Source organism: Lepisma saccharinum, chromosome 9 (assembly GCF_977018435.1).
Source record: "Lepisma saccharinum chromosome 9, izLepSacc3.1, whole genome shotgun sequence".
In the NCBI taxonomy this organism is placed as follows: domain Eukaryota; kingdom Metazoa; phylum Arthropoda; class Insecta; order Zygentoma; family Lepismatidae; genus Lepisma; species Lepisma saccharinum.
In genome coordinates this window covers 68809366-68953544 of record NC_139237.1, presented here as the reverse complement: position 1 = coordinate 68953544, position 144179 = coordinate 68809366, and the positions used below count along the sequence as shown (strand labels likewise).

The 144179-nt window shown below is 39.3% G+C and overlaps 2 protein-coding genes across 2 annotated transcripts; one reads left to right on the top strand and one right to left on the bottom strand.

Annotated features, from left to right (window-relative positions):
• Positions 1–29187: 29187 nt before the first annotated feature.
• On the top strand, positions 29188–46953 carry LOC145992714 (MORN repeat-containing protein 3-like). Its single transcript, XM_083129097.1, has 5 exons — positions 29188–29461; positions 38200–38351; positions 39405–39564; positions 40871–41058; positions 46570–46953. Exons 1-5 carry the CDS (start codon positions 29317–29319, stop codon positions 46660–46662), a joined length of 738 nt encoding a protein of 245 aa, XP_082985223.1. The 5' UTR covers positions 29188–29316; the 3' UTR covers positions 46663–46953.
• Positions 46954–50545: 3592 nt separating this feature from the next.
• Positions 50546–135683, bottom strand: LOC145992116 (calcium release-activated calcium channel protein 1-like). Its single transcript, XM_083128362.1, has 4 exons — positions 135353–135683; positions 126819–127025; positions 61778–61906; positions 50546–51689 (listed from the first exon to the last, which is right to left on the bottom strand). Exons 1-4 carry the CDS (start codon positions 135404–135406, stop codon positions 51162–51164), a joined length of 918 nt encoding a protein of 305 aa, XP_082984488.1. The 5' UTR covers positions 135407–135683; the 3' UTR covers positions 50546–51161.
• Between the last annotated feature and the right edge of the window lie 8496 nt (positions 135684–144179).

The following is a 144179-nucleotide window of genomic DNA, read 5'->3' as shown; positions in this document are numbered from 1 at the left end:
TTTTTGCTCTAGTGTGGAACCCTCTCTAATTGCTCAGAAAGAAAGAGCCTCTTGCCCATACTTACAAAAGTTGCATCAGCCAGATTTTTGTCCATAAACTTGTCAAAATTGGCCACACTTAAAACTATGCCAAGACACACACACATACACATACATACACACCTAATTTAAGTTTAATTGGACCCCAGCCTCAATCCAATATTAAAACAATGCAATATGCAGAGACCCTCTAGAATTGCTCCGTGACTCTTTCATTTCTTACATCATAAACATATGATTTCTCTCCTATGAGAATAACACTACATATGGTGTCATCAGGTAAAGCCTCATGAAATTCACAGATAATTTTAATGTTTGTCCTGTCATTCACCACAACTTGTTTTCTTTTTGAAGCATTGATTACAAACATGGGTCTCTGTGCTTTGAATTCATCTGGTGTGTAGTACATGTCAGCATTGCCAATTGTAGAAAACAGTAAACAAAATTTGCTTGTTTTAGAAATATTCCAAAAATATATAAGCAACAACAACAGGGGCCATCTATGAGCAAATGTCTGAACTCGGTGAACACTTGGGAACAAGCCAACTTTTTTCAATACTACATCATTTTCAACTCTTTCTGTTAGTAATAGGGAATGGTAGTAAGCATTAGACAAAGTACTTTGGAGCCGAATAAGCCTTTCTTAAGACGTCGTATATTGCTAAAATATCTTTAATTCACATATTTCTCATACCGCCGTATCTTGTTCTATTAGGCGTCTTCAAGAAAATTGCCAATTAGTGAAAATTAATTGAGCACAACAGCAAAAGAGGATCCTAATAGGGCAAGCATACAATGATATGGGGATATGCGAATTGTTGGTTTCTTCGATTCAGATAAATGGATCGAATTGAAACTGGGATATTTTGCATTTTTTTATACAAAATCTGATATTTGTTGTAATCCACTCTTATTTAGGGTCAGGCCTATACCTGTCACAGCTTGTTATACAAAAATCAATACACATGGCATTAGGTCAGTGCCTTCTGGGACATGCATGTTTGTGCTAGGTCAGTGCCTCTGAAGGCCGCTGAGGAGAAAAGAGGGGAAAAGGGTTTGTGAAATTTTTTGCATGGAGCTATCAGCATCGGTTCAATACATTAGTTCCTCAAATTCCCGTTGGAGCTGTGAGCATCGGGTCAATATATTAATTCCTCAAATTCTCGCATGGAGTTATGAGCATCGGATCGCTGTGAGCATCGGATCAATATATTGCCTTCAGCAATTGCCTTGATGGATTAGTTCCTGCGAGCCCCGGGACATGGCGTGCAGTGTTGATTGCATGTACACCCAGCAGAGAAACGGGAGGTACGCACAGGAAAAAATACTCCAGCTATGCAGTTTTTTTTTGTCTGTACTGAACCCAACTGATTAAGCATAGAGATTAGATTTAAAACCCAGGAAATTTTATATAAATACCAAAGCGAGAAATATTAACACACATACACACATACACACATACACACACACACAAAGCACAGTGCTGAACCCAACTGATATTTTTATTCAGTATAAAGTTTTGAATTGAAGCCCAGGAAATATATATAATAAACAATAGGAAAAAATGCCAAGTCAAAAATATTGCAATCAGTGTAATAAGAATATATTTAGCTCTAATTGGGCTAGACACCAAAAGATTTGTAACCCAGACAAATACAGAACTCCCACGAAAATTTGCCCCAAATGCAATAGAAAATACAGCATGCAATACTTCAAATATACACATAAAGATACCTGCTCTGCACAGTCATCAACATTGCCCCCACAACCATCTACATCTGGTCTGAAAAGAAAGCACGAAGCACCTCTTAATGCCAGAGCAGCAAAGCAGCCACGCTATGAACCTATCCATAGCAGTTTTAATGGTCAACTTAGGGATTACCCGTTTGTATCAGAGCCAAGATGTGGTATTGAGAATTTTTTGAATAGTATAAATCCTAATCTGCAGGCAATTCTAAATGAACAAAATGGCTCTTATAAGCTCTCCCTCAAATTGTATACTCAATATAAGAAGCCAAACGGCACTAAATTTACACAGCCCCACATAACAGAAACTGTACCGGTATATTCAAATGCAAATTCAGACACAATAATAAACAGTTTAATAGATCAATTGAATATCAAACACTCTGAATTTGCTGGAAAAGAGTCTGGATGGAGCCTATGCGGTTCTCCACACAAGTTATATGTTAATATTTCTGAATTCAGCCCATTACAAGGTTCTACATATTTGCCATTACCTGCCAATATTAAAAACAAAACAGCCGTGGTTAATATAGAAAATAATGATGATAAATGCTTTTTGTGGTGTATTTTAGCTGCTTTGTTTCCAGTTTCAAGGCATCCTGAGAGAATAACTTATTATAAACAATATGAACACAATTTCGATGAAGCAATGAAGGGCTTAGAATATCCAATGTCTGTTCAGAATATTGATAAATTTGAAAAAAAGGCCCGGGATATTAATGGTAAACAATTATCTATTAATGTATTTATTTGTTCTACTGGCCGTGGCAATTGCTTGATAGCACCTCTCAGAATCAGTACATTTGATGATGATTCTGCTGTTCCGATTGATCTGCTCTTAATTGAAGGGAATGATACACACCATTACACTCTGATACACAGTCTTGAAGCTTTAGTGAGAACACAACTAGACAAATCCAATAGAATATTCAAGTTGTGCAGAAGATGTTTAACTGTATTTGATGGCAGGAAAATGGTAAATGGGGTTCGTGAAGAGAGTGCAGAAATTGCAAAGAACAAATTAATTGAGCATCGGAAATACTGTGGCAACCATAAACCTGTTCATATGGTGATGCCTAATCCAAGTGAAAATTGCAAATTCAAAAAGTTTGAAGCCTTGTTGGAACACCCAGCATATATTGTCTGTGATTTTGAATCAAACCTCAAATCTATTGCATTCTGCAATCCAGATCCTGAAGAATCTTCTATTACACCATACCAGCTACATGAACCTTCCAGCTTTTGTTATGTGGTTGTACAGGATGGTGTTGCTAGTAAAGAATATTCATACTTGGGGCCAGATGCCATCAAAATATTTGCACATAGAATAGAAAATGAGTGCCGTGACATAGCATCTAACATCTTATTAAAATCAAAACGCATGTTGCCTTTAACAGAGGATCAGATTGAGGATTTCAACAATGCAGAAAAATGCCCGGTATGTGATTCTGAATTTTCAGATACAAATAACAAGGTGAAACATCATTCTCATACAGATGCTAAATTCTTAATGGCCCTGTGTAATAGCTGTAATCTTAAGATCCAGACACCAAGATTTGTCCCCATATTTTGCCATGGAGCATCCAATTATGATTTTCATCATCTGATCAGATACGAGGGGTTTGAGAAGCAGAATTTAAATATTTTAGCTGAAAATGATGAGAAATATATATCTATTAGCAAAACAATTAAAGTTAATGGTGTTCTTATTCACATAAGATTTCTTGATTCTTACAGATTTTTATCTGCTAGCCTGGATACACTGGCCACTCAATTATCTGATGATCAATTCAAAATCACACGTGCATTGTTTCCAAATCAGGATCTGAAATTAATTAGGCGAAAGGGGGTATATCCTTATGACTATGTCACAGATTTTTCTAAATTTGATGAGTGTTCCCTGCCACCACAAGAAGAGTTTTACAGCAAAATCAGAGGATCTGGAATCACAGATGAAGATTATCACCGTGCCCAATTGATGTTTAACAATTTAAAATGCCGGACATTTGGTGATTATCACATGGCTTATTTGAAACTTGATGTGACCATCTTTGCAGATATAATGCAGGCATTCAGAAAATCTTGCATGCAAAATTATGGACTGGACCCAGTGTATTTTTTCAGTGCCCCGGGCCTAGCATGGGATGCAATGTTTTTAAACACCAAAATGCAATTGGATCTGATCCAAGATCAAGATATGTATCTGTTTATGGAGCAACATATAAGAGGAGGCATGGTGCAATGTTCTCAGAGATATGCCAGAGCAAATAACAAATATATTTCTGGTTATGATCCAGAATTGCCATCAAATTATATATTGTATGTGGATGCCAACAGCCTCTATGGTCACGCAATGATGCAAAAACTGCCATATGCAGGGCTTGAATGGGTTGAAGATTTCAATATTGAAGATCTTCAGGATTTTGATGACCGTGAGTGTGGCCTATTCTTAGAGGTTGATCTGACAATTCCAGATGATTTGCACAATAAATTTTCTGATCTGCCCCCAATTCCCGAGGTTCAGTGCTCACCTGGCTCTAAACAGAAGAAGCTCATGATGACACTGGAGCCAAAACAAGGCTATGTCATATATTACAAGAACCTCCAGTTCCTGATGAAACATGGTGTTCAAGTAACCAAAGTTAGAAAAGTTTTGAGGTTCAGGCACTCAAGATGGTTGAAACCATACATTGATACAAACACGGAGCTTCGAACATCTGCAAAGAGCGAATTTGATAAGACCTTGTTTAAATTGATGGTAAATTCTGTATATGGCAAAACAATTGAAAATGTCAGAAAACATACCGATGTTAAATTAATTACTGACCCCAGCCGGAGCAAAAAATTGGTTGCAAAGCCTAATTTCAATTACAGAAGAATTTATGATGAGCATATGGCACTTTTCAACATGAAAAAAACAAGGATTAAGTTTGATAAACCTATTTATGTAGGGGCTGCAATATTGGAATTGTCCAAATTACATATGATAACATTGTATTATGATGTGCTGAAACCTTTTTATGGTGATAATGTAAAATTGATGTACATGGACACGGATAGTTTTATTCTTGATATTAAAACAGAAGATGTTTATCAAGATATGGTACAGCCTGAATTGTTTCAATACTTTGATACCAGTGAACATAAAGAGATTCAACAACACCACAACAAGAAAGTGCCCGGCAAGTTAAAAGATGAGACACTTGGTGATGTTATTGTGGAATTTGCTGGGTTAAGTGCCAAGATGTACAGTTTTAAAACATGTGATGCTGTTGTCAAAAAAGCCAAGGGCATTGGCAGAGTGACTGTTGAAAAAGAGCTCCAATTTGAAGATTATAAAAATTGCCTCAAATCCCAGAGTTCAATCAAAACATCAGAATCCAGAATTCAGAGTGTGGATCACTTATTGACTTCAAATGTTGTAAGAAAAGTGGCTCTGGACCCACATGACGATAAGAGATGCATTTTATCATGTGGCATACATACTTTACCATGGGGTCATTGTGATTTGAAAAATGGTAATCAATGCACAAGCACAGAGCATGATTTGAAATAAATAAACATGCCTATGAACTTATTTGGGTTCAAAAAACAGGCTATTATGGACCTGCCAACCCCACAACCCTCTCCTGATATGCAGTCTAAACTGAGTGGCTTGTTAATTATTCATCTGAACAGCATACTTACAGATGTTGATGATGAGACAGGCAAAATATTGTACATATTTAACAATAATTTAAATCATTACCAATTACCTGTGGGTGGGCAATTGCAATTTATTACAACCCCTGAGGGCGATGTCAAAATTTCAGTAGGGAGAAATATTTACAGAATTAAGCACTCAAACATGATTTCTGGCACTGTTTATACTGTTTCTGCTGGTGACTGCTTATATATCGAAGTCCCTGGATCTTATGACAAGCTTATACCCTTTTTTATAGAATTAAGAATCAGGTATTCAATAATAAATAACTACTAAACAAAATGCCTAATGATATATTTGGCCACACAAGACATGAAGATCACAGTGATGAGATTCTGATGCTTGATGTCAGAGTCAAGAAATTAAGAAGTGATTTACAAGCTTTACAAACTACACTCAATGCCAGCCTTCAATTAGAAATTACAAATTTACAATCACAATGCATGGACCCTCTTCTTAAAATTGATTCTGAACTTAAATTATTGCTTCAGAAATATACTGATCTGGCGACATTGGATAATTTTCAAAGTTTAGAAGAAGCTGTTGCAGCTCTTCAAGCCAAATTTAAGACCCAGGCCACCAATTCTGAGCAATTGAAACAACAATTGGAAGAGCAGATAAATAATGTCCAGACACAACTCCAAACAATTGTCAAAAGCATAAAATCACAAGAAGATTTTGATCTAGTGATTTCCACTCTAAAGGAACAGATTCAATCACTCCAAATACCTAATCTGGACCCTCTGAACAATGCCATAGCCGAGGTTAAAGAAAAAATTGAGACACTTGAAAATTTTATGAACAATTTGCCATCTTCTGATGCTTTGAATGCAATAACTCGGAGTGTTGCAAACATCAAGCTGCAACTTGAAACATATGAAGATTTTGGAAAAATTCAAAGTTCCATAACCCATCTTGAAGGTACAATAGCAGCAGTGCAAAGTGATTTGGCAAATGTACTAGAATCCAGATTGCCTGGGATTGTAGATACCCTTGTTAGTGTCCAGCAACAAATCACAAAGCTTGAAAACCTCAACACTGAATCTGAACTGTCTCATTTTCATCACTTGATAGATGATATCCAAACAAAACTTGAAATTTTACAACAATCCACACCCTCTCAGGCAGATATAGCCCTGCTCCAAAATGCTATGCAAAATGTGGCTGATGCTTCTGAATTAAACAATGTAAAATTGGCACTTGAATTTTTACAAAATACAGTATCAAATCTGCCTACATCACAGGAACTTAAAAATATTAAGAGAGCAGTGATTCGCATATTGAAATCAGAAGATATCAAAAATATCCAAGCAGAGATCAAACATCTCACTCAGACAGTTGCCACTCTACCAACCAATCAACATATTAATGAACTGCATGCCCTGTTTGAGGATATCAGAAGACAGGTCCATGATCTTACTGCTCAAAATTCAAAATTGGCAGTTGTTGAAAATTTGCAACAAATTGTAGCTAATATCAAGCAACAGCTAGGGACCATGGAATCCAATCAAGCAAATGCCCTGTCTGTTTTTGCCACCCAGCTACAAGAAATTGTGCAACAATACAAGAAACTTGCTGTTGACATAAGAATCAAGCCTGGGCACGATGAGATTGTTAGGACCATCAATGAGCATCTTGAATCTGTAACAAGCAGATTGCTCACAGCAGAAAAAGAAATAACAGGCATAATCGAGAATCCTAAACATTCAGTAATTCTTGAATTGTACAGCATCCCCAACAAAGAATATGATTCTCCATTTACACCAGGTGGCAAAATATATATGTTGTCCCCTGTACAATTTTATTACCAATTTTTTGTTGGGGGCACATTGAGACCAATCAAGATCAAATATTGGCTTCAACCACAGGCACACCACTACCCTACCTTATCAATAACAAATGCTGATAACAAACCAAAAATCACCAGTGTAGAATTGGAGGATTTTACAGATCCCAATACATTAGAAACAGCCTATACTGAAGATGATGGCACTCTGGAATTTAAAATACAAATTGGGGACAAATTATATTTAGAAAATCCTGCAGTATCAGCTGCTGAACACCCTATAGTTGCAATATTCTTGTTTACATATTATGTCTAGAAAAATTATTGTTGATGAATTACACAGACAGGCCCGACATAATTTTAAGAGACTCCCAGTAGTCACAAAGGGCATAGATGATTTATGGCAGAGCGACTTGATTGAAATGTCGAGTGGGCAGTTGAAAAACTTAGACAAAATCAACAAGGGCTACAAGTATCTACTCACTGTAATAGACACATTTTCAAAATTTGCCTGGGCTGTGCCACTCAAATCCAAGACTGGAAAATGTGTTACAGAAGCCCTCAGGACAATCATCAATCAGAGTGGAAGATCCCCGCGCTATTTGCAAACAGATAATGGCAAAGAATTTTATAATTCAGTGTTTCAACAATTTATTAAAAGCCAGGCAATAAAACATTACTCGAGTTACAGTGAACTCAAAGCCTCAATTGTAGAGAGATTCAACAGAACCTTAAAAAATCTTATGTATAAACAATTTACACTGCAGGGTAATTATAAATGGATTAATATTCTTCCAGAACTTCTACATAAATATAACAACTCTGTCCATTCCACAATCAACATGAAACCCTCTGAAGTAACTTCATCTGATGAGCAAAAATTGATCAGCACTGTTTATTATCCTAAATACCAGCCAACAACAAGAAAGGCCAAATACAGGGTGGGTGAACAAGTAAGAATTAGCAAATATAAGCACTTATTCAAGAGAGGCTTTACAAGAAACTGGAGCACAGAATTATTTACAGTGGTTCAAGTTAAACCCGGGACCCTTAACACATATATAATAAAGGATCACCGAGGAGAAATTCTCAAAGGCAGGTTCTATGAACAAGAGCTCAGCAAAACTAAACAGCCTGACACATATCTCATAGAGAAAATCATCCGCAGAAAAGGCAAAAAGTTACTTGTCAAATGGCTGGGTCATCCGGAAAACAGCTGGATCGATGCAGACAAAATAATAATATGAACAGCTGGGATGTTATAAAGAGGCTCCCAGAACCTGAACAACAGAATAAGAGAAATGGAGTGCTGCTACCTGATAATATTAGGTGTCTTATTGTTGGGCCATCTGCTTGTGGCAAAACTACACTAATGGTTGATAATTTTTTATTGGCACCCAACTGGTTAGACTGGAAAAACAGGCACTTGTATATCTTCTCTAAGAGCTTGGAACAATTAAAATATCAGCAGCTGATGAAGCTATATGATGGATTGGATATAGCCACTTGTGAACCAGATGTTAAGCCACTTGATGAATGTCTCGATAATTCTGTTGTTGTGTTTGATGACATTATACTGGATAATCAAAACAAGGTTAGAAATTTCTTTACACAGGGCCGGCACAAAAACATTGATTGCTTCTACCTGGCACAGACTTTTTCAAAAATACCGAAGCAGCTGATCCGGGACAATAGCAATTTTATATGTGTGTTTCATCAAGACCATACCAACCTCAAACACATACATGATGAATATGTAGGTGGGGACTTGAGCTACAATGATTTTTCCACGTTTTGCAGCAGGTGCTGGAACCAGGACAGTTATGGGTTTGTCACAATTGATATGACAAGAACACCCAATAGTGGCAAATACAGAAATAAAATCAACGATTTTCTAGACGTTGAGACGTATATAAATAACCATGAAAAGGCCAATCGTTGATGATCTTAAGTTAAGAGATTATCTTGTAAAAAGATTTAAGGGATGGAAATCAGAGAACCGTGGAATTTATGAAAAACACAAACAAACAGAACAGCCTGTAATTGATGCTATTAATAATTTAGGTAAGAATATCAAAACTGTTACAGAGCAAAATCAAAATTTGCTCACAGAGCTTGTACCTGTAGCTGCAAGGAACATATTAGATTATCCATTCACCCCACTTTCCAGCATTCATACACCTAGTCCTCCTAGAAGAATTGAGGCTAGTCAGGATCCTATTGAATTGGGGCTTCTTGCTCAAAAATATTTAACCACACCTAAAGACAATAAAGATGAGGTTTTTGGCTTATATGCTGACACAGAGCTTGATGGCAGCATCATACATAGAATTGGCAATTTCAGAGTAACATTTATGGGAGATGATATAATTGTATATTCAGAATCTCGTCTCGGAGAAAAAGGTGCTTTTGTTAAGTACACCGGAACACCTGGATTGTGGGAACTGATGACTAGGAAAAGGCCTGGCAGCTATACAGATCAAGATTATGAGGATTACAAAGAAATATTAATAAAATCAGATGCTCTGTACCAGAACAATGATCCCACACAAAAAAGAGTCAAGTCTAGCAGTGGGGCAAAATACAACAATTTAATCAAGCCCATATGGTCTCAAATCAAGACTGGCAGTGGAATCAAACAATACAACACCCTGCCTAAAGAATTTGTGTGGGTTGATGATGTCAGGAAACTTGTAGACAGGTTATTGGTGATAGCTGGGGAGGAAAATGCTGGGAACCACAATTTTTACAATGAAAAGGTTGGAATTATGGACATGATAAGCACCAAATTGTCTAATTTTATAGTGAATGACACTAAGGGGATTGGATATCTCATAAAAATTATTAATACTCTACCACCTAAATTTTGGAATATTTCTGAGGGTCGGGGCTTGGTTAATGACATTATAAACAAGCTGCCATTTGAACTACACATTCCAGGCTATCAGTATTGTGGTCCAGGCACAAAACTGGATGAGAGATTAAACAGAGGGGACCCTGGTGTTAATCCTTTAGATGCTGCTTGTAGAGACCATGATATTGCATACAACACACATTCTGATCTTGACAAGAGACATGTTGCAGACAAAAAATTAGAAGAGGCTGCATTTGGCAGATTTGTAAGCAAAGATGCTTCTTTGAGTGAAAAAATAGCAGCTTTGGGAACCACCATAGCTATGAGCACCAAACAAAAACTGGGGTGGGGGTTGTGAATATGTATATAATAAACCTACAATGAAGGCCAAGGGTGTTATGTATCAAATACCTTATGCAGGTCTCAAATCTCTTAAAACTATTGACAGTCTCTTGACCAAAAAGCAGCGCAAGAAAAAAAATTCTTGTATTGCAAAGGGGCATGGTATGAAATTGTTACTTAGTACCCCCCAATTAAAAAAATTACAGCAATCAAGAAAAAAATCACATGTGGGGGGATTTATATTTACTATCCCTGCCATCTTAGCTGCTCTCGGGGCTGTTGGGAGCTTGGCTGGGGGATCAGCTGCCATAGCAAAAACAGTAATAGATGCCAAGAAGAATAGGGCAGAATTAGATGAGCAGAAGCGCCATAACCTGGCAATGGAGAAAAAAGGCAAAGGTGTTAAGAGAGCCATGAATAAGTTTAAAAAAAACAAGAGCCGCTTACAAACCAAGATATTGAAGCTTTAATCAAGCCATTGGGCATCAAACATTTTAGAGGTGTGTACATGTCTGATTCTTTACCAGAACAACCACTCAACAAAGAGTGTGGCATTGTTAATTTGGATGAGTACAAAAATCAGGGCACTCACTGGATCTGTTATCTTAAATATTTAAAAAATGAGGCATTTGTGTTTGATTCATTTGGAGGTGTTCCACCTGAAAATTTAACAAAATATCTAAATTCATCTAATCTTTATTACAATAATGCCCGTGTTCAAAACTTCAGAGATGTTAATTGCGGACATTTGTGCTTATCTGTTCTTAGATACATGTCTCAAATAAATAAACCATCAATTGAAGATTTTCAAAAAGCCTTGTGGTATTTGAAACATCATGGGGGTATTCCATCTCACCAGCCAAAATTCAATATTGAAACTCAAATTGCATGATGACATTGTATATCCCAAAACAATAGCTCTCAGGGCATTTTATGGCATGTACCTAATCCCCAATATTACACACCACAACAACAAAATTGCAGTTGGGGATGAAAAAATTGTCATCACTCCAGGGCAGTATAATCTATCCACTCTAAATGCTCAATTACCCAGAGGTATAGTGTTAAGTCAAAATTCTGTCACTCACAGAGTAGAAATTGTATCTGCTACAGAAACAGTATATCTGGCTACTATAGGGGAGCTGTTAGGCTTTGAGAACAACACAAAACTTGAACCAGGCATCAAACACACTGCTATGAATATACCTAAATTCTTAGCCATAGAGACTCTGAATATTCACTGTAATGTGGCTGAGGGTATGATCACCAAATCAAATGGCATAGGCACTCACAAACAAACAGGCATCATTGCAACATTCAAACCTAATTCTGAATTCATGGAGCCCATCATCTACAATCCATCCCCAACATTATATTTTCCTGTGTGTCATAACAGAATAGATAATATTGAATTGATGGTCACTAATGAAAAAGAAGAATTAGTTGATTTTGCTGGAGCCACAACAACTGCAATCATAGAGATTAACATTTAAATAAAAATACATACAAAAAAAATGGAAAATATTGAGAGTTATGAGCTACAATCATTCCCTCCAAACAGGAGGACATTTGCAAATTTAAATCAACCCAACACAGAAATTGAGGTTGATCTTGATGTAGGGGATGGATTTATACACCCTCACAGAGCAGATCTATACATCAAATTTGATGTTGTAAAGCTCGATGGAACAGATTATCCGGCAAATTCAAATATAAGATTGGTAGACAATTTTGTGCCACATCTATTCTCTGAAATTGAGATCAGAAAGCATGGCGTTGTTATAAACAGAGTGGATTATCCCGGCATTACCTCCACAGCTTTGGCCACATTAAAATTATCCAAAACCGAGGCTTCATACTACAAAATAGGCGGATTTGAGGCTGGTGACAAGATATTATCTAAGAACCACACAGTGCTGTTCCCGATGCGCCTGTTGCCAGGATTCTTCTCAGATTACAAAGAAATTATGTGGAAGGGGGGGTTAAGAATCACATTTAGAAGAGCTGCAAATGATAATAATGCTTTGATGAGGTACAGTGCAATAAACTCTACAGGGGAAGCTCTGCCCAATACCCTGCCAGATGCAGGCAAATGCATTATTCAGACTATGGAGTTAAGAATCCCTGTTGTTGAGTACGAGGCCAGTTATGCTCTTAAATACAAAGCTGATATAATAAAAAATCCACAGATTCCTCTGCAATTTTATACATATCAATGCGTACAGAAGCCTGCATCTGGTACATATTATGAGTTTGATGCCACAAATTCATTCTCCAGTATTCAATTTGACATGCCTGATTTTGTGGTGGTACTGTTTCAGACTGGAAGACACAACAATCAGGAAAAAAATTCAAGTAAATTTGATAACTGCAACATCAAGAACATATATCTTAAAAATGGCAGAAATGAGGTTTTTCCTAGAGAGAATTATAATTTAGACATGTCCAAGAATGATTTTCTTAAATTATATGAGGCTTTTTCGGCTTTCAAAAGAGTCACTACAGGCAATACTGACATGTACTACACACCAGATGAATTCAAAGCACAGAGACCCATGTTTGTAATCAATGCTTCAAAAAGAAAACAAGTTGTGGTGAATGACAGGACAAACATTAAAATTATCTGTGAATTTCATGAGGCTTTACCTGATGACACCATATGTAGTGTTATTCTCATAGGAGAGAAATCATATGTTTATGATGTAAGAAATGAAAGAGTCACGGAGCAATTCTAGAGGGTCTCTGCATATTGCATTGTTTTAATATTGGATTGAGGCTGGGGTCCAATTAAACTTAAATTAGGTGTGTATGTATGTGTATGTGTGTGTGTCTTGGCATAGTTTTAAGTGTGGCCAATTTTGACAAGTTTATGGACAAAAATCTGGCTGATGCAACTTTTGTAAGTATGGGCAAGAGGCTCTTTCTTTCTGAGCAATTAGAGAGGGTTCCACACTAGAGCAAAAAGCTCATATAGGCATGTTGAGCTAGGTTTAAGTGTAAGCAATTCTGCTGGAGAAGAGCTCTTCCTTTCTCATGGAGTCCATGAGGGCATTTTTACAAAAATCTTGGATTCGAGGGGGTTCCACACTTGAGCAAAAAGCTCATATGGGCATGTTGAGTTAGTTTTAAGTGTAAACAATTCTGCTTGGGGGGGGCTCTTCCTTTCTACACTTGTAAGTGGTGCTCATCCTATCACCAATTCTACTACTGCCCAATATTGCAGACTGCAAACTTCTAGAGCCTGCATCTGTCCAGAAACAACCTATTCATTTGTGAAAGGACAAAATCGAAATTCATGCAAAATTTGAAAAACCGTCAACGTAATTTTTGTAGGTTTTTTTATGTTCAAATTAAAAATTTTCATGGCTCGAGAGGGGGTGGTATGGCCTCCCTTGGGTACGAGCAAGGTCACACGTGTTTCTCATAGCTAAATTTCGAAAATACTGGTAAACTAACAAGTAATACGAAGCATGGAGCATGTAGTGTCGTTCAAAGCCACCAGATGGCACTAGTGCAGTGAACGTAACCTCCACCGCGGGTATGTGCCCCTGATACTACGAGCCAAAAAAGCTGCTTTGGGTGGAACCTTTACGTTAAACAACCATTTTTCGCTCGATTTCGACGTTTGGTGTCAGGAAAAACGTAAGTACCGTGAAGTGTAAGTTCAGCATTGATCTTGATACACTACTGCCATCTGGTTGCTTCCTAATGAACTACGTGCTCCATACTCGAGACATTTCGTACATTTTCATGTGATTTGGACTTCTAGTATCAGAAACACATAAACGCCTAGAGATGCGAGATGGACTTTTGTATACTGATTTACATGTAGATATTGCGGGAAACACAGACTTAAATACTGGAGTGCCAAAAATAGATCCCTTGCAAACAAGATTAACACACAATTGTTACGATACAAGCTTTCAAACTTGGTTATTTCCATGTAAAGTTCCCTGGTAACTCACATAGACAAACTAAAGACCCGCATGTAGTGAATGTTTGTAGTGGTGTGGTTTGCGTTGCTGACTATAAAGCGAACGACACGAGTTCTAGACCCATGGATGACAAATTTTTCTCCCAAAAAATTCACCACTTTTCGGCGTGAATTATTGAAACAGTTTCAACTATTTTGAAATTTATTTATTGTATTGTGGAGATTTATGGAGTAGTGGTCTGTATTGTTAACTGTAAAGTTTACGGCCCAGTTTTTCGAAGCACGAGCGCAACGGATATTGCATGATATCCTCAACGTGAATTATGCAAAGCAAAATACATCTAAAATAAGCTTATTTATCTTTGTCATTGTTCTCTTTAATTTCCTTGCCCACTGATAGAGTCGTGATGACATCGCAAGGTTTCTCAATGTTGAAGTTCTGGAAAAAGAACAATATTGCACCCTATGGAACTTCCAACCTGAAAGTATCCACACTAGAGTCAACTGCGTTGACCACTGAAGCAAGTCAACAAGGTTGGAGCAAGTGACATTCTTTTATTCAGAGAAGAAATGAATGTGGAAAAAATTGGTCCTATGTATTTTGATTAACATTTACTCTGTCGGGCAATGAGCGCAATACTCCACGGCAGTCACTTGTTCCTAATAACTTAAATTTGAAAACACTGGAAGACTAACGAGAAATGAGAAGCTTGGAGCACGTAGTGTCGTTCAAAGCAACCAGATGGCACTAGTGTAGTGAAGGTAACCTCCACCGCGGCTATGTGTTCCTGATACTACGAGCCAAAAAAGTTGCTTTGGGTGGAACCTTTACGTTAAACAACCATTTTTCGCTCGATTTCGACGTTTGGTATCAGGAAAACATAAGTACCGTGGAGTGTAAGTTCAGCATTGATCTTGATACACTACTGCCATCTGGTTGCTTCCTAATGAACTACGTGCTCCATACTCGAGGCATTTTGTAAATTTTCATGGGATTTGGACTTCTGGTATCAGTAGGACATAAACGCACAGGAGTATGCTCTTCAGCGACCACGTGCGAGATGCACTTTTGTAGACTGATTTACATGTAGATATTGCGGGAAACACAGTTTTGAATACTGGAATGGCGAGAAAGATACATTGCAAACAATGTTAACACACAATTGCTACGATACAAGCTTCCAAATTTGGTTATTTCCACATTATTTTCCCTGGTACCTCAGATAGACAAACTAGACGGGTAGTGAACGTTTGTGGTGTAGTGGCCTGCCTTGCTAACTATAAAGCAAAAAATACGGGTTCAAGACCCATTGGTGACTGAAATTTTTCTCCCAAAAAATTCACCATTCTTCGGCGTGAATTATTGAACCTGTTTCAACTATTTTCAATTTTCTTGATTGCATTGTGGAGATTTATGTAGCATTGATCTGCATTGTTAACTGTAAAGTTTGCTGCCCAGTTTCGAAGCACAAACATAACGGATATTGCATGATACCCTCGACGTGAATTATGCAAAGCAAAATACATCTAAAGTAAGCTTATTTATCTTCGCCATTGTTCTCTTTAATTTCCTTGCCCACTGATAGAGTCGTGATGACATCTCAAGGTTTCTCAATGTTGAAGTACTGGAAAAAGAACAATATTGCACCCTATGGAACTTCCAACCTGAAAGTATCCACACTAGAGTCAACTGCGTTAACCAATGAAGCAAGCCAATAAGGTTGGAGCAAGTGGCATTTTTTTATTCAGAGAAGAAATGAATGTGGAAAAAATTGGTCCTATGTATTTTGATTAACATTTACTCTGTCGGGCAATGAGCGCAATACTCCACGGCAGTCACTTGTTCCTAATAACTTAAATTTGAAAACACTGGAAAACTAACGAGAAATGAGAAGCTTGGAGCACGTAGTGTCGTTCAAAGCAACCAGATGGCACTAGTGTAGTGAAGGTAACCTCCACCGCGGCTATGTGTTCCTGATACTACGAGCCAAAAAAGTTGCTTTGGGTGGAACCTTTACGTTAAACAACCATTTTTCGCTCGATTTCGACGTTTGGTATCAGGAAAACATAAGTACCGTGGAGTGTAAGTTCAGCATTGATCTTGATACACTACTGCCATCTGGTTGCTTCCTAATGAACTACGTGCTCCATACTCGAGGCATTTTGTAAATTTTCATGGGATTTGGACTTCTGGTATCAGTAGGACATAAACGCACAGGAGTATGCTCTTCAGCCACCACGTGCGAGATGCACTTTTGTATACTGATTTACATGTAGATATTGCGGGAAACACAGTTTTGAATACTGGAATGGCGAGAAAGATACATTGCAAACAATGTTAACACACAATTGCTACGATACAAGCTTCCAAATTTGGTTATTTCCACATTATTTTCCCTGGTACCTCAGATAGACAAACTAGACGGGTAGTGAACGTTTGTGGTGTAGTGGCCTGCCTTGCTAACTATAAAGCAAAAAATACGGGTTCAAGACCCATTGGTGACTGAAATTTTTCTCCCAAAAAATTCACCATTCTTCGGCGTGAATTATTGAACCTGTTTCAACTATTTTCAATTTTCTTGATTGCATTGTGGAGATTTATGTAGCATTGATCTGCATTGTTAACTGTAAAGTTTGCTGCCCAGTTTCGAAGCACAAACATAACGGATATTGCATGATACCCTCGACGTGAATTATGCAAAGCAAAATACATCTAAAGTAACTTATTTATCTTCGCCATTGTTCTCTTTAATTTCCTTGCCCACTGATAGAGTCGTGATGACATCTCAAGGTTTCTCAATGTTGAAGTACTGGAAAAAGAACAATATTGCACCCTATGGAACTTCCAACCTGAAAGTATCCACACTAGAGTCAACTGCGTTAACCAATGAAGCAAGCCAATAAGGTTGGAGCAAGTGGCATTTTTTTATTCAGAGAAGAAATGAATGTGGAAAAAATTGGTCCTATGTATTTTGATTAACATTTACTCTGTCGGGCAATGAGCGCAATACTCCACGGCAGTCACTTGTTCCTAATAACTTAAATTTGAAAACACTGGAAAACTAACGAGAAATGAGAAGCTTGGAGCACGTAGTGTCGTTCAAAGCAACCAGATGGCACTAGTGTAGTGAAGGTAACCTCCACCGCGGCTATGTGTTCCTGATACTACGAGCCAAAAAAGTTGCTTTGGGTGGAACCTTTACGTTAAACAACCATTTTTCGCTCGATTTCGACGTTTGGTATCAGGAAAACATAAGTACCGTGGAGTGTAAGTTCAGCATTGATCTTGATACACTACTGCCATCTGGTTGCTTCCTAATGAACTACGTGCTCCATACTCGAGGCATTTTGTAAATTTTCATGGGATTTGGACTTCTGGTATCAGTAGGACATAAACGCACAGGAGTATGCTCTTCAGCCACCACGTGCGAGATGCACTTTTGTAGACTGATTTACATGTAGATATTGCGGGAAACACAGTTTTGAATACTGGAATGGCGAGAAAGATACATTGCAAACAATGTTAACACACAATTGCTACGATACAAGCTTCCAAATTTGGTTATTTCCACATTATTTTCCCTGGTACCTCAGATAGACAAACTAGACGGGTAGTGAACGTTTGTGGTGTAGTGGCCTGCCTTGCTAACTATAAAGCAAAAAATACGGGTTCAAGACCCATTGGTGACTGAAATTTTTCTCCCAAAAAATTCACCATTCTTCGGCGTGAATTATTGAACCTGTTTCAACTATTTTCAATTTTCTTGATTGCATTGTGGAGATTTATGTAGCATTGATCTGCATTGTTAACTGTAAAGTTTGCTGCCCAGTTTCGAAGCACAAACATAACGGATATTGCATGATACCCTCGACGTGAATTATGCAAAGCAAAATACATCTAAAGTAAGCTTATTTATCTTCGCCATTGTTCTCTTTAATTTCCTTGCCCACTGATAGAGTCGTGATGACATCTCAAGGTTTCTCAATGTTGAAGTACTGGAAAAAGAACAATATTGCACCCTATGGAACTTCCAACCTGAAAGTATCCACACTAGAGTCAACTGCGTTAACCAATGAAGCAAGCCAATAAGGTTGGAGCAAGTGGCATTTTTTTGTTCGGAGAGGAAATGTATGTGTAGAAAATTGGCCCTGTGTAATTTGATTAATATTTATTCTGTCGGGCAACGACTACAATACTCCAAGGCATTTACTTGTTCTTCATAGCTGAAATTCGAAAACACTGGAAAACTACCGAGAATAAGAAGCTTGGAACACGAAGTGTTGTTCAAAGCAACCAGATGGCACTAGTGTAGTGAAGGTAACCTCCACCGCGGCTATGTGTTCCTGATACTCCGAGGCAAAAAAGCTGCTTTGGATGGAACTTTAACATTAGACAACCATTTTTCGCTCGATTACGACGTTTGGTATCAGGAAAACGTAAGTACCGTGGAGTGTAAGTTCAGCATTGATCTAGATACACTACTGCCATCTGATTGCTTCCTAATGAACTACGTGCTCCATACTCGAGACATTTCGTACTTTTTCATGGGATTTGGACTTCCGGTATCAGGAGTACATAAACGCCTAGGAGTATGCTCTTCAGCCACCACGTGTGAGATACTTTTGTAGACTGATTTACATGTAGGTATTGCGGCAAACGCAGACTTAAATACTGGAGGGCTAAAAATAGATCCCTTGTAAACAAGGTTAACACACAATTGTTACGATACAAGCTTTCAAACTTTATTTCCATGTTAGGTTCCCTGGTAACTCAGATACACAAACTAAAGATCCACGGGTGTTGAATGTGTTGTGGTGTAGTGTCGACCTCCGTGGCGAAGTGGTTAGCAGAGCGTGCTACAACGCCAGGGGTTCTGGGTTCGAGTCCCGGGTAAGGCATGGGATTTGTGTTCGTCAAGTTGATAAGAAACAAAGAAAAATGTAAGAATTGAAAATTGTAAAAGTGAGAAAAAGAGTAAATGGTGGGGGATACCTCCGTGTAGGGGGTATTTCCTTTATAAAAAAAAAATAGTGGTCTGCGTTGCTGACTATAAAGCGAACGACCCGAGTTCTAGACCCATGGGTGACTAAAATTTTTCTCCCAAAAAATTCACCATTCTTCGGCGTGAATTATTGAAACCGTTTCAACTATTTTGAAATTTATTGATTGCATTGTGGAGATTTATGGAGTAGTGGTCTGTATTGTTAACTGTAAAGTTTACGGCCCAGTTTCGAAGCACGAGCACAACGGATATTGCATGATATCCTCAACGTGAATTATGCAAAGCAAAACACATCTAAAGTAAACTTATTTATCTTCGTCATTGTTCTCTTTAAGTCCTCCTCCGTAGCCGAGCGGGTTAAGGCGCTCACTCGTCTTCAGATCGTTCGCTGCGGGACGGCGTAGGTTCGAATCCGGCTCTGGTCGGAATTTATTCGGCCTACGTATAGGGCCGGTGGCAACCCACCATCGTGAGGAAATTGGGAAGCTCCGAATGAGTGAGCGTAACCCGGTCGAGAAGACCTACAACAACGGCTGGGGGTTCGTCGGGCTGATCACCCGTCACCCCAACACTGGTCTGAGACCTCCATGCTATAACAGGTGACGGCGGAACAGTGTGGGAAGGAGACCAGCAGTCGGTAGGTAAGCCAAGGCCCGTCAAGGTGCTGTAGCGCTGTGGGTTATGTTATTTATTGTTCTCTTTAATTTCCTTGCCCACTGATAGAGTCGTGATGACATCGCAAGGTTTCTCAATGTTGAAGTTCTGGAAAAAGAACAATATTGCCCCCTATGGAACTTCCAACCTGAAAGTATCCACACTAGAGTCAACTGCGTTGACCACTGAAGCAAGCCAACAAGGTTGGAGCAAGTGACATTTTTTTATTCAGAGAAGAAATGAATGTGGAAAAAATTGGTCCTATGTATTTTGATTAACATTTACTCTGTCGGGCAATGAGCGCAATACTCCACGGCAGTCACTTGTTCCTAATAACTTAAATTTGAAAACACTGGAAAACTAACGAGAAATGAGAAGCTTGGAGCACGTAGTGTCGTTCAAAGCAACCAGATGGCACTAGTGTAGTGAAGGTAACCTCCACCGCGGCTATGTGTTCCTGATACTACGAGCCAAAAAAGTTGCTTTGGGTGGAACCTTTACGTTAAACAACCATTTTTCGCTCGATTTCGACGTTTGGTATCAGGAAAACATAAGTACCGTGGAGTGTAAGTTCAGCATTGATCTTGATACACTACTGCCATCTGGTTGCTTCCTAATGAACTACGTGCTCCATACTCGAGGCATTTCGTAAATTTTCATGGAATTTGGACTTCTGGTATCAGTAGGACATAAACGCACAGGAGTATGCTCTTCAGCCACCACGTGCGAGATGCACTTTTGTAGACTGATTTACATGTAGATATTGCGGGAAACACAGTTTTGAATACTGGAATGGCGAGAAAGATACATTGCAAACAATGTTAACACACAATTGTTACGATACAAGCTTCCAAATTTGGTTATTTCCACATTGTTTTCCCTGGTACCTCAGATAGACAAACTAGAGACCCACAGGTAGTGAATGTTTGTGGTGAAGTGGTCTGCCTTGCTGACTATAAAGCAAGCGACACTGGTTCGATACCCATGGGTAACTGAAATTTTTCTCCCAAAAAATTCACCATTCTTCGGTCTGAATAATGAAACCATTTTAAAATTTATTGACATTTATTACCAGTTGGTAAATGAATTAGTTTGCGACTTTATGAGCATCCTTTAACACATAACCATAACATGTGAATTCCTTGTATCGGTTTGGGTGTCCTTTGAGAATGTCTCTTCATCAGTTTCACCATATCATGATCACTCATTCTCATCGTCGTGATCATCAAAGCGTGGCAGAAAACGGCAGTAAATAAAAAACATATTTAAATATTATTTAATTTATTTATACATGGAGCAATATAATAAATATTATTATGTATAACCATTCATAGACATCCGCACGATATTTTCCATGGAAGGGCAGTTAAGTAGTTTCCCCAGTCGTGTAAAGGATTCTTATCTCCTCGTTCCTCGTTTCCTCAAAACACACTACTTCAGTGTGAAGTTATCATGATAATAATTGATACAAAATAATGTCACTGAGATGAAATTATATGTATGAAATATATACTTTGAGGTTGACATTAATTTTCCAGGGGTGGGGGCCCCAATTTTGGATGCCCAATCTTATATATTTTTGTGTGTGTGATCTTCCACTCCGCTACAAATATTCAATGATTTCGCACCCTGCCGTAGAGGCATATCACTGACTTTGCATGAACTATGCAAATTAATATTCCATGACGCATTCCATAACACCATTGAAGTAGAAACCATCCTGAGTCTCTCTACTCGCCATCGTCATCATTATGATATTCAGATGTGTAATGCGTAATATACTCTAAGTGCGCTGCAACTTTTAATGTCTTTTCTACGTATAATCTTGCAGCTGGATCTGTAGCCAGTATTATGGTGGTTCGTTCTATCACCCATTTATGGTCGTATTCATTTCATATTCATCCTATCGTCATTCATCTCCATAGCCAAAAGTGCGAAAAGTGGCGTAAAACAAACCAAAGGATGTTCCAAAAGAAACGCAGGATTTAATTTCAGAATCCTGCGGACGTCCATGATTGCTATCAAATGTGGAAAAGATATCTGACAAATGTCCTACACGATGCATTTGACACTCGACTTATTTTAACAAAATTCTGAATAACTTTTTCGCATAACCGCAGCACGATGCCGTCGATGGCTCTTTGAATTTCTGCTTCGAATGCAGGAATCGTTCTTATTTTCGCAGCATAAACTTGGAACTTCATGAATCTCCAGAGGAAGAAAATCGCAGGGTGTGAGGTCGGACAGTTGTTTCATTCGGGGCGCTTCTCCTATCGAAAATGTCAGGTAATTTGCTCACAGTATTGTCATGAATTTTAACGATGGTCACTCCTTCATCGTGTAGAGCTCCATATTGACAAAAACTGCAATGTTTTTACTACAGCATGTGACCTCGCAGACCGCTGCCAACCCTGCGGGAAAAATGGCGCACAATTTAAATCTTGCGTTACTTTTGGGACACCCTTTACATGCACATCTAGTACGTTATTCCTATCTCTCCATAATTTTTGAGATCCACACTAATTGTTCACAAACATTTAAGAAACAAACTAAAATATACAGGCTATACACTTTAACACTTAATCACTTGAAGACAAGGAAACTGTATAGTTGTGTTAGTAATTAGTAGGTTTCTAGTTTGGATTGTAGAAACTGTAATGGTTTCTTTTTTTTCTTTTATTTTTTTTGCTGTTGTGGAGTAGATTATTATTTAAAAACCCGTCATCTAATTTGTTTAATACGTTGTTAGCCTTAGATTGTAGAGCATCTTTGGAAGTGTCTGTTACTATAATATTTGTATCATCAGCATATAATATTGCATTTGCCTCAGGTGTAACACTTGATAAATCGTTTATGTACGTAAGAAACAAGAGAGGGCCAAGAATACTTCCCTGAGGTACCCCACAGGTTACACTTTTGATAGTGGAATGTTGATGTGTTACGTATATTTTTGCTGTGGTGCGAAGGATTTCAACAATTTGCTTTCTATTGGTGAGGTAAGATTGAAACCACTTTTGTGGTAGTCCATGGATACGTAGTTCAGTGACGTAGCGCAGTTTTATGCGCCCCCCCCCCACAAATAAAAAATCGGGGGCCCCTCTCAGTGAAAAATTGTCGAGAGTACTATAATGTATATACCATGGAATGTGTGCAAAAAGTAGCTACTCCCTCCACCAACGTACACACAACTATTGGATAGTTGAAGCATTTGTAACCTAATAATCTGAATAGGGGCGTAAAAGAAATTAGCTTTTGCCCCAAATACCTGGCGTTCAGTTTTCCTTATCGATTAATGTATCTGTGTGGTAGCTTTTCAATGCATTGGCGCAGACAGGATTCTTTCTTGGAGACTGAGAGGGGCATAAGGGTGGCTTCATGTGGTCAAATATGTAGCGCATGATATTTTGTATTTTTCGCTTCATATTTGATAAAAAGACAGTTAGGTTAAATGTGTACATATACAGATATTTAAAAAAATAATATTTTGGGGAATTGTTCAAAGGATAGTAAATACTCCTCTTTGGACTTCGAGGTGGGTGGAGCTTTAGTCCCCGTGGCTGCGCTAGTTGAAGTTTTGGGTGTTGAACTGGACCTCTAGATTGTTGGTGTTCTCCCAACTCTTGAGAGAAAGGTAATTGAGACTCAATGGAAATGTGTTAATTGAAAATGCTTCATTCAATGGAAAGATGAGCGGAAGGACTGAAGCCCAAAAAGATTGTTGTAATGGAAGTTTGATGTTAAGGGACCTGGATATTTTTATCATAATGTTAAATGCAATTTTCGATATACCACTGAACATATATTTTTTTTAGACTTTTATATTAAACAAGGTCGTTTTTTAATAGATCATTACTGGGACGCAGGGAGGTTGTGGCTATACCCTCCCCCCTATTTAAGAAAATTTTCATAAAGCATTCCCCCAGCAAGGATAATTTGCATAAGCATCCCCCACCTACTGCAATATCTCCATGTTGATCCAAATAGCTATTCTCTCCCCTATCCTCAATCTCGATCAAGCATACTCTCAGCTAAAAAAAAAAATACACTTCGAGGACTGTAGATCGTTACAAAATCATATCAAACTGGAAAAGAAGAACTGATTCGACAGACAATTTCAATGCAAAAGTAAAATGAACTTCATAAAATAACCTAAACTAACGGTGACACTTAACTCAGTACTAGCCCTTGGAGTAAGAGAACAATTGTCCCCTGGGCCCCACACCATACTTAGTTTTAGGGCTCCTTTGAAGTGTTTAAAAGAAGTATTAACTAACCTTTCAAACTATAGCTAAGAATCGAGAATAAAGTGTAACACTTGTCAGGGGTGCATATGTAGGAAATGTACATTAACTCTTATTTGAATATAGAAAAAAGTGCGTGTAAAAGTCTGGATGTTGTTTTTTCAATCTTTGTCTATTTGTAAGTAAATTAATTCAGCCTTTCGGATTCAAGTTACCGAGGGCCCCTCTTGCTGAGCCAGTGCATCCTTGCATATTAACGCAGACATTGTCTTCATATTCTACCGGAAACCCATTCGACCACACATTAAAAATTAATAATAAAGAACAATGAGTCGTGGAAGTTATTTGTGGTGCCCGTTGACTCGTACAATAGTGTGAAATCTGTGGATACATATTCTAAGTTCACGAACGGTAAATAAATAAATAAAATTAGTTCTCACCTGGGTAGTTTGAATTGTTGTTGTTGACTCACATCTTTCTCGTAAATAACAGTTGGGCTGAAAAGTTCGTAGGCTGACTCATAGATGGCGTTACTAGAATTAAATCCATGTGATTTTTACTTAGTACTAACCTTCAAAAGATACGTGTATAAATTTCACAGCTGCCGGATAATTAGTTCGTGAGATATAGCATTGTGAGTGAAGCAGCTTTTGTTATTGTGAAAAAATGGATAAAAAAGAAATTTTGTATGTTAATAAAGCATTGCTTTTTGGCGAAAAAAAATACTGTTGAAGCCAAGGCTTGGCTTGATAAACATTATTCGGACTCTGCACCAGGAAAATCAACCGTTGAGAAGTGGTTTGCTAAATTTAAACGAGGCGAAATGAGCATCGAAGACGATGCACGCAGTGGACGCCCCAAAGAGGCTGTTACCGACGAAAACATCAAAAAAGTCCACAAAATAATTTTAAATGATCGTAAAGTGAAGTTGATCGAGATAGCTGAGATTATTACATAGCGTTGTTGGAGCGTTTAAAGGATGAAATCACGAAAAAACGGCCCCATTTGAAGAAGAAAAAAGTGCTGTTTCATCAAGACAATGCACCGTGTCACAAATCAATGAAAACGATGGCAAAATTATATGAATTAGTGCTTCCCCATCCACCATATTCTCCAGATCTGGCCCCCAGTGACTTTTTCCTGTTTGCAGACCTTAAAAGAATGCTCGCTGGAAAGAAATTTAGCACTGATGAAGAGGTAATCGCCGAAACTGAGGCCTATTTCGAGGCTAAAGAGAAATCGTACTATAAAAATGGCATCGAAAAATTGTATGACCGCTATAATCGTTGTATCGCCCTCAAAGGCAACTATATTGAATAATAAAATCGAATTTTGTCAAAAAAATATTTTTTACTATGTTAGCCTACGAACTTTTCAGCCCAACTGTTAGTTCTATCTATTGCATTTCTGGGATTATTAAAAATTTCAAGAGCACAAAGAGAGCATTACGGGGCCCCTACAACTCGGGGCCTAGTTTTGAAGTTTCCACAGCAGTATCTCGTGATTTTCGGAGTCAAAAGCTTTTGATAAGTCACAAGAGACTCCTACCGCGTGCTTACAATTATTCAGAGATTGTGGGTCACATTCTACTCAGTCTGCTAATGTTGTTTTTGTGTTTCGCTCGGACCATGGTGCGACAAGCTAAAGACTGAGTGTTTATTGCAACCAATTACACATAGATTGGTGTTTTGTCGATGCATTTCTTATAATTTACCACATTGTTTTGCATTTATTGGTCGGATTATTGATTTTACGCTCATTATGATTATATTTTTGCTTGGTGCAATACATTTTTATATATTTGCTTATACCTCTTGTAATCAGTCTAAGGTCTGGGATATCTGATTATGTCACGTGGTCCTAGGCTATGAATAGAAATAAGTTTGCCAACTCTTAAGAAATCAGGTTGCCAACTCATAGAAAAGCAGGTTTGCCCACTCCTAAGAAATCAGGTTGCCAACTCATAAAATATCAGGTTGCCAACTCATAGGAAATGAGGTTACCAACTTATAGGAAATCAGGTTGCCAACTCATAAGAAAACAGGTTGCCAACTCATAAGAAATCAGGTTGCCAACTCTCAAGAAATGAGGTTGCCAACTCCAGAGTCACCATCATCATCTCACTAATATGAATAATATTATTTACAATTTCTGATCGATTTTTCTCCTGTATTTTATTCTCTAGACTTCAGGCTTCGCAGATAGCGTAGCTAGCCTAGAATATACGCTCCTCTGCTTGTAATATTTCAGAAAAGATGAATTGGGTTTCACCTTACTTTCAGAATGGAGCATTTTTAATTTTCTACTTGAGATTCTGACTCCGTTTGTGACCCATGGTTTACACTCAGTGGATATGTTTACTTGCTTAAGTAGAAACATTCATTGTGTAACAAGATAATTTTGTTCAGACGGGAAACCTTCGTTTGTGGAAGGTAGATTATAAATTTCTTCCAAATTTTTGCTACTTACTTTTCCAATAAACGTGAGTATAGAACCTTCATCATATTTGCGTTTATGCATTTTTAGTAGCTTTCTGTGGTATTCAGTAGTTTCTTTTTTACATGTGAGACATAAAAATTGTACTTCATGGTTGGAGAAGTGGACTGATTTGTTTTTATATTGAAATTCTTTTGATTTGCTTGTTTGTTTGATTTGTTGTTTTAAGTCCACTTTATGCACAGTATCGAATCGGGGACCCCTTGATTACAAGACGACGATTACCACTGCACCATCGGGGAGGTTCGAAACTCTTTTAGTGTACACTTAACAGTTGGGCTGAAAAGTTCGTAGGCTAACATAGTAAAAAATATTTTTTGACAAAATTCGATTTTATTATTCAATATAGTTGCCCCATACAATTTTTCGATGCCATTTTTATAGTACAATTTCTCTTTAGCCTCAAAATAGGCCTCAGTTTCGGCGATTACCTCTTCATCAGTGCTAAATTTCTTTCCAGCGAGCATTCTTTTAAGGTCTGCAAACAGGAAAAAGTCACTGGGGGCCAGATCTGGAGAATATGGTGGATGGGGAAGCACTAATTCATATAATTTTGCCATCGTTTTCATTGATTTGTGACACGGTGCATTGTCTTGATGAAACAGCACTTTTTTCTTCTTCAAATGGGGTCGTTTTTTCGTGATTTCATCCTTTAAACGCTCCAACAACGCTATGTAATAATTGCTGTTGATGGTCTGGCCCTTTTTGAGGTAATCGATGAATATAATACCATGCGCATCCCAGAATACTGATGCCATAACCTTGCCAGCCGACTGTTGCGTCTTTCCACGCTTTGGATTCGGTTCATCACGTGCAGTCCACTCGGCTGACTGTCGATTGGACTCTGGAGTGTAGTTATGGAGCCATGTTTCATCCATTGTAATATATCGACGGAAAAATTCGTGTTTATTACGGTTGAATATCGCTAAACATTGCTCCGAATCATCAAAACGTTGTTGCTTTTGATCGATTGTGAGCACGCGCGGCACCCATTTTGCACAAAGCTTTCGCATGTTCAAATATTCATGCACAATATGTCCAACACGTTCCTTTGATATTTTTAAAGTCTCAGCTATCTCGATCAACTTCACTTTACGATCATTTAAAATTATTTTGTGGACTTTTTTGATGTTTTCGTCGGTAACAGCCTCTTTGGGGCGTCCACTGCGTGCATCGTCTTCGATGCTCATTTCGCCTCGTTTAAATTTAGCAAACCACTTCTCAACGGTTGATTTTCCTGGTGCAGAGTCCGAATAATGTTTATCAAGCCAAACCTTGGCTTCAACAGTATTTTTTTTCGCCAAAAAGCAATGCTTTAATAACACACGAAATTCTTTTTTATCCATTTTTTCACAATAACAAAAGCTGCTTCACTCACAATGCTATATCTCACGAACTAATTATCTGGCAGCTGTGAAATTTATACACGTATCTTTTGAAGGTTAGTACTAAGTAAAAATCACATGGATTTAATTCTAGTAACGCCAACTGTTATTAACATGTGATGTATGAGGGAGAGTTATGCGCGTTGGTGTAGTTACAATTTGCTTCAGGCCAAAAGTGTTTATTGTAGCTTCAAAGTGCAGTTTCCGTCCTATATTTTTCAGAAAATCAATGTTTAGGTCCCCACATACCACAATTTCACATATATATCTTTTTAATTCATCTAGTAATACTGATAGATTTCTTATGAATGTTGTATAGTCTCCATCAGGTGTTCTGTAACAACATACTATTATTAAATTACACTGTGTGCAAGACGTACAACACTAACTTCAAAATGGTTTTCTATCGGTTTCACAGTTTTGGGGACAATTTGTTTGGCAATTACACCATTTTTGGTACATTATGTCTGTTCCCCTCGTTCTATTAGAAACCTTGATGAGAAACTGGCTAGCTGGAAATTTGGAATCGAAAGTAATTAATTTCATCTTTGGAGAACCAGTGCTCAGTAACACACAGTACGTGTGGATCTAAACATTCTTCGGTTAGGAGTATTTCTAAATCTAACATTTTGCATGTAATGCCTTGAATGTTTAGATGCACAATATTGCAATGTATAACTCTCTTCTTCATTTGAAAGTATATATTGGGCGTAAGACCTTGTTCCTTAGGTTTAATATTTACATTAATTGTTACGTTTTTACAGTTTACAATAAAAAACATTTTTAAATGCCATACAAAAATACATCATTTAAATAAAACAGTGCTTATTTTTAATTTTTTTTCTTGTTTACTTGGGTGGGAGAGGATAATGCCCGTCCCCCTTCTGGCGCCGCTACTGGATGAAACGGAAATTTATGTCGCCCGGGCACTATCTCTTTGACGCCAATCTTGTTCTGGCAACAATGATCAATCGATAATGTTTACTTGTTTCCATGACGACAGCTTAGTGTCCTTAAATATAGGTCCATCGACCTCTCCAAATTCAACATGTAAACGTTGGTGTCAAGAATTATTTTGAATTTCGGTCCCCGTCTAAATTACTAAGTGTTTTACAACTCTTCTGGTGAGAAGCATGCCTTTTCTGAAGTCTAACGCTAAGCAGGAACCCAAATGGAAGCGACTCAATCGACTCTCCCAGCTAAATGGATTGCAGCACGCGGTCTTTGACCTCCAAGGAAACAAGTACATAGGCGACTGGAAGGACGACCTCAAGCATGGTAAGTCAGAAGGCTGTATCTAAAACAGTGGATGGTATTCAAACAATATCAATTGCATAGAGTAGGTGTAATCAAAGGGTCACGGGTTTCATCCCCGATGAAGGCACATTTCACAGTGGTTCTGGTTAACACTTTAGTAGGTCCAGTCCCGATTGGTCAATCCTAGCATAAAATGAACTTCAAAACAAAATTTGGTTGGGTTGTGAAGTATAGTAATGGTATTTAACAACAGCCTACAGAGGAAAAAACAAAACAATCGCATTAACAGAATGGGAGCGAAAGCAGTCTACAACACAAAATATATTTTTCCTTTTAAATTACTAGTATTAATTTAAAAGGAAAATTGTATTTTGTATTGTAGACCGATTTCGCTTCAATTCTAACCAAATGGTTGTTCTTTCTCTGTAGGCTATTGTTCCTCTCGCCCTTATTCCTGTTTACGGTTGTTCCTTCTGTTATTAAATCTGTGGGCTGCTGTACAATTCGTCGTTTATTTTGCCTTTACCCCGTTCGGCAATCTTCCATTCACTCTTGCTTATGTTTACTTTTGTTTGTTCCTTCCTCGATTGAACTTCTACGCTTTTGTTCCCTTCCCGCTTAATCCCATGTACTGTTGCTCCTTGTACGTACGTACGCCTAATTCTGTGTGCGCTGCCTTTGCTTTCCCGCTTAATCCTGTGCGTTATTGTTCTTTTCCCGCTTAATCCTGTTTTCTTCTTTCACGCGAAATCCTGTGCATTATTGTTCTTTCCAGTCACAATTCTGTACACTCTTCTTCCTTTCAGGGTCAATCCTGTAGGCTCTTGTTCCTTGCACCCCTAATTCTGTGTAATTTCCCTTTCCCAGCTTAATCCTGTGTACTGTTGTTCCTGTCGCACCTTACCCTGTGCGGTATTGTTCCTTCTCCCTTAATCCTGTGTGTGTTGTTCCTTTCAAGCCAAATCCTGTTAGTCATTCTTCCTTTTCCGTTTAATCATGTGTACTGTTTTTCCTTTCACGCCAAATCGTGTGCGCTGCCGTTCCTTTCATGTCCAATTAATCCTGTACACTGTTGATCATTTCATGTCCAATCCTGTGTGCTGTTTCTTTCACACCCAACACTATGCGATGTTGTTCCTTTCACGCCAAATCCTTGTGCACTGTGTTCTTTCATGCCAAATCCTGTGCACTATTGTTCTTTCCAGTCTCAATCCTGCATTCTCTTGTTCCTTTCACCCCTAATTCTGTGCCATTCTCCCTTTCCTGCTTAATCCTTTCACACCATTGTTCCTTTCACTGCCCAATCTTGTGCGCTATTGTTCCTTTCCCGCTTAATCCTGTGTACTGTTTTTTTTCCTTTCACGCCAAATCCTGTGCGCTGTCGTTCTTTTCATGTCCAATAATCCTGTGTACTGTTGTTCCTTTCATGTCGATTCCTGTGTGCTCTTTCTTTCACACCCAACCCTGTGCAGTGTTGTTTCCTTCCCGCAAATCATATGCACTGTGTTCTTTCATGCCAAATGCTGTGAGTCATTGTCCCTTTCCAGCTTAATCATGTGTACTGTTGTTCCTTTCACGCCAAATCTTGTGCACAATTGTTCCTTTCAATGCCCAATCTTGTGCACTATTGTTCTTTCCAGTCTCAATCCTGCATTCTCTTGTTCCTTTCACCCCTAATTCTGTGCCATTCTCCCTTTCCTGCTTAATCCTTTCACACCATTGTTCCTTTCACTGCCCAATCTTGTGCGCTATTGTTCCTTTCCCGCTTAATCCTGTGTACTGTTTTTCCTTACACGCCAAATCCTGTGCACTGTCGTTCTTTTTATGTCCACCAGGCCCGTACTCAAGGGGGAGCCAAGGGGGCCATGCCCCCCCCCCCCTCGAGCCATGAAATATTTTAATGTGAACCTATAAAATCCTACAAAAAAAAACACGGACGATTCTTAAGATTTTGCAAGAGTTCCTATTTTCTTCTTTCATAAAAGAATGTGTTGTTTCTGGAGAGAGGCAGACTCCAGAAGTCTGCAGTCTACTATATTTAGAAATTTTAGTTTTATAACCATTTATGCGAAGGTACCAAACATCGCAATTTGGTCGGGACAGTTCACCATTTTTACTACCTTTTCTGACTTTCTTTCGAACTGCAGTCTTCATGAGGAAATGACTTTTCTTTTGGTTAATTCACATTGAGACATGTTCTTCATTATAAGGATCATGCCATAGCGTTGGTGGTCACATACAGGGTACGAATTCCCACGGCGGAAGGGGGATCTCCCACCTTTCCCCCAAAGATCTTGTTCTATTAAAATTTCTCACCTTCTTTTGTCGTAAATAAAACATAGCACTTAGGCTACATGTTAATTTAGTAGAAAACTAATGTCTTCTTAAAGTATCTCATTTTTTGTGCCTCCACCTAGTTATCTTCAATTTGCAATCGAGTTTGCAGATTTGAACAATAACACACACTGCTTGAATGAAGATCATATTGGATGTACAGTCACGGGCAGTTCTGGGTTGTAATGAATGCATTGACTTTCAATAGAATCATTACAACCCAGCAGCGTCCGTGACTGTACAACCGAACCCACTACCCTTTTATTAACCACATTTCTTGAATGCTAAGTTCTCTTTTCGTCGGATTCAACGGAAAAGAGAGGGTACATAAAATTTATTCAATGTCTTAAGTATGCCAGTTACATCTAGAGGAGGAGGGGGCAATGCAAATTCGGTACAGGGGGTGCGAAAATCTATTCTCGTCCTGGGCGCTGAAATCTCTAGCTTGAACTCTGATAAGGAAATGTTTCCTTTCGAGAGACCATTAATAGATTTACACCATTATAGAAACAACACAATAAAAGTATGAAAATTTAATTATCCTTATTAATAAAGAGCAGTTAAATAAAATTAACACTTATTACAAACATTTCACTTCAGTTGAACCAGTTGTTAAAGGAATTAATATGCTGGTTTATAAATGTAGCATATTGATTTCAATATATGTGTTTATAAATGTATATAAAGAAATTGATTAATCATTGCTATTAATTAATTATTTAATAATTGTCATATCTTATCATCACCACGGTTTCGGGCTTAGCCCCCCTCAAAAAAATCGTGGGTACGGGCCTGATGTCCACTAATCCTGTGCACTGTGTTCTTTCATGCCAAATCCTGTACACTATTGCTCCTTCCAGTCCCAATCCTGCAGGCTCTTGTTCCTTTCACCCGTAATTCTGTGTCATTCTCCCTTTCCTGCTTAATCCTGTGTACTGTTGCTCCTTTCAAACCCAATTCTGTGCACTATTGTTCCTTTCACTGCCCAATCTTGTGCGCTATTGTTCCTTTCCCGCTTAATCCTGTGTACTGTTTTTCCATTCACGCCAAATCCTGTGCACTGTTGTTCTTTTCATGCCTATTCTTATGCGTTGTTGTTCCTTTCCCACTTATCTTGTACACTGTTGTTTCTCAGGTCCAATTCTCTGTACTCTTGTTCCTTTCAACGCATAATTGTGTGCACTGTTGCTCCTTCCTCCATATAATATGCATGCTGTTGTTCCTTTCCCGTGTAATCCTGCTCATTGTTGCTTAAGCTGGTTTACACTTATTCCTTCCGCTGTTATTCTACGGGTTAACTAAGTTTTCGCTTTGTGTTCGATTCGTGGTAGGTTTTTGGTTCTTATTGTGATGTTCTAGTTTTACTTTAGGGCTTAATTATCGTATTTATTCTAGTTGCTATATTTTTTGTGTTATATTTGTTTCACGGCACTGGTGTTGATAGTTATATTGCTTCACAATTGCTCCTTTTGCACTTTACTTCTTCTTGTTTGTTGCTTCTCCTTTTTGTGAACTGTTCTGTAACCTACACTCTGCCCCGGGATCGAACGAAAACAAGTCCTCGAGAGGGCTCGACCAATGAACGTGTGAGGGAGAAGTGAGTGCATGGAGGTGAAAACCGAGGATGCAGCTACAAATAGTTTGCCGCAGCTTTGCTCTGCCAACACGCCTTCTCCCCTTCTATACCGTTAGGAGAGGGGTTGCTCCACAGATTTCCGAGACAGAATATAGTTGTCAATCGTACAGCTAATGGCAAAGTTAATAGTAGATAAACTGTGCATCGCTATTTCCATTCTATATCCTGCATTGTTCATTGATTGATTGAATTTTTATTGGAGGCCAGCCCATTGATAAAACTTTAGTAATAATAATAATAATTATTACATTTTTTTAGCATTATCGCTATCAATAATATTATTTTTATTATTATTATATGCTAGAGGAGACCTTTCAACTCGATCCACCACATGATTGATTAGCCAGAACAATTGCTTTTATTCTTTTATTTTTTCGGACATTTCCATCATCGGGAAATGCCAGAACTACAGCTTACTTACCTTCCTTGGGAAAATATTGGATATCCCCACCTTAAAATCGTGATTTTATTACATTTGATTTCAGCGCCATCATCGTAAAATGCTTGAACTACACGTTACTTACCTTCCTTGAGGAAAGATTGGACACCTCCGTTTTAAAAGCGTGATTTTAATATAGTTGATTTCAGCACCATCATCGTAAAATAGCTGAACTACAGATTATTTATCTCCTCTGGGAAAGATTGGATACTTCATCTTAAAAGCGAGATTTTAGTATATTTGATTTCAGCGCCATCATCGGGAAGTAGCAGAATTACAAATAATTTACCTCCCATTGGAAGCAATCTATAGTTCAGCCATTTCCCGATGATGGCGCTGGTATCAAATATATTAAAATCACGCTTTTAACAAGGGGGTATCCCATCTTTTCCCATGGGATGTAAATCTATAGTTCAACAATTTCCCGATGATGGCGCTGAAATCAAGGATATAAAAATCATGGTTTTAACATGGAGGTATACAATTTTTTCCCAATGGAGGTAAATTACCTGTAGTTCAACAATTTCCCAATGTTGGCACTGGAATCAAATGTAGTAAAATTACGCTTTTAACATGGAGGATCCAATAGACGTAAATCTGTAGTTCAACCATTTTCTGATGATGGCGCTGTAATCAAATATATTGCAATCACGCTTTTAACATGGAGGTATCCAATCTTTACCCATGGGACGTAAATCTGTAGTTCAACCATTTCCCGATGATGGCGCTGAAATCACATATTTTATTAGGGGTGTGCGGGACAGAATTTTTTTGGTCGGGACGGGAATTTTTTTAATCCCGACATTCGGGACGGGAAAATTTTGCCATTTACCGACAAAGTCGGGAAATTTTCGGGACGGGAAATCTTCGAAATTTCTCGAAGCTCTGAAAATCTCGAATTCTACACGTCATTTTCAACTTAAGTGATTGTTCTTGCATTTCTGGAATAAAAACATACAATTTCCGATAATTTCCAGACACTTGCAATGCAGAAAACGTCGAGAATTAACAACTTTATAAAATAACCGTTTGGTATTTCCCGACTGCTCGGGTTCTCGAAAAGTCGGGAAGTCATTTCGCGAAGTCGGGATCGGGCGGGAAATTTTTTTTCCCGATCCCGGTCCCGACTGTTCGGGATCCCGCACACCCCTATATTTTATAATCATGGTTTTAACATTGATATATCCAAACTTTTCCCAAGGGAGGTAAGTAACGTGTAGTTCAGCAATTTCACGATATTGGTGCTGGAATCAACTATCTTAAAATTACGGTTTTAACGTGAAATATCCATTTTTTCCCCCCAAGGGAGGTAAATGATCTGTAGTTCAAAAATTTCTCGTTGATGGCACTGGAATCAAGTATATAAATATCATAGTTTTAACATGGAGGTAATTATCTGTAGTTCAACAATTTCCCGATGATGGCACTGGAATCAAATATAGTAAAATTTCGCTTTTAACATGGAGGATCCAATAGACGTAATTCTGTAGTTCAAGTATTTCCTGATGATGACGCTGGAATCAAATATATTGAAATCACGCTTTTAACATGGAGGTATCCAATCTTTTCCCATGGGATGTAAATCTATAGTTCAACAATTTCTCGATGATGGCGCTGAAATCAAGTATATAAAAATCATAGTTTTAACATGGAGGTATACAATCTCTTCCCAATGGAGGTAAATTATCTGTAGTTCAACAATTTCCCGATGATGGCACTGGAATCAAATGTAGTAAAATTACGCTTTTAACATGGAGGATCCAATAGACATAATTCTGTAGTTCAAACATTTCCTGATGATGACGCTGGAATCAAATATATTAAAATCACGCTTTTAACTTGGAGGTATCCAATCTTTTCCCATGGGATATAAATCTATAGTTCAACAATTTCTCGATGATGGCGCTGAAATCAAGTATATAAAAATCATAGTTTTAACATGGAGATATACAATCTTTTCCCAATGGAGGTAAATTATCTGTAGTTCAACAATTTCCCGATGATGGCACTGGAATCAAATATAGTAAAATTACGCTTTTAACATGGAGGATCCAATAGACGTAATTCTCTAGTTCAAACATTTCCTGATGATGACGCTGGAATCAAATATATTGAAATCATGCTTTTAACATGGAGGTATCCAATCTTTACCCATGGGACGTCAATCTGTAGTTCAACTATTTCCCGATGATGGCGCTGAAATAACATATATTATAATCATAGTTTTAACATGGAGGTATCCAATCCTTTCCAAAGGGAGGTAAGTAAAGTGTAGTTCTGCAACTTCGTGATGTTGGCGCTGGAATCAACTATGTTAAAATCACTGTTTTAACATGGAATATCGAATCTTTACTAAAAGAAGGTAAATAATATGCAGTTCAACAATTTCCCGGTGATGACACTGGAATCAAATATATTAAAATTATGCTTTTAACATGGAGGTATCCAATCTTTTCCCATGAGAGATAAATCTGTAGTTCGGTTTTAGCTAATCGCGACGATTTGTGATAATATGATGAAGCATGAAAGGAAAGTTTCAGTCTTGTCTCAAGTCTGAAAACATGTAGTATAAAGAACATATACAACTTGCCACCGCAAAAACTTTCACAGGATATAGAGATCATTCAGGTAAAGAACCTTTCTTGGTAAAGCTTTCTATATGAAGTCTCGTTTAGAAGCTACGAGCCTCGAAAATCAATTTTGTCCTGGATGTATAGGCAGCAACGGAGAACATGGTCACAATTTACAATCGACAAAATATATTTACTTGCCGGCCCCCGTGGCGGAGTGGTTAGCACATCGCGCTACGAAGCCAGAGGTCCCGGTTTCGAATCCTGGCCTGGGCATGGATGTTTGCGAGTGTCCATGCATCAATTTCATCATATCATTACTCATCCCCATCTCGCAAATTAGCCAAAAGTGGCACAAAAGCGAAGTAAAATGAAGCAAATCAATCAATATACGTATATTACTTATCTACTAGTGTCTTCGTTCTCGCTCTCGACTTTCGATCTCGCCGCCGAAGTTCTCGGTTTCGAGTCCCGACCTGTTCATGGTAAGTGTCTATCAATGGACACTTCAAAAAATATTCTACAATTTTTTTCAAAATTTCAAACTTTCCAAAATTTTCAATTTTTTTCAAATTTTTTTTCAAATTTTTAAATTTTTTTCAAAATTTTTAATTTTTCCAAATTTTTCAAATATGATTTCTCACTTATCCTTATCGTTCCGATTATCCGAAAGTGGCAGAAAAGCGACGCCAAATAAACAAAATACAAGTACATGTCGTCTCAATTCTTCACAAGCCCCTCTAGGTCTTGTCTCTACTCTTCTCGGTACCATCCCTAATGGTTCCTCACAGTAAAATTTACTTTTATACATCGTCGGAATGGGCAGTGCTACTATACAAGAAATGAATATGAATCTCTCTCCCCATGTTGCATGTTTTTTCCCTCCCCAACCGACCTTTGCCTGTGGCGATCTGGGGAAAGAGATGTATGTACGCTGGATGGTTAGGAGAGGAGAAAACTTACCATTACGCTTATGGGAGTATTACTTTATTTGTTATCTTGGAAATATCAAGTTCCCGATGGCGTAGCAAAACATTTCAACGGAAAGAACTCACCTTGAAGATTTCAGTTGTCGGAGCCATTTGATTAGCCGTAAATTGAAGTTGATTCTCCATAAGAAATACATGAGATTCTGTAAACACTTATTCATCATATTTTTTTAAAAAATCGTATCTCGCTTAATAATCAACTTTAACTTGCATCCACTTGCAACATGGAGAGAAATTCATATTCTCTTATATAGCCGTAGTATTTTTAAAGCAGCAGTGTACATTCCGACGATACTGAAATAAATCCACACCGGTCCGAAACTGTCACTAAAATATGACGAATAAGTGTTTACAGAATCCCATGTATTCCTTGTAGAGAAGCAACTTCAAGTTATGGCAAATCAAGTGGAAGTTTCGACATTTCCAACAAAAAACAAGATCTTCAATCTGTCCTCTTTCCGTTCATGTGGTTTTCTACGCAATCGGAAGTTTGATATTCACAATAGAACAAATAAAATAATTCTCCCATAAGCGTAATGTTACGTTTCTTCCCCTTTTACAACCATCCAGTGCACAGACCTCTCCTTCTCCAGATCGCAGAGGGAAAAAGTCGGTGGGGGAGGGGACGACTTAAAAGAGGTGAAACAAAGTGTGGAGAAGGTTACATAAAATTGAGTCTCATAATCTATATCCATCATCTGATATTAGAATAATTAAACCAAGAAGACTTTGTTGTGTAATTCACGAATTAGGGTCGATAAACCACAAACCTTTGTTGTTGTTCTTTTCAGGGAAAGGAAGTCGCCATTACGTGAAGAACGTGTTGTATGAAGGCGACTGGTCTTACGATTGGAAACATGGCTACGGATGTCTGTCCCTGAAGAAGAAGAACGGCGAGTACAACAGAGAGTACGCTGGTGACTGGTGCTGGGGGAAAAGATGTGTAAGTAGCTCCATGGAATTGTGTGCGCTCGTTCCTAGAGAATAGCAAATAAAGATATCCGATTATTTTATTCAGAAACGTTCCTGATCATAGAGAAATTACAAAATATGCTCAATGTGGCGTCTTTCAAGTTGACACATCAGCGCCTTATTCTTTAGAAAATAAGGACACTCTTTTTTAAACAACTTTTTATATATATAATTAAGCTTGCAGCTTAAGCGAGCACTTCAAAATGACCCACTGTTGAGGAAGTACTTTTTATTCCCATCATTAAGCAAACAGTTTTTTTACCCATCATTAATTAAGTAATCGCTGTACCCACTATTAAGCAAGTATTTTTGCCCATCGTTAGGTACTCACTTGTACCCACCATTAAAAATCACTTATACGCCCAACGGCGAAAGAAACAGTAGGCGAATTGTCTACCACATTTTAATTCGGTCTGTATTACACAATGCCATTACAATGAATTGAAATAATGACGTCAATAAGCAAAGAACAATGCCTGCTTCGAACCAACATAGTTTCATTCCTTAAAACAACACAGGATGTAGAATAAAGAAGTAATTAAAATAGCAGTGGACAATTTGCCTACCATTATATTTGCCGTTGACTATACTCACCATTAAGCAAACCCTGTTTTGCCCATCATTAAGCAAGTACTTCTTTTCCCATTCTTAAGTAATCCATTGTACCCACAATGAAGCAAATACGTTTTGCTCATCATTAAGTAACCGCTTGCACACTCACCTCACTTAGTACTCCGGTAGTATGTTTCTTTATACAGCGTATTTACTGTACCCACTATTCAGCAATAACGTTTTCCCCATCGTTAAGTAATCATTTGTACCCACCATTAAGCAAGCACATTTTTACTTTTCATTAAGTAATCACTTGTACCCACCAGTATGAGAGCACTTTTTTGTCCATCATTGAGTACTTGTAAGAGCACTCAGGTTCACCATTCCCACCAAGATTATAATGCACATGATTAAGGTTTGAAAGTGAAAACATCCGGCTTAAGTGACCTGACAAAAATGTATCTTCACTTAGGGTTACGGGTATCGCTACTACAGGGATGGTGGTTTCTATGAGGGCGAGTGGAGTGAAGACAAGCGGTCAGGCCATGGTAGAATGTGGTACCCGGATGGCAGCTTCTACGAGGGAGATTGGTTTGACGACAAGCGGGATGGCGAGGGTCTGTACATCCAAGGTAAGATTTCCAGTTTCATGTGCTAGTGATTGAGTAGAGTGTAACTTCGTTATTTTTAAAGTAACTCCAAGTTATATTTCAAACGTTTAACTGTAACCCGGTTAATTTTAATAAGTAACTTTCCAAAGGCTATGATGTTAGATTCCTGAATGAAGAGTCGTGCTCAGGCAGATTTCGTCTTGTTGTAGGAAAGTACCCACAAATACATTTTGAGATGAGTAATGTTAATTATTATTTCATCATTAAAAGTAAAAGATTGTGAATGTATTTAGACTATTTCAAATCGCGCCGAATCCCGTGGCGGAGTGGTTAGCACATCGCACTACGGCGCCAGGAGTCCCGGGTTCGAATCCCGGCCGGGGCATGGATGTTTGCGAGTGTCCATTTATCAATTTCACCATTTCATCACTCATCCTCATCTTCGCGAATTGGCCAAAAGTGGTCCAAAAGGCGAAGTAAAATAAAGCCAATCAATATTTCAAATCGCTTTTCTGCTTCATTAAGCTAATCGCGACGATCAGATCCGTATCTATGGAGATATTCTGGCGCCCCTCTCCCCCCACTCACTACCAAACATGGACATTTTATGTGCGTCCTTCGATATTTTCTTCTTTACATCCCTACAAATTTTGAAATGATAAAATAAAGAAAATCTAATTAAAAAATAATATAGGTTATATTTAAAGATTCGTAGTGGGAAAATTGCAGCAGTGTGTAGCCAGAACATAAGTCTACATGTAAAATAATAAAAAGTTAAGAATAGTGAATAAAATGAATAATACAGTGTGCAGTGTAATTTAAAATTATTCTTCAACTCTACTTGAGAAAAAAATAACATCGTTGTAAACACTATTCTACATAAAAGTTAGAAAATATTTATAAAATCCGATTCATATCTCAGAAGAAAATAATTGGAATTTAACTTTCCTTGCTTTCAATGAAGCAAAATCGTCAATTATCATATCAAAATTGATCATTTTTTTTCTTTTTTTTTTAATAAATTTGAATAGGGGCCTCTGTGCATGGCACCCTAGGATAAAGCCCCCCTTGCCTACCACTCGCTACGGGCCTGGCGACGACGGAAGCGTGACAGGTGAAACTGATGAAGCGGCAAGCAAAACGCTTTGCGAGATTCATTTGCATTTGTCAAGTATAGTTCGTGACATGTAACTGTTCTCTTTTCGTCACAACTTTTCACGCAACACCATGGATGAGGTTTTTGACGAAACAGGGTACAGTTACACCTCACGAACCGTAATTGTACTTTACCCCGTAACTTGCTGAAATGAACTCATTATTTTGGCAGCCAATTTCAACAGGTATGAGGGAGAATGGTGGGACGACATGAAGCATGGCCACGGAAAGTTCTACCATTTGGACAGTGGCCAAGTGCAGGAAGGGATCTGGGTTCGAGACATAGCAAGTTGTAGTAAAATGACGGACATCCAGTACAGACAGGCAGCGCTGTGGCCAACGCCCTACCCCATCCAAATAGTAAGTATATGGCTGCACTTTGCTTGAGTCTATCTTTCCTAAATTGTAAAGAATTTCTCAATACATTTTCTGTACATTTGTATATATTTAAGAATCGAGAATCGTAAATCGCGATATTCGACTAGATTTCTTTTTTTTTTTTTTTTTGGCGATTAGATAGTGACTGGTTCGACTAGACAGCAGTTCATCGATTTCTTATTACACCAGTTTTTGGTTTTACCGGCAGCCTAAAGAGACCTTTCTTCGTAATGTTTACTTTTGTAACATACAGGGTGGGCCATATTGATGGGACACATTACAAATGCATATGTGGAGCATGTAGGAAGCAACATTTATTACCAAATATATGGAAAACACTGCCAAAGGACGGGAGCTTTGCACTGTGTTCAGTGTTTGAAGATTACATCCGTGAGATGGACACCACCTTGACGAGAACATTCTTTGGCTCTAACAGTCATGTTAAGCATAATTTTGCGCAGGGTTTCGGCTGGGATTGCCGCTATCCCCCTTCGGATGTTGTCCTTCATTTCATTGATGGTAGTGGGCCTTGTGGTGTACACTTTGTCCTTTAGGTAACCACACAGGAAGTAGTCCGGTGGAGTTAGATCCAGGGATCTGGATGGCCAATGGACATCACTGAATCTCAAGATGAGCCGTCCCGGGAAGTGTCGTCGAAGAATTGTCATTGACAGTACTGCTGTATGACTAGTGGCACCATCCTGCTGCAGCCACATTTCCGTTAGGCCAAGCAGTCTCATTTCGGGTGTGAAGAATGTTCGTAGCATCGTGTTGTACTGCTCAGCGGTGACTGTGACGGTGTCATTCTGTTCGTATTAACAAATGTTCTCGTCAAGGTGGTGTCCATCTCAGGGATTGTGACGTTTTTCCTACGCTTTTGTATTTTCGCGTGGAAAGGCATCACAATTCCTAATTTCTTCGTGCGCCTTGCGTCTTGTTTGTTTTTGGTTGTTTATAATAGTCTCCGCTAGAGGTCTCCACCGACCTCTCGCTCCGTGCTCGCTTCTCGAGCAGAAGGCTACAGCAGTTCCGATTCTACAAGCTTCGCGATAACAACGACGTGACTTGGGTCACGAGTGGGAGAGAGCCCTTCAGCGTGTTGCATGGTTGAGTGTGCAAGTTGCCTCGCGGGCGAGACTTAACCTCCTTTTCTGACTTGATTTTTAGCACGCACTTTACGATATATTCTCTCTCCGAGTTTGGACGATTCACGCGAAGCAGAACTCATTTTCCTTGATTAACTTTATACGCGTAAATGGAAAGTTGCGTTTGACGAATGCGTGAACTTTATCGCCGTCCAGTTTGATTTGGGTATTTTTCCCACAACCCGAATCAGGATCCAGATTTGTGACTGAGGATGAATCCATGGACGTTTCTAGACGTGACGCCTGTGTTCTGATGACGGAACGTGAAGGAAGGCAGGACTTCCTTTGACCAATCGTCCTTAGCAGTGTCGAATTGGTGTCTGGTACTTCATGTGCAACTTAATGGAGGTATGTACAGTGTCGTCTTATCCCCCTCTATTTCTGCAAAAATCCAAAGATCGTGAACTGCGATAGATTGGCGTATCTTTAACTTAATTGAGTCAAGGTTTAAATGAGTATAAAAGGACTAAAAGTGGAACCGACGAAAACACTAGTTGTTCTAAATTGGTATTAACGTACTTTATCTAATTAAATAGCAACGAGTAGCCATATTGATTGCGTGTCAATAATAACGCGAATGAATTTGTGGAGTTTGCCTGAATTATTAATGTTTCCCAAGGCGTATGCGAGACACTTGAATTGCACCATTGCGACTTTTAAATGTTGAAATAATAATAATAACGAGGTTGGCACAAGTTAAAATTAAAATACTGGGAGCATCAAATAGGAGTAGGGAGTATAGTATTATGTATTGTCAAAATGAACGATTTGTGGCAAAAAAGTAGGTCATCTATTGATAAATTGTAAATGTTTGAATTCTTGGCATGTTAAGTTTTAAAATGGCCAATTAAGAGGGTTCAATTGGAACTCGTGCGTGTTCTAGTACTTGTTAGAATTTTATAACGTGCATAAATGTATGTATATATTACCGTCATGCCAAATGACAAATGAAAGAACGACAGTAAGAATTGTTAATGTTGCAATTTGATGAATTCTTAAATGATACGTAAAACTAGATTTGTACACGATAAGAACATTCTTCATGTTGTTGTTATTTGAGAAGTTAATTGTTCTTGTTTCAAGATTGAATATAATAAATTTGTGACTCAAACCAATCTTCGAGATTTGCGTACTATTCTGTGCCACCCTTTTGTTTATGAACTTCGCGTAAAAGAAAAGGAGAAGGAACAAAATTGTTATTGGTAAGAAAAAACTAGTGACGAAGTACATGGAGTGATGTAGATTTTATACATGTGTTTATATTGGATTAGTGTGCGTATATTTTTCTGAATTGCAGGGATCTCTTGAGAATTGGTCAAGCCTGAGTGAAATTTTCGACGATATTTTGTGACCACATATTTTTGTATATAATTCCTTTTTTTTTTTTTTTGATTGTGCGAGTAGTGGACAATAACTATTTTATTCTCCTTAAGTTAACACAATAATAATTATTGGTTCTCTTTTTAGACTGAGGCGGCAGCGTTAAACGCAGGCCATGACCCTCAACAATTCGAATTTGTAACTGTTGGTTGTAGCTTAATCTTAAGCGCGTACATTAAATTGATCCCGGACCTTCCCACGCTTTCACGAGGCTATTTTGCCCCCCTTTTTCCACGTACTCAACCAGCAGGTTACAGGATGTAATCTTCAAACACCGAACACAGTGCAAAATTCCCGTCCTTTGGCAGTGTTTTCCATATATTTGGTAATAAATGTTGCTTCCTACATGCTCCACATATGCATTTGAAATGTGTCCCATCAATATGGCCCACCCTATATAAATATGTAGCAGAATGTGGTAAAATACCTTAGTATGTAAAACGACCAAACTTTGAGAGTGAAACTTAAGATAGCTCTTGCGACAATGTGCTTTGCTAGCTGCTAATGATTTAGACTTAGTTGCAAAAGCTATTAATTTAATTTTTCATTATTATTATTTTTTTTCGTTAGCACCGAAGTGAAAAATAATGATCTAGTCTTTGACATTTTTCTCTTTAGATTGAGGTACAATTTGGCGACTATGTTTTCAACTTTTGCGGCTCGGTTTACTGCATTAGGAACAAAATGATGCCTAAGTGCCAAGGTCAAACACGGGTTCGATCCCCGGTGGAGGCACAATGCACAGTGGTTCGGATCCCACTTTAAGCTGTAAGCCCAACCTCTAGTAGCATAGCCGTCAGCCTCCTCTCTTCCCCAAAGAGAAGGTCGTTATTCATGCTGATGTAATGATTTCGGTGATCATTGAAAAGAGCCTTGAGGCTAACCGGTGAACCAAATCGCTTTTACTTTTCTTATAGTTTGAAAAGCAGCGAAGCTGAAGTTTTTTTACTTTCATTAACATTGCAAGTTAGACAGAAATACGTCTCAACAATGACAGACATAGGTAGAAACCAGACGAGGAAGCATGGCACGAATCACACAGAATTGAATGGAACATAAAATGACTGCACAAAGTACCAAATTGAAATTTGATACAACGCCGAATCACAGACATGTCGTAGGGATGATCCCTATCACCATCAAATAATTTTCTTTGCTCGCTTCCCTCGTATTGCAACCTTTCATATAATCTTCATATCAAGTTTATACTCAGTGCCAATAAATTGTTATCGTACATTTTTTTTCATGATAACGTTGTGAGGAAGGTACCGAGTAATGACTGTTACTGTCAGGAAACTACAGACTCGGAAAATACTTGGCGTTTTGCTCACGGAATAAACTATAATTGCATTTCGAGACAAAAAATGTTCCTATTATTGATTACAAATTATACTTTGTCTTTGTAAACCACGCCCTCACTTGAGACAAAATTAATTTCATTTTTGCTATGGGTTTCTTCTTTCTTGTCGAAAGGTTGATGTTAAATAGGAATGTAGTAAATTATATTTTCCCCAACATGTGGGCAAAAGATATGTTGCAGGCGAAGCGAAATTATATTCTCGCCCCGGCGGCTTAAATTTCTCTGCCGGGAAACACGTTTCAAGATGGCGAACTTTAAACTTTCCTAACAAATTTTTGGGAAGAACGCTTGTCGCGCGGTTGATGCACGGAAGATATTTATTTTAATTTTGACAATATACTAAATTTAGAGAAGACGGAAGATTAGAGAAAGAAAGATTCGCTTGACAAAAGGGGAAAAACATGTTTTCAAAATGTATGGTGTAGTATAACTGATATCGATTATGGTAAGTAATAGTAATAATACAAAAGACAACTAACTATACATTTAAAAAGCTGAACGATTGTGTTTGGACAAGCGACTTCATAAAACATAACCGATACAAAAATATTATTTTTGTGCTTTCGAAACCGCAGTTATACTAGGAAAAGCGACATTGCAGGCAAGTGTCCTTGTAGGAAGTTTCGACATTGCTGAGATCCTATGAAAACCTTTGCAGCAAACAAAGCCTTGTCAATTCTGTAATTCCAACAACTGAATGTCACAAAATGCACACACACACAACACTGCACAAAAGAGAGGAACGTACAGAACAAGGTTGTCTGAAAAACAAGATACTTAAAGCTATTCATACCTTTCTTCAAAACCAAATGTTATTTTTCTCATGTCGCTGTAAAGTTTACCGGGTACTTTTTCGTCACGATTATCTCGGGAACTAGTGGAGAATATTTTCTAAACTTCTAACCTGGATTTTAAGAAAGAACTATTAAGTTTCACCTCCTCTCCTACCAGTTCATTATACGAGTGTGAGATCTCCAGGTGAGTTAGCTGGTTGGTAGAAGGAAAGTGAAAAATATATATAAAAAGACAATAATCTAGTACTTGTTTTTCGGGAATAATATGCAGTAATTAAAAATTTAGAACAGTAGATCACGAGAGAAACACTTTCCTAGTGCTCATACAAAATTAACCAACTTTTTTGTCCATCAGTTCCCCAAAATATCGTGACCAAAAAGTAATCCATAAGGTTTAGCCGTGAGAGAAAGGAAATCAGAAATGTGTAAAATAGCGCTAAATGGCAACAAATTTACAATATATTAACCACATGTACATGACTACAAACAAGGATTTCATAATACATCTAGCAATTATTGAGGAAATTTTTACATATTCCTGTTATCATTTTTGTCACAATTTTATTGTATAAAAAGTTTACACTTCATCTTCTTATGTCAATGTAATGAATAAATCCTGGGGGCGCTATTAAACCTATTTCACCTAATCATCATTATTGTTACGATTCACATATAGATAGTAAAGTGATGTAGAACCACCAAAATAGAAATTATATAAACTTGTCCTTGTAAGTAAAATAAGGTTACTTCAATCTCAATAATTTCTCTTCTCATTCAGTTATTTTACTCTATTGAATAGCAACTTTTCTTTCAGAACAAGCTTGAGGACAGTGAAGGTGTTTATAAAGAGGCTGAAAATCATTTCCTGGAGAAAGTAGATGAAGAAATCGAGGAAAAACATGTCTGAAATCCAGATGGCAACGGTCGAGTTTGATCAGTAGAAACTGAACTTTGAGTAGCTGCATGCATACCCGACGAGATCGGACGTTTCTTTCATCCAAAAACTAACGCAAATATGGTAACTTATAAATAATGTATAAGCTTTTGTATCCGTGTCAATTGTGCAATACTTTGTATTTGATTAATTGTAAACGAAATAAGTGTCAATTTTAACATAATTGGATTACTATTACATTTTTTTGGTGCATCCGATTAGAGACAAAAAATATACACTATAAGGTGTGTTTTCTTTTTCCTATTTTTTTGCAATTGATCGCAACAAGGCTGTATAGACTAGTTTCCTGCTAGGACACAGTGTTTTCTTGCAACAATTCCAATGTCAATATGCCTAATATCCTATATATTCACAACTTTGACATATGATCTCGTCCATGATATAGATTTTGGTACCAGTTAGATATGCCGGAGACACATTTAACTCGTTTATTTTCAAATAAAATTCATTTCTACTTACCTCATATGCACAGCGGAACATTTTCCAACTTTGGATCACTTTTTTTTCCATGAAAAAAAACGTTATTTTTAACATTATAATTATTTATTGGTTGTTGCTAATTCGGCGGGCAAATCTTGACTCGCATTGTCTATCGTCAGCTGATATGCAGTATCGTCAGCTGATATGCAGTATCGTCAGCTGATATGCAGTATCGTCAGCTGATGTGCAGTGTTTCCAAACTTATGAACCGATAAATGCCGCACAAACTATTCACAAAAGGTTTTTAAGTGAAAATTGGTCCACAAACCATTCACGGAAGGTTAGGTTAGGTTCAGTTAGGTTAGGCAAACAGAAAATTGAATTGAAAAAAAAAACGCTCACACGTCATCTTGTAAAACTTACGCATGGTTTTTATACTAACACTTATTAACCAAAAAATGATTGTTATTAATCCACAAACCATTCACGGAAGGTTAGTTAGGTTCAGTTAGGTTAGGCAAACAGGAAATTAAATTGGAAAAAAAAATCCCGCTCACACGTCATCTTGTAAAACTACCGCGTGGTTGCTACACTGGCAGGGGGTTACGTAATCGAACGCACGGAACATTTGATTCACGTAGTCGACGATAATGGTGGCACGAGCTATCGTGCAACGGAGATACATGAATGTCGAAAAATACATTATTTACAGGCCGAATAAGTTGCACGATTCGAAAAAGACACTTTCCCCAGCTTCAAAAAGTCCAAAAGAACTAAATTCCGTAAGTACTTTCTCGTCTTTTCTCCTGCAAATTTCAAGAAATGTGTTTCCGGTTTATCTAATCATTACCTAGATTTTTACAATCAATATTAGCCTATCAAAATTACAGACGAATTTAGGTGTTACTACTAAAACGATGTCTATATTACATATGCATTGTGAACCTATCAAAAATAATTCATAGTTGTTCAGAAACCGTAAAATTCATTCAACAATAGAGTGTACAGCCATTGTTCCTTCTGTATTCATTGATTTATTGCCATGTAAATCATCCTGATCTTCACACACACAGAAAATACAAAAGATAATATTCAAAAGTGGTTTCCATGTACAATCATGCTTCCAAAGGTGAAAAGTGAACTACGATAATGGAAAGATTGAGAAGACGTGTCTGTAGCAGAGAGAAAACTCACAGTTTGAACTATCATCTGTTGAGGTTAGTATTTATATCTAGTACTCTATGTGGAATATTTGAAAAATTATCAACCAAATTTCTAAAGAGGAATTATGTGAAACGATCAGAATTTTAAAATCAAGCCGAAATGTGATATAAAAGTTAATATTTTCAGAGCAATAGCATTGTTGTTAAAAACAATTTTCGTCTGGCAATATAAACAAATACTGATCCTTCCATTAGGGCAGGATTAAATTACTAGAAGGATTAAATGTTTAAGCTGAAACCATAAACATGACTACTAAATTACACTGTTTGACTTGCAGATTCTGTTACCCTCCTAGTTAACAGGTGATATCTGTACATAATGTGTTGTGAAAAGGTTTCACAAAATGATTACTTTAGAACAACGTGTTTATTTCAAATGTAAGTTATTTTATTTATATCCAAGTATTTATACACGAATCCCTTGCAGACATAAATAAATATACAGTTGTGTTGTTCAGAGAGAGAAACCGCTTACTATTTGCCAACATTTGGTGTCTGCATTTATTCAAGTTGCGAGAATGAATATGCAACACATACAACAATCATTAACAAAGTTTCATAACTTTAAAAAGTAATGGTTTTCACATACTGTTACTCCTACGCATAATTGAGTATTTGGACATTTAAAATGCAAGGATTAAAGCAGAATTCTTTTCATGCGTTATAACATTAATACTAATAACACAATTTTGTAATTTCAGTGGTTATTAACCAACCTGTAATTTTATAGGAACTGGGAGATGGTTGTTTGGATATGTGCAGTATTATGATCCACTGTTGTCTTATCTTGTATGTGGAATTTTGGCAATTATAATGAAGAAAGTGGGTTCAATATTGTTATTATTATTTCCTTTAGTGGTTCCTTTTTAGTAGAGTTTAGTGCTAAGTAAGAGGACCACATGGACTACGGTGTACATGCCTATTGTAATGAATCATATGTTCTATAATTTCTGACGTTTGAGATGATCACTGAGCAGGACTATTAAGTATCAGTGTTTGCCGTTAAAGGCCATTTTATACCTTGATTAAAGACCAGACAAGTGTAACAATTTTCCACTGAAATACTTATACCCCTTTATATACACTTGCACTTTGTAATTTGTATACTACAAAGTTACTTCGTATGATATTTTCACTTCACCACTCAAGTATGTATGATTGTGTATATATAAAAAGATGTATCATTGGTTCGAAAGTAATGGCACAAACTAGTGACGTACACATTCCACGAGCCTTGCCAGCGATACGTATGGTGGGAGAGGAAGCAGAGGCACGTTCTCTAATGCTGTGTAGTAACGTGTGTTGAGGCTTGCCAAAATCTGTCAGTGGAACACCAGGTGAAAAGGAACGTCCAATGAGCTATACTGCTCTACGAATTCCAGACTGGCATGTTTTCGGAAGTTGTAATGACAGCAATGAGGACATACACCAAAGTTTGAAACCATAAGCTGGAAAATCAGCCACGAAGAAGTCATCTTGCAATATTACAGTAGAAGAAGAGCACTTAAAGCAGTTTTTGCATGAGGGTGGCGGACGTAGCTCTTGTGCAATGACAAATCCCCATGGTGCTTACACACCTGCAAACTGGACATCTATTTACTGAACTCAAGAGTCCATTTATGCATTGGTATATCCACATACCCGTAACACACTCCTAAAACTTTTCACAAATTCCTAATTTAGGGACATTTTGGTTCTAAATTTTCCATTACACCCATAAATGCATACTTACACCCTCCCTAAAAAAAATCTGGTGTTCCGGCTATTGACTGAAACCACGTTAAGCACTGCTCCTAGCATGGTTTCATCGAACTCAGCTCTTCCAAAGTCTGACCACTTTCTTGGCCAGAAGATCCTCATAATGCTGACCAAAAAAGCCTTCTATGAGTTCTTCTAGTTTAAACTGATGATATTTAGTTATGGTATCCGCAGGCTTACCGTCGCTGGAGTGATTTCTCATCATAAGGTGAATACATACCTTGTGTATTTAAAGGTGGTGTGTGTGTGTGCTGGTGATATATCTTTCGTTGCTCTTTGCTTTGTGCCATTACTTTCTTGCCAATCTGGTATATGTAAAGAGATGCACGTCAAAACATACACTTATCGGTTCGATCTACCCGTGGTTTTGTGGATTTCAAAGGATTTGTATTCGTCAGTGTAAGGGTCAATTTAAACATATTTGTATTATCTTATTTATGTACCACTTCTGCTACTTTTGGCTAATCACAACTATGAGGATGAATGATGATTAGATTAAATTGATGAAGGGGCGTTCTCAAAGGACTTCTACCTGGAACCTTCGGTTGCAAGATTAGGAGTCGACCTCTAGACGTGCTCGCCCACTGCAGCGGCTACAATATAGGCTCCTCAAAAACAATTATTCACAATATATTTGACTTAAGATATTTCGTTGCATTAATTCATTTTCTGACAGAAACCTGTGTTGACCGGAAGGAAATGAATGACGCTTTGGAACAGTAAAAACACTTTTTCGAGGCTTACGTGTGATTTGAATAACGTGCTGATACAAACACATTCATAATTATTTATAAAATACGTCGTGCCTCATTGGAATGCATGTAAAACTACACTTTTGGTAGCAGAACGTGGTTGATTCATGGTCCATAGAACTTGAGAATGAAAATATCCATTAAGATAACCATTAATTATCTTCAACGGATGTAAAAGTGTTTGTATGTGTGTGTGTGTATATATATATATATAAACGATCAGCTTCACCGTATTCTAACAATCGACGAATATTTCAGTCTTTTCCTGTCACAAAATATATCACCTTCAGAAGCACTTTTACACGACCTTCACCACGCCATACATTTTTCTCTCTTCCACCCACGCCTCCAAGTCACTGTTTCTTATCTGCTCGTCAAGTTGTTCCAATTCACGTATTACATTGTCAGCCACTTCGTAACGATGAGCAGCAAGAGTCCTGTAGAAATGGACAGCGAACACAAGAAAAACTATGAGAACAGGAACCAAAACAACGACGGCCACCCAGGAAGCATAATCATACCTGTAAAACTTCACCTTGCACAGGAGAGCGATTTCACACAGGAACAACAAGAGGCCCAAGAGGGTTGAAAACACCCATGCTATCTCGATGTACCAATGTAGCTTCTCGTGAGGAGATTCGTGAACTAGGCTCACCGAATGCAGACTGCAAATGGCGTCCATGTTTGGCAAAATGCAGGTGCTGATCATCAAAGCTAGCATGTGCACTGCAACTAGCAAGGTGGTGCAGACAGTGAATGCTATGATGAGAGATTCAGGAACCATTTCACTGTCCTTTTCGTCCAACTGCACCTCAACCATTGCCACCTGCAAGAACCAGATAAAAGTTAAGAATGGAATCCAGTCTTTCGTGTTACCTATTCTCGTCCTCTTTATGCATAGTGTTAACACAGTCTCTTACGATAATTGCTTCATTCAATGTCGTGGCACACTTTAACGTGGAACATACAGAAAATTCATTTTCATCATCTGTTCACGATTTATTTTGCAAAACCTTATATCGAATATGCGATGTCAGAAGCGACTAATATCAGTTTTATTTACATTAAAAAGAGAATACCGTCTCCATGTTCTTCAACCACACCAAGGAAGACATTATAACTTTTCGATTGCTTCCCAGTTCACCATGACAGTGACTTCCATCCAAAAATATAATTATTTACAATGCAATGTTTCAGCTATTTTATATCAACGACCTGAACCCTCTCTCTAACATTTATGGCGAGCCCAAGATTCCACGGAAAAAGAATTATGATTTGCTATGGCAACGGTTACTAAGAAAGAGTAAGACTCTCTGCTATGGAATCGGTTGCTAGGGAGGAGAAAGACGATCCGCTATGGCAACGGTTGCTAAGAAAGAGAAAAGCGATCTGCTATGGCAACGGTTACAAAAAAAGAGAAAACCGATCTGCTATGGCAACGGTTGCTAGGAAAGAGAAAGACTATCTGTTATGGCAAAGGTTGCTAGGAAAGAGAAAGACCATCTGCTGTGGCAAAGGTTGATAAGAAAGAGAAAGACCATCTTCTATGGCAAAGGTTGCTAGATAAGAGAAAGACAATTTGCTATGGCAAAGGTTGCTAAGAAAGAGAAAGACGATCTGCTATGGCAAAGGTTGCTAAGAAAGAGAAAGACTATCTGTTATGGCAAAGGTTGCTAAGAAAGAGAAAGACGATCTTCTATGGCAAAGGTTGCTAAGAAAGAGAAAGACTATCTGTTATGGCAAAGGTTGCTAGGAAAGAGAAAGACCATCTGCTGTGGCAAAGGTTGATAAGAAAGTGAAAGACTATCTGTTATGGCAAAGGTTGCTAGATAAGAGAAAGACAATTTGCTATGGCAAAGGTTGCTAAGAAAGAGAAAGACTATCTGTTATGGCAAAGGTTGCTAAGAAAGAGAAAGACCATCTGCTATGGCAAAGGTTGCTAAGAAAGAGAAAGACCATCTGCTGTGGCAAAGGTTGCTAAGAAAGACAAAGACTATCTGTTATGGCAAAGGTTGCTAGGAAAGAGAAAGACTATCTGTTATGGCAAAGGTTGCTAGGAAAGAGAAAGACCATCTGTTATGGCAAAGGTTGCTAGGAAAGAGAAAGACCATCTGCTGTGGCAAAGGTTGATAAGAAAGAGAAAGACCATCTGCTGTGGCAAAGGTTGATAAGAAGAGAAAGACCATCTTCTATGGCAAAGGTTGCTAGATAAGAGAAAGACGATTTGCTATGGCAAAGTTTGCTAAGAAAGAGAAAGACGATCTGCAATGGCAAAGGTTGCTAGATAAGAGAAAGACCATCTGCAATGACAAAGTTTGCTAAGAAAGAGAAAAGCGATCTGCTATGGCAACGGTTACTAAAAAAGAGAAAACCGATCTGCTATGGCAACGGTTGCTAAGAAAGAGGAAACCGATCTGCAATGGCAAAGGTTGCTAAGAAAGAGAAAGACCATCTTCTATGGCGGCAAAGTTTGATAAGAAAGAGAAAGACCATCTGCTATGGCAAAGGTTGCTAAGAAAGACAAAGACTATCTGTTATGGCAAAGGTTGCTAGATAAGAGAAAGACAATTTGCTATGGCAAAGGTTGCTAAGAAAGAGAAAAACGATCTGCTGTGGCAAAGGTTGCTAAGAAAGAGAAAGACTATCTGTTATGGCAAAGGTTGCTAGGAAAGAGAAAGACCATCTGCTATGGCAAAGGTTGCTAAGAAAGAGAAAGACCATCTGCTATGGCAAAGGTTGCTAAGAAAGAGAAAGACGATCTGTTATGGCAAAGGTTGCTAAGAAAGAGAAAGACGATCTTCTATGGCAAAGGTTGCTAGGAAAGAGAAAGACCATCTGCTGTGGCAAAAGTTGATAAGAAAGAGAAAGACGATCTTCTATGGCAAAGGTTGCTAGGAAAGAGAAAGACCATCTCCTGTGGCAAAGGTTGATAAGAAAGAGAAAGACTATCTGTTATGGCAAAGGTTGCTAGATAAGAGAAAGACAATTTGCTATGGCAAAGTTTGCTAAGAAAGAGAAAGACTATCTGTTATGGCAAAGGTTGCTAGGAAAGAGAAAGACTATCTGTTATGGCAAAGGTTGCTAGGAAAGAGAAAGACCATCTGCTGTGGCAAAGGTTGATAAGAAAGAGAAAGACTATCTGTTATGGCAAAGGTTGATAAGAAAGAGAAAGACCATCTGCTATGGCAAAGGTTGCTAAGAAAGAGAAAGACGATCTGCTATGGCAAAGGTTGCTAGGAAAGAGAAAGACCATCTGCTGTGGCAAAAGTTGATAAGAAAGAGAAATACGATCTTCTATGGCAAAGGTTGCTAGGAAAGAGAAAGACCATCTCCTGTGGCAAAGGTTGATAAGAAAGAGAAAGACTATCTGTTATGGCAAAGGTTGCTAGATAAGAGAAAGACAATTTGCTATGGCAAAGGTTGCTAAGAAAGAGAAAGACTATCTGTTATGGCAAAGGTTGCTAGGAAAGAGAAAGACTATCTGTTATGGCAAAGGTTGCTAGGAAAGAGAAAGACCATCTGCTGTGGCAAAGGTTGATAAGAAAGAGAAAGACTATCTGTTATGGCAAAGGTTGCTAAGAAAGAGAAAGACCATCTGCTATGGCAAAGGTTGCTAAGAAAGAGAAAGACGATCTGCTATGGCAAAGGTTGCTACGAAAGAGAAAGACTATCTGTTATGGCAAAGGTTGCTAAGAAAGAGAAAGACGATCTTCTATGGCAAAGGTTGCTAAGAAAGAGAAATACCATCTGCTATGGCAAAGGTTGCTAAGAAAGAGAAAGACTATCTGTTATGGCAAAGGTTGCTAGGAAAGAGAAAGACCATCTGCTGTGGCAAAGGTTGATAAGAAAGTGAAAGACCATCTTCTATGGCAAAGGTTGCTAGATAAGAGAAAGACAATTTGCTATGGCAAAGGTTGCTAAGAAAGAGAAAGACAATCTGCAATGGCAAAGGTTGCTAAATAAGAGAAAGACCATCTGCTATGGCAAAGGTTGCTAAGAAAGAGAAAGACCATCTGCTATGGCAAAGGTTGCTAAGAAAGAGAAAGACGATCTGCAATGGCAAAGGTTGCTAGATAAGAGAAAGACCATCTGCTATGGCAAAGGTTGCTAAGAAAGAGAAAGACGATCTGTTATGGCAAAGGTTGCTAGGAAAGAGAAAGATGATCTGCTATGGCAAAGGTTGATAAGAAAGAGAAAGACAATTTGGTATGGCAAAGGTTGCTAAGAAAGAGAAAGACTATCTGTTATGGCAGAGGTTGCTAGATAAGAGAAAGACAATTTGCTATGGCAAAGGTTGCTAAGAAAGACAAAGACTATCTGTTATGGCAAAGGTTGCTAGATAAGAGAAAGACAATTTGCTATACAAAGTTTGCTGAGAAAGAGAAAAACGATCTGCTGTGGCAAAGGTTGCTAAGAAAGAGAAAGACGATCTGTTATGGCAAAGGTTGCTAGGAAAGAGAAAGACCATGTGCTATGGCAAAGGTTGCTAAGAAAGAGAAAGACGATCTGCAATGGCAAAGGTTGCTAAGAAAGAGAAAGACCAACTTCTATGGCAAAGGTTGCTAAGAAAGAGAGAGATTATCTGCTATGTCAACGGTTGCTAAAAAAGAGAAAACCGATCTGCTATGGCAACGGTTGCTAAGAAAGAGAAAACCGATCTGCAATGGCAAAGGTTGCTAAGAAAAAGAAAGACCATCTTCTATGGCGGCAAAGGTTGATAAGAAAGAGAAAGACCACCTGCTATGGCAAAGGTTGCTAAGAAAGACAAAGACTATCTGTTATGGCAAAGGTTGCTACAAGGGTCACTATTTATATTTTGAGCCTAAGAATGAAAAAACAGGAATTTGGCATTGAAAACTGCTTTATTGTTTTTCGAAGTATTCTCCTTTATGGTCAATACACTTTTTCATTCGTTCGAACCATTTGTCAAAGCAGTTTTTCCAATCTTCTTGAGACACCTCCATAATATGGTTTTTGAACGCATCAACGGCGTCTTCCGCCGACGAAAATCGTTGTCCACGCAATTTATTCTTGACATTCGGGAACAAGAAGAAGTCATTGGGTGCCAAATCAGGACTGTACGGCTGATGACCCATCAATTCGATTTTTTGACTGTTCATAAAGTCGGTTGTTAGACGAGATGTGTGACAGCTGGCATTGTCTTGATGAAGAATGATACGACGGCGTTTGTTCGTTTTCCGTATTTGACCGAAGACCTCTGGCAAACAAATTGTTGTGTACCATTCAGAGTTGACCGTTCTACGTTCCTCTAAAGGCACAGTTGCCACATGACCAGTTTTCCCGAAAAAACAGGCGACCATTTGTTTCGATGTGCTTCGAGCGCGAACAACTTTTGTTGGATTGGGTTCATCTTGAAACACCCATACAGTCGACTGCTGTTTACGTTTCGGCTCATATGCATATATCCATGATTCGTCACCTGTTACAATCTTATATACGTCTTTTGAAGCACCACGATTGTATTTATTGAGCATTTGTTTGCACCAATTGACGCGAGCGTCTTTTTGAGTTTTTGTCAAATTGTGTGGGATCCAACAAGAAAATACCTTTCTTACAGCTAAATGATCATGTAATATTTTATATAAGCTGGTGGAACTAATGCCTATGGTTGCCTCAATCTCACAGTATGTCACATGACGATCTTGCAGTATTACGTTTTGCACAGCATCAATGTTTTCTTGAACAACAACTGATTTTGGACGACCTTCGCGAATCTCGTCGGTGAGCGAATGGCGGTCACGATTAAATTCGTTATACTAGCGTTCCACAGTGGCAAAGGATGGGTCTTCATCGCCAAATGTGGAAGTAAGTTGATCGATGCACTCTTGTCTTGATAATCCACGTCGAAAATCGTAAAAAATCATCGCACGAAAATGTTCACGAGTTAATTCCATTTTATTGTTGTCGCGCAATCTCCAAGGCAACATAGGCTAAACAACACAAATGAAGCTATTGACAAAACATTTGAAGTACGTTATGGTCAATAATGCCAGACGATTCCGTGCAAACGTCAAATCGCGCCTAACTTCAATCAGTGTTGCCAAGGCTCAAAATATAAATAGTGACCCTCGTAGATAAGAGAAAGACAATTTGCTATGGCAAAGGTTGCTAAGAAAGAGAAAAACGATCTGCTGTGGCAAAGGTTGCTAAGAAAGAGAGAGATTATCTTCTATGGCAAAGGTTGCTAAGAAAGAGAAAGACGATTTGCTATGGCAAAGGTTGCTAAGAAAGAGAAAGACGATCTGCTACGGCAAATGATGCTAAGAAAGAGAAAGATGATCTGCTATGGCAAAGGTTGCTAAGAAAGAGAGAGATTATCTTCTATGACAAAGGTTGCTAAGAAAGAGAAAGACGATTTGCTACGGCAAATGATGCTAAGAAAGAGAAAGACGATCTGCTATGGCAAAGGTTGCTAAGAAAGAGAGAGATTATCTTCTATGGCAAAGGTTGCTAAGAAAGAGAAAGACAATTTGCTATGGCAAATGTTGCTAAGAAAGAGAAAGACCATCTGCTATGGCAAAGGTTGCTAAGAAAGAGAGAGATTATCTTCTATGGCAAAGGTTGCAAAGAAAGAGAAAGACGATTTCCTATGGCAAAGGTTGCTAGGAGAAAGAAAGACGATCTGCTATAGCGACTGTTGCTAACAAAAAGATAGACGATCTCCTATGGTAACGGCGACGGTTGCCAAGAAAGAGAAAGATGATCTGTTATGACAACAGTTGCTAAGAAAAAGAAAAACGGATATGCTATGACAACGGTTGCATAAGAAAGAGAGAGACGACCTACTATGGCAAATGTTGCTAAGGAGAAAGACGATCTGCTATGGCAACGGTTCGATAACGAGTATGGACACCTGTTGTAAACTGAGGCGCCTTGGAATATGCATTGCAGTTTGTGAATCTGTAAGGGACATGTGTGTGTCTGGAAAGTAACTTAGCGATATATGTATATAGATGAAACAGGGCTCATCAGAGTTGAAACACAGTAAAGATTTTTAAAATATTACAGTTCGTATGTGCACTTATTTTCATTTGGAAGCTGTAGAAGCTAAAAGCTACGAAGCACGGAATTTCCGGCTAGAAGTCTGCAGGTTATCTTAAGGGGTATCGCCCACTGACATACGACGTTCTATTGCTGCGCTTCCGGCGTCTCAGTGCGCGTCAAGCTTTATTTAACTACTCCGCTTTACCGAAACTGATTCCCATTAGCACCAACATCAATTTACTTGCGAATAAGAGTAAACTCCCAGTTAACGGCGGGAAGGCTGTGAGTAAAGGGAGCGTTAATTTTACCTTCCGAGAGCAGTTAGTAAAAGTGGAGTTAATCCAGACAGAGTGAAGTAATAGATGCCATCTGCAACCGGTAATGCATAACTTCAGAATTTCAAAACTAAACAAATAGGAAATGGACAGGTTAAAGTTACATTGGTGTAAGTCACTTTTCTTTTTTTAAAAAAAGAGTCTGACTCACAGCACTTTGATGATCAACACAACAGCTGTTTCCTTTATCACTAGACCTTAAACTGTCATCTGTTGCCAGTTGAATGAATCTGTGACTTACTTCACGTTTTCTGTTAACAGACAGACTTATCTCGATCTGGTTTCTGTTTTTTTTTTGTTTTTTTTTCGAAGTGACTTACACCACTGTAACTTTAATCCGTCCAAATAACAGACTCAAAATATGCGTATAAAACGGTTGCTAAAAAAGAGAAGGGCGATTTTCGGTATGAATGAAGAATATAGAGAATGTCTCTAATTACATTAATATTTGGTATACTAACTAAATTTGGCCTTCTAATCACGAATCTCTTGTTAAAATGCCGCGGACGCGTGTAAAAATTCACGGGTAGCCCCACGAACTATGCATAGGTAGCCCCACAAATCATTGACGGATAGCCCCAAAAACCATTCACGAATAGCCCCACGAACCATTTCCGGCAAGGTTAGGTTAGGTTAGGTAAGCATAGTTAAAATTTTGTTCGTACAACAATGCGAAAAAATCAACTTACATCAGCTTTTTTCACGATTTCCAGACGTGTCCGCGGCATTTTAACCACAGATTCGTGATTAGAAGGTCAAATTTAGTTAGTATACCAAATATTAACGAAATTAGAGACATTCTCTATATTCTACATTCGCTCCCGATTTTCTATGGCAACGGCTGCTAAGAGCGAAAAAGACTATTTTCTATGGCAACGGTGCTAAGAGAGAATGTTACGGGCTGCTAATTTAATAACTAACTAACTAACTCAACTGAACTAACTCAACTGAGCTGAGCTTAGCAACGCAACAACGAAGAATCGCTCGCCTCACCTGCTGGGCGAATTAAACATTACATGAATTATAATACGGTCAGGATAAGTGCCTAACAGTCGGAGTTACCGAGAATAAACCTAGGAGGATTTGATTTTAAATACCTGAAATGACGTTACATAATACTACGGTGGTTCTGAATATACACATATATTAAAGCACATATAAATAGACAGTACATCTTGCCCTCTTTCACTCGATCTCACATTCATACTCTCATTCCATGGCATATGGCGACAATATGACAATTACAAAGGTTAGATTAATTACTACTTTGACCATACTCTTGCTATGTCTTGGCCACATTGCCTTTTACAATTTATCGTTTAGGATTTTAAGTATAAAGTGAATAATTGTACCTTGTGCGAACCCCTTCTATCTTTTCTGAAGGTATAAATATATTTCAATGAATTATTGTTTGCTGTTAACATAAACTCTCATCTTTAACATTTGATTGTCCCCCGGAATACCGATGTCTAGGGATGCAATAGCACTGATTTAAGTTATGCAATGATTCGATTTACGCAGATTCGCGGTAGGTTGGCGTCATCTCTCTCACACACGCACATGGTTGGATCTTACCTTCGCTGCATTCCCTCTGACCTGGGTTGGGTGAAAATGGTCCTACAGTTCTGGAAAACATCCGCACTCCAGGGTTGCACTTCGCGGTTATCCTGGTTGGCGAAAGTGGATCAGTCGGCAGCTCCATCTGGCATCATCGGATCCTGGCTTCACTCGTTCACTTCGCAGGGACGTCCAGGACGGTACACGTTCACTGTCGACTCCATACGACAACTTGCGCAATAATAGGTCAGTTCTTCGCGGTCACTCGTAAGTACAGATAAGTGGCTTGGGCGATGAGACGAACATACGCGATGAGCCATTCGCGGTTTCACATGGACATCAAATGTTATTAACTTTTACTACTTAGGACGTTGTTTCGGACGATTGACACAGGTGGACGTGTCTGGCGTTATTCTCACATAACCACACGTATGTGCACGGATGCGTAGACGGCGAGGGGGAAAACGACCCCCTGGTTCTATTCTGCTCTACTCCATGGCTCTGAAACACTCACTCGAGGAAAAACAAATTCAGACCACGCGTCTGATTGCGGCTCGCAGCTTGGTCGCGCTTAGCTCACACTCCGGTGGCGATTGTAGGCAAAACTGTGTCTCGATATTCCAAATCATCCCTTTTATTCCAGATTTGAACGTGGTGACGCTCTACCCTCTATGATCAGGTGCTTGTTTATTGTTTCTGGTGCTTTGACCGTTGTCCTCCTATCCTGGTCAATGCTCACTCCGGTCCTTAACCTCTGGTAGCAGCCCCTCGCGCAGAGATTAGGCTAAATCTTCCGCTATTGTATTCAGTCACGAAAAGCAAGGCCAACTCAGTAGGGTAGCGTCTCCCTTTCAATTCAACGACGAATCTTTAATAATTCATAACTCCCGTAGTTCTGTTCTGATAAGGCTCAAATCTTGGAATTAGTGCTTTCAAGATGTGGTCTTCCGCTGGTTACAATCTCATCCAATTCGGTCCATTGGTTTAGAAGTTGCATTTTTCTTGCTATTCCCATAAGAATGCATGTAAATCCGAATTCGGGCGAAAAACGGTGGTTGAGCAAGCTAGTGTTGGCTAAGGCAGTTTGCTAGACACCTGTATTCGAGACGGATATTAATATTACCAATTGCAATTAATTCCTACTAACGGGCAATTAGATTAATTACTTGTCACTCAATATTTGACCGTTATAAGAAAAATACGATTTTCTATGGCAACGGTTGCTAAAAGAGAGAAGGGCGATTTTCCATGGCAACGGTTACTAAGAGAGAGAAGGACGATTTTCTATGGCAACGGTTGCTAAAATGAAAGAAGGGCTATTTTCTGTGTCTAGAAGGGAGAAGGGCGATTTTCCATGGCAACGGTTACTAAGAGTAAGAGAGAGAAGGACGATTTTCTATGGCAACGGCTGCTAAGAGCGAAAAAGACGATTTTCTATGGCAACGGTTGCTAAGAAAGAAAAATACGATTTTCCATGGCAACGGTTACTAAGAGAGAGAAGAACGATTTTCTATGGCAACGGTTGCTAAAATGAAAGAAGGGCTATTTTCTTTGTCAACGGTTGCTAAAAGAGAGAATTGTTATTTGTTTTTGGCAATGGCTGCTAAGAAATAGAAACGCTATTTGCTGTTTCAACAGCTTCGATGGCAGAGAATAACGATTTCCTGCTTTAGCAACAGTACTCTTCTAGGGAAAGAAAAATAGTTACGGCACTGTATATAAGAAAAGGAAATACGAAAATACAGAAAAATAGGTTGATTGGGAACAAAATGATTATGATAATGGCAACATCTGAAGAAATGCGTGAAGATTTGCTAAGTGAACAGATGACGAGCTGTTTCCGAAGATGCTTTGATTCTTATGAGAGCCAAGAAATTCTAATGGAATGAATGAGTTTTTTTCTTTATTGAATGACGTTTTCTCGGATTATTAGTTAAGACATGGCTGTGGAAATCTATACCAATTAATAACGTTTCTTCATATTAATTAAATTACTGAAATGTACAATATAACTCACCATAGCGAATCCTGAAAGAAGAGCTGAAGTTTTGCTTGATGCCTTGAGTTTTGCCCTGCTGAGCTGAAGTTTCTTCCAGGACAAATACCTAGGAGTATGCATTCCATCTCCTACTGTAGACATCGCTCGCTGAAACAGAGGACAAATGTTAGCTTTCGAAGCACCTCGGAATTTGCTATTGAGATTGAAAGCAGGTGGGTACATTATGTTGACAGCTTCACTGCCTTATAACTATTGGTCGAAATTGCAAGTTCTAAAATATAAAAATTGCAGACAGCATTGAAATCAAAACGGGAAAAATAGGAACTAAGTGATGAGAAATGACGAACATCTAGCGACAGCCTTGGCAATTTGGAAATACATGCTAACAGCACCAAACCTGACATGTCTAACCTATCCACATAGGCATATAATAGCAGAAATAAGCATAGATTAGGCAGGTCAGGTTTGGTGCTGGTAGCATGTATTTCCAAATTACCAAGGCTGTTGCTAGATGCTCGTTGAAATGAGAATGAACTGCTGGTGCTGGAATAGGCAATTAAATTGGCATAGGAAAGGAAAATTCGACATTACAATTTAATTGAATAACTATATTTTCGGGACCAAGTGACTCTTGTGTCTTTCAAGGATAGGTTGCATAGAGTTTCAGGTAACATTTCATAACGGTATATTTCTCTGAATTATACAATACGTCCGTTTTGTCCCATAAATTCTGCACACTAACTTTATACACATACTCGTATATAAATACTTTAAAGTATCATGAAGCATATAATTTCGGGGTTACTTGAAATTTACAGTGCAATCGGTGAACAATTCCAAAGCTGACAATTCGGTTCGTACAGTGGGATGCAGAAATATTGCTCGGCAAATTGTCCATGACTATTTTCATTATTTTTTTTGTTCCCTGCGTGATCATAAAAAAACAGATGTTTACGTAAACTGATGCAGAATAAACATGGCGATGGACAATTTCCTTGGGAATACTTGTGCATCCCACTGTACGACATTGCGTGCTTATTTGCAATACACAATGATACTGAATGAGCAGGCACGTATCTAGAAATACATTTCGGGAGGGTTACGAACGAAGTATCTCAGAAATAATAAAAATAATAATATAAATGTTTCTAATTAAAACGTTAATATAATTTTAAACTCTAAATTAATATTATTATTATTGTTATTATTTTCCCATGTGAATAGGTAGACGGTGTAAGGGTAGATATATAAAAGCACGTATCCCTTATCTAGCTTACGTGTACAGATCACTACAATTTGCTGTTGTTGGATAATAAATCGTTGGGAAGATTGAAAATGTGGCTGAAGAAATTAAAATTGGAACATAAGACTTGGCTGCATGAGAAAAAGAAGAGGCGAAATGCTGAAGCGATGAGAGTTGAAGACAAGTCATAATGGAGTTTCTTGTCTCCAAAATCTGCCGACAAAACGAGAGCATGAAGTAACATAACCGAGTTAAATATACAAAACTGTAGTTTTCTCTTATTTAGCGCCGTTTTTCTGCAACTTTTGGCTAATCGCAAAATGAAATGATGCCCCGACCGAGCCTCGAACATGTGACCTTCAATAGGAAGATCGTGAGTCGACCAATCAATGTGCTGCGCCATCGTACACAAAGGCGACGTTGCGTCAACTAATATGTTTTCCAATGCTCTCCGTTGCTCTCCTTGTTCCACATGGCTCAAGAACCAATGAAAAGTTTCAGAAACCTTAAATCAAAGGTCGGTGTTAACGTCCGGGTTATTATTACAGTCCTCGCTCTGCCCATGCACGTACTGTAGCCGTGAGTCACCGCAAGGGATCGCGGCATTCAGGGAAGGTTTCTTCATGCATTCATGCGGGCTGTGTTTCCTACAATTCAACCTGCGCTACAGGGTGCCACAGAAGCTGCACGCAACGATTGCATTGGGCCTCCCCGATGGCGTAACGCTGCCGCCTTGTAACCAAGAGGTCTTGGGTTCGATCTCTAATGGAGGCACATTGCACGGATGTCACTTTAAACTGTAGGTCTCGTCCCAATTAGCCTAGCAGTGCATAAAAATTGACTTAAAACAAAATTTCAAACAAACAATTGAGGGGTCTAGTGAGAGAGGGAGCCATGCCACTTTGACAAGAAATGGAAATAAATTGAGTTTTCTAAAGCATTGCGTTGTCATAATTTGTATAACAAAGGGTAATTTTTTTCTGAACATATTCTTACGAAATTATTCAAGAGAAAAAATATGAATTTCAATATAAATACCATTTATTATGAACATGTATGGTATATTGTTGTAGTATAAACATGTGGAAAAATCAATCTAGCACATCAAATACTTTGAACAAGGCTTAAATACTTTCGCCTGAGTGTACATCATGTTCACAGGGTTACATATGATCTACATAAAGACAACTTCATGTGTCTTCTGGAGGATCTTCACTGTCCAGTGTTTCTGTCGATTTTAGTTTTTGGTAAACACCATGAAAAACTGGAGGAATATAAGGCATTATTGCCATGAGATCTTAACTTCAGGGCTGATATTAAATCTAGCACCGGTTACTGCAACACAACCTCTGCCACTCCTACTGCAGACACCATCAGTAAGTGGCATAGCTCCTTCTCTCACTCAAAATGCTGATGAGGACGTATTCAAGAACTCAGAAAATCTTCTATAGAACAAGCGGGGGCTATGCAACATGGTTGTAATTCACATGATAGATGGCAGATGGTAGGAGAAAAATGAAAATGGCAAAAAATAAAATTTTCAAGATTTGTGGCATAGCTCCCTCTCTCACTAGACCCCTCAATTCATATCCTTGCAGATAGTACATAAATAATAATTTATATTTGCTTTTAAGTGCGTCAACAATGATTTAATATACTTGTATACAAAGATAAATGAATGGTACCAAATTCACAGAAATCGGCCGAGCAGTATGTGCCATATTAACATAAAATGACAGTTCGAGATATGTTGTATAATGTTTCTTTCGTAAAACTGCAAATAGAAGCAGACACTGAGTATACTGCAAAGTTTAAGATGCAGTTCACTAAATATTGTATATCGAAACATACTGTTCTAAGGACTCAGTACATTCCATGTAGGAAGGTAGATAAAATAATAATGTCAATCTCATACCGCATATCGTGGGCTCCCTGCCTCACAGATCACGTCATAAGGGGCTCCGGGTTCGATATTCAGTGGAGGCACATAGTGGTTTGGACTCCAGTTGCAATTAGCCTAACTGGGATTCTCCCCCCAGTAAGCCCAAAGTGTTCCGACCGCAAAGGTACATCTTTACCCCTAGAAAGAGTAATTCTATCCTCCTTTTAATAATATAACAGTTATATTTAATACTGTAACACAAATACTTCCATTAGATTTTAATTTTTTTTACATGTAGAATTTGTTTTTATGAATATTCTTGATAATGGGTCTGCCTGGACCAGCTGACTTCCCGGTAAGTATTTAAGTTTCATGTCATACCCTACGTTTGTTAGTGATACAAGTAGCTTTCGCTTCATGCTTCCAAGTGTCATCCGGGCAGGATAATCGATGACAACAAAAGAACTTTATTCCCAAGATATACTGAACAATATTTTCAGTATTTCGTTTTGGTTGGGTAGAAAAATTATTATTTTATTAACATTTTTAAGTGAAAATTCGTAGAACGTGAAAATAAGCCATTATCGCAAGGCTTCTCTTCTTGTCTTCCTAACATTAAATCCTTGCGCAAGAAAACAAACCTCATTAATTTCTCATATCCAGATCATTTAAATCTTAAGTTTTCTGTAATGAGAACGTCTCTAATATATGATAGTGCAGCAAAATGCAATAACAATCCACGACATTAGGATTAAGTGGAGCAATCAGTGGAACAAATATAGTTGTGTGAGGATATGAATGTACTTTCTACATTGCTTTTAATGTATTCTACTAGTTACTGCTAATAATAATAATTATGTGTATTTGTAAACATTGAATATATGTATTTTATACGTAATAAGATTAGATACAGCAATGCATGGTATGCCTATTCCAACAAAAAGCACACTGTGTGTGTGCGTGTGTTTAGGCAGTTCTTGAATATATACAATGAGGGCACAAAGTATTCGTACACGTTGCCATTTTTCATGAAAACCTGCGGAAAAGGTGATTTTGACATGTAGAGATCACCAAACTTCGAAACGACAATAAAATGCACATCGATTTATTTATCCCGTCGCAAAACGGATCTTAACATTAATACATACGCAAACCATAAGCATAATATACACACAAACCGCAAGCGACACGTACAAAAAAGTATTCGTACACCCAGGAACTCGGGAAGAAAAAGATTACTGTAGTGCGGATAGGAGCAAGATTTCTGTGCACACATCACACCAGAACTGCTAATAACCAATTTCTGTAGCCAAATGCAACGGGAGAGTGCCAACGTGCGACACACAGTCAAAATGGGCCACAAAGCGAAAGAGACAACTGAAAGTGAGCGAAAGCTGATTATTAAATTGCATAATGAGTGTAAAAGTATACGGGAAAATCGCAAGACTTGTAAACAGACTCCGGTCAACCGTTCAGACCATAATTCACCGCTTTGGAGGGAGTAGAACGGTGAAAAACAAACTAAGAAGTGGGTGACCACAGGTGCTCAGCGACCACGAAAAGCGTTGCATAGTGCGTATAATCAAACAAAACCACAAAACGAGTGCTCCGACAATAGCTACAGAACTTGGAAATCGAGGCGTGAATGTATCTGCAAGAACAGTGAGGACTGTATGCAAGAACGAGGGGTATCATGGTCGAGTATCTCGTAAGAAATGTTAAGCCAATCCAGCTAACAGGAAGAAATGCCTGCACTTGGCTGCTAACCAAAATAAATCACAATCGTTTTGGAAGCGGGTTATACTTGCTTTCATCTCTTTCGCTTTGAGGCCCATTTTGACTGTGTGTCGTACGTTGGCACTCTACCGTTGCATTTGGCTACAGCAATTGGGTCATTCCACAGAATTTCATCACAAAAAAATAAAAATGGTTGCTCGACCATTTTTGATTTTCTTCATATTTGGTATGTTGAACCCCTTAGAAAAGAGAAGTCAAAAACAGCTTTTAATTTTTTTTTTATCTGTTGTGGTTTTGAAGTTACAGGGTGTCGAAAATCGCAAAATTGCGCAATTTCACGAAAAATCAGCTTTTGCAAAATATTTAATATCTTCATAACGAATGAAGATATTTTAAAAATTCCAAGTTTATTGGAATCTGCATATCTTGCAGTACTAAAAAAGTTACATGGTTAAGTTTTGTAACAAAAAGCAACCTATGATCAGTGTATCGGAAATATCAGAACAAATTGTGTAAAATCGCTGAGTTTTGGTTTTTTTTTATTATGAAAGGGAGACAGATAACATGTTAATTTTATTTTTATGTTGTAGTAGTATGTTAGTTAATTTACCCTAAAAATAAGCAAGTTGTTAACTGCTCCCCTTTCTGAGATACAAGAGCTTAAATATCGGAAAATTAGCAAAAACCAGCTTTTTGACCCCCCTGTAACTCAAAAGGGGGAGCAGGTAGGATTACCAAATTTTGAAGATGCTTCATATGAGTGAGCATGTTCAAAATCTCAAAATTTGGTGTTGTTATTCAAACTACTTATGGAGATACAGGCATTTTCCTTTATGACATTTCAACGTCAATTCGTTACATTGCTAGAGAAATAAAACTCAAAAAAATTTGTTAAAGTACAAATATTTTTATTTTTTATTCTGCTCTGACACAAAGACAACATATAATACAGATTTCATTAATATTTTAGGTGTTTTTTCAATCAGCCAGTTCAATAAGTGCTCATACTCTACAACTTGGGGACTTGTCTCAATTTAATAAAATAACCATTTTGTTAAACAAAAAAGAAAATGTATAATAGTGTTTTTTTTATTGATGAGTAAGTAGGCTTAGTTGTGCAAATGTACAAAATTGTGATAAGCCATAACTAATGGTAAAAAAAATGTATATTTCCTCATTAACAAAGTAGGGGGCTATTATTTCATGGTCTTGCATTTAAGCAACTCTCAATTGCTTCACTCATCTCTGGTTGGATGTTATGTACTCTTCCTGTAGGTGCTGTTACCTCTAATGGTGATAAATCCTTCAAAATGTTTTTTGATTTTACCCACACATAGTCATCCTTGGATAATTTGAAACTTGTACTTGGACCACAAGGATGAAAAAAGTGTACATGGAAGTCCTGTTCATGTTCACATATATCTTTGAAGACTCCCAGCCACCACTTTCCATTATAAATACATGCCACATGGCTGCCTATTTTAACAGACTCAAATAATACATTGCAACCACATTCTTCCTCAATAGAAATTCTCATATCTTCGAAGTTTGCAGAAAATTATGTCTGATGGACTCTGATAGTGGTCTTATTAACAGGGACAAAACTGTGGAAACCTCGAGTATGCTTTATTGTAATAGATGAATGAAATCTTTCAGCTACGAATTCAGCTGTTTCTTCAACCTTTTCTTTAGTAACATATGAATATTTTACCCCTGGTATATTATCTCTGCAGAATGTAAACATTTCTTTTGGTGTTGTAGAAGCTTCCGTTTGTGATATCGGCATCATTTTCCTTTTTAAAATACAGAACAAATGGACGAACTGTAGCCTGCGAATTTACCCAATGGTAAGATTGAATCTCATACTTAAGGATGAAGGTGAAGTTCTCAGCGAAATCTCCTTGTACTATGCATTCATGTGGTTTAAGATTACTTTTTCTGTCTTTTATGTACTGTGACTGCCTCTTAGCAATATAATGATGCATTCTAAGTTTCATAATCTTGTTTATCCGACATAGACAGTAGCTCACAACGTTCAGTTGGGGTCCACTGTTTGTAGTTAACAGGTGAATCAAGCAGTTCATTGTCAACATCTATGGCTTCATGCAGGTACTGGTGGAACAACTCAGTCCCTGGACAATTAGGACAACCACGAAGCATACAGTCTTCATTCTCTATACTGCATTATCTTGTTATTGCTGCTGTTAATGTGAGTCAATGTGTGATATTATTTCTTAAAAATCCATCCTCTAAGGTGTGAACATTATTTTTAGAATTTTTCCTGTTTCTTATACCAGGAGGCATATGACGAATTGACGTTGAAATGTAATAAAGGAAAATGCCTGTATCTCCATAAGTAGTTTGAATAACAACACCAAATTTTGAGATTTTGAACATGCTCACTCATATGAAGCATCTTCAAAATTTGGTAATCCTACCTGCTCCCCCTTTTGAGTTACAGGGGGGTCAAAAAGCTGGTTTTTGCTAATTTTCCGATATTTAAGCTCTTGTATCTCAGAAAGGGGAGCAGTTAACAACTTGCTTATTTTTAGGGTAAATTAACTAACATACTACTACAACATAAAAATAAAATTAACATGTTATCTGTCCTCCTTTCATAATAAAAAAAAACCAAAACTCAGCGATTTTACACAATTTGTTCTGATATTTCCGATACACTGATCATAGGTTGCTTTTTGTTACAAAACTTAACCATGTAACTTTTTTAGTACTGCAAGATATGCAGATTCCAATAAACTTGGAATTTTTAAAATATCTTCATTCGTTATGAAGATATTAAATATTTTGCAAAAGCTGATTTTTCGTGAAATTGCGCAATTTTGCGATTTTCGACACCCTGTAACTTAAAAACCACAACAGATAAAAAAAATTAAAAGCTGTTTTTGACTTCTCTTTTCTAAGGGGTTCAACATACCAAATATGAAGAAAATCAAAAATGGTCGAGCAACCATTTTTATTTTTTTGTGATGAAATTCTGTGGAATAACCCAATTGGTTATTAGCAGCTCTGGTGTAATGTGTGCACAGAAATCTTGCTCCTATCCGTACTACAGTAACCTTTTTCTTCCAGAGTTCCTGGGTGTACGAATACTTTTTGTACGTGTCGCTTGCGGTTTGTGTGTATATTATGCTTATGGTTTGCGTATGTATTAATGTTAAGATCCCTTTTGCGACGGAACAGATAAATCGATGTGCGTTCTATTGTCGTTTCGAAGTTTGGTGATCTTAACATGCAAAATCACCTTTTCCGCAGGTTTTCATGAAAAATGGCACAGTGTGCGAATACTTTCTGCACTCACTGTAGCTATCGGTAAAAAATAACATATGTATCTGCAGATTTTTTTAAAATAGAAGTTTAAATTAAATATCAATACACGATTAATCATTTCTAAGAGCACTTACTTGCTGTTCCGATGTACCGATGTAAAATATTTAGGTTTCCGCACTTCAGACTAAACGTAAATACTTTAATGTAGTGAAATGTGTGGGGAGGAGCATCTTATTGTGTCGGTATCTTATCACCGCCAATTTCTAATTTTATCACTTGTGCAAATTCCATTCGATTCAAGATTGTATAATCAAGTTGAACTTGAGTACATCCGAATAATTTTCCTTTCTTTCGGGAAGTGGGGGGAGGGGGAGGAGGAGGGAGCGAGACTGCGCAGTACTGACGCCACAAGACTGGTTCGGTATAAAATATTTTCAGATTTACTATAACGCACTATGAGAGTGTAATAATCAGTTATCTGATTGAATCGTCCACTCCTATTAGTTCAGTGTGTTGTTTCCATCTTCGAGAATACTTCACTATTTTAAAATCAGAAAATAATTTTAAAATTTAGGCAAACAAAATCTAATCTTCGCCTTTCTACGTAGCAAATCTTTTAATTTTAGCTTTGATTTGATTCTTCCTATTTAGCGCCGCTTTTATGCAACTTTTAGCTAATCGCGACGATGAGAAGTGATGATACGATAAAATTGATGAAGGGACACTCACAAAGAACACTCAAGCCCGGGCCGGATTCCAAACTTGGTGGGCCCCTGGCGCGCACTGTGCTACCTACGGAGGTTGGCAATCTTTAATTTTCAAAACAGCTTGAAAAAAAAAAAGTCGATATGGCGAAAATGTTGAAAATCACAGTCAATTCGTGGAAAAATCTCAATTTCCCGATATATTTAAGTATTCTGATGCTGTCCTATATTTTGCCATATTTTCTTTCGTTACGAAAGTTGGTGAAAAGTGGGGGAGTTATCTTCCCCACAGCCTGGGCACTGTTTTAAACATATGAGAGAAAGGGACATTGTGAAGTATTGTCACATGTGTAGAAACATCAAAAAGTATGTAGTTTATATCATGTTCTTATGTGTGTTTTCTTTGTTGTGTGTATAGGTTAGACGTTTATTCTTACATGTATTTTTTCTTTGTATTTTTATTCCTCTGTAATTTGTATATATGTTTTTTACGTTTTCAATATTTGAATATGATCTACTAAATTCCAATGCAAATATGGCCAAGTGGAACGAAAGGTCCCAAAGTCTTAACTTCACTATGTAAAACAAGACTAAATAAATTAAATTAAATTCAATTCAATTCAATTTTCCTTTATTAAAGGGCGTGGTTCAGACTGCCGCTGTTCTACCACCTTGTATTGTATTGTCAAGTATTTTTGGGAAAGGCAAAAAATTAGTGCTTAGATAAGCTGATCGGGATTACTAGACCTACAGTCTAAAAGTGAGACACGAACTACGATTGTGCTACTTGCTTCCACCGAGCACCAGAGCCGTAGCTAAAGGCGGTCGCCGGCTTAATTAATAAAATGCCAATAACTATTTCTTGTATAATAATTTCTAGTCTTGCTTTATGCGGCATACCCTCTTTAGCTGGGCTGTATTTCTTCAGGTTGTATATGTATCTATGTATCGGCGCTGATGGAAGGGGGCACCGAACGGCAAGAAGAAAAAAAATGAAAATTACTTGTAATAAAGGATGCATGGCGCCCTATTAAAACAATATCATTGCCAGTTTGCAAAGATATTGATTTGATTTTTTTTGCTCGCTGCGCTCGCATTCCAAGCTTTTCTTTTAAACAAATAAAAGAAAATAAGTAAATATCCAATTTATATATATATATATACATACATACATATATATATATATATATTATTTGTTTGTTAGCGAGGATGTGTTTTACAACTTCTTAGTGAATAGTTCCAATAGTATATGCAGCTGTAAAAATACTATTGGTGTAAACTACAGTCTGCATGTCTTAACAACTGTAGTAATTTTTCCTTTAAAACAAAATAATTTTTGCGAAATTTGACGGGAAACTATCTCTTCAAAAATATATTTCATTTAAAAGTATACGTCGTAATGTCTTTGGCTCTTTCAGTGATCTCATCAGGCAGCTTTCAAATAAAAGTTGCACAAGACGAGAGTACACGTCACTTAGAACAACAATAATAAATAAAAGTCTATGCTGCTTGGCGTATGGCTACTGTCTTCCTCGTTTCTTGTTTGCCAAATCAGATTCGTCACAGTTTTGCCGTGCTCAAGGATTTTTCCACTGGCATAAACTTAATCCGCGAATTCCTTGATCACGAAAATTCACAATTCCATAGAACTGCTTTTGCCGAGTGGAGGCTGCTATCGTCCCGTTTGAAGACCAGCACTGCTATTGACTACGGGCACTATTAAAATGTATTTTGTTTCTGGCATCAAGAAATCTTGCATTACGAGGCACTGATGATGTTTTGGGGTAGAAGGCTGATGAGACAACAGAACAACCAACAACATGGGAATTTATTGAGCCTATTTATGTTGTTGGCGAAATATGACGATGAGTTAAAATCTCACGTGTCAACAATAGTACACTCCCCATCAGCTCTTGCTGTAACATATTTATATCCACAAATTCAGAATGAACTTGTCCATATAGCAGGAAATCAAGTACGTCAGGCAATGATTGAGGACATTAAAAGGGCAAAATATTTAGCCATTTTGATGTCAGTCATAAAGAGCAAATGTCCCAAATTTATCGTTACCTTACAGTGTCTTCAGATGAAGAGTGAAAAATCGATGAAAGTTTCGTTGGCTTCATTACTACTGACAACAAAACCGGCGCTACCTTAACTGAAGACATTTTAAATGCTGTTCAGAATGATTGCCTTTCCATGTCAAACTGCCGAGCTCGGTGCTTTGACAACACCAGTAATAACGTATGTCGGGGGAAATACTCCGGTGATCAAGCACGCATTTCTCAGCAGTTTCCTACAGTTCGCTATGTTCCTTGTGCATCACACTCGTTAAATTTAGTTGATGTTCATGCTTCATCAGCAGACACAGAAACCGTCAGTGGATTTGGAGCAATTAAAAATGTTTACAGTTTTTTCAGTAAATCAACTCATTGTTGGGATGTTTTTAAAAAAATATGTTCATATTACTGTGAAGGGTCCATCAGCAACTAGGTGGTCTTCAAAAGCAAACGCAGTGCAATTTCTAAGTACCCAATTTCCGGATATCTGTGCAGCTTTGGAGGAATTATGTGACATCTCAAAAGAGTCACCCGAAACAGTACACGGTGCCAAATGCTTGCTACACAGCCTTAACAAGTTTAACTTTCCTGTGTTCTTATTCTGCTGGGCTCATATCCTTCGAGCTATTAACGACGTTAACCTACAGCTACAAGAAAAGTCTGTTACAATAGATATAGGTGTTAGTCACTTACAGGGACTGCAAAGCTTTCTGTCTGCTAATCGGGAAAAAATTGTAACTAACGCTTTTGAAAAAGCAAACAGATCTGCGATCATATGAACATTGCAAGTAAAGAACAGCGTCCCAAAAAGAAAACCAAGTTTTTCGATGAAGTTGCAGAAGATGAAAGTGTAGCCATAAATGAAGAACAAAAAATTAGGAAGAGCTGGTTTTGTGCATTAGATCAGTGGCGGCTCGTGGTCTGGCTCTATGGCTGTGCACTTTAGTCGAGCGTCCAAAAGTGTTATACCACCCCTGTCAAATAATCGCACCTGTTTTTGCGTACATAATGATGCTTAATATATTGGAAATCCAAGTTTGGATCACCTTTCACTGAAAAAGAGGCTATGACAGAGTTATTTTTACAATTTTATTTACACGGATTTTTCAAAAATTTCAAATATTGCTGAAATTATCCAGCCAATCACAAGAAGAGCGATATTATTGTGCAATATATAATTCAACATTCGATAATTGACAAAATCACTCAAAACATAGAAATACCGATCTACAATATCAATGCTATTGTCGATTTGCAAAATATTTCATAAAAACTTCCTTCTCCGCTCTCCTGATATTAATGAACAAGGAGAATAATAACAGTGGTGTACACCAAAGAAGCCGATCCAACTACCACAAGGAAGGAATCAGTTGTAATCTATCTAGCCGTTGTTTATTTCTAATGACAGACTGATCGAACCAAGCAAATCAAGTGAAATCAAGATAATAATAAATCTTAAAGAAAATTACAGTTCTCACTCAGTCCACACTGCCCTGCTTCGTACTTCAGAATTTTTCCTTCCCTTCCGCCGTATCTATATATTGCTGCAGTTGCTACAGGCTTTGTAGCTAACTTCCCTCCAAAAATTCAACAACGTTAAATATTAAGTCTCTGCTTTCGCTATGTACAGTTTCCCTATTCATCATGAAATCAAAAAGTTTGCACTGAAACGGGTACGAGCCTTTGACACCGCTAAACAAGTTTGCAACTCAGTAACAGAAAAACACAATGCAAAACAGCTGACTGATTGATGTACGCTCCCTCCGCGCGGGTTGATAATTCGGCTACCGCGCCACAGAGACCGTTTATTTTGGCCAAGATGCACTAAGCAAAGGCAATCAGCAATTCGCGATTAAAATTAACCAATATGCCATCTGCCGGGATTTTCAGGAAGTACTCTAACTAGGATACGTCGTGTTGAAGTCGTTTAAAGCATGGTGAATATGCGAGAGAGTAAGTTCTACTGTTCAGGGTTTTTTTGTTGTTTTTTTTTGCTCTAAATAGTTTTATGGGTCAGAACAAATTAAAAGTTTTCATATGTTTCCACCCCGTGGAATCAACAAAATGAAATTTGTTAATAAATCAGAGAAAACGTAATTGACAGAAGATTGGTATGGGGGATATAACACTGTAATTCGGCAAGGAAATTACGAAGAATGCACGAATCTGCTTACTTTATTTCTCGACAGATAAATATATATTTCCATGAAAGTAAAGTTTTAAATTGTACTTTATAAATAAAGCTTTTTTTTCGAAAAATCATGAAGCGTCTTAACCAATGCGTCCATGTATTACCGGTGTTACGTATGTGTGAAATTTGGAACAGGTGCAAGTCGATTAAGAGAGAAGATGAAAATAGTTTGAGAATGAATTAATGTCAAATGTAACCAGAAAAAAAGTGGACATGCTAATGTTACTGTTTCATTCAGTACGATGTCCTTTTTCAGTGAGTCTAGTCTGGTCATGAAATCGTGAATATTATTATTAAACCAGCCTTTCTCTTTCGAGAAAGAACTGCAACGATATGTTCGCAATTTTCTCCTGTCCCAGCTTTTCAAGTTCAGGTCAATTTCAATTCCTTTATTTTCAAATAATTTCCGAGAACCCCAGTTACATGACGTGCAGATGATACAGCACTGCTTTGGACAACCAGTGCGTATACATAGTTTCGTCTGCATTTTCCGTGTTATTCTTGCCTATCATAATTAAATGCTTCGTTCTTAGTACAGCTTCACGTTTGTTAGAGTACCTGGAATTCACATCGCATTCGCAATATTTAAAAATAATGCATAATTTAAACGTTTTCTACCATACCAGTCATGACAACACGCTGCTCTTTTGTACTACTGCTGAATGTAAACAAAGATGTATCCTACTTTGAGCGGCCATATTGGAAGCGACACTAGCGCTCAGGTGGTAATTTTAATCGCGAATAGCGTCATAGGAAGGGAAACTAACATTACGCTCAAGTCACACACCCCCTAGCGGGGCTCGGTCTACGAGGTCACTGATCGCAGGCTTCTCCACCACCTCTCTTGGTGAAGCGGCGTGGGAACACTTGATGTTTCGAAGGAGACAGAGTTCAATGAATAAGTATAATAATGTTTTGCATTACAGATTTATTTGGGTATGCACGTGCGAATGTGCGAATAGGCAGAAGCCGCTACTGCATTGGATTCAATTTTGTCACAAATAGGCGATCGATTCAAGCTAATGAAAAGAATTTTGGAGGATTTTTCCGTAAGCAATATGGCAGTTATGTCAGAAGAAACGTTGAGAAAGGGAGTCTTTGATCTGGCTTTATTAAACCCCGAGGATGTCAACGGAAGTGAGTTACTTCATGAACTGTTGTTCTTCAAACATCATGCACAAGCATTTTTAAAAGACTTTCACTTGGAATGCTTGTCAGAATTGTCACCACTTGCTGCTCCATCATTAATCATACAATATCATGTATTGAGTTGTACACAAATTTTGTCACCGCATTGAAACTATTTTTATCTCTACCTTCGTCTGTTGCATCTTGTGAAAGGAGTTTTAGTAAGCTAAAGCTTATAAAGAATTACTTGCGTTCTTCCTTGAGTCAAGAAAAGCTGACTAACCTGGCTATTTTGTCTGTTGAGAAGTACAGAGTTCAATCACTTGTGTTCGATGATGTTATCAATGACTTTGCTGCTCGAAAGGCAAGAAGAGTGAAACTGTAGTTAATATGTTCGTACAGGAGAATTGTCAAATAATCATGTACTGATTGTTGTTCATAATAAATTTTTGTTTTTATTGTTGTTGATTTCAGCTGATCAATATACCATTTTGCAGTGTAAATAGGTTTTACTTTGGTATTTGAAAGGGTTTCATGTAATAAATAAACATTAGATTACATTAATGATCTTTCTTTAAGATTTTTCTGCTGCCTAAGAAATATATATGCTATTCATATGGTGATTTTGTTTTGCATGCATTAGTTTCATTTCTAGGATTTATCATCATTGCACACCGAGAGGTCAATAATCATCCTTGATTCAGAAGAATATGTGTATACGTACAAACAACTCGATAGTTGTAATTGCTACAATTACATAAAATTGCTACAATTATTAGCATAAATGAAACGTCGATTTGAATGAACGACATTATATAAGTAAGGCACAACAACAAATGCTTCTACCCTTCCCTTAAAAAACAATGGTAGGATCAACAAGGCGAGTGTAGGGGACGACACAATTTATTCTCGCCCCGGGCGCAGAAATCTCTAGCTACGGCTCTGCCGGGCACCGAAGTTGAATGGTGTGGTGTGAATGGAGTGGTGCGATTATAACCTGCTGTGAAAAGGTCGAAACGCTAAGAGGAAACGAGATATGATTACTTACCTTGTCTCGTAAATCGAAAACTATCTAGCTGGCTGGAATCCACGTTAAGTAAATCATATAATGAGACTCATGTCAATCAGGAAGCAAAACACCTACACAATTGTGAGCAAACGATTGATACCACTGATTTTTTTTTTCAACTTATGAACACTGGCATTATTATTTTCTTTTTCGGAAAGAAAAAGACGGACGTTTCTCAAGCTGTCGATTTCCTGGCAACGGAGATAGAATTATTACAGAATCAACAATTGAGGGGAGATAATTGTCACGTAAATCTTGTCTTTGTGCAACAACTCAAATGTGCCACCTCCGGAATGTATTCCAATAAAGAAAAATGTTTGTCAAGACGAAACAAAGTGGGTGCTAGTCTAGTGTCGAAATTCGAGACAACGAAGAGACCAGATCCTTCGAGACTACCTGATAACGAGAATGAGGCATCCGCAAAAACTGAGACGAGGCCGAGACACAGTCTCAAGAGTCTCGTCTCGTTCCAGACTTCAATAAATAGGTTTCGGGTCCGAGTCCCAGCCTGGACATGGGTGTTCTCTGCGAGTGTCCATTCATCAGTTTCGTCATCCTCATTTTCACGATTAACCAAAAGTGGCAGAAAAGCGACGTAAAATAACCTAATTCAACCAATCAATGAAAGACTTCAACAAATGATGACTGTAAGGGAAATGGAAATATTGCCTAAATTGGAACTCCTTTCCTGTGTGACTTTTTGAAACATATCAAAGAGATTATTGTCTTATTATTAATATTTATAGACAGTGACATCATGAAGCAGGAGTAGGAGAAAAGGTTTGCCGATCCCATCCTCGCGGGTGAATAAGCCGGTGATCATCAATGGCCCAAATTGGTTATGTTACTTCTTCGCTAGGTCCATTTGTAACGAGTGCACTCACGATCCCCGAAATGACGTGTCAATCATACCCCGGCACGGGGCCAAACGTCGTTATGTGTACGGGAGACCGGTCGTGACTCACGGTCCAGGTTTTCAAGTTCGGTACTGAGACGGTCGTTTATTGTCATAGTATTGCGAGGCGGAGATTAATACCTTGAAATGTTACACTGTTTTGTTTACCTTTGATATGTAGATTCGAACAATCATAAAACACTAATAGCATAATATCTGGTACCTGAAAAACGTCAAATAACAACACTGACGAACGGTAAAAAAGTGAATATATATTGTAACAAACAAATATTGCAAGCAACAACTGTTTACAAAGCCTCCTCACTCTCACATCATTCACTCTATCTCTCTTTCACACACATGAGGTATTTTTACATGTGAAGTATGGATACAAATCATGGATCTCATTAACATACCATTCCTTTTAATTTTTAAACCTTTATGTGAATTTAGGGCATTTGTCTGCCAGCTCCTGTGCTCTTTTAATTTAACTTAAGTGCCAGCCCTCGGAAAGCGGTTAACTAGGACAATGGGTCGGCGTGGTTAAATCTTTCGTTCGAATGAACGTACGCATCGAGTCGTAGGCTCGACATATTACAAGTTTCTCGGACGGGGGTATTACACACAAGCCTCTCTCGTCCAATGAGAACAACTACTCAATTACCTAGTGATGCAAAATCTTAATTGGCTCCAGCTGCCGGAATACACTAATGAATCGTCGGCGCGAGCAAAAAATTACCTTAAGAACCACTATGCAACAAATAATACTATTTCACGCACACGACCTTGCAATAAAAACAACTACGCTTTCCACAATTAAAAAGGACTCATCAGTCAACTATCGACAAATTAAATGGCGCGACGGGGCGGTCGGTTACACAAGAAATGGAGCACACTTTGACAATTTATACTAAATATTAAAGAAATGAAATGGAGCTTCTAACGCTGAATGCAGACAATTAAATTAGCACATCTGAACATGAAATAACTCTTTTTTATAACAATACCAAAAATTACGAGACGCGGGGTTAGGTTCTGGGTTTCCTGAGTAACTTTGCAAATAAGTGAGGCTTCGGCGTTAACTGTACGGTGTTGATACTAACGACGCACGTTTACATGAACATGAGACCCTCTGAAGTATACTGTACCAGACTCTGCTACATGGCGTGGTCATTCATCTCTCCTGGACGCGGGACTTGCACACGGTTCCTTTGTGGCGAAATAGTCCTCCAAGGTCGATCGCGACGAAGAATAATTGCGACGATCTTTTGTACTTGCACCTTTTTAGTACTTCGGGCTTTCCTCTTGTCACTAGCGTCGGGTGTACGTGGTCACGCGCCGGTCCGGAATCTCTCTGGTGGCGGGCTTCGATTCGGCGTCGTTCTGGAAGCGTCGTTCTGGAGTCGTCCTTCAATCTCTCCCTCTGGCTTCGATCGGCGTCGTTCTGGAGTCGTCCTTCAATCTCTCTCTCTGGTGATGGGCTTCGATTGGCGTCGTTCTGAAGACGTCCTTCGGGCTTTGGGCAGTGTTTGGCTTTGATGTCGTCTTTGGCGTTGGCTGACTGGCTTCATCGGAAGATGGCGATGCATCGTTGCGGGGTCAGGGAAGTCGACAGACTCCCTTCTCAATCTTCTTTAGCCCTCCATCCTTATGTAGTCCACGCTTGGCAAAAACAAATCACCGCGTAATCTTCACCAAAATAAGGCGCACACTGGTAACTCCCTATCTGCAAGTCGCTCACAGTACGTAAGGAAACAAAGTTCACAGACACAAAACAATGATCACGCGAGAGTGTAGCGCGGAGATGCTCTCTCTGTGAAATCCGGGTAAAAACTGTCTCCGGGGTGGTAGCACCGCATATATATATGAGGTTCAAATTCGTCCGTTGAAACCCACGCTAAGGTGGCTTCGCTTCGCTTTTGGAGGAGATGCGAATGACCTGTGTCCATTGTCTTGAAACTCGGTCACCGAGGCGTCTTCGATCCTTGCAGGCTCGGGCTCCAGCTGGTGTACCTGGTCATCCTTGAACATGGGTTCGACCGCCCGCTGACTTGAAGCCCGGTCTCGACGAAAATATTCCTTTCGTATCTCCGTGTCGGTGCAAATATGTCATGTCCTAAGCCGAAAAGACAGTTCCGCTGTCACTCAAGAAAAACCCGTCCCCAACTTCCGACGTCTGGCTCGGATACAACTTTATCCACAAAATAAAGAACCTCACACTTTTATATTTGAACATAAATGAATCAAAAAACAAAAATAATTTATCTCGAACTGCGTTTCACATGTCACTAGATACCGTGACATCTCGCCCTCCTTCCGATCAAAAAATTCTGTAGGCGAATAAAATTTTTCACTACTCAGGGGCATCAAATTTTGACTACAAATTTTTTAACACCCTGTACAAGAAAAGTTAACCAGTTCGATAACACAAAACACATGATATAAATGATACCTCCAATTTACATAATAAATATACATTTTATACACTCTGGGTATGGCGCAATGTTATTTTATACTTCTAAAATGGCGCGATGTCGCTTAACCATGTTTCGCCATCCCATTCCTCCCTTCGGCGTTGACGACCTGACGGCCCCGGCTGTGGAGATGTGTTGCTGGGATTCGGCCCGTTCGCGTTTCGGGTCGGGCTCCTTTGAACCCTTGGCGGGCTGCGCCTTACGTTCTCGTTGTCCGAACGCGGGCTCTCCGGTCTACTGTTGGGATGACGTTGATAATAACCATTGTTCACTCGACCGTTGTAAAAGTTGCTGTCGCCGCTGTTGCCATGGTGACCCGGCGACCTAGGAGTTTGACCACCTCGACGTCTCTGTCCCCGATACTGGCGTCTCTGTCGCGGCGAAGGCGGATCATCTCGAAACTGGCGAACTTCGGCTCCTGGAGCGCGTTGCTGCCCATCGTACCTCCTATGGACGAAATGGACGCGTGGGTGCTTGTTTCCCCGGTTTCCTTCATCCTCCGGTCGTCTCCTTTTGTTCCATCTGTCACTCCGCATCCTCTCGCGTTCCTCTTCGCACTGGTTTAGGTTCTCGAGCGTGAGCGACATGGCTTCTGCGTCGAAAACGCACGCCCCGTTGAGATGTCGTCTTATCTCTTGCGGGTAATGATAAATTAGGGCCGCAATTATCTCCGACGTGGTCATCTGTGGCTGGAGAGCCTGGAACTCATTGAACTTACGCCAGAAATATTGTGCAAAAGTGAGTCCCCCGTTCCTGTTGTACCTCTCGTTCCTCAGTTGGATAAGCATCCTTTCCACTTGCATGGGGCGCTGAAAGTGTGTCAAGAACGCTTCCCTAAACGCCGAGTATGAATGAAAATGTCTTTCATTCCGATCCAGCCAATTCTTTGCCCGATCTTGCATTAGGCCTTTCAGCACGAGTAATCGCTCCCCATCCGCAAGTCCTAACTCCCGCGCTGTTGCTTCGAATTCCTCGATGAAGGCAGACGGCAAAATCCTGTCGGCCCCGAAGAACTTCTTGAAATGTTTCTTATATTCCGGAGGGAACAGAGCTCTTCTCGTTGGTGCTGGTTCAGACCGTATATCTTCCCGGTTTGAAGTTTGGGCTTCGGACGGTCGCGGCGATGGAAGATGTAGTCCAGGTTCCACTTCGCTTCCTCCGTTGACAAGCGTAGTCGGTCTTGCGTCACTCGCGCGCCTTGAAGACGAGGGGACCGCAGCTGGCTGCGATGACGTCATGGCTGCCGCCTCTCGCGATGATCCCGGAACGTCGGCTACGTTTAGTCGTTCCAGTTTGTCCTCTATTTCCTTTATTTTTTCGGAATTCCCTTCCGCTAGACTCGCTGCTCGCCGTACCTGTCGCTCGAGGGCATCGTTGCTCCGATTACAGGCTGACTCCAGCTGTGCACATTGTTGGCCGATGTGTTGCAAAGCTCCTTCCTGCTCACTTACGCTCTGCGCCAGTGTTGCCACCTTGGCTTCCTGTTCATTGAGGCGAGCGTCGGTCCTGGCAATCCTGGATTCGATTCGAGCCTCGGATTCTCGGATCGTCTGAAGGAGTTGTTGCGTTATTTCTTCTCCGGAGGCGCGAACCGTCCCTTGGAGGCGTTCTTCCATCCCTCGTGCGTCGGTCTGCAATCTGGTTTCCAATCCCTGGATGTTGGTTTGGACTCTGGTTTCCAATCCCTGGATGTTGGCTTGCATGTTGACTTGCATCTCTTGGAGCATCTGGAGAACCAGCTGGAATTGGTTGGCAACACTGCCACTTCCTACGTCATCTTGTTCCTTGCTGTGGTCGCTGTCCGCACGTGACGATGTACCCCCTTGGGCACTTGGTATCTCCCTTTCCATTTCCAACGGGCCCTTGCACTGGGGACAAACCGGTCTGGCTCCCTCCCCTTCGATTTCGGAGTCAGAAAATTGCTGTCCACAAGCCTCGCAAACCATCATGACGTCACTCTTGTTCAAACAGTCTATACGGCGATTTCTTAATCTCATGAAGGCCTTTCCCTAATTATCTGCTCAATCTTCTGTCGCACTTTGGAACAGTTACGCAAACTTACGCGAGCTCACACAATATGTGAATTACAAATCGATACATAAAAAGAAAAGGAGGTCCGTCGGGAATCCCTTATCCCGCAACTCAGCCTGATGCCATAAATTACGCCAAAAACCAAAACAAATACACAAAAAGTACATTAAAAAATGCCCTATGCCGCTGCCCTTGCTGCTTTCGCCGAAAAAAATAATATCTGCCCTATTGTTACCAATTACGCCCAATAACGTGTCCTTACACGTGAACCTACTACAAATACATGAAAATAACCCTCGGAATACAAAGCGAAAAACACACAAATAACCAGGAACCTAACACAAGAATTTTATGCATGACGTATACACAATGAATTTCTACCGCTCTCGCAACCTGGCTTTCCTGGAAAGACATGACAAAGTTGCCGTCCCATGTTCGCGGCGCCAAATGTAACGAGTGCACTCACGATCCCCGAAATGACGTGTCAATCATACCCCGGCACGGGGCCAAACGTCGTTATGTGTACGGGAGACCGGTCGTGACTCACGGTCCAGGTTTTCAAGTTCGGTACTGAGACGGTCGTTTATTGTCATAGTATTGCGAGGCGGAGATTAATACCTTGAAATGTTACACTGTTTTGTTTACCTTTGATATGTAGATTCGAACAATCATAAAACACTAATAGCATAATATCTGGTACCTGAAAAACGTCAAATAACAACACTGACGAACGGTAAAAAAGTGAATATATATTGTAACAAACAAATATTGCAAGCAACAACTGTTTACAAAGCCTCCTCACTCTCACATCATTCACTCTATCTCTCTTTCACACACATGAGGTATTTTTACATGTGAAGTATGGATTCAAATCATGGATCTCATTAACATACCATTCCTTTTAATTTTTAAACCTTTATGTGAATTTAGGGCATTTGTCTGCCAGCTCCTGTGCTCTTTTAATTTAACTTAAGTGCCAGCCCTCGGAAAGCGGTTAACTAGGACAATGGGTCGGCGTGGTTAAATCTTTCGTTCGAATGAACGTACGCATCGAGTCGTAGGCTCGACATATTACAAGTTTCTCGGACGGGGGTATTACACACAAGCCTCTCTCGTCCAATGAGAACAACTACTCAATTACCTAGTGATGCAAAATCTTAATTGGCTCCAGCTGCCGGAATACACTAATGAATCGTCGGCGCGAGCAAAAAATTACCTTAAGAACCACTATGCAACAAATAATACTATTTCACGCACACGACCTTGCAATAAAAACAACTACGCTTTCCACAATTAAAAAGGACTCATCAGTCAACTATCGACAAATTAAATGGCGCGACGGGGCGGTCGGTTACACAAGAAATGGAGCACACTTTGACAATTTATACTAAATATTAAAGAAATGAAATGGAGCTTCTAACGCTGAATGCAGACAATTAAATTAGCACATCTGAACATGAGTAGTGTAATCAACCCGGTTGAGCGCCATCAAGTGAGGATCAAAAAAACCTGAAAAACTCACTTTCTCTCCACGTTCTGTGCCTCATTAATTGCGCTGACGATGTTTCCCAGCGTAGAAAACAGCACCAAAACATCAAAAAACTTACTTTAAATCACTGAAGTGAGCCACAGTGTTGCCAAACTACGAAAATTTCACCAAAACCTCAAAAACTCACTTTTTCTCCACGTTTCGCGCATTTATTCGTTGCGCTGACACAGCGTGATGAGTAAATAATGCACTCTCTCATCCTTGAAGGATGAATGCACCTTATCGTAATTTTCCAAGTCCCGGTCAAATGTTTATATATCGTGACCTTTGTAAACCTACCTCTCTCGGGAACGATGCCATACACACACGCGCATACCTCTTATTATTTCCGTATTGTGACGCAAGCAAACAAACAAATAATAATTGTTTTTTTTTCCTTTATTGTATTCTGTGACAGGCACATCTGTGACAGACGGATGTTGAACAAGAGTGTGTTCACTCGAATATGGAGTAGGTTACTAGAATGAGCAGGAAATTGCATTGTGTTGGTTTCGAAATACTGTCCTCTTATCTCTAATGAAATTCTAAAGCCTTTTTATTACATTGAAATACCTGTAATGCGAAAGGGATTTCCCGTGCTATCAACATTGACGCAATAACACAAATTCAACAATACGTAGGCCTTGGGATGACGGAAGTATATATAGTGATGTCAGTTAGCAGCATAGATACCAGTGATGCAAGTCCTCTTATCTCTAATGAAATTCTAAAGCCTTTTTATTACATTGAAATACCTGTAATGCGAAAGGGATTTCCTGTGCTATCAACATTGACGCAATAACACAAATTCAACAATACGTAGGCCTTGGGATGACGGAAGTATATATAGTGATGTCAGTTAGCAGCATAGATACCAGTGTTGACTAACATTTTTACTTTTGACCTTATTAGAAAACCGTATAAAACTTAAAAACGCTATAGGAGAAAGTTCTGTTTTATTTTGAACGTTAGTGAAGAGCATTTTCGCAGTATTTTCCAAAAGTAAGTAACTTTGTTTCTTAGCTTGCATGAGTTGGCTTTGATTTATAAGTATATTTGAAGCATGCATCTTGGTAGCTGGAATATTTTTTTTCTTCTGTGTGCTGTTGTTGGTAGGTAGGAAATATGTGTGCGGGGCATATTTTAAAAAAAAAATGAAATGTGTTAAATTGTTAGAGGAAGGCAAGAAAAAAAAATAGAGGAGAGTTGCGTGTTTTTGATATCTAGTGGAAGTACTGATTGATTTGATGTTTTAAGTATATTTTATGCAAAGTAAGACTAATCGAGACTGGACCTACAGTTTCAAGAACCACTTGTGCCCCCACCGGGTATCGAACCCCTGATTACAAGACAATGATGTTATTGCTGCGCTATCACAGAGACTAGTGGAAGTACTGATTGATTTGATGTTTTAAGTCTATTTTATGCACAGTAAGGCTAATCGGGACTGGACCTACAGTTTCAAGAACTACTTGTGCGGGTATCGAACCCTTGATTACAAGGCAACGACGCTACTGCTGTGCTATCGCAAAGGCTGGTGGAAGTACATAGTTATTCGAATTTTATTTATTTAAAATATTTAGTTTTTATGTATGCTTATTGATATTAAACCTCAAATTAAATAAAATCTGACAACTATATCCAATTATACTTATGGCTACAGAACGAGTATTCGCAAAAAAGTGGCTTGAGATTTTTTTTTTGCTACGTAAACAAAATGGCTGACATGCTAAATATGAACAGGCTATATAGATTTGAGAGAGAGATGGATAGGAAAAAAAAGTTAATTAAAATTTAATTTCATGATTGCAACACACGGAACTTAATGATTGATTGATTGATTGATTTAGTTTATTTTACTTCGCGTTTTGTACCTCTTGGCTAATTTGCGAAGATGAGTGATGAAATTGATGAATGGATATTCACAAACAACTAAGCCCGACCGGGATTCGAACTCGGGACCCTTGGCGTCGCAGCGTGATGTGCTAACCACTCGGCTATAGGGTCGAGCAAGTACTGGTATATACATAGATCAAAGTTACATGGTTTTAGGTCCTATAGGAACCGAGAAAATCAATGTCTTGGAAAACGTCTTAAGACAAATATCTTAATCTTTAAGAAAGTCGACTTCCGGTATCTCAAAATGTTACTTCCGGTCTGTCAAGAAAATTTTCTTAAGACAAAAATCTTAAGACGTTTTCCAAGACATTGATTTTCTCAGCTCCTAATTGAGCTAGGATGATGATTTTAGGTTTGTTGGATAGGATTCGACGAGAACTATTCGACTAGCAAATAAAATCGATTTCACCCCCTCAAGTTTCGGAAATACAGACAATTTTTTATTTTTTTTGAGAAACTTGATTTGCCGGCTTAGTTTTTACTCTAATTCGAAAATTTTAATAGCATTCGATACAAAATTAGAAGTACTCTACAACCTATTGGAGGGATGATGATTAGTGCTTGCTGTTATCGAGTTATTTTGGATTAAAATTTCAAGATGTAATTTCTAAGATGTTTTGTAATTCATAAACTATGGGTTGTAGGAAAACGATTCTTGCTCTATCTGCTATTGCTCGACGAATACTATAAACATAAACAAAGCTTATGGTTTAATTTTAAAAAAATAGCGACTTTAAAATAACTTTGTTTTCTGAAATTATGATTTATACTTTATACGCCAAGAGGGCTGAGGGTTAGAAAAAAAAAAGTTTGTTTGGTAGAATTATGTACACATAATATTTTTGTGTTTTCTATACACAAGTCTAATTATTTTTTTTTCAATTATTTACAGGATTCATTAAGAAGCAAGAAGTAGCATATACATAAATAGCACACACCAAACCCAGCACCATCGCAAATTAGCCTTCCAAGGTTTTTTTTATTGCACAGTATTTATTTTGTGACACTCCACTATATATATAAAATAACATACCCCACAAATATTTCATTATAGCACATTAGCCTTCCAAGTTTTTTTTTATTGCAAAAGTATTTATTTTGTGGTACTCCACTATATATATAAAATAACATACCCCCACAAATATTATTTTTTTCAACAAGATGCAATCGGTACAAATTTGCCCCACTTGTGAAACTGGTGTTTCAAGGAAAAATTTCCAAAGGCACTGTCGTACCTGCGTACCTGGTAAGCGTGTGACCGCTACAAAACCATGTCCCAGGTGCGACAAACATATTACCATTAATAATTTGAAAAGGCATATAACATCATGCAAAGTCGTCGTCGGAGCACCTGTTCCACAACCGTCGACCAGCTCGACCAAAAGGAAAGCCGAAGCCGACTCGCCACCATTCGCCAAACGTGTCAAGCCTGTGACGAAAGCGAACCAGTCTGCTTTCCAGCGTTTGTTAGAGGACTTTCCCCTTACTTCGGAGGGCTCATGCGACGTGCGTAGCTTTTTGGAGAACGTGCAAGCCCAAATTATTTCCATCCTCGGCGATGCGCTTGCAACGCACTCCACCAAATTCTACGCATCGCTTCGTTGCTGGTACAAGAAGCCGTCTGATGAAATTTACAGCTTCTGCCACAACACCAAGGCGAAGACGCTGCATCTGGCGGATGTCGACAACCTCGAGGACATCTACAACAAGTTTGCCGAGGAGCTGGTGGCAAAGCAAGAAGAACATCAAGCCAAGGGCTCGGGGGGTTCGCTATGTGGTGAGCCTCACGAACTGCGCGTCAAACTTTGCAAGTTTGTGCCTCTCTCCGCCTCCAGCTACGTCCCCTTACCACCTGCCATTGCGGCAAAGAAGGCCGTCCTGAACATTCAGAACAGTGACGCCAAGTGCTTCCACTGGTCGGTGCTTGCGGCATTACACCCCGTTGAGCCAAAAAAACATCCACACCGAGTTAACCACTACCTACCCTACGAGCCAGAGCTGGAAGATGCCATTGCTGGGATCGACTACCCGGTGGAGGTCCCGGACATTCGCAAGTTCGAGGCCCGTACACACAACCCTCGGTTGGCCATCAACGTTTATGGCCTCACTGACGAAAATGTGGTGTACCCAATCCGGGTGAGCGACGTAGACGACGACGGTGCGCAGGAAATTCACCTTCTGCTCATCAAGGATGAAACTCGCCATCACTACACCCTCATTCGCTCGCTCTCTCGGCTTGTTTCGAGCCAACGGAGCAGTGATAGTCACCACGTCGAGGTGTGTCGCAGGTGCTTGTCAATGTTCGACGGACAGGATCAACGCGGTTACCAACATGTTCGAGGTTCCAACATCGCTGCCGAGAAGCTCGCTAACCACAAACTTTATTGCAATGCCAACGAACCGGGGGTGGCAGTCTTCCCCAAACCTGGCAAAGTGGAGCGTTTCCACATGCACGGTGCCATGGTAGAGCACCCCGCTATCATCATCGCGGATTTCGAGGCCTTCCTCAAACCCCTGTCCACTTGCGATCCCGATCCCGAAGTTTCCTCCACCACCCCTTACCAACTCCACGAGGCATCCAGTTTCGCATACGTTGTGGTGCGACGAGACCAACACATCGCCCCCGAACCCTATGTGTACTGTGGTCCCGACGCAGCCAAACTCTTCCTCGAGAGGATGGTTGTCGAGGCCATCGAGATAGAGAAGGTACTGTTGGCCCCCAAGTCTATGCTCCCACTGTCTCCCGACGATCAACGTAGACACGACGAGGCCATCGCTTGTCCTGTCTGCGTCGAGGAGTACACCGCCAACAACCGTAAAGTCCGACACCACGATCACTTTAACGGTAGGTACGTTGGTCCTTGGTGCAACGACTGCAATCGCATGGCCTGGGACCCGCGCTTCATTCCTGTGTTTTTTCACAATGGCTCGGGATACGACTTCCACCATCTGGTGCCTCACTTTGGGTACGACGACATGCGAATCAACGTCCTGGCGCAGAACGAGGAGCGTTACATCAGTGTGAGCAAACAAGTGTCGATCCCAGGATCACGCTCTACCGTCGAGCTTCGCTTCCTCGACTCCCTGAGGTTCCTCCCGGCCAGCCTCGATGCCCTGGCGAAAAAGCTCAGCGACGAGCAAATGCTCATCACCTCTGCGAATTTTCCAAACTTGGACGCTGGTCTCTTCAGGCGTAAGGGGGTCTACCCCTACGAATACGTCACCGACTCTACCAAGTTTGCGGAGACGTCACTTCCTCCTCGAGCAAAATTCTATAGCAAGCTGCGAGGCTCGGGCATCTCTGAGGATGACTATAACCATGCTCAGTCCATGTGGCGCGAGCTGGATTGCCAAAATCTTGGGGACTACCACGATGCGTACCTCAAACTTGATGTGACGCTCCTCGCTGATGTGATCCAGGCGTTTCGTGCAACTGCAAAGACCATCTACAAGCTGGACCCTGCATACTTCTACAGTCTTCCCGGATTGGCATGGTCGGCCATGCTTCTTGTTACGAAAGTCAGGCTTGAGCTTCTTTCGGACGTGGACATGATGCTGTTTGTAGAACGTGCCGTGCGGGGTGGAATGGTCCAGGTGTCGCAGCGACACTCGCACGCCAACAATCACCACATGGCCACCGGTTACGACCCCTCACAACCGTCCAGCTACATCATGTACACGGACGTCAATAACCTCTACGGACACTCCATGATGCAGCCACTCCCCTTTAGAGGCTTCGAGTGGGCTGATCCCTCCAAATTTGACGTTGAAGGTTTCGCCGATGTGGAATGCGGATTTTTTGCCGAGGTGGACCTTGAGTTCTCCGAGAAGCTGCAGGATTTGTTCTGCGATCTTCCGCCAGTCCCGGAATTCAAATGCCCGCCTGGCTCGAACCAAGCAAAGCTCATCATGGACTTCGAGCCCAAAGAGCGTTATGTCCTGCACTACCAAAACCTCCGGTGGTTGATGAAGAAAGGGGTTACCGTCCGCACAGTACATCGAGTTTTGATGTTCGAGCATTCTCAATGGTTGAGGCCATACATCGAGCTCAACACCGAACATCGCACAGCCGCCACTTCTGATTTCGATCGCGATTTCTTCAAGTTAATGAACAATGCGGTGTTCGGGAAAACTATGGAGAATGTGCGGAATCATGTAGATGTGAGGCTAATATCAAACAAAGCACAATGTCGCAGGCTCGTAGCAAACCCGTTATTCAAATCGAGGACTATTTATAATGAACAGCTTGCTCTGGTGCATATGAGGAAGAACGAGGTGCTACTCAACAAGCCCATCTATGTGGGAGCTGCAGTTTTGGATCTGAGCAAGCTCCACATGTTCGAGACATATTACGACATACTACGTGCACACTACAACCACAATATCTCGCTCCTCTACACAGACACAGACAGCTTGGTGTACCATGTTCGCACGGCCGATGCATATAGGGATATAGCCACGGTACCAGCTTTTGTGAACCTCTTTGATACGTCAGGCTATTCCCAGTCGAACCGATACAAAATCCTGGCTCGCAACAAGAAGGTGCCTGGCAAACTCAAAGATGAGAAGGACGGAGACGTGATTCTTGAGTTTGCAGGTCTTTGCGCCAAGGCCTATACCATCAAAGCCGAGGGCAGCGTTACCAAGAAGGCCAAGGGTGTCGGCAGACAGGTGGTTCGGGAGCATCTCACATTCGAGGACTTCGTGGATTGCCTCAAGACCAGGACGCCAATTCCAGGAGTGGAGCAGCGCATCCAGAGCGTCGACCATGTGTTGACCACAAACAAGGTGAAGAAGATTGCCCTGAATCCCAACGACGACAAGAGGTGTGTTCTCCAATGTGGAATCCACACACTCCCATGGGGCCACCATCGTCTAGAAACTAGTAAGATATGCCTCAAATGTAGTAAATAGTATGTATGTATGAAAAAAACAACAACAAACAATTCATGTAACAGAAGTTCTAATTTAATATAACCAAAATACTAGAACAATTGTGTTTATCATGAAATGAAAAAAAAAACAGATGGAGGTTTGGGATTTTTAGCGGGACTAACTCCCTGCCGCGCCCTACGGGGTGAATATGGGGCACACGCAGGGCCAAAGGGGAAGTTCCTTTGTGCGTTCAAGTGTGATTTATTTCTAAAATGCATCAAAATTAATTTTTTATTATTTTTTGTTCCAGATTATTCTCACAAATGTAAGAAGGTGTTCCTCGCAGTACATCCTAAACATTGCGTTGCAGGTTAATCTAATATTTGAACCTACGGTCAGTATATTTTTTATAGAATTATGCAATTTTTTTTTGTATTTAAAACTGCTCCGTGACCCTCTCGTTCTTCACGTCGTGGACGAAGGACTTCTCAGCGACCAGGATGACGCTGCATACGGTATCCTCGGGCAACGGACTGTTGAACTCGCAGACGACCTTGATGTTGGTGCGATCGTTGACCACCACCTGCTTCCTCTTCGTCGTGTTGATGACGAACATCGGCCTGCGGATTTTGAATTCGCTGGGCGTGTAGTACACGTCCACGTTTCCCTCTGTTACTCTCTTGTAAGCCGTGTAAGCTTCGTAAAGTTTGAGGTAATCGTCTTTGGTTATGTCCAGGTTGTAATTCTCGCGCGGGAACACTTCGTTCCTGCCATTTTTGAGATAAACGTTCTTGATCTTGCAGTCGTCGAACTTGCTGGAATCTTTTTCCTGGTTGTTATCGCGACCGGTCTGAAAGAGCACTACGACAAAATCTGGCATGTCGAACTGTATGTTGTTGAACTGCGTCGTCACGTCGAATTCCATGTGACTTCCCGACGCCAACTTCTGCACGCACTGGTAACCGTGAAAGTGAATCGGCACCTGCGGATTCTTCAAGATCTCCGCTTTGTACTTGAGGGCGTAGTTCGTCTCGTATTCCACGATTGGCATTCTCAATTCCATGCTCTGTATGACGCACTTGGCTGCTTCGGGTAATGTGTTGGCTATCGGCGTGCTGTCGGCGTTCAAGTTGGTGTATCGCATCAGTGCGTCGTTGTCGTTGGCTGCTCTTCGAAACGTGACGCGCAATCCTCCCTTCCACATGATCTCTTTGTAGTCGGAGAAGAATCCCGGTAGCAGACGCATGGGAAAGAGCACCGTGTGACTTCTCGTCGATATTTTCGTCCCCGCTTCGAATCCTCCCGCCTGGTAGTATGCCGCGTCTGTTTTGGATAATTTCAATGTTCCCACTGCCGTCGACGTGATGCCTGGATAATCTATTCTGTCGATGACGGTGTTGTGTTTCCTCACCTCCACCTGCGAGAACAGGTGAGGCACGAAGTTGTCCACGAGTTTCAAATTTGCATTGGGTGGAAACGCGTCTCCGCTTTCCTTCTTCACCACGTCGAATTGAAGGTAGAGGTCTGCTCTGTGAGGATGAACGAACCCGTCCCCTACGTCCACGTCGTATTCAATCTCCCTGTTCGCTTCGTTGAGATTGGCGAACGTGCGACGGTTCGGAGGGAAAGATTGCAATTCGTAACTTTCGATTTGTTCCATTTTCACTATGCGTGTTATTTATTATACGTTGATCTCCACGATGGCCGTCGTAGTGGCACCTGCGAAATCCACCACCTCTCCTTTCTCGTTCGTCACCACCAACTCTATGTCGTCTATGCGGTTGCGACATACTGGAAAATAGATCGGCGAAGAGGGCGTGTAGATGATCGGTTCCATGAATTCGGAACTTGGTTTGAACGTGGCTATGATTCCCGTCTGCTTGTGACTTCCCAGCAACTCCCCGTCCGAAGATTTAGTGATCATTCCTTCCGCCACGTTACAGTGAACGTTCAGAGTCTCTATGGCCAGAAATTTAGGAATGTTTGCTGCCGTGTGCTTGATGCCAGCTTCGAGTTTTGTGTTGTTCTCGAAACCTAAAAGTTCACCCATGGTACCCAGGTCCACGGTCTCCGTCGCCGACACGATTTCCACTCTGTGCGTGACCGAATTTTGAGAAAGGTACGTGCCTTTGGGTAACTGAGCTTGCAAAGTGGAAAGATTGTATTGGCCTGGCGTGACGACGATGTGTTCGCTTCCGACGCTAATTTTGTTGTTGTGCTGCGTGACGTTAGGTATGAGGTACATGCTGTAGAATGCACGCAGAGCTACGGATTTAGGATAGACGATGTCGTCGTGCAGCGTGAGTTTCAAGATTGAAGATTCGCTCGTGAGATGGAACACGCCCATCGTATTTAAGGTTCCACAATGCTTTTTGGAAATCTTTGATCGTAGGCTTATTTATTTTAGAGAGAAACGTGAGCACGGAGAGACAGAGATGACCGCAGTTCACGTCTCCGAAATTTTGAATGCGTTCGTCGTTGTAGTATATAGAGGTTTTGTTTGTTTTCAGATAATAAACTAAATTTGTAGGTGGAATGCCTCCGAGAGAATCGAAAACGAATGCTTTATTATTTGCGTTGTGGTAACATATCCAATGCGTGCCTGGATTTTCTTGACTGTCCAAGTTGACTACTCCGCATTCTCTTCTTTTAATGCTTGAAGGTAACGAGTCGGACATGAAAACTCCTCTGAAGTTTTTGATTTGTAATGGTTTGATCAGAGATTCAATGTCTCGGTTGGTGAGTGCTGCTGTTTCTTTTTTTTAAACTTTTTCATCACGCCCTTCCCCTCTTTCTTCTCCATGGCCAGATTATGACGTTTCTGTTCTTCCAACTCGGCCTTGTTCTTCTTCGAGTCGATGACGGTTTTCGCGATGGCGGCGCTTCCGCCGGCCAAACTTCCAACGGCCCCCAATGCCGCAAGGATGGCCGGGATGCTGAATATGAAACCTCCGATCTTTTGCTGTTTCCGCGAACGCTGCAAGCGTCTCAATTGAGGTGTGCTGAGAAGTAATTTCATTCCGTGTCCTTTCGTCAAGCAAGAACGTTTCTTCTCGCGTTGTTTCTTGGTGAGTAACCCATCGAGGCCACCTAGATTTTTTAGATTGGAGTATGGTATCTGGTACACGACACCCTTGGGCTTCATGTTTTTTTTTGTTTTTTTTTCACGGTATGTTATTTATATATAAATATTCTGAGATTTTTCTCGTGTAATTTTTTTTCACGGTATGTTATTTATATATAAATGTTCCAAGATTTTTTTTTGTTTCGTGTAATTTTTTTTTTTCAAGGATATACTCCGCGCAGCGTTGTTAAACAAATTCTATTACGTGCTTTGTTTTCTTACCAAGAAGTTCCTTTGTCCCCTTGTACACGATTCGAGTTTTGTTCTCGATTAAAATAGATAGCTTCTCGTCGGATAACATGTTAGCGTATCGATCCGGTAAAAATAGACTGTATTGTGCGTTGAGCAACAGACGCACCTTGGGACCGTACTGGGTAGAAACGATTGAACCGGAAGTTATCGTGTAAGGTTTGTCGACTTCCAATTCCTGAATTTTTACATACTCGACTGACAAATTTAGCATTTGTTTTAATGCTTGGAGATCACTCATTTTTTTTCACTTATATCGAAGGAGAAAAATTTCAGTGTTAGAGAAATTTAATTTTTTCACAATGTGTGTTATTTATATATACACCGAAGATTATTTTTTTTCACGATGTGTGTTATTTTATATATATATTTTTTTTTCACGAGATTTTTGTATCGAAGATTTTTTTTTGTCTGTGTTAGAGGAAGAAAGTTTGTGCTTCGGAAAACACGATGATGTGCGTGATGATATCTTCCGTCTCTTGTTTCGACTTATGCCAATCATCTGTGAATCGTCTTCTCCCCTGCCTCGTCTCGTGCAGTTCATCTAACCTATTGTTTAATTTTTCCCCTGCGGCCGAAAGAAGAGTGTCGAGATCGCCGCACCTCATGCCGCTAATCCCCCGAAGATAATCCTTAACAGCCATTTCACAAGGGATGCGAAATTCCGGCGTTGATCTCGCTATGATCAAAAGTTTTCTTATATCCTCACAATCTCCGTTTACTGCATGTTTGAATATTTTACACAGCAGTTCGTGTGGCAAGTCGGTTATACCAGACATGATGTTTTTTTTTTTTTACTGTATGTTATTTATATACCCCACCCAAGTTTTTGTTTCGTGTTCATGGCTATGGTGGTGCCCAGTGCCGCAACTCTTTCTCCCAGCGATGCGTCTCTGCTGACGAATCTTTCGAAAGCTGCGTGCTCTAACTTTCTGTCTGCTTCGTGACGTGCATCCAGATCGGTGCGAGTGGTGTTGTAAGCGATGTCGTGATCTTTGCATGCGGCGTCCAACGGATTCACACCCTTGTCTCCTCTCTCCAATCTTTTCTCGAGTTTGGTACCCGGTCCGCAGTACTGGTAGCCAGGTAAATGCATCTCGAAAGGTAACTTGTTGATGATGTCGTTCACGAGTCCCTTTCCTTCGGCCACGTTCCAGAATCTCGGAGGCAGCGTGTTGATAATTTTGATGAGGTAACCTATGCCCTTGTCGTCGTTCACGATGAAGTTGGAAAGTTTGGCGCTGATCATGTCCACGATGCCAACCTTCTCGTTGTAGAAATTACGGTTGCCTGCATTCTCCTCTCCTGCAATAACCAACAATCGGTCTATGAGCTTGCGCACGTCGTCCACCCAAACGAATTCTTTGGGTAACGTGTTGTAGAGTTTGACGCCGCTGCCTGTTTTGACCTGGTTCCAAATCGGTTTGATGAGATTTCTGTACTTCTCACCGCTGCTCGATTTCACCCTATTCTGCGAGGCGTCGTTGTTCTGGTACAAGGCATCCGTCATGATCAAAATTTCCTTGTAACTCTGGTAATCTTCGTCGGTGAAATCTTTCGGCTGCTTTTTGGCAACGAGTTCCCACAGTCCCACCGTACCCGGATACCTGTTCCAACTATCCTTCTCGCCTAAATTAACTTTAATGTCGTTGCCTTCGAAGGTCACCTTCGATTTTCCAATCTTCCAAACCACACCGCCGCCTTCGTTGCTCTCCATGCTCGGATACAATCCGAACACTTCATCCTTGTCGAATTTCCCCGTGCTCAGGTAGTCTCGTGCCAAAGGTCCCAACTCGATCTTATCCAAAGACGACGACGTGCTACCTATGGCTCGACGTCGTGCCGGTACGTCCTTTAGTTCGAACGGCGTCGAAGGAATGCTCGAAATGGGCGTGGGTACGGTGTAACTTTTAGCTGCAAGTGGTACGAGTTCGTTGATCAAATTTTTATTTTGTTCCGTGACGCCTTTAATTTCTTTACCTAGATCGCTGATGGCGTCGATCACAGGTTGATCTTGACGTTTCTTCTCTTCGTAGAATCCGCGATTCTCGGATTTCCAACCTTTGAAGCGTTTCGCGAGGTAATCGCGAAGCTTGAGATTTTCGTCTTCGATTTTTCGTTTCGTCATAACGTTATTTATACACGTCGTTTCTCACAACGTTGCAACGTTTAGAAAGTCGTTGATTTTGTTTCTATATTTTCCGTCGTTGGGTTTCCTCGTCATGTCGATCGTCGCGAATCCGAAATCGTCACTGTTCCAACAGTGGGAGCAGCAGCGTTCCGAAAATTGATTGTAGCTCATGTCTCCGCCTACGTAGTCATCGTACGCGTGCTTGAGGTTGGTGTGATCTTGACGAAACAAACATATGAAATTAGCGTTGTTGCGTACTAACTGTTTTGGAATTTTGGAAAACGTTTGAGCTAGGAAGAAGCAATCTATTCCTTTGTGACGACCTTGCGTGAAAAAGTTGCGAATTTCATTTTGATTTTCCAGGATGACATCGTCGAACACAACAACTGAATTTTCACGACAATCGTCGAGTGGTTTTATTTCCGAAGAGAACGTTGCAATGTCCAGACCATCGTACAGTTTCATCAGTTGCTGGTATTTGGATTGCTCCAAACTTTTCGAGAACACGTACACGTGCCTGTTCTTCCAATCTAACCAATTCGGTGCGAGGAGAAAATTGTCCACGAGCAGTGTTGTTTTCCCACACCCCGAAGGACCTACGATCAGACAGCGGATGCTGTCGGGAAGCAACTCACCGTTCCTTTTCTTCTTTCGATTTTCCGAATCAGGTAGACGTTTCACGACATTCCACGCACTCATAGAATCACTTCGTTTGAATCGATCCAACTCGTGTCCGGAAGTCCCAGCCATTTCACCAAAAGTTTGTCGCCTCTCTTACGCAAAACTTTTTCGATAAGGTACGTGTCGGGGTATTTAGTTTTAGAGAGTTCCTCCTCGTAAAATCTTCCTTTCAAAATGTCACCGCCACTGTCCTTTATTATATACGTGTGACGGTTTCCGGGTAGAACTCGAACCACGGTAAAAAGTTCTGTGCTCCAGTTTCGTGTGAAACCCCTGTCGAATGTTCGCTTCAATTTACTGACCCTCACCTGGTCTCCAATTTTGTATTTTGATTTCTTGGTAGTCGTGGGAGTGTACTTTGGACAGTAAACTGTAGAAATTAAACGCCGCTCGTCGGACTTGGTAACGTCAGCTGGCTTCATGCCTATCGTTCTGTGTACCGTATCATTATAGGTATCGACGAGTTCCGGCAGAATGTCGACCCATTTGTAATTTCCCCGAAGCGTGAATCGTTTCCACATGTGTGTTTTCAAGGTTCGATTAAATCTTTCCACGATGCTGGCTTTGATGTGACTGAAAGTCGAATAATGTCGAATGTCATGTTTTTGAATAAACTTTTGGAATACGGCGTTGTAAAATTCTTTACCGTTGTCCGTTTGCAAAACCCGTGGTCGTCTGCCGCCGCTTTCGCGAAAAATTGTCTTGAATGCTTCCGTGACGCATGTTCCCGTTTTCGCCTTCAAAGGTAGAGCCCATGCGAATTTAGAAAACGTGTCTATGACGGTGAGGAGGTATTTGTTGCCCTTGTTCAATTTATGTACGTTTTTTAGATTGCCGCTGCTCATCTCCACGAGGTCACTTTGCCAGAGATCATCGATGCCCTTGGTCACCACCGCCAAACGTTCGTAGTTGCGCCGTGCAGGTTTATGCAATTCTTGGACGATGGCTTGCCTAGACATTTTTTTTTTTAGAGATTACGTTTGAAGAGAAGCACGAGCGTGATGGGATTCAAAGAGGGTGGCACCTCACCTGTGTTTCGAATAATCAGCTTATCGCCGGCACTCACGTCGAAAACGGTAAGATCTTCGTCTTCGTGTATTTCATATACGTTCCAACGTGCCAGAGGAATGTTTCCTGCTTTCTGGACACCACGATTCGATATCAAGGTCATGGTGGGAACGCTAGCTTTTCTGCCGTGAGACCAGTACGAAAATTCGTTTATCTGAATCGTGCCATCGAGGAGAAACTTGTAGTACGGGTGATAAGGATGTAACATGTACAGTTTGTTACCTTCGACGAACGTGGAGATTCTCTGTTGATTGGGTACGCTGTTGATTTCGATGGCTTGCAGAGAATGCAGTTTGGCGAATTTAGTATCGACGCTAACGAGGTTGCTGTGAAGCTGTCCCAGTGTATTTTGTACGGGCAACAAATGTTCGACTATGGTATCCGTTACTGTAGAAAATGACGGTTTGATTTTCACTTCCACGTTCAACTGCTTGTAGTTTTCGTTGAGTTCTTGCAACTTTGCACCGAAAGAGGCCAGCGTCGATTCCTGCGTGGATTCCAGCACTCCAACTTGATCTCTGATGTTGACGACAATACTCTGAAGGTTCTCGACTTGATTTAATTTCGAGCTCTTCTCGGTGAGATCGTTCACGATGCTTCGCATCTCTGTAAACTGCGTGTGAAGGTCGGCGACGCTCTGCGAAGTGGGCAGCGTCGACACCAGCGAAGCAAGTTCGTCTCGAATCTGTTCCACGTTCGCCGTTTCCGTTTCCAGTCGTTTCAGCATACGTGATATGTTCCTTTTCAAAGCGTGCAATTCTTTGGAGGTGGGGAGATTGGCCACCCTACTCTCGAGATCGCTCAACGAACTTTTGATGTCGCTCGATTCGGATAGCGCCGTCACTGCCGTTTTCAATTTTTCCAAATCTTCGCTCGAAGGTACGCTCGTCCGTAACGATTCCAAGTCACCCTGTATGTTGTCGAGGACGTGATGAAAATGAGCAAGATTGGATTCGACGTTCAAATTTTCTAAATATTCGATCTTCTGCTGAACCGTGCTTAACGTATCTTGAATACTCGTCAACGCACTCGCTTCAGCGTGAATATTTTTAATTTCATCGTTGATCAACTCCAGAGACGCCTGAAGCGTAGCGATGGTGGTTTGAATGTGTTCGAAATCTTGATAAGCCTCCAATTGAATTTTTATGTTCGCGACGCTTTTACCGATGACTTGCAGTTCGTCCGACGATGGTAGGTTCGTCATTGTATCTTCCAAAGTCTGTAACTTGGATTTAATTTCTTCCAACGTGCCGGTGAATTCTTCTTGTAATTTGGAAACAACGACATGCAAGCGTTCTACATCGATATTCTTCACGACGGTTTGAAGTTCAGAGAAATTCTTTTCGATTGCAGAAGTTCGTTCTTCGATTTCGAGTTTCAATTTTTCCAAATCTTCATTTTTCGATTGAAATTGCTGCAATTTGGCCAAATCATTTTGAAGCAAATCCACGCTCAACTGTATATTTTGAACGCTGTCGTAAGAAGGTACGTCGACATAATTTTTTATGAGCGTTTTCAGTTCGGAATCGATTTTCAGAATGGGATCGAGACATTGCGTTTGGAGCGTAGCGATTTCCGACTCTAAACTTTTGTTTAAGGTCTCCTGCAAAGCGATCAAATCGCTCCTCAACTTTTTAATTCGAACGTCGAGCATGAGAATCTCTTCTGCGTGGTCTACACGCTTGGTGTTGCCGAAAATGTCGTTAGGCATTTTTGGTTAACGGTTATTTATAATAGGATAGACGATTCGTAATTCTACGAAGAGAGGAACGAGTTTGTCGTAATCTCCCAGGAGTTGAACGTAAAAATAATCTCCTGCGGAAACATCGTACGTAATGTTAGAAAGCATCTTGTCATGCTTGATTCGAAAAATATTCTTGCCGGTAGATATTTTGATTTCGCCTACATTTTCCGGATTCACACTGATTTGAAGTTTCCCACCGATCGGAATTTCGTAAAAATGTAAATTGTTGTTGAAGATGTAAAAAATTTTGCCGACGTCTTCATCCAATTTCGTCCAAATGCTGTTGAGGTGAATGATCAACAGACCGTTGAGTTTAGATAACACGGAAGGTAAGAGGTTATTGGAATTTGGTGGTGCAGTTTCCATAATAGTCTGTTTTTTGAAACCGAACAAATTCATAGGCATACTGGTTATTTAAGAATATGGTCAAAGTTTTTTTTTTTGTAATGACAGTCAAAGTGTTTTTTTTTTTTTTTTGTAATAACTAACAAAATAATTTTTTTGTTTTGTTTTGTTTTTATGAATCTTCTGTTGAAGATGGGCATATGTTGCAAGTTTTGCTTTCTGCTAAGCGCAGTGTGTGAATTCCACACTTCAGAATGCACCTCTTATCATCGTGCACATCCAAAGCAATCTTCCTGACAATGTTGGTTGTCAATTTATGGTTGACACTCTGGATTCGATACTCTTTTCGTAGAACAGGTGAGCGAGTTTTCAGGCATTCAACATAATCCTCGAATGCGAGATGCTTTTGTACAACCTGCCTACCTACACCAAATAGTCCAAAAAGAAAATTTTGCCCCCTTGGGAAGGCCCTCATAGTATGGCAACACTGCGTCCACATCGCCGGTGGCGACATCTAGTAGCAAACACTAGAACTATTTCCACAGGTATCGTCTTCATATTCTCGACTGAAATATTAAAAACAAACGCGAAGTCCAATGTCGGTGCGTCACAATACAGGCAGGCGCGCGCATGTGTGTGGCACATCGTTCCCGAGAGAGGTAGGTTTACAAAGGTCACGATATATAAACATTTGGCCCCGGGACTTGGAAAATTACGATAAGATGCATTCATCCTTCAAGGATGAGAGAGTGTATTATTTACTCATCACGCTGTGTCAGCGCAATAAATAAGAGAAAGTGAGTTTTTTTTTTTTGAGGAGTTAGGGGCCAGGAATCTTAAAAAAAAATAAAAAAAAAATTATTATTTGTTTGTTTGCTTGCGTCACAATACGGAAATAATAAGAGGTATGCGCGTGTGTGTATGGCATCGTTCCCGAGAGAGGTAGGTTTACAAAGGTCACGATATATAAACATTTGACCGGGACTTGGAAAATTACGATAAGGTGCATTCATCCTTCAAGGATGAGAGAGTGCATTATTTACTCATCACGCTGTGTCAGCGCAACGAATAAATGCGCGAAACGTGGAGAAAAAGTGAGTTTTTGAGGTTTTGGTGAAATTTTCGTAGTTTGGCAACACTGTGGCTCACTTCAGTGATTTAAAGTAAGTTTTTTGATGTTTTGGTGCTGTTTTCTACGCTGGGAAACATCGTCAGCGCAATAAATGAGGCACAGAACGTGGAGAGAAAGTGAGTTTTTCAGGTTTTTTTGATCCTCACTTGATGGCGCTCAACCGGGTTGATTACACTACTAACATGAAATAACTCTTTTTTATAACAATACCAAAAATTACGAGGCGCGGGGTTAGGTTCTGGGTTTCCTGAGTAACTTTGCAAATAAGTGAGGCTTCGGCGTTAACTGTACGGTGTTGATACTAACGACGCACGTTTACATGAACATGAGACCCTCTGAAGTATACTGTACCAGACTCTGCTACATGGCGTGGTCATTCATCTCTCCTGGACGCGGGACTTGCACACGGTTCCTTTGTGGCGAAATAGTCCTCCAAGGTCGATCGCGACGAAGAATAATTGCGACGATCTTTTGTACTTGCACCTTTTTAGTACTTCGGGCTTTCCTCTTGTCACTAGCGTCGGGTGTACGTGGTCACGCGCCGGTCCGGAATCTCTCTGGTGGCGGGCTTCGATTCGGCGTCGTTCTGGAAGCGTCGTTCTGGAGTCGTCCTTCAATCTCTCCCTCTGGCTTCGATCGGCGTCGTTCTGGAGTCGTCCTTCAATCTCTCTCTCTGGTGATGGGCTTCGATTGGCGTCGTTCTGAAGACGTCCTTCGGGCTTTGGGCAGTGTTTGGCTTTGATGTCGTCTTTGGCGTTGGCTGACTGGCTTCATCGGAAGATGGCGATGCATCGTTGCGGGGTCAGGGAAGTCGACAGACTCCCTTCTCAATCTTCTTTAGCCCTCCATCCTTATGTAGTCCACGCTTGGCAAAAACAAATCACCGCGTAATCTTCACCAAAATAAGGCGCACACTGGTAACTCCCTATCTGCAAGTCGCTCACAGTACGTAAGGAAACAAAGTTCACAGACACAAAACAATGATCACGCGAGAGTGTAGCGCGGAGATGCTCTCTCTGTGAAATCCGGGTAAAAACTGTCTCCGGGGTGGTAGCACCGCATATATATATGAGGTTCAAATTCGTCCGTTGAAACCCACGCTAAGGTGGCTTCGCTTCGCTTTTGGAGGAGATGCGAATGACCTGTGTCCATTGTCTTGAAACTCGGTCACCGAGGCGTCTTCGATCCTTGCAGGCTCGGGCTCCAGCTGGTGTACCTGGTCATCCTTGAACATGGGTTCGACCGCCCGCTGACTTGAAGCCCGGTCTCGACGAAAATATTCCTTTCGTATCTCCGTGTCGGTGCAAATATGTCATGTCCTAAGCCGGAAAGACAGTTCCGCTGTCACTCAAGAAAAACCCGTCCCCAACTTCCGACGTCTGGCTCGGATACAACTTTATCCACAAAATAAAGAACCTCACACTTTTATATTTGAACATAAATGAATCAATAAACAAAAATAATTTATCTCGAACTGCGTTTCACATGTCACTAGATACCGTGACACATTTAATTACCAAGTGAACTTTGGTACCATTTTTCTTATTAAAATAATAATAATAAAGTGGACTGAACATGGAGCCGTATTTTTTAAAACTGCACCTATGATATAATTGATTTGAATTCGTTGGAGAAAGTTACATAATTTAGAACTGCACAATTTGTATTCCTGTCCAGATTTTTAGAATAATTAAATCAAGAAGACTTGGGTGAGCAGGCCATGTGGCCCGAATGGGAGAGGAAAGAAAAGTTTCCAGGATTCTTGTTGAAAAACCTGATGGTAAGAGACCTATAGGAAGGCAAAGACGAAGATGAAGGGATAACGTAGAGATGGAGGTAAAGAAAATCGGTAAGGATCGAAAAGATTGGATTGATCTTGCCCAGGATAGGGACAGATGGAAGGCTTGTGTTGTTGCAGCCATAAACCTTCGGGTTTAAGAGGGCTAGAGAGTTAGTTAGTTAGTGATTTGAATTCGTATATAAAATTTAAGAATATATGTATTCAAAGAATAAATTGGGAATCATAAGCAACTCAAAAACCGGGCCATCTTCACGTACGTTCAAGTCACCACATCGATATTGCATTTACTACATAACATTCATTATAAAAATCACAGTTAATTCAACCAAGTGTATATGGCCTGCCAAGGGTATGGTTGCTATACGTCCTGGATTTTCCGGAAGAGTCCCGGAATGGTATAATTTGGCCCGGAATCGGTTGTCAAAGTAGAAATGATGAAGACTATATCATTTTAGACATCATTGTTGTAAGGAGTTACATATGTCATCATCTTTTTATGTATCCGATGTTGTCAAAAAAAAATGAACCGCAAGGAAATTTCTAACCACATCCTAATAACAAATTTTAGAATAAAGTTCCAAGAATGCCTGATAAAATGTTAGGTGATGAACCTTCTGCTTTTAGCACATTTGGAATTCTCGGCATCCTCTCCCTTCCTCTTTCACAACTTAGGGTAAATTATAATTTGCATTTCTCGTGAAACACTTCTTCGCCACTTCATCAACGCAAAACGAAAGGACATGCACTTGAGACTGCACTGCAGATATAATTTTCTAAGATTACGGATCTATTTTGCATGGTTCTTCATGATCAACCACAATATATTTTGATAGGCCATAGAATTCGTGAAATTGTACTTCAATTGCTAGCTTATACAATTACTGAAGCTTTATTGTCAGTTGCTATGGATAAGTTTCGCTGGTGTTTTGAATTAAGCAACAAATTTGATTTTTCTTGACTTCATGGAATGTTTTCAAATACTTAAAAATATCTAGAATTACCGAAATCATATTCTGAGCAAAGTACTACACAGTGTACATAAATATAGTGTTCAAATATTTCAACCAAAAATAATTAATATGCAATAGTCGTTTAATTAGGGAATGAAATCACGAAGTGAAAATATTAATTTATATGGAACAATGTAAATTCACTACAACGTCAAAATTCGATGAAAAGTAAATAAAAGATAATTATGATCGGGAATGTAACACGATATGATTAAAATTTCCCGCTGTGATACGTAAAATAATAGTTTGATATTGAACAGTGAACACTCAATTTTGTAATTAAACACAATAAACATCGCACCAGTGGCACATACAGAATGAAAAGAAACACTAATTTAGACATTTTATTAGCCTCTCAAAATTCTTGGTTTTAACCTTCAACATTTCTGCTTATTGTTCTTAGGTAATACATACGATATATACGTATCTAATAATTGTAATACTGTCATGGTGTACTTCGAACTAAGGATAAAAAATCTCTCATTTTTTCATACCTCTGAAAAATTTTGGTTTTAGGCCCCGCGTATATTGTATGCCCCTGGTCCCCGCCCCCACCTAAGACCGGCCCTGCTAATGATATATTCACGATTTTTATCATTCTATTCTGTGATGTCAATTTTCCCAATTCGCAAGCAAGAGGCTGATTCAGTCCAAGGAGCGCTGTACGTCGGTACGTCGTCTGCTTTTTGTTTACACGTTTAGCAGGTAAAACAAATGAAGACTGCAGCCTTGAAAACCACCTGTGTTACTGAGTCACCTAAGTTAATAATTCGACTAACACGCCATGTACACTAAAGTAACACGCTTCTACCATAACAAATTTTGCGTCAACACATGCAACTGGTGAAAAACAAAGATCCAATAAATACGTCAGAACAGTATCAATGCACAAGGTGATGGAAACAGAGAGAGAAAGTGTTGTTGTTGAGGTTGTACATGGCTTGTATGAACTAATATACACAGAAAACAGAGATAAAGTTATGACGTACCTTTCTCAAGAGTTTTAACGATCGATAAAACACGGAACAGAATGTACGAATGGCATTTGAAGTCCTGGAAGGTCTACATTCGAGCAACACACTGACACAAAAACAGCTGCCTTGTTCGCTACATCTCACTGAACGCAGAAATGTTGCTGTGTGAATGCAACAGCTGATGACGTCATTTCCAGATTACAGCCTACCCAATGCCATAGCTTCCGGGCATAAATGGCCTGGTTCGTATATTGTGGCGCTCCGAAATAACGTTGATATTAAAATTAGCTCTAAATGTGTATGTAGTAAAATGTGGGGGGTGGCGACAGATTAAAAAGGCAATAAGGATGCCGTAAAACCATAAAGATCTGACTGGTACGTATGGTACATTACTTGAAGGGCAGCTGACAGGAAACGATTGACTTTCAGCAGGCGTCATGACATAAATAGGATGCAAAACTCGGGTTGGGAAGATTGATCTGTACGTCATTGCAGTCGGGAACAGAATGGAAGTTTATATTACTGGATTTTGTTAGATGTTTGTCGTGCCCGTGTTACGTTCCCTTTCAGGGCCGCCAATATTCCTATCAGCACATATCAACAGGTGAATTACTATGAAGAGCGACGCATAGCGTTACGCAAAATTGGGAAGGAAAACATAACAACTGATGAGGGAAAACGCTCAAAATCAAAATAAAACAAATAATATCTTTTTAAAATCATCATTGCTTAGCTGCATGGCTGGGGAGAGACCTTCGCTCGATCGCCAGCTTTAAACTTCGAAGGAGACGAAGAAAGTGAGCGGAAACATCCATCGCGACACTTTAGGCTGCTCTCATACTGAACTAGGCTTTGTGGCGGTTTCTCTCTCGAACCTTTAGGCCACCCTCTGTCGTCAGCGTCCTCGAGCATAAATCGCCTTCGAAAAACTATACAATCGCAGCTATTACATTAAAAAAATCACGAAGACAAAGCGTCCATCCTCATCTTTACCTTCCTGTTTCCTTCAATCACCTTTCAATATCCTATGTCATCTGTTTCTTCACCTCGGCTAAAACTCAGTGGGCTAATGGGATACTCTGACCCCTCTCAGGTACGGGTATAGTAGTAGAAATACGTGGGATATGAAGCTTCGACTGTTATGTACTAAATCATTTGAAAGGCTATGGATAAGGGAGATTTTATAAATGAATAACATCTGTTTTCCGAAGAAAGGTCTGCGTCTTCAGTAGGCTTCTTTAAGGGCAATTATTTTCCTGAAGATGGTTTATTTTCGAGATACTTTATATAAATTTACATCTTAGTTACAGATCTCCATAAATAAAGGACAGAACAGATTTCTTTCTTATAATTAAATCTACGCGACTTTTGCATTTTATTTACATAATATGGATCAAGCTGTCATATCAGTTATATAAAGACGACCAGGCGCTTGCTTGGAACTTTATGAACGCTCCTTGACATAATGAAGCATGACTTTGACGCGACTGGCGAAGGTTTTAAGTATTGACTCCGATCTTAATATAAATTGGACATTATGGTCTGGCTTCAAGATATATGCAGAAATACAAACTGCTATAATTCGTAAAATATTAGAGACATCGACTTGATATCGGGTATGGCAACATGTTAGCATGTTCACAGGGCGAAACCTAACCATGCCAGATATCAATAATGAATAACCTGATCAATAAATAATAATCATGGAGACGAAATAATCTGAACTTATTCTTCCGTATGATGGCATGTTAGCATGCCCACAGGGCGAACCTACTCATACGGCAGAATAACATTAAGTCCTGTTGCATTATGCAAAAATTGAAAAATATATTACGTATAAGTTTCGAAGAAATGAAACTGAACTATCACAAAGGTTGAAAGAAATCGTAAATTAACTTATTCTCACGCATGGTGACATGTTAACATGTCCACAGGGCGAACCTACCCATGCGTCAGAATAACAGTAAGTTCTGAGTCGAAATTTAACATTATTTTGTGAAGATTTTATTTAAAATTTCAGAAAACTTCAAAATAAAGTTGAAATGAACTTATTCTTTCGTATGGTGACATGTTAGCATGTCCACAGGGCGAACCTACCCATACGACAGAATAACTATGTCTCTAAGCTAATTTGGGAACGAAGACTGAGTTCTTGAACCCTCCCATAAAGGGAGCTGTGTATTTAAGATGTTAATCCATCGGAGTCGGTGATGAAAATGCCCCTGAATTAGGTTCCGAAGCTGTATTTATATCCTCGCATGTCAAGCAGAGCGCCTCCCGTGACACAAAAGATAAACATAGCTACAGCTGTGATATGCAGAACTAATTTGTGTATAATGGCAATATTCTAAAGATTAAACAGTATGTTCCATAAGGTTCATTTTTCTATGTCTAACACAACAGTTATGATCCTTAAAGTTTCTATAATATTCTCTACTATAAAGTTGTCACATTCTTAAAAACTTCTTCCCAATGTCCATAAGGCTTATATTACTAATAACTCCAACTGAAATTTAGCTCTTATGGCTTTCTTAATAGTTTGATTCTAAAACTGAGAACACATATTTTTGACTAATTGTCAACAATGAAAGATTTTGCTTTCAAGAAGCTTGCAAATAACAAATTCTAAACTTCTCGAATGACAGAATTAGGTCATTAGTTCAACTATTAAATATCTCATCTTTCATAACGTTTTCATAGTGAATATAAAAAGTAAAATAATTAAGAATAATATTAAATATGACCGAATCTTTGATATGGTTCGGGAGGATCATATCAATATCCCCCCTGGTCAAAAAATAATTTATTCGGCGTAGTTAACGAAGAAGGAGAAATTATTTCAGCTCACAAATCTATATATGAACCTTTTTCCCGTAAAATTTAAATAATGACTTATTCAATTTTCAGACTATAAGTACTTATATACATATATAATGAGAGATGCACTTGTATAGACGTCAGATATTTACAATACGCTCAATTTAACCTACACATAGACTAACACACATATAGACCAGTACGTACATAAATTAATATACACTTAGATTAAGATACACATAGACTAATCATAGACAAAGATACAGATCTGTATTCACTCATACACGCACACCCATTTACTTACACCTATCTATTTACGGGCCTCCCCGATGGCGCAGTGGTAGCGTCCTCGCCTTGTAATCAAGGGGTCCCGGGTTCGATACCCGGTGGAGGCACATAGTGGTTCGGATCCCACTGTAAACTGTAGGTCCAGTCCCGATTAGCCTTACTGTGCATAAAGTGGACTTAAAACACCAAATCAACCCAACCCTATCTATTTACATCTATTCACAAACGTACTTATATACCAATTTACATAAGTGCCTGCTGTTTATGCCCCACAGTTAGTGCTTTTCAATTTTTTTTTTTTTTCTTTTTTTGCGTCTGAGGCTTGCGAATCCATTCCTTACATTGACATAGCGTAGAATTCGCCTCTTAGCAGCTAACTTACTATAATCGGTGCAAAATTTCTGCATGACTTCATGCACTAAGTCGTCGAATTTTAACTGCCTTTCCCCCAATATGCTTTCAATAACACACTTAAAGTTTTTATTGGGTTCCATCTGGTTTACGGTACGACCACTAATCTGAATCGTTTCACTTGAACCATTGTCGCATCCGAGCGGCACTCCATCTTCTTCTTCTAGAAACTTGTCCTTTATAGTATCATTCGTCAAAGTACTTAATATCTGGTCAAATTCTATGTCCAGATTAGGCGATAAACACAAACTGACCATATCGTCACTATCCACAGGGTACACATTTCCTCCAGTTGCAACGTCAAAGGTGGTCATTTCCTCGGATGTTATTCTTGGGGCATTAGTCCAAGCACTTGGATCCTCTGTAGATATAGCAACGTCTCGAAATTGGGGTTCAGGATGTCCTTCCAGTTCCAATGGATCGACTCCAGCCTCCTTCATTTCCGGGTTTCTAGTCTGGATTGACCTTTCCACGCACTCACTGGATCTTCGCATATCCTTGGCTGCGCTCAGCTGATCTTGCATCCAGGATGTAAGGTTGTCAAACTGGGAATTTAGCTGTTGTGACAAAGTCTCGGTGGCACGAGAAATTTCGTGGCTGACGTGACCTTTTATTCTATCTTCCATCTTGTGGATTTGCTCTTCAACCACAGTTGACATGGATGTCTCCAATTGAATCTCTCGATATAGCTCCCTTTCAGCTTGCTCGAATTGTTGATGCCAGTCTCTATACTTCTGGGAGTTGATGTTATCTAATTCTCGCTTCATTCTCAATGCCTGTCTCTCGTTATGTTCTTTATACCTCTGGTCAATGATAGCCGACTTTAAATTCAAAGGGTCGGTGTTATGTACTTGTGCAGCATGATAAACACGGGAAGTGCCTAGATCCATATCGTTTAGAAAAGCACTTAATAACAGTTAAAGAGGATCGTGACCAACTTGTCTAACTTTCTGAGAAAGAATGACAACAATGGGATGCGTCGCGGCTCAATACAGTAGAAGCTCAATAGCTTTCTTTTTATCAAATATACTTTGAATCCGATCTTCCTCTTTTTCGTTCCATATGCTCACTAAATAAACCAAATTTGCCCTTATACATATTTTTCCAAATGATCCTTCTCCCATGCCTTGCGCTGAAGTTTAATACATTGTTGTTTACCATCTTTATAAATAAAGTAGAAGCTCTGGAATTTCGTGATCTTCTACACAAATGAAGTTCTTTCTATATCAATGTCACGACAACAATCGGGAACATTTAGTCCTGAACTTGAAGTAAGATTTTTACTTGTGCTACTCAAATTCTTAATTTCCATTTCGAAACGAAATAGCTCTGTGCTTTTCTACTACTATGAAAGTTCAATGATCTCGCACAATGAATCTCAACTTTAAACAATTGTCTTGCCCTTGTACACTACACAATCGAGCCAACACGTTTAGGATACCACTATTGATATCGAGCCCCACGTTGTGGATGCCATTTGTAATGTGCCGTCGCTCACTATCAACACCTATCTCTCCCTTCATTTCCTTTCCTCCAATTCCAGGGGAGTTCTTTCAGGCCTACCAATATTCCTATCTGCACATATCAACAGGTGAATTACTATGAAGAGCGACGCATAGCGTTACGCAAAATTGGGAAGGAAAACATAACAACTGATGAGGGAAAACGCTCAAAATCAAAATAAAACAAATAATATCTTTTTAAAATCATCATTGCTTAGCTGCATGGCTGGGGAGAGACCTTCGCTCGATCGCCAGCTTTAAACTTCGAAGGAGACGAAGAAAGTGAGCGGAAACATCCATCGCGACACTTTAGGCTGCTCTCATACTGAACTAGGCTTTGTGGCGGTTCCTCTCTCGAACCTTTAGGCCACCCTCTGTCGTCAGCGTCCTCGAGCATAAATCGCCTTCGAAAAACTATACAATCGCAGCTATTACATTAAAAAAATCACGAAGACAAAGCGTCCATCCTCATCTTTACCTTCCTGTTTCCTTCAATCACCTTTCAATATCCTATGTCATCTGTTTCTTCACCTCGGCTAAAACTCAGTGGGCTAATGGGATACTCTGACCCCTCTCAGGTACGGGTATAGTAGTAGAAATACGTGGGATATGAAGCTTCGACTGTTATGTACTAAATCATTTGAAAGGCTATGGATAAGGGAGATTTTATAAATGAATAACATCTGTTTTCCGAAGAAAGGTCTGCGTCTTCAGTAGGCTTCTTTAAGGGCAATTATTTTCCTGAAGATGGTTTATTTTCGAGATACTTTATATAAATTTACATCTTAGTTACAGATCTCCATAAATAAAGGACAGAACAGATTTCTTTCTTATAATTAAATCTACGCGACTTTTGCATTTTATTTACATAATATGGATCAAGCTGTCATATCAGTTATATAAAGACGACCAGGCGCTTGCTTGGAACTTTATGAACGCTCCTTGACATAATGAAGCATGACTTTGACGCGACTGGCGAAGGTTTTAAGTATTGACTCCGATCTTAATATAAATTGGACATTATGGTCTGGCTTCAAGATATATGCAGAAATACAAACTGCTATAATTCGTAAAATATTAGAGACATCGACTTGATATCGGGTATGGCAACATGTTAGCATGTTCACAGGGCGAAACCTAACCATGCCAGATATCAATAATGAATAACCTGATCAATAAATAATAATCATGGAGACGAAATAATCTGAACTTATTCTTCCGTATGATGGCATGTTAGCATGCCCACAGGGCGAACCTACTCATACGGCAGAATAACATTAAGTCCTGTTGCATTATGCAAAAATTGAAAAATATATTACGTATAAGTTTCGAAGAAATGAAACTGAACTATCACAAAGGTTGAAAGAAATCGTAAATTAACTTATTCTCACGCATGGTGACATGTTAACATGTCCACAGGGCGAACCTACCCATGCGTCAGAATAACAGTAAGTTCTGAGTCGAAATTTAACATTATTTTGTGAAGATTTTATTTAAAATTTCAGAAAACTTCAAAATAAAGTTGAAATGAACTTATTCTTTCGTATGGTGACATGTTAGCATGTCCACAGGGCGAACCTACCCATACGACAGAATAACTATGTCTCTAAGCTAATTTGGGAACGAAGACTGAGTTCTTGAACCCTCCCATAAAGGGAGCTGTGTATTTAAGATGTTAATCCATCGGAGTCGGTGATGAAAATGCCCCTGAATTAGGTTCCGAAGCTGTATTTATATCCTCGCATGTCAAGCAGAGCGCCTCCCGTGACACAAAAGATAAACATAGCTACAGCTGTGATATGCAGAACTAATTTGTGTATAATGGCAATATTCTAAAGATTAAACAGTATGTTCCATAAGGTTCATTTTTCTATGTCTAACACAACAGTTATGATCCTTAAAGTTTCTATAATATTCTCTACTATAAAGTTGTCACATTCTTAAAAACTTCTTCCCAATGTCCATAAGGCTTATATTACTAATAACTCCAACTGAAATTTAGCTCTTATGGCTTTCTTAATAGTTTGATTCTAAAACTGAGAACACATATTTTTGACTAATTGTCAACAATGAAAGATTTTGCTTTCAAGAAGCTTGCAAATAACAAATTCTAAACTTCTCGAATGACAGAATTAGGTCATTAGTTCAACTATTAAATATCTCATCTTTCATAACGTTTTCATAGTGAATATAAAAAGTAAAATAATTAAGAATAATATTAAATATGACCGAATCTTTGATATGGTTCGGGAGGATCATATCAATATCCCCCCTGGTCAAAAAATAATTTATTCGGCGTAGTTAACGAAGAAGGAGAAATTATTTCAGCTCACAAATCTATATATGAACCTTTTTCCCGTAAAATTTAAATAATGACTTATTCAATTTTCAGACTATAAGTACTTATATACATATATAATGAGAGATGCACTTGTATAGACGTCAGATATTTACAATACGCTCAATTTAACCTACACATAGACTAACACACATATAGACCAGTACGTACATAAATTAATATACACTTAGATTAAGATACACATAGACTAATCATAGACAAAGATACAGATCTGTATTCACTCATACACGCACACCCATTTACTTACACCTATCTATTTACGGGCCTCCCCGATGGCGCAGTGGTAGCGTCCTCGCCTTGTAATCAAGGGGTCCCGGGTTCGATACCCGGTGGAGGCACATAGTGGTTCGGATCCCACTGTAAACTGTAGGTCCAGTCCCGATTAGCCTTACTGTGCATAAAGTGGACTTAAAACACCAAATCAACCCAACCCTATCTATTTACATCTATTCACAAACGTACTTATATACCAATTTACATAAGTGCCTGCTGTTTATGCCCCACAGTTAGTGCTTTTCAATTTTTTTTTTTTTTCTTTTTTTGCGTCTGAGGCTTGCGAATCCATTCCTTACATTGACATAGCGTAGAATTCGCCTCTTAGCAGCTAACTTACTATAATCGGTGCAAAATTTCTGCATGACTTCATGCACTAAGTCGTCGAATTTTAACTGCCTTTCCCCCAATATGCTTTCAATAACACACTTAAAGTTTTTATTGGGTTCCATCTGGTTTACGGTACGACCACTAATCTGAATCGTTTCACTTGAACCATTGTCGCATCCGAGCGGCACTCCATCTTCTTCTTCTAGAAACTTGTCCTTTATAGTATCATTCGTCAAAGTACTTAATATCTGGTCAAATTCTATGTCCAGATTAGGCGATAAACACAAACTGACCATATCGTCACTATCCACAGGGTACACATTTCCTCCAGTTGCAACGTCAAAGGTGGTCATTTCCTCGGATGTTATTCTTGGGGCATTAGTCCAAGCACTTGGATCCTCTGTAGATATAGCAACGTCTCGAAATTGGGGTTCAGGATGTCCTTCCAGTTCCAATGGATCGACTCCAGCCTCCTTCATTTCCGGGTTTCTAGTCTGGATTGACCTTTCCACGCACTCACTGGATCTTCGCATATCCTTGGCTGCGCTCAGCTGATCTTGCATCCAGGATGTAAGGTTGTCAAACTGGGAATTTAGCTGTTGTGACAAAGTCTCGGTGGCACGAGAAATTTCGTGGCTGACGTGACCTTTTATTCTATCTTCCATCTTGTGGATTTGCTCTTCAACCACAGTTGACATGGATGTCTCCAATTGAATCTCTCGATATAGCTCCCTTTCAGCTTGCTCGAATTGTTGATGCCAGTCTCTATACTTCTGGGAGTTGATGTTATCTAATTCTCGCTTCATTCTCAATGCCTGTCTCTCGTTATGTTCTTTATACCTCTGGTCAATGATAGCCGACTTTAAATTCAAAGGGTCGGTGTTATGTACTTGTGCAGCATGATAAACACGGGAAGTGCCTAGATCCATATCGTTTAGAAAAGCACTTAATAACAGTTAAAGAGGATCGTGACCAACTTGTCTAACTTTCTGAGAAAGAATGACAACAATGGGATGCGTCGCGGCTCAATACAGTAGAAGCTCAATAGCTTTCTTTTTATCAAATATACTTTGAATCCGATCTTCCTCTTTTTCGTTCCATATGCTCACTAAATAAACCAAATTTGCCCTTATACATATTTTTCCAAATGATCCTTCTCCCATGCCTTGCGCTGAAGTTTAATACATTGTTGTTTACCATCTTTATAAATAAAGTAGAAGCTCTGGAATTTCGTGATCTTCTACACAAATGAAGTTCTTTCTATATCAATGTCACGACAACAATCGGGAACATTTAGTCCTGAACTTGAAGTAAGATTTTTACTTGTGCTACTCAAATTCTTAATTTCCATTTCGAAACGAAATAGCTCTGTGCTTTTCTACTACTATGAAAGTTCAATGATCTCGCACAATGAATCTCAACTTTAAACAATTGTCTTGCCCTTGTACACTACACAATCGAGCCAACACGTTTAGGATACCACTATTGATATCGAGCCCCACGTTGTGGATGCCATTTGTAATGTGCCGTCGCTCACTATCAACACCTATCTCTCCCTTCATTTCCTTTCCTCCAATTCCAGGGGAGTTCTTTCAGGCCTACCAATATTCCTATCTGCACATATCAACAGGTGAATTACTATGAAGAGCGACGCATAGCGTTACGCAAAATTGGGAAGGAAAACATAACAACTGATGAGGGAAAACGCTCAAAATCAAAATAAAACAAATAATATCTTTTTAAAATCATCATTGCTTAGCTGCATGGCTGGGGAGAGACCTTCGCTCGATCGCCAGCTTTAAACTTCGAAGGAGACGAAGAAAGTGAGCGGAAACATCCATCGCGACACTTTAGGCTGCTCTCATACTGAACTAGGCTTTGTGGCGGTTCCTCTCTCGAACCTTTAGGCCACCCTCTGTCGTCAGCGTCCTCGAGCATAAATCGCCTTCGAAAAACTATACAATCGCAGCTATTACATTAAAAAAATCACGAAGACAAAGCGTCCATCCTCATCTTTACCTTCCTGTTTCCTTCAATCACCTTTCAATATCCTATGTCATCTGTTTCTTCACCTCGGCTAAAACTCAGTGGGCTAATGGGATACTCTGACCCCTCTCAGGTACGGGTATAGTAGTAGAAATACGTGGGATATGAAGCTTCGACTGTTATGTACTAAATCATTTGAAAGGCTATGGATAAGGGAGATTTTATAAATGAATAACATCTGTTTTCCGAAGAAAGGTCTGCGTCTTCAGTAGGCTTCTTTAAGGGCAATTATTTTCCTGAAGATGGTTTATTTTCGAGATACTTTATATAAATTTACATCTTAGTTACAGATCTCCATAAATAAAGGACAGAACAGATTTCTTTCTTATAATTAAATCTACGCGACTTTTGCATTTTATTTACATAATATGGATCAAGCTGTCATATCAGTTATATAAAGACGACCAGGCGCTTGCTTGGAACTTTATGAACGCTCCTTGACATAATGAAGCATGACTTTGACGCGACTGGCGAAGGTTTTAAGTATTGACTCCGATCTTAATATAAATTGGACATTATGGTCTGGCTTCAAGATATATGCAGAAATACAAACTGCTATAATTCGTAAAATATTAGAGACATCGACTTGATATCGGGTATGGCAACATGTTAGCATGTTCACAGGGCGAAACCTAACCATGCCAGATATCAATAATGAATAACCTGATCAATAAATAATAATCATGGAGACGAAATAATCTGAACTTATTCTTCCGTATGATGGCATGTTAGCATGCCCACAGGGCGAACCTACTCATACGGCAGAATAACATTAAGTCCTGTTGCATTATGCAAAAATTGAAAAATATATTACGTATAAGTTTCGAAGAAATGAAACTGAACTATCACAAAGGTTGAAAGAAATCGTAAATTAACTTATTCTCACGCATGGTGACATGTTAACATGTCCACAGGGCGAACCTACCCATGCGTCAGAATAACAGTAAGTTCTGAGTCGAAATTTAACATTATTTTGTGAAGATTTTATTTAAAATTTCAGAAAACTTCAAAATAAAGTTGAAATGAACTTATTCTTTCGTATGGTGACATGTTAGCATGTCCACAGGGCGAACCTACCCATACGACAGAATAACTATGTCTCTAAGCTAATTTGGGAACGAAGACTGAGTTCTTGAACCCTCCCATAAAGGGAGCTGTGTATTTAAGATGTTAATCCATCGGAGTCGGTGATGAAAATGCCCCTGAATTAGGTTCCGAAGCTGTATTTATATCCTCGCATGTCAAGCAGAGCGCCTCCCGTGACACAAAAGATAAACATAGCTACAGCTGTGATATGCAGAACTAATTTGTGTATAATGGCAATATTCTAAAGATTAAACAGTATGTTCCATAAGGTTCATTTTTCTATGTCTAACACAACAGTTATGATCCTTAAAGTTTCTATAATATTCTCTACTATAAAGTTGTCACATTCTTAAAAACTTCTTCCCAATGTCCATAAGGCTTATATTACTAATAACTCCAACTGAAATTTAGCTCTTATGGCTTTCATAATAGTTTGATTCTAAAACTGAGAACACATATTTTTGACTAATTGTCAACAATGAAAGATTTTGCTTTCAAGAAGCTTGCAAATAACAAATTCTAAACTTCTCGAATGACAGAATTAGGTCATTAGTTCAACTATTAAATATCTCATCTTTCATAACGTTTTCATAGTGAATATAAAAAGTAAAATAATTAAGAATAATATTAAATATGACCGAATCTTTGATATGGTTCGGGAGGATCATATCACCCGGGTATCTCGCTTTAAAATTTCAGTATTCGTTTGCTATATTGAGCATTTTACTTTACCATTAAAAAAATATCAAATGCAAAATGGTTTGTCCATTTTTTACGTAATGAGCTAATCAAGGCCTACATTTAAAGTGGGATCCGGATGTGCAGCCAAAGGGAATCGAACCAGGGACCCATGATTACTGGGAAGGTTCGCAAATAAAGTACTAAACTCATTAATGTACGCATGGCTAACCAAATGAACTTACGGTCCACAGACGGTCGACAAACGATCCACTGAATGGTCGCGTGTGAATGTCATCAGACTTGTTGAACTAGCGTAGTGTGTGGGGTATTAAGAAAAACAAGCAGACACTGAGTCTATTGCAAAGGCAAAGTTTAACAAAAGAAAATCACACATGAGAATACTAAAGCATTTTCTTGCCTGCAATACAAACAAGAACATACCTTACTGCAAAGTCCACTCCGTGAGATTGTGTGAAAAAGGTTGGTTTGCACTAGGGCTTCATTTGACTGGCGTTAACGTTCTGTCCTCTTCTACCATACAGATTGAGCAAACTGGCAACAACAAGAGTTCTAATGTGACAACCAGCCGCGGTAGATTTTGCAAACGGATGGTAAAACGTTGGATCGTTAGCACATAAAGGTTTCCCTTGTCTTTCGGCGAATGGTCGCAGCATTAACATTACTTCTGCGAAAGGTTTTTTTTTTCTTTCTTTTTGTCAGATTAGAACCTCTCGCCGCACAATTTCGCTGTTAATGTCAGTGGTCTGAGAAGCATCTATAGCCTTTTATACACGTAAACAACGATACTTTGTAAAGAGAAAAGAACATAGATTTAATATTTTCATGCGACGTTGAAGTATTTGGTGTGCCTGGCATAAGGTGAGTATGATGATAATAAGGTGGCGAAAAAGGATCTTGAACTTCCCCGATAGTATCGTGTAAGCAAAATATACTGTATTTGCTCGATTCCCGATTCGGACCCTATTTTAAACTGTAGATGCAGTTTCAATTATCCAATCTAAACATAAAAGTGAATTTAAAACTCTTAACGACACAAATGACGTTATCTTCATAGATAGTATTACATTTGTATCAGGCTCGTGTGGTGTATGACCAGCTTCTTATTGCACGTTCTTTACAATTATTTACACAAGAAATATTGTCCTTTAATGTAGGAGACAAGGCTTACAACTAAAGTCGGTACAATAACCTAGCAGAAATGTAACTTAAATATGGCAGTGGAAGGCTTAAGCTGTAAAGTTGTAGGTTTTAAGGAATTATACGTAAAGGCTTGATAGTAAAGAGGTTTATTCAACATCATGCCTGAAGGGTTTGATAGAACATAAATGATAATGAAAAGAATATAAACCTTAATCTAAATTCAATAAATAATCAAGAAACAATTCAATTATACAATTAAATCTTTACATAACTAAGACTTCCTAACACTTTATTTAACCAAAAGGGGATTATAGTAATTTCATTTTAATATCCAATTTTAATATTCATTTTCCCCCAAAAATTCCTATCTCAGAATAGAACAAAGTGTGCTGTGCTTTAACTAAAATATTCCACTAAATACACTACATAAAACAACTTAAAATACTAAACCACTACAAAAACCGCTACTCCCTGGACTTTCTTCCATTCCAAGTATGTCCCTTTTAACACTCAAAAGAACTCAACTTAACGTGCTTTAACCTCAGCTAATCAGTGGGAAGTGAAGTTCCCACTCGAGGCTTGCTTTCCTCCGACCTCCGATATTTCTTAGCCACGTCCCTTTCCAAATCAAAGCCATCTGGTGGCAAACTAACTAAACATTTATCTTCTTTACACTCAAAGACCTTGCATATGCAATATACGTACAAATAATTTCTGAACCAAATAAATGAAGAATAAAATATTCAAGGTCATTTTTAAGATCTAGTACAAAATAAATTTGTCTATTGATTGATTGAATTGTTGTTTTAAGTCCACTTTATGCACAGAAAGGCTAATCGGGACTGGACCTACAGTTTAAAGTGGGATCCGAACCACTGTGCCATGTGCCTCCACCGGGTATCGAACCCGGGACCAAAAATGTGTCTGTTGTCATTAATATGAAAGCAATATGAAGAAAAACATTCCACATCTTTTGTTTATTAATGTTTTATCCTCAATATTTCAAGAGTTAAATTTCTCTCTTCACTCAAAATTTTAACAATACAGCACGTCGCGGTCCGCTAAACAAAGAAAGTCATGTGGTCATGTGGTAACGTATATCCTTCCTTATGAAATTTTGTAGGCATTTCTCTGATCCAAATCCATGGAAGGAATGGGCGAAGTCCAAAAATAATCTTATTGATTGATTGATTTCATTTATTTTACTTCCGTTTATGCCACTTTTGCCTAATCGCGAAGATGATGATGATATTATGAAATCGATTAAGTTGGCCGACAGAAATAATCTTATATCAGGTATAGTAAGGAGATACTTCATGCATTAAACACTAACATTAACAATTTCACCTTATCCTCGCCCTAACTGCAACAAATTAACAAATTAAAATCACTTCAAATTTTGTCTGACCTACGCTGCGCGTCGACATTGCACTGCAAGAAGACTAGATAAATAGCCATCGACTTCGTGTAAAGTTCCCTTTAGGTAGATATTTCACGTAAAAAAAAAGCTTCAATGGGTAGCAATCGCAGGTTTCCCCTGATTTTTTCAATACCTACAAATTTTCAATAAATAAATTCTAAAACAACACTCCAAATCCAACAGTGTGAACTGGGAAGGCCGTAATAATAATATATAGATGAGAATAGATAAGTTGCGTATTAACTACTCAGAAATTACTTTTAAAATGTGCATGGCAAAAGTTATTTTACAACTACGCCATCTTAAGTTTCTAAACTTCAAAGCGATATACAGTAGGACCAGTGTTATTTCCGGCCTCGGACGGCGACAGGGGTGGGCACGGGTGGGCAAGCACCCACCCAAAAATTCCTGTGCTACCCGATTGCCCACCCAATCAAATTAAATAAATATATACAATTAAGGAAATGTAAATGGTTCTGTAAGTATTGGCTGGTCCTCACTCCATGTATATTTTACTTGTGAATATTGTAGATACTAGAAAGTTTACAAGTTTCATTCCATAACGAGGTTTACTGTCATTTGGCGAATTGTCTAATAAGTAAGTTTACAAAGATTAGAGAGAATATCTTTGTTGAATGAAATTAATTTAAGCTTTTCTTTCTACTTCCTTAATTTTGTAATTGGAAAGCTAAAGGCGCTATCAGAACCCTTTTTTTTAAATGTAATCTAATGAACACTGCTATGATTAGAAGCAACCAACAGGCTTAGTAAGTTATATTGGATATTCACAATTATGAGGTATACGATCAAGAGTTAATCAGGATTTAGAAGTATTTGGAGGGTTGCAGCTCCAGCCTTCAATGGGGAAAAATTGCTTTGAAGTCAGCCATATATTGAAGAAAAAAGATTTTAGGAATTTGGAAGTATAAAAAGTAAAACTAACCATCTGGCATGACTTGGGCTAAAGGTTATAGACTAACTGAAACTGTGTATAGATGGGACTGAGTGATTGATTGATTGATTGATTTGGTGTTTTAAGTTCACTTTATGCACAGTAAGGCTAATCGGGACTGAACCTACAGTTTAAAGTGGGATCCGAACCACTATGTGCCTCCACAGAGTATAGAACCTGGGACCCCTTGATTACAAGGCGACGATGTAGATGGGAGTGAGTTCTTGATGTTGTCCGCACCGGACATCCACATAAATCCCTGCCTGGGTTTGATCAAAGTAATAAACAATAGTAAACAAATAAAAACATCTTCTTTGATTTAATCGCAATGATGTGTATGAATGATAATGAAGGACACTCACAAAAACACCCATGCTCAGACCGGGATTCGAACCCGGGCATCATAACATACTGCGATAACCACTCCGTGGGTAATTTGATGTGTCACTTTCTTTATTCTATCACAGTTTCTTTTTACATAACTGTCACCTTCAAATAATGCAATGTTTCTAAAATTACAATAATAATAATGAGTAATCACAATCACTACCATACCGAGGTGACCAAATTTTAATGTAACAGTTTTGTAGGTTTGGAAAAAATCTATAGAATTACTGAACTGATATTACAAGTTCTCCTCCAACATATAAATTTTCACTATCAGTTATGCAGTTATGATTAACTTGCATGAATTTCAAAGATGATGAAGGAAGGGGTGGAAAGAAACCTTGACTCCAGGATGTCAGATACCTATAATGAGGCAGCCAAATTAAATAACAAAATAAATAATCAGGATAATAATCCAAGAGTGATTTTTTTTAAAAGGCCCACATGCTCAAATAGGCTAATTGTCACTAGATCTTAATGTTAAACTGTAGTCCTAACGAGTGTGTATTAACTTTCATTGGGGATTGAACGCAGGACCCCTTAATTATAAAACTAAAGCATTATGCGATCGGAGAGACGATATACAGAAATAACTCCGTCAACCGTATCATTTTATCATAACATAAGATGCGTCCATTTAATAGGTGGATTACACTATTATTATGATTGGCCCAAGGATGTCCGCAGCATTTTTTCCAGGGAGGGGCAAGCATGGTAATTTGTTCAAGGGGAGACAAACGAGACATATTCCCCCGATAATAGTGCTGCCCTCTAAAAAAAAAATACACTTATTAAAATTGAAGCTATCATGTTCCTGCGGCACCCTTCCAATCATTAACATAAATGTGAATGAAATGAAATATATGTGTGCAATGTATAAGTTTATGGTAAGACCCCATTTTCCAGGGGGGCTTGCCCCCTTGCACCCCCTCCTTCCAGACACCCATGGATTGGCCTTAGATTTAAACTACTTCTTTCACGTACGGACAAAAATATTGAGATTTAGATAATACCACGTCGTTGTTGGCGGAGTTATCTGATTTGATAAAAAAAAATGAAGCATTGTGGAGTTGAAATTACTACCTCAACTTTCGATGTGCTATCAACTATTGATACTTTATTTGTGGAAAGTAATCAAGACTGATTTGACTCATTGTTATATTTCAAATTGATTTTCTGCTAGTTTTGACCAATGGTGACGGTGAGGTTGAATAGTAATTAGATGAATGTCATGAAGGGACGAACACAAACACTCAAGGAGACACGAAGCAGCAAGAGGATTATCTTCACTGCGGTTACAGGCGCCAGAGACGCATTTGCCTGCAAGAATACAGTTTCCAGAGTGTACTATTCAGGAGGGAGGTTGACATTTGAGTGTGTTCGAAAGGTCACCCTTACAGCCCAAATGATCTGTAAAAGATACGAATTACTGGACACGATGATTAGGTTTGATGAATTCCTTGTGTCCAAATCGCTTTCTACACAAGGTAAGAGGGAAATCTCGAGTGAGAGAGGGAGTAGGGGGGGGGGGGAGATACGTGTTAGTCAAACTCACGTTTTTACTGCCCTCCCGAATTTATCAATATAGAGCTTCTACCCACCCGGTCGAAAAATTCTGGCGCCGCCCGTCCAATAGAAAAAAACGCAGGTGATATTCTCTTATGATTGGCTGTTCCATCCACCTGCCGTGATATGTGCAAAACGCAAACCCACACCCCTGTAAGAACCACTCATAGTCCTATACCTGCTCCATAAATCAATGGCGTCACAGCCCAGCCGGGTGAGGACGAAGATTGTAGCGACACTGGCATGGAAGCTATTAGAAGGGTGTTGGAAATGTGGCGATGTGACTTTGCGTACTACAAGATTGTGAAGTTTAAGTTTTTACAATGGGTTTATTCAACATATGAAAGTACCGCACGCTAGCACTTTCCTCCCATATCTATTCCTCGACATTTCCTACCGAAACTGCCTTTCTCTCGGATAACTTTGAACTCGGAACATTTTAAGAATTCTGCTTACGACCTGCATTTCATAGGCAGGTACTAAGCACCAGGACGATAATTACGGTACAACAATGGAACGAGTTTTTACATGCGGGCGCTGCTAGCGTATTGCCTTTTTCACCGGCACATAAACGAAGGAAAAGTTCAATCGGGAAGGACGACCGGCAAGGGCACCCGCAAGGTGGGGGGGAGGGGCAGAGGGGGCACTGGTCACTGTTATATCTGAGGAAAGTGAAAATGTAGCAATATTTTATTACAAATAATATTGTTTTCTGTGATTTACAGGCTGTAAGTTACAACAATTAATTGCTACGTCCAACAAAATAACGAGATAACTTTTATTACCAGATACATTATAATCATATTGAGAGGTGTGCGGGGCACAATTGGAAAGGGAAATTTCATAATTCCGACGATCGGTAGTGAAAAAATTCGCAGTCTGGAACTGACCACAAAAATTCACGTGTCGTTATTTTTTAATTACTTCTTTTTTACCTTACCCTTCGGTGCGTAAAGGAGAATATTGTGATCTCTGTTTGATATCTGTGCATTGTGAAAAAATACAAAAAGACAAAGAACTATTCATAAGCAATTTAGCTATATATATTTATGGAAAGGAAGGAGTGGACTCAGGTCTGTCAACAACACCAAAATATTTTCTATTCAATTTAAAATTTATTATTTGTAAAATAATAATAAACTGTACAATATAAGTTTCTATGACCGCAGGGCAAGGTGTGAAATCTTATTCTGACCCCCCGAGAAATATCCTGCTTGCGCCTTTGACCAAGGGCGTCCGCAGAGGGGGGCCATGGGGCACTTCCCCCCTTGAGATTTCTGGATATTCTCATATGATTTAAAACATGAAAATGTAATATGAAAACATGTAGGAGGAGTGCCGTGAAAGACGGCAGACTATTCAAATTAATTGATTGATTGATTGAGTTGGTGTCTTAAGTCCACTTTATGCACAGAAAGGCTACCTTGTAATCAAGGGGTCCCGGTTTCGATACCAGGTGGAGGCATAGTGGTTCGGATCCCACTCTAAATTGTAGGTCCGGTCCCGATTAGCCTTACTGTGCATAAAGTGAACTTTAAACACCAACTCAATCATTAAACAGAAAGGCTAATCGGGACTGGACCTACAGTTTTAAAGTGGGATCCGAACCACTATGTGCCTCCACCGAGTATCGATCTATGCAAATTAATTATCTTAGTGCTGGGGATGATTTATGACAATTCTCTTAACTGGGGGAAAGCACTGCTGCACCCCCCCCCCCCGAGAAAAATCCTGCGGGCGGCCTTGATGACAACACTGAAACGCACTTAATCCCACTGTAATGTACTACGAACTAAATCTATAGAATGATGCAAAATTGGGTGGACGGAAATAAAGAAGTCTCCAGACTTTGATGCAAAAATAATAGGCTACCTTTGTTTTCGTTTTCTGAAGTTCGTGTATGGACATTTTGGCGCAACAATGTGGTAAAACTTTCTATTTCTCCTTCCTTCCACTTACTTAAACTATGATTCATTTTTCATGATCAGGAGTCTTCAAAATATGAATTTTATTATTAATTTTTGTTTTGCAATTTCTTCGCTTGGCAAAAGCATGTCATTAGAAATTAAAAAGATAATAGTAAAAAATATAATAATATTAAATTTCGTTGTTATTCCGGGTGAAAACAAAGTTTGTTTGGAGACCGGGACAGTGATTCCGGGAGATTCCCGTTGCCAATCTGGGAAGGTTGGCAAGCCTTAGGCTTGACCATGAAAGTTGTTTGAGAAATGTGAGAAGAGTAAGATACTAACGTTTTATTAACTGCTTACTTTTACGCTTGTCAGTTGTTTCTAGGCATGCACGGTCATAAATTCACATTGTAAAGTCATCATAACTCAACGTTGTAACATTTGTGTTCGTCACAGCTTCAGCTCGCACACCGAGTTTTTCAAGAAGTTTACCTCTAGGGTTGGTATCGTGATGATATCAAACGAGATCTGGCAGAATCTCGGCTTATTCCAGAGTTGTTAATGCCTGTTTCGTTCTCGACATCGTGTCGATTATAAAAACATCTTTCTGTGTCTCGTTTTCGTCTTGGTCTAATTTCGAGTCTCGAAGTATAAGAAACTTGTACAGTTTGTCACGGCACAAACTTTCACAGCTTTTAGTGGTCTTAAAAACAAAACATTTTCCCCAATTACTTTGTTCTCCCTGATGCCTCGTTACGACCTTACAAACCCTCGAAAAAAAAACTTAATTTCATCCTGAATATATGCAATCACATCACGTAACACAGACTTACAATTGTCAATAATTGATTTTGTAAGTAGTTCTACTATAAACAAAATATGGCTTTCTTTGGCGTGTCGGAAGATGTTGCATAATAAGAAAATTTGTTTCGGCAAATTTTTCAAGTCATATCAAAGTCTCGAACGAGACCGTTACACTCGGTTACCAAGTCTGATCTGATCCTCATTTCTATTTAAAAGGCTCGCTTTCGGTATTAGGTATCCCTATTTATCTTGTATGAGATATTTATTCTTGCGCTAATTATTAGCATCTTTTAGTCAGGCATGAGCACATGAACACTCATGTATACGTCTTAAATTACGTACATATTAAATGCACACACACATACGTATATTTTTCGAAAAAATACTATGTTTGATGTACGAGTATACACACAATTTACTCTGGCACGTCGATAACTCCTCTACATAGTTGGTAACACTGACTCTCACGGTGTTCCACGGAGGGCGTTGAACACAATTGCTGTGCTTGTTGCATAGAGTTGACAGCTAAGGGGCTGTTGGCCACTATATCCCGAAGATGTTCACTTCGCTGTGCGAACACTGATTCAAGCAGAAATACTTCTTACATTGGGCACCAGAGTGCAGCATATTCAAGGCATGTCTAGGGGGACTCGAAAATGTCTGTGCTACATAGTTGCAAACTTTAGCGAGAATTCGCTAAACCTGGTGGATTTTAAGGGGGAGAGGGACAATTTCCCTAGGTCTTCTTGTATTACTTCAAATATAGCGTGAATTTGGGGGGAAATTGTTGAAAATAAATTGAACTGTTATTCTCACTTTTTCAATTAAGATGAAGTTACAAGGGAGAGGAGTAAATCTGCGCAAAAACATTATTGTGAACATTCGTATGCGAACCGCACGCAACGTCACTGCTATTATCAATTAATAAGCGATCTTCGAAATGTTTATAGTTAGGTTGAAGATTTTTGCTTTTTTTAACGTTTTAAATTTGTTTAATTTTGATTGGATTCTTCTAGTGCATATAAATGACTATTTTAACTTTTGAGATTCAGCGCCTGCTTTGAATACTTGCCTCAAAATTGCTCCCCCCTGCTTTTCGTTAATTTGCAAACTTCCATTCGGCATCGTCGTGGTGATTAGCCGAAAGTAAGAGAACCAAAAAAGAGAAAAGTACAATAGCATGGAAAAATTTCAATTCAAGTACAGTGGGATCCATGAGTATTACTGTGCAAATTGTCCATCACCATGTTCCTGCACTTTATTTGACCCAATAAGAGCTTCAAAAATTAAAAGAAAACTCAAAACAAGCTGTTGACAACTTCTGCACCAGTATACATAAAAATCCATCGCTTAAAAACACAGAGGATGTAAGAGAAAAATTAATGAAAATAGTCATGGACAATTTACCGAGCAATACTAGTGAATCCCACCGTACAACAATTGATAACAAGTTCACGTTTTCACCAACTATTCTGGGCCTTATTATTTTTAATTTTTGGTGCTTACTTGCCTGCCTATGTTACTACCTTTAGTGCCTATAATTCAGCACCCTTATATTTTTCAATAGAAACATGCTTTAGAATTCCGTGCGAGTGATTTCATTTAAAGAATCGGTAAGATTGTGTGACATAACGTAACAATTGCGTTGACAAAACCAAGCGTCCATAGCTTCAGAAATACGCGTTTCCTCACCTTGGCTTGGTTACTTCACATCAGAGGTCCCCGGTAGTCAAGCTTTCAAACAAGATACCGGTACAAAGCAGGGCTTATTCTGAACAGTTATGATATCTTTGAATATTTTACCTTTCTGAAGTCTCCTCCAGTGCAGATATTATCTAGCGGATAGTCGATCTGGGCAGGGATGAAACCTGGAGTGTTGTTCCTTCCTTGGATGCCAACGGAAGAATAGGACGATAATGTTGCTCCGGATGAAGTGGGAGAGAGTGTTCGTTGGTACCTTTGCCAGTATCTTAACCTCTCTTGTTGACTTTGTGGTGTCTTCTCGGTGTTCTAAAATCAAAGGAAACGAGATATTCGCTTGACAAATGAAACGAACATTGTAAATGATATACACACGAGTAACAATTATAACACCATTAAAAGCCTTGTTTCCATGATTATGAAAAACTAAATATGCTGACCAAGGCAGTAATTTATTTTATTAAAAACATAAACTAAACGTAACTTTCAACCTTCTAGCAAGGTCTTCTTCAGACTCTGTATCAAGTACAAACTGTACTTGATACAGAGTCTGAAGAAGACCTTGCTAGAATGTTACGTTTAGTTTATGTTTTTAATAAAATAAATTACTGCCTTGGTCAGCATATTTAGTTTTTCACGAGTAACAAGTTACATCACGACTTACAATTATGATGATGATAATAATAATGATATCTTTATCAAAACGGCGAGGTTCAGAATATGTAGGTCCTCCAATTGGACGAATCCTTTGTTAGAATAGAAGCCATAGATAAAGCTATCTCCTGTGTATTGCACCATGCCATGAAGGCACATAGGAGGTAGGCCCCATACATTCTCGAACTCGGCTATACCTGAGGTGATGTGATCAACACCTCGCTCCGGCTGCCTTTACTTCCCAAGGTTGCCCTCTGGTAGCCATTTATTACAGGCAGGATGAGCCTCGAATATGCAAGCACATCGTTAGTTAAAACATCTCACCTGAGATCAACTACCCTGGGGATCGAGCTTGGGCCTACCGTGTGGCAATCAGAATAGAATAGTAAAATGTGAATGCAAAATATCCAAGTTTTCTTCTGAAAACTCTGATATGATGTTGCATTTTTGTTATTTAGCGTTGCTTGAAAAACTGATATTAACTATATATTACTTTCTAATACAGCACTGCCCAATATATTCCACAACTTCTATGTAATATTACGATGAAAATACCCAACTTTCGTTTGTAATGAAAAATATATTTGTATATCAGATTAACCTGTACAACAAGGGGAGATCTGAAGGGGCACCAGCCCCCAACAAAAACATTAATTAAATAAAGTGTAAAAGATGAAACTGCACAGTAAATGTTTTAGGCAAATTGTACTGGGATTTTTATTTTTGCGAAATGGTTCAAATTATTTCAAAGATTTATTACTCACAAACCTAATAAAAATTATTCTCTATAGTCTTTTATTTCTTTATTCGCTATAATTCTTGGGTTGATTATACATACGGTAAAAAAAAAGCATTCAAGCAAATAAGCCAAATTTACTAATCGACAATCGTACGAGTAAATTGAAGTAGAAAAAGCTGCCTTCCGCAAGTATGAGTCATTCTTGAGAGGTATTAACGTACAGTGGGATCCATGAGTATTACCGTGCAAATTGTCCATCACCATGTTCGTGCACTTTATTTGACCCAATAAGAGCTTCAAGAATTAAAAGAAAACTCAAAACAAGCTGTTGACAACTTCTGCACCAGCACATCGTTTAAAAACACATAGGATGTAAGAGAAAAATTAATGAAAATAGTCATGGACAAATTACCGAGCAATACTAGTGACTCCCACCGTACATATTACTTACACGTACAGCCAACGGCTAAGATAACAGTAGAGCAAATTGTCCATCACTATTTTCATTCTTTTTTATTCTGCATTCTATGTTGTTTTAAGGCATGGAATTATTTTGATTCGAGGCGCATATTATTCTCAGCTTATTGGCGTTTTTATTTCAACCAATAATCATTACGTTGTGGAGAACAGACCGAGTGAAAATGGTGATGGACGATTCGCCTACTATTTCTTTTGCCGTTGGGTGTACATTCCACCTTGCCTAAACCAGTGTTTCTTAAAGAGCCATCCGCAGAAAGTTCCAGGTCATAAAATGACAATAAAAAAAGTATGGGAAGTAGGTTCTTTTTCACATCTCATAGTTTTTTATTTGTTATTAGTAAGAAAGGATAAATTTAAAGGCTTGGCATTGTTCTTATTTGCCAATAAAAAATGGTGGAGTCAAATTTCCCGCATAAGGTCGATTAATTAGTATTATTATTATTTGCAAGTGATCTGAACCGGAGCCTCCGAGATACAGTATGTAACATTGTTATTCGTACACATAGAATTTCCGAGGAAAAAATGTCATATCTACTAGTAAATATAATCATTTTCATGTACCTGGAAATTAATGTTAATGAAGGTTTCACCAACAAATGTCAATAAAAATGTATGTTCAAAGTGTATAAACAGAGCATATAATTTGTGTGAAAAGAGAAAAACACGCTGTTTCATGCAACATTGTTATTGCTACAGGCAAGAGTTTGAATCTTCCTCGCACACAGCGCTACCGCTATTCGAGCGATTTCGTGCAGTTTGCAACTTCGTAACAAGTTTGAACATGCAGACGCGCTCCCCGTCAAGCGGAATGCTGGCGTAGGTATTGTTGTAGGCCTATCGTCTATCTATGAGCGTGTTCGAAATGGGCAAGGTGAAGGAACTTAGTTCCGATCTGAAGGATGTTATTATAAATTTGGCTCTTAGAGGTTATTCGTTAAGAAAAATTGGACAAACAGTCAATAAATCACACTCCACAGTTCAATACATAGTAAACAAATTTAGAGAGGAAGGTTCAACACAGAATGTGCCGAGAAAACCAAAAGAGAGATTTGAATAAACGTGATGAACGCTTTATTTTAAAAAGAGTGTGAGAAAACTCCCGACAAAGTGTTCCTCAATTACGACCGTTAGTAGAAAATGTTGCTGGCAAGATGATATCCGATCAAACCGTCCGACGTGCCTTGTGGAAGCATGGATATCATGGCAGAATACCACGAGAGAGGCCGTATGTAAATAAGGTGAATCGCAGGAATACACTTTCATTCGCGAAAGAGCACATCCACAAGGACCAGGAATTTTGGGATAGTGTCATATGGTCAGACGAGTCCAAGATTAATATATACGGGTCAGATGGGATAAATAGGGTCTGGAGAAAATCAAATAAAGACAATTATCACATTAACACAGTCCAACAGTTAAACACGGTGGTGGGTCATTAATGATTTGGGGTTGTATGCAGTGGCGAAGCGTCCTAAGAGGCTCGGAGGCCGGGCCTACCCTAATATATTTGTCTATTACGAATTATTTTATTACTTATAAATTTCATTAAACGACGCTAAATTTAAGAAAACTGAAATTCTAGGACTTCCGATAATTACCGCAAGTTTGCAACCCTGCCTGGAACCGAATCTGCGCATTCAGCGAGGCCCGCCTGAGTGACTCAGCTGGTCCCATAAGAACCTATGTGATTCGTGCGGGAAAACATAATTTCAGGGGCGCGTTCGCCTGTAACGTAAACTGAGAGGCCGGCCTCTTTTCTCTCTCTCACCCTCTCTCCCTGACTTCCGAAGAGTGCCGATCGTGTACGAGCGCGTAACGAAGCAGGCAGTGGACGCACAGAGCTTGTTGAAGCAGCGTTACCATGGAAGATTCAGAGCTGTGCCGGGAGCGGAGCACACCCAGCTGCTAACATGTGTTGCTAACACCTCTAAGCCTGGCCTCCTAATCTATCAAAGTAGGCATTATTAGAATTCTAACTGCAAATAATGCATGCAAGTTGGTTACCAGTGTTAAGTTTAGTGCTTTCAGATCTTTTGAGGAACCGCTTTTCGCGAAGTGTTAGCTGCTGAATGTGCCCCACACCAATCTCGATTCAGAGAGGGGAAAGTATTTTATTTCTTCGAGGAAAGGGATATTGAGGTGAAATTTCCTTTCATGATTAGTGACATTAAGTGAAAACGCGCTACTTTTAAAATGGGGCAAAGTACAATGCAAGCGTATAGAGAAAATCCATGTTACTGAAATTTTCTGGTCGGCGTGTTCTCATTTAGAATTTCATTATTTTCTAAATCATATTATAATTTTTTAAAAAAGTCGCGTGTTGAAGAAGAATTATGTGCATAAAAGAGTTAAAAAGAAATAATTGATTGATAGATTTAGTTTATTTTACTTGGCTTTCTGCCATTTTTGGCTAATTGGGAAGATGAGAAAGAATGAGCAATAATACGATGACATTGACGAAGGGTCACTCACAAAGAACACCTATGCCCACGTGGGGATTCGAACCTGAGGCCCTTGTCGTAGCGCGGTGTTATAACCAATCCGCCGGGGAAGTCAGCATTAAAGAGAAATAAACGCTAAGTGACGACCAAGTGATCCATTTCTTTAATGCGAGAAACATTTACAATATTGTTATTGAAGTAGCAAATAATTTTTACGAGCAGCTTTAATATAAGAGATGTAAGAGGGCTGGGCCTCACAGAACGGCTTTTTCATTGGGTGACGCGTGGTCAGAACATCGAGTCCCATTGTCACTGTTTTCTGACCTTCGAGACAGAAGCGACTTTATTCTCAGATATCTAATCGAGACTATATTAAAGTAGAATCTGAACCAATGCCTCCAAGGGGAATCGAACCTTCTACTTCTTGATTATAAGGCGAGAGCGTTAATCACTACATTATCCTTTACAATCACTATCCCGACTTTTTCGAACAGCAGTAGACGAGATTCAGGCAATATGTTATATTTTATTTTCACCGGGCTATATTTTAACATACTACTGTTAAAAAAAATCACATCCCCCCCCCCCCAACAATCCCTGTTCCGTCCTGTGCCTACCCTTCCAAAGACAGCACGCTTCGCCACTGGTTGTATGTCGTCCAAAGGTGTTGGTACCATCCAGTTTATAATGGTATCATGGATGATTGATTGATTTAGTTTATTTTACTTCGCGTTTTGTGCCTCTTGGCTAATTTGCGAAGATGGGGATGAGTGATGAAATGATGAAATGGATGAAAATGGACATTCACAAACAACCATACCCGACCGGGATTCGAACCCGGGACCCTTGGCGTCGCAGCGCGATGTGCTAACCACTCGGCCACAGGGTCGGGCTGGTATCATGGATGCATATGTCTATTTGGACATATTGAAGAACAATGTAAAGCAGTGCGCCCAAAAAATGGACATGCCGCCTATCTACAGATTCCAACAAGACAATGACAGTAAGCATAAGGCGCGAGTTAACATGAATTGGCTAATATGGAATGTGTCCAAACTACTACAAACACCAGCTCAAAGTCCAGACTTAAATCCCATTGAGCATATATGGGCAATTTTGAAGAGGTGAGTCCATAAAGCAGGCGTCAAGTCCAATGCGCGCCGACTACGTGGGTGCTCCGGGGCTCGAGCACCCACATAAATAATCTTGTGGGTGCGCCGCACCCACAAGATTTTTAGTTTGATTTAAACAAAATAAAATGAATATTTCTCACTTGCCATTATCAAAAAGTAATAAGCAATTAAACATTGAGATGGAAGTTAACATTTCTAACCTCTAAAACATTATTGTTTCAAATGTGTTTGTGCAAAGACAACCAAGCAACACATTCTTCCCTTCCTTGCCAGTCTCTGGCCAAGTCAAAGGCAGTCCCCACAATAACAATTGAAGTATATTGTGATTAGAATCCCGTCTTTTCGGCTTGCTTTGATGTTTCCTTACAAGTGACACACTACAATACGCCTACTCCATTCGTCAACAATTGTTTTAAAATAGCTACTTGCCGATATTGAGCACAATAAAGAATAAACCGAATGGTGATTCTTCGTGAATTAATATAATTTGTAAGACATTCGCCAAAGAGGCTAGCAGTGTTTCAATCGCTACAAGAAGACAACGAAGATAGTGTTGTAAAAAACATTCCCAGACTGACTTTCCGACCATTCGGTCCCACAAGGTGGTGTGTGAGGGTGAAATCACTACAATCGTTGGAAAGTAATTATGACGTTCTCTTGAAATTTTTGGAAGATCTGTCAGAAGAAAAAAGTGAAGTCGGTGGGAAGGCTAGTGGATATTTTTTCAAACCTACATCAATTCAGATTTCTTATTTTCCTGAAAATGTTAATTTCGGTTTTCGGCAGGATTGAACAACTTCATTCTTCTTTTCAGAAGAAATCATTGTCATACCGAGAAATCAAAACTTTGGTGGAAACTTTGGACCCGTTCCGAAAGTCGCACGAGTTCAACGCGTTAAACGAGTTATGGTAACTGGCCGTTCCATAAGTGCTTCCGTGCGTTTCGTGAGTTTCATTATGCTGTCCCAAAAGTCGCATCCGTGCGTTTCGTGCAAGAACGAGATTCACCAAACGCACGGGCCAGGATGCTGGTTTGTTCCGTGAAAATCGTCTGCTCCTTCGAGACAAAGCGCGTGCTGATGGATTCAAACTGCACTACTTCGGAAAATGTATTATAATTTTAACAGATAGCGATATGAAGCAACATGCACAAGATAAGTATCCCTTGACCGTTCTTAGAATGTGATTAAAATGAGTAACAGTGGCCATAATGGAGTTTATTTTTGCCATAAGGACATTCCTTCCGCTGACGCCATGCGGAAACTTTCTCTAAACAAAACGCTGCGCCTGCGCTTTCGCCTAGAGTGTCACATAAGTCCGTAAAATAACTGGTTTCACCAGATTCACGAGCCCAGTTATTTTCGTTGAATGCGTTCGTTTCGTTAAGACTTTCGGAACGCACCCTTTGTCTGCAAGTTTAGCTTCACAAAGGGATAATTTTTTTGAGTTGTGGAATGAAACCATGAGGAAAGCGGAGGAATTGAACATTGATGAACCAGTTTTGCCTAGAAAAAGGAAGATAACAAAACGCTACGACGAAGGTAGTGATCCTCATACGTATCAAACGCCGGAGGAAATGTACAGACAAATATTTTTTGAAATAATTGATGTGGCTGTGGATTTGCTAAATCGTAGATTTCAAACAAAGGTTTTGGAACTTATTTCACAACTTGAAGCTTTTGCTATCGGTCAAATTGGTGCTGATCGAATTCTGCAGTTCTATGGGACAGACTCTGATAAAGACAAGCTAACGTTGCACAGGGACATGTTTCTAGATGTGTGCAGAACGAACAAAGAAAAAGTGGCCAACTTGTCAGACATTACAAATATTTTAAGTAGAGAAAACTGGTCGTATGCATGAAATGCTCACAGAATTTGTGAAGTTTGTACGGGTGATTTTAACAATACCTGTTACTTCTTGTACTTCTAATCGGTCATTTTCAGCACTTACACGATTGAAAACGTTTTTGCGGTCAACAATGACCCAAGAAAGATTGAATGATTTGGCAATTTTGCAAGTTCATAAAGAAATGACTAAAAATATTGACATTACCAAAATTGCAAACAAATTCATAAGTGCAAATGACGTAAGAAGGAATGTGTTTTATATTGAAAGTTAACATGTCATTATTATTATTATTATTATTTGGCACATAAAATTAGTCATTTTGTAGTTTCTGTTCACAACAAAATCCTTGCATAGTTCTTTCTGCAATACAATTAAAATTATTTGCATTTATGAAGTTTTTCATTTTAATTTATATGAATGTGGTATTTTCTTTTAGTAACGTGTTGATAATATCATTGCATCTTGCAATCATTGTGCATGTAAGTTGTTTAAAGTATAAAATACTTGATAATTGCAGATCTAACCGCCATTGATATGCACACACAGAAATTTTGGAAGGTCGGCGCCCTGTTTAAACAAGAGTTGAAAACTATTGTGCAAGCCGAGTGGAATAAAATAAGCTCTGAAACATGTCGGAAACTGGTTAATTCTATGAAGAACAGGTGTCAAGCAGTAATTAAAGCCAAAAGATACGCATCAAAGTATTAGAACTGTTAGTCAATTTGCTCTGAATATACTTTTTTCTTTTATATTATTAAGTGTACGAATAGAAAAGTTGTACAAAAAATGGCATGTTTCTCTTTCAGTTTGATTTAATTTATTATTGTCATTGGTTATACAGAATTTGGGTAAGATTTTGTTCCTAATGATATTAGTTGTTGAATTGTAAAGAAACAATTTCAAAACAGTGAATTTCCTTTCAGATGTTAAAGCATCTTCTTTGAAAATCCGTGTGTACGAATAAGAATGTTACATACTGTACCTACACTCCGTGTAGCTATATCGGGGGTGGGGGCGTCTGAACGCCGGGACGAAGAATTTTGAATGGTTCATCATGTAGAGGAGTTTGAGAAACAGACTCACGATCTCACAGCCGAAGGTTCCATATTTGAATCTTGACCTGGTCGTGGGTGTTACTTTGTAAGTACCCCTCTATCAATTTCATCCTCATCGTCGCCATAGCCAAAAGTGGCAGGAAAATTATATAAATGAGAAAAATACAATACATACACTCCACACACATCAAGTTCACGAATTGAAGTTGTTAACATCGTGGAACTGAGAGACCACCAGTTCAAGTTTCGATTTCTTTCACTGAACTTATTCAATATTTCACTTACTTGGTGTTGATCCAACGAGTTCCCTCCATTTGCAGAATACGGCGCGTTCATCATCTTGAAGCCATGGAAATTATCACACAATCAAGCAACTGCAATGTTCATATTGGAAATCATTAAACAACTGTGGCACTCGATCACATCCATTTGCTGGAAAATAGATTTGACGTGCTATCACTTCCGGCGTTTAATCTTGGTTCACGAACTTGCTTTTTATGCATTTCCTGTCAACATTTAACAAGCAGTGGGGAAACCCTGAGCTACTTTGGACGAACAGAAGAAAACGTCTGGTAAACGACGCATTTCGCTGAATGTGGTTTTATGACTTCATTGTCCTAGAGAAGGTCGACGCAAGTTTTATGTTGCTTTATTCGAAAGGTCACACCAGGTGCTGTTATTCTAAGCATAACGATTTGTTGATTTCCATGAAGGCTACCTAAAAGAAGCAATCAAACTGTTTACAGCCATGCCGTGTTGGGCAAGAGAGTATGTGCGCGTATGGCATTCAGCTTAAAAGAAATGAAAACTCGTATGTTTAAGATAAGCGAAATGTGCATTTGAGAGTTCCAATAAGCGTTCAATTCAGACACAAAGGTGCAATTAGAAACGAAATCGAAACAATAATTCATTGATCAGTCAACGATAAATATAATAAGTAGGCAAACTGCACATCAGCGTGTTATTAGTTTTTTTTTTGTTTCAATTCCCGAACCCGGAAAACAAAACACGAATAAGAAGAAAACAAGTTGTGTTCCAGCACAAGTACAGCCAATGGCAAATATAATACAGTAAAACCTGTCTATCCCGGAACATGATGGTTCCCCAGCAAAATTTTCCGTCTTAACAGTTTTCCTTCTTATACAGGGTTGACTTTAAATACAGTATACAGCGCTACAGGAAATAATGAGAAGACAGATTTACATTTCGCATTACTTATAATGTAAGAGTACTAATGCATGTACGTACATGAATAAAAATGCCATACAGTCGCAATAAGCATAGCAGAGATTACAATTATGTAACTACACAACATGTTGGTATTCTTTTTACAGTATCTTTTCGAACCCGGGACCCCTGGTGTCGTAGCGCGATGTGCATAGAGGGAAAGAGAAAGATTGAAAGATGGAATAAGAGAGGTGAAGAAAAAGAAAGAAACAAAGAAATGTGGAGAAAGAGGGTAAGAGATGAAAGAAAGAAACGGAATCGTAACAGCTGAGTATTGTAGCGCACTTTCATATCGACAATGTTACCGATAAGCGAGTGGCAACACAGGCGTGTTCCACTTACAGTATTGCATACATAGTTTTCTTGCGAGCGAAAAAAATAAAGGAAGAAATTTCCGTCTTACTGAGAATAAAAACATCTCGTTGGTCTTTAAATGGTGTTCCGTTTCCGCGTTAAGGAGGTTTCCGCCTTAAGCAGGTCATTTTCAGGTATAAAATCGGTCCGTTCTGGGGACTTTTTTTCCCCGTATTTACAGGTTTCCTTCTTAGAGGTTCCGGGATATGCAGTTTTTACTGTAGTAGGCAAATTGTTGATCGCTACATTCTTGTATTTTTATCTACATCCTGTCTTGTTTCAAAGAATGGATTCTGTTTAAGCGAGGCACATGTCTTCTGTTTATTGACGTTTTTATTTCAATGCATGATCGTAACATTGTGGAAAACAGACTGAATGAAAATGGTGCTGGACAATTCGCCTACTGTTACTTTTGCTGTTGGCTGTACAATTCAGTTTCCTAAAAACACACATAGAATGAAGATGAAAAGGAACTAAACTAGCGAATTTGCACAGTGAAAGCATAGAGGAGTTAAGGAGTAGAGGTGGAAGCTACATTTAAACCTCGCTGCGCTTTGAAATTGCATTTCCATCGGTGGCCAGTAGATGGCGCGGCCGTCTTCTTTTGCTGTTTCCAGCACAAATTGGGGGGAGAGCTCTTTCGGTGACAGTCACGTGGGTTTCAAACGTCCTTATTGGTCAGATCTCTTGTATCCCAGCAAGGCTGTTAACAATGGCAAGGGCTTTTTCGCTGGTTCCCTTCCAAGCACCGCTGTTAGGGGTGGGGTGAAGAGATGGGATGGGTGATGCCTGCGTTTCCGCCACCGCAAAGTTCTTCGGAATCTTTTACTCGAAAGTAAGGTTGCCTTTCCTATGCAATTGTTAACAGATTCTTTGAGTGTTTATTTGAAGGCGAAATTGGGAATGTAAAATGTAGACATTTTCAACTGGCGCCTGAATTTTCAAATTCAGTTCTCAAAAAATATGTAATTTTCGCTTGTTGAAATAACGAGTACAGTGTGTGTTTTTTCTATATCGTGTATCATTAAATCAGAATAACAAACATACCAATAAATTCTTCAGATTTACTTGAAAGAGGCCTCCCCGATGGCGCAGTGGTAACGTCGCCTTGTAATCAAGGTGTTCGGGGTTCGATACCCGGTGGAGGCACATAGTGGTTCGGATACCACTTTAAACTGTAGGTCCTGTCCCGATTAGCCTTACATTGCATAAAATGGACTTAAAACACCAAATCAATCAATTAATTTAAAGTAAGACTTCGACCATATCGCTAACACTAAGCCCCATGGTTTCAAGTGCCGGACCCAGTGGCCGAGTGGTTGGCAGACCCTGTGGCCGAGTGGTTAGCAGAGCGCGCTGCAACGCCAGGGGTTCAGGGTTCGAGTCCCGGGTAAGGCATGGGTATTTGTGTCCGTCCAGATAATAAGAAATGAAAATTGAGCTAAAATGAGAAATGAAACACAGTGAATAAAAGTGAAAAACAGCGAAAACTACCGCTTAGGGATATTCCTTCAAAAAAAAAAAAAGTGGTTATCTCATCGCGCTGCAATGCTAGGGGTCCCGAGTTCGAATCCCGCTCAGGTTTGGATGTTTGTGTTTGTCCGAATAATGAGAACCAATGTGAATACAGTGAAACTTGACATGTGTAAAAGATTGTGAAAAATGTGTGAATGACGGGGGATACTGCCGATTAGGGGCATTCCTTTTTTTTAAAAAAAGAAAACGAATAGCACATCGCGCTGCGACGCCAAGGGTCCCGCGTCCGAATCCCGCTCGGGCATGGTTGTTTGTAAATGTCCATTCATCAATTTCATAATTTTATCCCTCATCCCCATCTTCGTAAATTAGCCAAGAGGCACAAAACGCGAAGTAAAATTTAAAAAAAAAAAAAATGAATCAAATCAACCATGGTTTAAAGTGCATCGCCATTATTTTAATTTATCAGTCGTGGCGAAGTCTGAAACGTTATTAAAGGTAGTAACAGTTTTTTGAAGACACCCTTCTGACTTTTTAAAACATATATCTTTTTTCCTTTTCTTCTAGCCTTTCGGAATCCCGATTCAAATTTACGAAATGTCCTTCGTTCCCTAGATATTTAATTTCTTCATATAATTCCGATTCTACGCATTCGCACACACTACTGTCTCAAAGAAGAATGACTCGAAAATTGTTGACACTCTGGCATAGTTGTAAAATGTGGCAAAATGCCCCTTCCCCGTCTGCGGGAAACTTCATTCTCCTAACCAAGTAATTTGCACTGGAATTCCAAATGATGAAGGCCCTCAGCAGCACTGAGCAAAAGGAAAAAATGACGATGACTCATAACTGAAGTACAAACTGGTGGCGGCCACCTCTTTCACCGGCGGAACAATCATTTATTGACTGCAACAATCTTTACTCGCCTCCGCCGCACAAGAAATGAAAATGAAATGAATAACGTGATTCACATAATTTTTGTCTCACTTTGCTCGAAATAAAATTATTTCTTTAAGATAGGGTGACCATTCGTCTCGTTTTGACCGGAACAGTCCCGTTTCATATGCGTGTCCCAGTTGTCCCGTCGATAAAAAAAAAAAGACACTATTTATCCCGTTTTATAAAAGTCAAGGAGTTAGCTTGAAAACCAAGTTCCTGTGTCTTGACAGAAATTCAAAACACAAATCCCGCGTTTCGTGTTAGATATTGATAAGTGATGCAACTTTTTCAGGGAGTTCTGCAAATACTTCTGGCACTCGTCTACTTCAGCGTAGGACTAACATCAAAGGTTGATCAGAAGAGTCCAGAAACACTATGTAGTCAAACCGGGATTATAAAAATTAATAGCTCTAGACAACGAGAGCTCATATTTTACATATATATTGTTCATGATGTATCATTTATGTGATACATACTATAATAAATAATAAAAAAGGTAAAGTGCTCCCCTGTGCTTTGCACCATGCCATGAATGCGTATAGGGGGTGTGGAATTAGGGCCCCACACTTTCTTGATCTCGGCCGAAGCTTGGAGTGATGTGATCAGCACCACACCCCTGGCCGCCTTTACCCCCCAGAGTTTCCTCCAGGTTTCCACTCTATACAACGCTGGGTGATCGCCGGAGCCTCATGAACAGGTGGAAAAAGTCCCGGTTATCCCCCACCGGGGATCGACCCCGGGCCTCTCGCATGGTAGTCAGACGCCATACGGACTTTTTTATACGCGTATATAATAAAGGAATACCCCTATTCGGTAGTCTCCCTCGTCATTCACACACTTTTTCTCAACATTCATACATATCAGTTTTTCCCTTAATTCTCGGTTTCTCTCAAACATGCAAGTCCTAGCCGGGATTCGAACCTGGCACCCATGGCTTCGTAGCGTGCTATGCTAACCACTCCGCGAATACCGACTGAGCTACCGCGGCTACTATAATAAATTATAATTATAATGATACGTTAATGACAATTAATGACAATAATTTTATAATTAGTCCTAACCAATTTTTCAGGAGGGGGTAAAGTGACCGCCTTGGAATGTCTCGTTCTTGGGTCAAAATATTACGGTAACCCTACTTTAAGAGCAACATCAAAACGTAGTTGACCATGTTTTTATGTTTAAATTTTTGCAGCTTTTAAAAATTACGATATACCTACTATTGATGAAATCCTATGAGCAATACTTGTAGTTTCCTCGACCACTATAAATTTTTAATTCACCATACTCCTAAAAACGTGTAAAATTATTGCTTTTTTTATTTTATGTTATTTATTTTATTTTCTTGAAGAGTGTCAATTGTCAATTCAACCTGTATGTGGAGTGAGTTGACTATATGTTCAGGGTCGGTTGACAATACTTGTCAACTTACCTTTGAAATGCCTTAAAATTACAGATTGCAAAAATGTGATCTAATGAACAGCATAAATGTTCCAAACCAGGGTTCAAAATCCGGGAGGACGGGGGGGAGGGGAATTTCCCCCACCAACGATCTTGTCCTGAAATTTCCCCCAATTAGTTTGAGATTCGAATATACATGACTGGAATAATATCGAGAACATACAAAAAGAACTGACAACAAAGACTCTCATCTCTAAGAACACTGAACCCAGCTATCTCCAGAACACAGAAATTAGATCGACTTGTTACTTCTTCTCCATTTCTCATCGTCTTTCGTTAGCAACCACGAAGTATATAGATATATTAATAAGACACGTAATAGCATTTATATGTGAATTTTATACAGGAAACTATTATCTTCTTAATATCTCTTAATTTTTGTCCTTCCTCCCTTACGCAAATCATTGTTCGTCAATTTGCAATTACATTTTGAATGAAAGACAGTATCTTTTATAATATAATTTGATTACTTAATAATTGACACACATTTAATGACATTATATAGTATATTGTGTGTGTGTGTCTGTTTGTCTGTCTGCTCCTTCCCCCCCCCCACACCAATCTGCAGTGATTTCACACCCTGTTCCAAACTAAAGAAAAAAATAACGATTACTACTCAATTTTTTACCCAGTGTTTTGACGCATATTCACAGAAATCTGCAATGTTGCCCATTCTCGTCTGGTAGGAAAAGGACACAATTTGGAAACTCACCCCAGTCTCCCCCACCCCCTACCTACTGATTGATTTCATTTTTGATTTTGATTTGCTTTATTTTTCTTCGCTTTTTGTGCCACTTTTGGCTAATTTGCGAAGATGGAGATGAGTGATGACATGATGAAATTCATGAATGGACACACTGACTTAAACAAAACACTAGAAGTGATAATTAAATGAATGAGCATTTTCTGCAAAGGCAAAACTGTGAAATAATTGGTAATCATTTTTATGAAGTTGTTTCCTGCTATAGCTGTATTTCTTACGAGACAAGAAGTATTCTCATCATTGATTATTATAGTGTCAGTTATTAAATAATACCTCGCTGTCGTATCAAAACAACTCACAAAGAAAACATTACAGGAAAAGTTGTTCTCCTTGATTTTGCCTACGAGTTGAGAGAGTTCAGTTATGTTGTATTCTGCATACGTCGCTTAAACGTAACTTTAAAACTAAACTAAACTTCGCGACGCAACAGCCCTGTACCCGGTGGAGTAACATAGTGGTTCGGATATATCTTTAAACTGTAGGTCCAGTCCCGATTAGCCTACCTGTGTATAAAGTGGAGTTACTCAAACTCAATCAACAGTCCTGCTTGGGCTATGGCTGCCAGAGCGTTCTTCTGTTCATTCGCTGATGCGTGGTCAGCTCATCGAGTCCCATCCCCGCTGTTTTCTGTTATATTATTATTAATAGAAAGCAATAGTTAAATAAAATCTAATTCTTATTAAAAACATTTAACCTATCATTTGATTTCTTGACATTTTAAACCAGTTGCTAAAGAAATAATATTACTGATTTACATGAATAAATGTACGAAATTAATTTCTTTATAAATATTTAATTATTTAATAATTGAGGTATTACATGACTATACCTATAATATACATAGTTTCGGGCTTGGCCCACCTCCTAAAAAATCCTGGATACGGGCCTCACGTAATAAATCATGGGCACGCCACTATTCTTTACATTATGAAACCAAGATTCCTCAATGACTGCAATACGAAACCAACCATATAAGGTAGCATTTAGCGTTCCACCCGCACCGCAAGATCTGGTCCCTTTTCGCCACCACTGAGCAGAAGGACAAAAATACTTTGATTTCTTTCTCCAACATCGGGCTTTTCTGCAACTGATGTAGGTCCAGCCAGTCAATGTCTCAGGCTTAATGAATGTCTTAGGCTAAACCCCATGGTTTCAAGTGCCGGACCCTGTGGCCGAGTGGTTGCCGGACCCTGTAATTGTAAACAGGAGAATCCACTTCACAGCAGAATCGTTGCTAGGTCTTTTGCCAAAATATTGCCTGAAGTACTTTTAACAGATAGTGTTATTTGTCCAAAACAATCAAGATTTTTTATTTTTTTTATTTTAAAATTTTGGGTGCGTCAGCAACAAGGCTATTTTGCACCCGTCACACTATACGGGGTCCAGCCCCTTACCGTTTCACATAACAACTCTAACGTTGCTTAATTAAAATCATAAAATATTAAAATGTTCTGACTTTCGTTAAAAGCCGAGACTGCAAGGAACACTCAGCACAAATAAGGACAAAACACAGGACAACACAAACAAAATTATACTGGCCATGGGGCCAGTCGCCACAGCCTCGTTAGTCTTCAGTCCAGGGTATATTACGTGAAAGTGAGGTTGGCAATTGGGTGTACTACGTAGAAGGGGTGACGTGTGGTCAGCACGACCAACCCCAGTCATTATCGTAGGTTTTAATGACCAGGTTACACTACTCGTTCGTTCAATTTCCTCACGATTCTGGGTGGGTGACCACCTGCCACGACCGAAGGAGATGCGTCCAGCTCCAGACGCTGCCCAATGGGGAAGGGGGCTAGGTGTTGGTGGATGTCAAAATATAGTGCAGAACTAATAAAAAAATAAGATGAAACACCTTTCGAAAACCCTGGGCACAGTGGCGCAGGAACGGGGGGGTACAGGGGTACATTGTACCCCCTAAATTTTTGAAGGGGGGTACTGTACCCCCTAAATCCGTAAATCGAGTTGTACCCCTTGTACCCCCCATGTTAAAAGAACCTATTTTCAGTTCGCCCAATAAAAAAGTGTATATTGTTTATAACAAATAAACGTTATCTTCCTTAACACAGAAATTCAAACCATTCTAAACTTATTCTACTATGGAGCGACCACAAGGAAAAAACCCTGGACGAAAAGTCCCCGCTTTCCCTTCTTCCGTTCAGCTCGGGCCATAAGTAAGCATGGTCCACTCTCCCCCGCCCCTCCTCGCAGGAGTACGGTGTACAGGAGTCGCGGGTGTGCGCAGGTTGTTTTCCTTATGGTTCCACTATACATTGTGGTTGCTACTAGTTAGTTCATTGACCTAAGTTCTTGGGAACCTCTTTAAGGAGATGAAAATTGTTTAAAATGTGTATAGAACGATGGAATCAGATTTGCTCTCAGAAAATCACGCTGCAGACGAATGCACATTTTCTAAAGAAATCTTCGAAGATAAGATACAAATCTTCATCAGAAGGGTATATGACTGATCCATTTTCTTTTGAATATTTAAAATGGAATTTTCCAAAACGAAATACTTACACGAACGAGACGAGACACTACAGACCAACTTGGGGGGTACAATGTACTGCTGTAACTCACCCATATTTTTGATAACTTTGAAAGAGGGTGTTCGGAAACTATACTTAAACCTATATATTAAGAGATTTTGAAAATAGAGTCCCGATTAGCCTATCTGAGCATGAAGTGAATCTAGAATAAGTTTTAATGACTTCCGAGTGGAAACCGAAATAAAAATTAACACAAACAAGAACAAGAAGGACCTCGCCACACAGGAGACGAGATGAGGCTGTGACAATTTTCTACTCATTTCATCGCGATATCATTCCTAGGTAAAATGAAATTTTTCCCAGACATTCAAACAAGGTGCAATTTGCGATATTATCAGAGGGGGGA

What these genes read in the sequence shown, in the direction of transcription:
- LOC145992714 (XM_083129097.1), top strand. Translation starts at nt 29,317, where the DNA reads ATGCCTTTTCTGAAGTCTAACGCTAAGCAGGAACCCAAATGGAAGCGA. An exon ending in GAAGGACGACCTCAAGCATG is followed by an intron (nt 29,462 to 38,199) that starts GTAAGTCAGAAG and finishes TGTTCTTTTCAG; the next exon opens with GGAAAGGAAGTCGCCATTAC. An exon ending in GGTGCTGGGGGAAAAGATGT is followed by an intron (nt 38,352 to 39,404) that starts GTAAGTAGCTCC and finishes ATCTTCACTTAG; the next exon opens with GGTTACGGGTATCGCTACTA.
- LOC145992116 (XM_083128362.1), bottom strand. Translation starts at nt 135,406, where the DNA reads ATGATGAACGCGCCGTATTCTGCAAATGGAGGGAACTCGTTGGATCAA. An exon ending in CTGGAGGAGACTTCAGAAAG is followed by an intron (nt 61,907 to 126,818) that starts GTAAAATATTCA and finishes CCTCTGTTTCAG; the next exon opens with CGAGCGATGTCTACAGTAGG. An exon ending in TTCTTTCAGGATTCGCTATG is followed by an intron (nt 51,690 to 61,777) that starts GTGAGTTATATT and finishes TGGTTCTTGCAG; the next exon opens with GTGGCAATGGTTGAGGTGCA.